The 144,179-nt window shown below is 44.7% G+C and overlaps 1 protein-coding gene and 1 non-coding gene across 2 annotated transcripts; one reads left to right on the top strand and one right to left on the bottom strand.

The window, feature by feature from the left end:
* Window positions 1–24,055: 24,055 nt before the first annotated feature.
* On the top strand, window positions 24,056–131,716 carry SAP30L (SAP30 like). The gene is made up of 4 exons (XM_069653977.1): window positions 24,056–25,527; window positions 93,540–93,662; window positions 118,622–118,720; window positions 127,862–131,716. The coding sequence occupies exons 1-4, from the start codon at window positions 25,333–25,335 to the stop codon at window positions 128,000–128,002; spliced, it is 558 nt and encodes a 185-aa protein (XP_069510078.1). The 5' UTR covers window positions 24,056–25,332; the 3' UTR covers window positions 128,003–131,716.
* Window positions 103,716–103,820, bottom strand: LOC138448207 (U6 spliceosomal RNA). Its single transcript, XR_011260053.1, has one exon. It is a non-coding gene; the product is annotated as a U6 spliceosomal RNA (small nuclear RNA).
* Window positions 131,717–144,179: the final 12,463 nt, after the last annotated feature.

Genomic DNA, 144,179 nt, shown 5'->3' with positions numbered 1-144,179 from the left:
GTCGATCACGGAGCTTCCTGCAGAGAGCAGAGTGCAGACCGCAGAAAACATGTGTTAGAAGAGACGGTCGGCAGGTGTCCCTTTGATGAAATTCCTATCTGATGCCTGCAGTTGCCCCGTGGACGAAAGGTGAACTGGTTGATTGAGGGAGAGTCGATGCCGGGGGACTTCAGCTGAGTCACAGACGTAAGTAGAACATCGATAGTGGAAGAAATGGAGGGAGGGATTGTATTGTAAATAATAAGTATAAAAAGTAACAGATTTTTGGGGGGATTATAAAGCAACGTAGTAGGTACCTCGATTAACGGTTCCAAGAGGGACAGAAGGGTATGCACTAAAAAAATGAAGGATTCCTGAGGCTAGGCCTGCAGAAGAGTGAAATGGAGAAGGGATACATTTACTAAAATAGTAAAGTAAGTCACACACAGTACAATTGAAAAAGGGCACATGTGTGGGGTTATAAAAAGCTTTTGTTGTGTTTAAACTAATAGATATAAAACTATAGTAAAAAATTAAGGTGATTGGTAGATTTTTTTTACCAAACGATTGACATCAATCAGGAGAGTGAAAATTAAAGGGAATTAATATATAAATACAGACGAGACTCTTAAAATACTAATATTAAAAGAACGAGATAATAAAAATTGATAGAAAGTGTAAACGAAGGAACAAACAGAATATCATTGCATAGATTTTTAAATAAAAATGTAAGCAGTTAAAATAGTTCCTTTAGGATGATAAACAGTGATTAATAGTGCCTGCGCCAATTGATCAATGTGGTATATTTGATCAAATAAAGAACCGGATAAAACATTGGGTAAGCATCGGCAGTCGAGATTGACTCGCCATTATGGAGGACACTCCTCTTTTATATTTGTGTAGGACATTACCAAGATATATATAGAAGAAAAGGAAATATCATTTGGAATGGGATCGAGGCACGACTAATTAGACACTCATGCCATGGTCTTGGGAGGGTTTGCTGTCAAAATCCATATTGCGGCATATAACATCTTATTTGCATGCCACATACAAGAGGAAAAATGTACAGAAAAGGCTGCCCATTTTAGAGTTATGGAAGATGTACCAGAGTGATAAAGAAGATCCAACCGAGAAGGAGCATCAACGGGAGGATAAAACGCCTTCGACTCCACTTTCCCCTCCTGAAGATAAGAGTGTAGATGTAGAGGAGAAGGGATTTCACCTGTTAAAGGAATTAAAAGCAGCAGCGGGGTATGTTAATCCAACATATGTGCCACCCGCTTATAACAGTGAGGGTAATACGAAAGAGAGCAAAAGCAGAGAACACAAAGATATATCAACACGCAATGAAAGTAAACAGCTTGATGAGAGAAAGGACAGACAAAACAGACAAATAGAGATACATGAAGAAGCAGAAAGAATTAAAGGATAAAGCTAAGGGAATAGTGTTAGTACAGATGGAATGGATTGGAGGACAGATATTACTAAAGCTAGATGATAAGGGCATTGATGGGGTTTGAGAAAAAGAGGAAAGAGAAGAGCGGGAAAAGAATGGGGAGGAAGAGGAAAGAGCATACAAAGAAGAAAGGGATAAAGAATGCAAGCAAATGGAAGAATGAAGAAGATATGAGGCAAGGAAAGAAAAGAAGAGATGAGAAGAGATGAGAAGAGATAGCCCAAAGAATGAAAGTACTTAGGTTCAAAGAAGGCGAGTGGAAGATGAATTGAGGGAGATGAGGAGAAGAGAAGAAGAAATTAACAGAAGTAGGGGATTAAAGATTAAAAGATGACGAGATAGAATATTTATGTCACAGGAGCATAGTGCCAATAGATGCACGAGAACGATTGGAAGGAGAGAGAGGGTCACAACAGCCCCATAGGGAGCTGCAAAGAATGCCGACATCAGCTTGGGCTGATGGGCAGGACACAGCAGACATAGAGCAAAGACTTAGGAATTTATACAGGCAAATAAGGGATAAAGACGGGTATAAAACCCAAGAGAACACAGAGGGATCTCTATTAAGGGGAACTGAAGGTAGGTTAGATGACATCATAACAGATGTACACAGAACACTGGGCCTCATTACGAGTCTGGCGGTAACCCTGCCGGTGCTACCGGCAGGTTACCGCCAAACCCGTCAATATTTACTGGTGCTGAACTTCCGGTGCCACTGGGCGATTATGTAAAAATGTAAGTGCCCATTCACATAGGACTCTATGGGAGTGGGGACAAAGAAGTACCGACACCGTTTCTAACAGTGCCGGTGCTTCCATGACCGGTCTGCCTACCGTGGCTGCTGTGCCCGGCAGGGGCAGACCTGTCAGGTACAGTGGCTCTGGCAAGCAGACCTTTAATATGCCGCAAAAAACGGCAGGTTGCGCTGGACCCGTAATGAATTACCAGCCCCGGACTTGCCGGAATTACCGGGGCATTACAGCCCCGGTGATCCGGTAATTCCGGAGCCGGCATTCCGTTACAACCCATTCCCATGGAGTCCCATAGGACTCCATGGGAATGGGGACCGTAGAAACACTGGCACCCTAATTAACGGTGCTGGTGTTTCCATTTCCTTCAATAGGTGGGTGGCGTTACTCCCTAAACAGATTAGATCTTGATGATGCGGAGAAGGACAATAGTCACAAGCTGTTGCATAATGATGTCAGGCGAAGAAAACGAGGAGAATGAGACAGTGCAAAAGAATCGAGCATAGACAAATGGGTAAAATGGTCAGATGTAGAAAACCCCAAAGAAAGAACCCCAGAATCAACATTATATGCCAATCGACCACAAGAACAATTATGCAGTACAGGGGATGTATTATTGCTTTATGTAAGTAGGTTGAGGGCATTGTGAGAAACCTGACGGTGTCTCCCTAGCTAGTCGTCGGGGATCTGTCAACCAGGTGGCCAGGACATGGCCATCGCTATTGGATCAATTTCCTGGAGGTGGATCAATGAGGCAGGAATACCTGGAAGGGGTGTCTTCGGACAACACAAAGGACAACGGACTAACACCAGAGCCATTCATCTGACATGTCCCAATACAAGGGTCCGGCCAAGTCAGGTAATTGATCAGAATCACACACACCTGATGGCCTTGTTGCTTCCCCACAGGGATAAAAGGTGGAGCCAGGAGCAGAGTACGAGCAAGGCGAAAACGGCAGACAGCATGACGAGGCAGCTAAGCAGGTGCAGCAGTTCAAACGAAGGAGGAAGGCGGCACGAAACGAGAGTGTGGGCGTAGAGAAGTGACCTTGCCCTTTTCGTCCCAGACCCACTGAACCTTCATGGAAAAGAGCCTAAGACCGCGAACAATAGCAACAGTGTCTTGTAGCACATGTCAACGGTACACGAGCAAGCCTACGATGATTAGCAGGAGCGAGGGAGGCTCCCGCGACCGTGGTACCGACCTTGATTCTGATGAAGAAGAAAAGCCAAGTGGTTCAGCACAGCCGGTGAGTCAAAGGGAGAAGTGATAAGAACCTGGCTTTGTTGAACGAAAATCGCAAAGTGGCAAGTTGTAAAGAACTGTAACAAGTATTAAGGGGAGGACAGCAGCAGAGGGAAATTTGCGCCACATGGGTGCTATCTCAAACTCTGGTCGATCCCCATCGGGGCGAAACTACGTATACCAGAAGGCTGTAGGAGGGCCAGTGAAATAGGTCAAAGTGGTCATACAGAGGGTCAAGCAGAATCCCTGTACAATCAAAAGATTTTGATCTGCAAACTAAGTGAAAGAAAGGGAAGTGAATCCTGCAGTAAGAAGAAGCGAGAAAAGCAAATCCCATGAAAGGTTGAGTATAAATTCCAAGAAACAGTGTGTTTGGAACTGTTTAAAAAGACAATTAGATTGTTGGAATACGATACAAAGGTCAGTGCCCAGAGGAGTGGGACCCAGGGGTGAAGTTATCACCCTGGGAGAAACTGTTATAAGTGAGAAGGGTCAGCGCCCAGAAGAGGGGGACCCAGGGGTGAATTATTATCATCCTAACAAACTTTTAATGTGTTAAGGGAACTTTTGTTTTTGTTAGTTAAAGACATCTCGCCCGAAGGCAAGAGACTTTCTAAGGAAAACAAGACATGGCCATCGATGGTCTTGAGAACTGCTGTGCTCCAAGCACCCATCTTGCCCCGTGTCCATAACGTGGGGAAGGGAGACCAAGGCCATCCTGACATATTATTTGAGAACACTTCTTTCTTTTCTTGAATCCTATCCCTTTTTTTGTATTAGTTGTGAAGTTTGGCAATAGGTTTCTTAGTATAGGCTCTTTTTATTTTGACACAACGCCACTAGGACTGCCTTATTTTTCATTTGATGGTCGACGCTTGCTCCCATCTTAGATTTAGGTTTAGAATAGGCGTTTTTTCAACCTGCACACTGCATTCATTGTTCAATAAACACCCTTGAATTGTGATCACTTTTGTCTGTCTTACTTGTTGTCACCATGATTTGTCACATATGGTGTCAGAGTGGGATGTGATTCAATTGAAACAAATTGGGGAACCCTACAAATTCAAAAGCTTAGTCACAGAGCCTCCAACCCGTCCATTGCCACCAAGGAATCAATAGGGTTTTATATCTGTAGCAGTAGGGAAGCTATTATTCTCCCTGGGAGAGGAGAAATGATTCCTATGGATTTAGTTTTGATTCCCCCTCTGGGGTGTTACATCCGATTAGCCCCAAAATTTGGCTTCGCGTGGAAGTTCGGGATAGACATTTTAGAGGGTGTTATTGATCCGGACTTCCGAGGAGGCAGAATCATGACAAAGTCCCTTTTGAGATATGTCGGGGAGGCCAAATTGCACAAGGAATTTTGGAGAGAGCTCTGTTCCCTCAATTAGGCTTTGGAGAGGCTGACAAATCTCCTATTATTGAAGAAAGGAAAGTAGAGGAACCTACCATCCATCCCGACCTAGCCTTTGCTCAGCGATATGATCCAGCCCTCTGTTGAGAAGGAGCTAGTGCTTTTCTTAATTCCCAAGCACTTTAGAATTAGGCGAGATTCTGCTAACTGTTTTCTAAGCACTACAAGAGTCCAGGGGAGAGGAGGGTCAATAAATGAAGACAGTTAATATTTAAATATAAGGTGCAAATAACTATTTAGGTGAATTAATTTGTACTAAATGTTAAATTGTAGTTGGTTTAAAATCTCAAACCACGGTGAATGCAGCATGTGCTAAAAATAGACTACAGGCATTGCCTGGTGTCGGCTAGCTCTGGCAGAGAGCATGAGGTAACTCAGCAGCTGTTCTCTGTCCATCAAAAGCCAATGGAGACTAAAAGATTCAATGCACGACATACAGAGTACTATGGAAAGAAGGTTTTTGAGGAGAATTACTGGACCAGTTAACATATCAGAATATTGAGTGAAGTGTTGAGAGTATGGCAGGAAGGTCTGTTTATATATAAATGTTTATAGAAAATGATGCTAAACAAGAGCTACAACCATCTACAACATGAGATATCAGCCCACAAGGTGAGCCGGAGTTGGAAGCCAGCCCACCTCGCTGAAGGCCCACTGAGACAAAGGCCCCTTCCTGTCTGCACCTCCAGCTCACTTCCACTCAGGGCTGGAGCCCTGCAACATCCTGCAGCACCACGCTGCCATCGATGTCTGCTCGCTGCAGTGGCAGCTAGACTTCCAGCTGTACTACGCAAGCCATCCTGCTCCTGAATGAGGAGCCCGACATCCGTTGCTTGCAATCCCGCCCACTGTGGCACCCGGTGAAGGCCCATTGTGCTGCTTATGAGGTATGAAGTGCCCCTGCCCTTTTACCAACACTTCCTGTTGCTCCGGATTACCGAGTTCTAATATGGCCACCTCCATGCATTCACGATATTTGTTGACATTGGTTGCCTAGCAACCATCTACAACACGAGGGAAGCTGGCCCACCTCGCCAAATGCCCACTGAGACAAAGGCCCCTTCTTGTCTGCACCTGTCCACCCCGGCAGCACGGCACAGGACACTGTGCCCACTCAGACCTTCATCATTTTACGCTCCTCCGGAGCACTACATCCCTCTACCATGTGACTATGATTAACTACAGGGCGTACCGCTACCAACTGTGAAAGATCCACCCTGGACATTACCATTGCTCGCCTACTATGCTAAGGACTATCAGGTACCTCCCATTGCTTCAGTTTTTTATCTACTTGCCGCACTATCAGCGCACCCTAAGCACACTTGTTACCACAAGCCACGTACGAAAGTGCAACACCCGACCTTTACCTATAGGTAAAATGCTACCTCACATATGCTGTCGACTCTGCTACTACCCAGGCTAGCCTTAGCTCTGTTCTTGCACTAACCACCCCCCACTGACATTACACAATAGACCGTACCCAACCATCTAAAAGCTAGGTTGCATAAGCCTGAAGACCTCCTATGTATGCCACACATGCTCATAACCTATGCCAGATAGTATGCCTGCTCTAAATTAACAGATCATATGTATAGTCACCGCTATGCATGCCTTCCAGTAACTGTCTAATGAAAAGGACACTCTGACACGCATCAATGACCACTTGTTCTGAATGTACCACTTAAAATGTACTGAACTGCATGTACATCTGAAAATATACTGATACATATCTCGACTCTAGTCGGCACGTGTATCCTGTGACACACTCAACCACAGCCTGTCTGCAACCCCTGGCACTATCCCGATATCTGACCACCCTAGTAATTAAGATTCCACCCGCTTGTTGTTTCAACACCCTCTACTACTGCCCTATGGCCACTCTGCATATAAACCTAGCGAGGCTACTACCCTGCCTGCTAACTTACACACTATCCCTCAACTTATGTACTCACAAATGTGCACAAACCACCGCAGAATACCAAGCCTTCAGTGACCCACAAATGGACCATACCAAAGGCAGATACGCACTTTCCAAGTCAGAATGTCTAGACAACACAAACCCACAACCTTCTTACCTGCCTTGGTACAACCCACCACTAAATACACACCAAAACATCCACCTAGACCATGACTTCACACCTGAACAATGGATTCAGATATTCGCTAGGAAACCCACACCTTACATACCATGCCCTACGACTATCAGGAATGCAAGAGTAGGCTACAGCTTCCTCAAAAGACACATCAAGACATCACCTAACCTCGGCCTCAAGCAAAATCAAAACACAACACACAACAAAGCACCTACCACAAGTAATCCTCCTACCAACCCTAACTCGCCAGTCAAAAACACCAGCCAACAACCTACACCTACCAACACCACCTCCACCTTGAAAGAAGGTTTTATCAACGCAAGGTCACTAACTGCCCATGCACTCGATATCAATGACCTCATTACATCCAATGACCTAGACCTCCTAGCCATCACGGAGACATGGCTCCACAGTGACTCAGGTCCCCTCCTGTCACTAGCCATCCCAGAACAATACACCATCATTAGGCAAGACAGAACCACATCCAAAGGTGGGCGGTGTAGCTATTATTGCTAAATCCTCCTTAGGCCTCAGACAGGTTCCATGCCAACCACTTCTACTGAACATTTATGGATCAAAATACCTCTATCACCATCTCAAACTATCACAGCCCATCTTATCTACAGACCCCCGGCCTACTCTCCTCCTTCGAAGAAGACCTATCACAACTGCTAACTACCAATACCAAACCATGTTTGCAAAAAACATTCCTCCTCTGAGACTTTAACCTGGGTCTACACGACACCACGGATAAAAATGCTACAGAGATTAGCAACAGTATAGCAGACTTAGGTCTTACCCAACGCCTGACACAAGCTACTCATTCCAAAGGGAGATAACTAGATTGGATAGCCAATTGCAACTGCAATATCACCATCATATCGAACCATCCTCTTGCCTGGACAGACCACCATGTTACCCTCTTTTCTATTCCTAGAGATCCTCCGAAACAGGAGAAAACCCTAGCCCCTCCAAGATTAGCCAGAAACTCACGTGACATAACAGCCCTTAAACTACTCCCACTTCTTCAGCCAATCCTACATAGGAACATGACCAGCGAACCCAATGAGGACCCCACTCACCTGGTAAATCTATACCACACTACAATTCCAAATGCCATCGACAAACTAGCACCTCAAAAGCCTCGTAAGGCCAAACCTGTTGCCCACCTAAAAACTTGGTTTACTCCACAATTGAGAACACTAAGAAAAAACAAAAGAGCAGCTGAAACAAATTGGAGAATCGGGCCTGCGGTGGCTAACAAAGAAAACTTCTTAGTAGCATCTGCCACTTATAAATCTGCCATCTTCTTAGCTAAATCTGAGTCCTATAACAACCGTATTCAGAATGCCAAATCTAAAACTAAGGAACTATTCAGCATTCTCAGAGGGCTTGAATCACCCACACAGCCTCCTAATACCTGCATCAAGGACACCACTTGGTGTCAAAACATCCAAAAAGCACTAGCAGACGAAATTGAGCTCCTACAAGAGAATATTGAAACGGAAAAAGCTAACCTAACTCAAGAACCGTCCCTTGATCCCAACAACCCCTCAAACTACAGACCAATTACCACGGTACCCTTTCTCCTCAAGATCATCGACAGGGCATCCTACCTACAGATCCAGCACCACCTGGAAAGCAATAACCTGCTAGGGATATGCCAATCTGGATTCCGACCTAGACACGGCACTGAAACAGCCCTGATAGATCTAGTACCCCAAATTGAGAACATCAAGGACTCAGGCAACCTCACCCTCCTTCTCTTACTAGACTTATCAGGGGTGTTCGACCTAGTTGACCATAACACTCTCTGCAAACACCTCTCCTCCGCAGCCCACTTCTCTAATGACGCCATAACTTGGATCCAATCATTTCTTAACGACAGAACAACCAGAGTGTTTGCACCTTCAGCTTCTGCACCCCCATTGACTGTCACATGCGGGGTCCCACAAGGCTCACACTCTAGAACATATTCACCAAACCACTTTTTGACAAACTTGACCAACTGGGCATATCCTACACTAACTATGCCGATGACACACAAATCCTCATACACATCACAGGCAACCACGATCATGACTCACAACGACTCAACCATATCTACCTTATCATCCAAGCTTGGATGCACAACACGGTCTCTGTCTCAACAACAACAAGACTGATCGTCTCCTAGCTAGACTCAATAAATTGGACGACAAATTCAACACCTTTAATATTGATGGCAATAACATCAACGTATCTAAAGACGTCAAAACATTAGGTATGCACATTGATGCCACCCTCTCGCTAGGAAAACAAATCAACACCACAGCATTCACCACAGCCTACAAATGCAAGCTCATTAACAGTTGTAGACCTTTCCTGATGACTGAAAACTGCATCATCTTGGCCAGACCTCTGGTACTTACCAAGTTGGACTACTACAATGCGCTATATTTAGGCACCAGCCAATACAACCTACACAAACTACAAATCTATCAAAACAATGTGCTCAGAGCAGCTACCAATTTACTCAGAAATCTACACATCTCAGATCTGAGACGTAAAGTACACTGGTTATCTATCAACCAAAGAATTAAATTCAAGACCCTTTCCCTCGTACATAAATGTATACACAACCAAGCACCTAAATACCTCTCTGAGAAATTCAAACTCAACACCTCAGTCAGACAAACCAGATCCTTCCACTCCAACCTCCTTACCGTACCAAGGTACAAACTGGAAAAAGCAGGGAGTAGAAGCTTCCCTATGTTCGCAGCTAAAACCTGGAACACACTACTGCCCAACATCAGGTTTGAACCATCCATTCACAAATTCCGCAACTGAGCCCAATCTTGGCTCATTCACAATGAAATCGAACCCACAACACTCACTCACAACCTCTCTATAGATACTCTCGTACCCCATGCAATCCGTGTAAATATTTCTGTGCTCCATGCTATGTAAATATTATGTAAAGATGCGCTATGCACTCTGCTTACCGTCCATGCTGGTAATCCTGTTTTTGTTTATTTCATGTAACTGTACATATGTTTATCTGTCTGTATCTAAGAAATGTGCCCAGTTGCCTCAGGGCTCGGTGCGCTATATAAATAAAATACAATACAATACAATTCAATACAATGGCCTCATTACGACCCTGGCGGAATGGGTTAACAGGCTTCGCAAAAGGAGGCAGACCCGTTAAACCCGTTCCGCCATATTACGAGGTCCCCTCGCGGGACCCGGTAAGGACGCCTGGTAAAACCAGGCGTCCTTACCGGGTCCCGCAAGGGGGAGAGGGAGCAAACAATGGGCCACTAGTAATCGGCCCGTTGTTTGCTCCCTCTCCCATTCCCATTCAGCCCTAGAGGGGCTGAATGGGAATGGGGAAGTTCCGGGCCTGGGTTCCTGGAGGGAGGAATTACCGGGCACTCCAAACTCGGAATGGCCCGGTAATTCCCCATTCTGGGAACCCAGACGCGATTTCGGCGGCAGCCATGCCACCAATAGCGGAATGGCTACCGCCGAGGTCGTAATGAGGCCCAATGTATTCTGCAGAGGCAGCAGTATGTTAAGTAGTTCAAAACCTGGCCATGCAAGAAAAAAAATGTAGCGTCCCTTTTAAGGAACAAGAACAGTTTTGGATGCGCTATGCCAGTATCCAGTAACCAAGTTGAACAGTATAAGGTGCCTGCTTGCCATCAGTCTGCAGGAGCCAGCCACAGAAGACAGAATGCTGGCCTGGGGGGCACAGTCCTCTGCCCCCCATCCTCATTTTTGTACAGATTAAATTGTTATCCTTGCAAGATGACTATTGGCCTTAATTCCCTAGAAGGATGAACATTAATCTGCTGTGAGCATGATAAGGGGTACCCCAATATATTTAAGGGGTACACCTGTAAGTTGGGCTACCTTACACTTCGCTGAAGCTTTTTTACAAGCCATTCCTGAAGAAGGCAGCCTGGAGAAGGGAGGTCCTTTTTGTTAAAACTAGGGTTACTTTACAGGAAGGTAACTTCCCCTGAAGGGTTAATAAAAACTCAACTGGTAATACCTAAAAGTCACAGAAAGGTTGTGCTAGAGATCGCACATTCCCATTTTAGGGGCAGACATTTGGGCCAACCTAAAACCCAGGGTCATATTAGTGGAAAGTTTTACTGGCTAGGTATCTTCGTGACATCAAAGCTTTCATACAAACATGCAAGATATGCCAAAAGACAAACCCACATGTTCCATTACCTGCCCCTCTGAACCCGTTGCCAACTATAGAAGGCCCCCTTTCATGAAATGGCATGGACATAATAGGACCTCTGGAAACATCTAAATTGGGCAACACCTATGCCCTGGTGATCGTGGATTATGAGACCCGATACTGAGGCATTCCCAATGTGAAATAATACCACTCAGCAAATTCTGAAACATCTTCGACCATATTTCTCTAGGGTTGGCTTTCCGAGTTATCTAGCCAACAACAAGAAGATCTCAAGGACGTAATAGTCTCATTCCCTGATGTATTCTCACAGAAACTGGGAAGAGTAAAAGGTACATATCATTTCATTCGAACACCTGAAGGCAAAGTAGTTCACCTAAGACCTTATCGTCTGCCAGAGGCGCTTAAATAGATAGTGATTGAGGAAGTCAACAAAATGTTGAAGGCTAATATCATCGAGCCTTCCTTGAGTACATGGTTGTGGTTGGTCAATAAACTAGACCAGTCCTGGAGATTCTGCATCAACTTCTGTCAAGTCAATGCCATATCGGACTTTGATGCTTATCCCATGCCACGCATCGATGATCCAATTGATAAACTAGGAACAGCGACCTATCTATCTACCCTAGATTTAACAAAGGGGTACTGGCAAGTCCCCTTATATGGGCCAGAAAAGGAAAAAAAGGAAAAAACTGGGTTTTCAACACCACTAGGGTTATTCCAGTTAAAGTCCTCCCTTTCGGCCTACGCTGTGCACCAGCTACGTTCCAACTTCTTATGGATAACATCCTACAACCCTATTCAGACTTTTGCAGAGCTTACATTGACGATATCGTCATTTATAGAGAGACTTGGGAAGACCATCTCTTCCATCTTTATACCATCATGAAAGTCCTTAGGAATGCTGGTTCAACTACAAATCCAGCTAAATGCAGATTAGCCGCCCAATCCGCCGTGAAATATCTTGGCTAGTAAAAGCTGTCTTGGATACTACAACTTCCAAGACCAAAAGAGACCTTAGGGCTTTCCTTGGGTTAATAGGTTATTACTGTAGGTTTATCCCCAACTATTCACATAAAATGGCACAATTGACAGATAAACTTAAAAATGCTGAACCCCAGAAACTTCAGTGGAGCGAGGATGACGAGGTATGCTATAACATCCTAAAGCAAACACTATGCCAAAACCCAATCCTAAAGGTAGTCGACGTCTCGAAGGAGTTTGTGTTAAAGACGGACGCCTCCCTGACAGGATTAGGAGCTGTCCTGTCCCAAATTTGCGACGGACTAGAACACCCCATACTATACACCAGTGGCAAGTTATTCCCACGTGAGAAAAACTACTCTGTGGTGGAACTAGAGGCCCTAGCCTTCAAGTGGGCCATTAGCGATCTCTGGTACTATCTATTAGGATGAAAGTACACTCTGGTGACCAACCACTCACCTTTAGTCTGGATTAGCCACCACAAAGAGTCCAACCCTCGGGTCATGCAATGGTTTCTAGACTTACAATCCTATTGTTTTATGGTCGAACACCAGAAAGGAAAAAACTAGGGAAACATGGATTTTCTTTCCTGATTCCCCAGTGAAAAAATGTGGCTACATTGCATGGAGGAAGGGTATGTGAGAAACCTGAAGGTGTCTCCCTAGCTAGTCCCCGGGTATCTGTCATCCAGGTGGCCAGAACACAGCCATCGCTACTGGATGCAGTTCCTGGGAGTGGACCAATGAGGGAGAATCACCTGGATGGGGGGTCCTCGGGGAGTGGGACGCGGTATACCCTTTTCTGTAACACCTTTTTCCGCATCCTCTCCTGTAGGACATTATAAACCACTGCCCCACCCCCTTTTCTAACTCTTTGCACAACACAAAGGACAACGGCCTAACACCAGAGCCGTTTATCTGCCATGCCCCAATATAAGGGTCAGGCAATTGATCAGAATCACACACACCTGACGGCCCTTTCCCTTCCCCACAGGGATAAAAGGTGGAGCCAGAGAGCACAGTACGAGCAAGGCGAAAGCGGTAGACAGCACGAAGAGACGGCTTAGCAGGCACAGCAGTTCAAACGAAGGAGAAAGGTGACAGGAAACAAGAACGTGGCGAGGAGAGACGTGACCTTGCCCTTTTTTTCCTAGACTTGCGGAACCTCAGTGGAAGAGAGCCTAAGACTGTGAACAATAGCAACAGTGTCTTGTAGTAGATGTCAACGGTACACGGGGAAAGCCTACGATGATAAGCAGGAGCGAGGGAGGGTCATGCAACCGTGGTACCGACCTTGATTCCGATGAAGAAGAAAATCCAAGCGGTTCAGCACAGTCGGTGAGTCGAGGGGAGAATCAATAAGAACCTGGCTGTGTTGAATGAAAAGATCAAAGTGGCATTTTGCAAAGAACTGTAACAAGTGTTAAGGGGAGAACAGCAGCAGAGGGAAATTAGCACCACGTGGGTGCAATCTCAAGAAACTATGGTTGATCCCCATTGGAGCTAAACTACATATACCACCAGGCTGTAGGAGGGCCAGCGAAATATGTCAAAGTTGCCATACAGAGGGTCAAGCAAAAAGAAAGAAATGGAAGCGAATCCTGCAGTAAGAAGAAGCGAGGGAAGCGAATCCCAAGAGGGGTTGAATATAGGTTCCCAAGCACCAGTGTGTTTGTAACTGTTTAAAAAGACAATTAGATTGTTGGAATATTATACAAGAAGGGTCAGTGCCTAGAAGAATGGGACCCAGGGGTGAAGTCATCACCCTATGAGAAATTGTGATAAATAAGTGAGAGGGGGACCCAGGGGTGAATTATCACCCTACCAAACTTTATATTTGTTAAAGGAACTTTTATTTTTGTTAGTTAAATGCATCAGGCCCGAATGCAAGAGACTTTTTTTTTATTTTAAACAATTTTTATTATTTTAATAACACCAACAATGACATACAGACGTCACACATAACTGTCCACGATACCGCATATTATTTGGCTAGCTGCTTGTCTGTGCAACCCCTCTACCACCCGTCCCCCCTCCCCCAGCCTATTTCACTAACTATTACTGTTGCAGTGTGTGGGACTGTGTGAGCTATTCGCCATCTTATATTACACCAGTTGTGTTGACGCCTGTCTCTGCATCTGGATCTTGTCTTGTGCAGGGGATATTAGTTCTTGTAATATTTCTCTCCAGGTTGTTAGGTCTACATTTTGGTCTTCTCGGCCTCGGCGTGACGCTTCTTGCCACACTGCAGTTTCTGCCTCTGCTCATTTCTGAAGGTCTCTCAACCACCCTTCAACTACTGGACCATTCCGTGCCTTCCAACCCATTGCAATCCTGCGCTTTGCTAAGATGTATGCAAGGTCTTACAATTTGCTTACGTGTCTCGCATGTTTTGGTCTCAGGAAAATCTCCAGCAAGCACGCTTTGGGGGTGATCGTCTCTGCTTGTATCCCCACCTTAGTTAGGACCTGAGCAACTCTGTCCCAGTATCTGCATATGACTGCGCAAGCCCAGAACATATGTATCAGGTCTGTGTTAGGTGGGCTACATTTCGGACAGGTTTGGCTGCCTGCGGTATCTTCCAAGGGGTCAAATATGCTCTGTGAGTGACATATAGTTGGATCAATTGTAGTTTCGCATTCCTGGACACTCTTTTGTGATACTCCATAGAACCGTTCCAGGCAGCTTTCCAGAGCTGCTCCTGCATATCTGTCTTCCACTTTTGTCTAATGTGTACAAGATTGTAATCTGGCTTCGCCATCAATAGTTCATATAAGCGTGACACTGCGTGTCCGCCTTCAGAAATATCAAATAATGTTTTTATTGTGGCATCTTCAACCAATACTCCCTTTAGTCCCGCCCATGTAGCTTTTATTCCGTACAGAAGCGAATGTTGCCCTCCCCGTATTCCTAAATCTGAAATGACCTCACTAAAGTCCATTGGACGTCCCTCCTTTAATATGTCTTCCACGGTAGCCACCCCACTGGGCTCCCAGTATTTCCTTACATTCAGCCTTAGTTGCTCATCTTCACTCTTTATGGCTACTAGCTGGATCTGGGGGAGTAGGGATTTTCCTTGCCCAGCAGGCGGCAGGCCCTTTGCTACATCGTCATGCCCAGTCTCAGCACCAAAGGAGATCTGGGGTCTCGTGGCATCTTGGTCCACACCATCTCTTTTAAAAAGAATGGGGTGCATTCCAGTTGCAGTAACACAGCATCTTGTGTTTGTTCATCTGACAGCCAATACATTGTGAACTGTAATTGGCTGGATACCAAATACCCCTCAAAATCTGGCACCTTTATCCCTCCCTGCTTGTGTGGTCTCTGCAGTTTCTCCAACAACAGTCTACATCTCTTATTATGCCACAAAAGACAAGCGGCGTTCAGTGTCTTAAAGTGTCTTAAAGAAGTTTCTGGGTATGTTATATGGGAGGTTCTTGATGTAATGTAACAGCCTGGGAAACACCACCATTTTCAACAACGCGGTCCCGCCCCTTAAATGAAAGTGGTATCTTGCTCCAAAACTTGAATTTTCTATTGTATTTACTGCTTTCAACATGTTCTGCACATGTTCTACTTTAGGGTCATGGAATATGTCTACTCCCAGATATCTAAACGTGTCCATCTCACATTTGACCGGTAATATGGGGTGACGTTCCCCAGGGCCTACTCCTATACCCTGCTAGGGGGAATAAACAAGACTTTTGTGCATTTATTGTGATTCCAGATAAGTTCGCATAGCGCTCAAGCATTTCCAATATGTATTCGAGGTTGGTCTCTGTTTGCTGTAAATACAGAAGCATATCATCTGCGTATAGAGAGAATGCCTGCCTCGTGGTTTTATTTACGTAAGTATACCACTAGCGGCTCCAAGGCTAGTATAAATAACATGGGGAACCAAGGACAACCTTGTCTCAACCCTTTGCTCATCGTCCATTGCTCCAATATCGTGGCACCAGTTTTGACTCTCGCTACTGGGTTGCTGTACAGCAGTTTAACCCATTTTATGAACGTAGGGCTCATGCGGTTACCTTTTAAAACAGCCAGAAGCCATGGCCATCTGACCGAGTCAAACGCCTTGACCGCATCCAGTGAGTCTATTGCCAGAAGCCGTGTGCTGTCTCGGGTCTGGACGATAACATGGTGGAAGCGTCTCAGATTACAAGTGATATTCCTGTTTGGGATATAACCTGTCTGATCTTGGTGTGCTAATTTATTAATTACAGGTTTCAGCCTATTAGTGTCAGCGCTGTCTCCCTCTGAATCATCAGACTCTGTCGCAAAGTCCCCTTTTTCCTCCTCACCTGAAGAGATGGACGCTGGAGACAGAATATGCTTCCTCGAAAATCCTTTTTTTAGTAGATAAGGGCTACCACGGAATGAAGCCATTGTGGCCGCGAGAATTCAGCAGGCCAGTGACCTCGCTCCCAGAGAAGCCAGAAAATAGGGGGAAAAGCCTCCCTACACAAAAATACCCTGTGAAGTTGCCACAGATACAAATTGCTGATTAGAGTCCAGGTAGGTGAGTCCTGTAGATGGTTGTGGTATCCAGGTCTGGTAGAAGAAGAGAGAGAATAGGCACAGTTGCCAATCAGACTGTAAGCATGAAGACGAAAAGTATCCACTGAGTGAGGCCATGAATGCACACAATACGGTCTGAGAAAAGCCATCACAAAAGTAGGAGCTGAGGGCACCCGGGCAAGCAGAGGGAGCCGGCGGGGGAGAGGGAGCCGACTCCAAGAGGAGAATTCAGGGCGAGACCTGAATAGTGCGAAAAGGAGACCAGGGAAGAACAGCGTGGCTGAGAGCCAGTGCGAAAAAGAAAGCAAAGCCGGGGGAGAGGCAGGAACAGAGAGAACGGAGAGAGGGAGAGAGACCGCGGGTGTGAGGAAGGCACAGCCACAGGGGAAACAAAGCCGAAGGATGCCAAAGACACAAAAGGCAAAAGTCAACAAGGAAAGAGTAGCGGAGCGCCGCTGAAGGGAAATCACAAGCGAGACAAACACAAATGGTTGCAATGCGCCGCCCACTGGGAGATGGTGGAATAAGAACCTCCCGGTGGCAGCCATGTTGGGACTAACCACTAGACTGCACTTTGGCCGTAAAAAGGATATGTGACAGCACAGTCAATGGAGGCGATGTCTCCATTGTTTCCACAGCCGCCAGCTTCCCGGGAGCATGACAGTATGCCCCCTCCGGTGCTTAATTCCCCAAGGCTTCCTAGGGTGCGCCCTATAGAATTTGCGAACCAAAAGAGGAGCATGAACAAAGGAGTCTGGTTCCCAGGAGTTTTCAGAACAGAGATAGCCCTTCCATCTCACCAGGTACTCCAATCGTCCTTTGTGATAATGAGAGTCACATATCTGAGCAACCTCATACTCCTCAGGAGTGGTGGCAGGCGGTATGTGGGTGCGAGGAAGTGAGCGAATCACTGAATCAGGCTTCACAGAGCATAAGAGGGAGGAATGAAAATCAGGATGTATGCGTCAGAGAGTCTGGAAGGCGAAGGCGAAAAGCCACTGGATTGACCTTTGACACAATTTTGTAGGGACCAATATAACATGGAGACAGTTTAGTGGGGTGTACCCAGCATGGAAGGAATTTAGTAGATAACCAGACCTTAGATCTGTCCACCCAATCAGGAACCTCCTTCCGATGCTTGTCTGCTTGAGTCTTAGAACACTTCCTGGTTTCTTGCAAGCTCTGTACTGCTGTCTTGTGGGCTTCAGTGATCCTGACCAGAGAGTCTTCAATGGTAGGGATATTAGAAGGCTAAAAACCCACCTGACAAAAAGACAAGAGTTGTTGACAAAAAGACAAGAGTTGTTGACCGTAGGTGCAGAAAAATTGACAGATACTCTGAGCAGATGGTATGCGCTCCTAAGGTCAATTTGGTGAAGATAGTGGCACCCTGGACAGCCTCAATAATATCAGAAATAAGTGGCATAGGGTAGCGATCCCTAATGGTTACTTTGTTTAAACCGCGAAAGTCGATAAATGGTCTCAGCTCACTGGAATCTATTTTTGGAATAAAAAACAGGGATGCGCCTGCTGGAGAACGCAATGGTCTTATGAGACCATTGATGAGGTTTGCATCCAAATACTCCCGTAGAACCTGCTTCTCAGTAAGGGAAAGCAAATACATCCGTCCAAAGGGTACTAATGCCCCTGGCAAAAGATCGATGGAACAGTCCTCGGGTCTGTGCGGAGGAAGATCATGTGGAATTTTCTAGAGGAAGACATTCTGAAACTCCAAAAGTTCTGCAGGGAGACAGTGTATGGCAACTGAATTGGTGACTGAGACCGTCTTGATAGTCTCAAAACTTGGTCCAAGGAGGCAATTCTGCTTACAGAATTTAGAATGAAAACTGAGGTGGTTATCAGTCCAATTAATAGAGGGGTTGTGTTTGCGGAACCAGCCTATACTCAAAATGATTGGGAAATGTGCCTTCCTGGAAAATGTCAAATGTGATTCTTTCTGAGTGCTGAGGGATGGTGACTTGTAACTCCTCTATGATGTGCGTAATAGGTCCTGAGCTGAGTGGCTCACCATCTACTCCCTCCACCTTCTGGTCTTCCTTCTTCTCTAGGCATAGTAGCGCAATCTTATCGGCCCAAAGAGTGTCTACGAAATTGCCGGCGGCACCGCAATCCAAGAGGGCATGGGAGTCAATGTTCCAGTCCTCCACCTTCAGCAGAATGGCCACCACCATGAGGCGGGAGTCCTTGGAGCTATTAGGAGTCGACACTGCTAACGTGACAAAGAGACTATTCTTAATGCCTCAGTAACTCGTCCCTCCTAGTACAGAGGATGTCCGTTTCCCCGAACGCCTTGGCAGAACTTCGGGCAGCCTCTTAATAGATGGGCTTCAGAACTGCGGTACATACATAAGCTCTTTTCTCTTCTTCTCTTTCTTTCTTCCGGAGTCAAAGGAGCACGAGCTGCACCAACCTGCATCGGTTCCTCCTTGGAAGGCTGACGGATGGTGGATTGAGAAGGGGAGACATATGGATCAGGAGAAAAGGGAAAGCTCCGACTCTTCTTTCTTTCTGCCCGTCGTTCGGATAACTGGTATTCAATTTGTAACACAGCCGATAATAACTCCGGAAACGAAGAAGGCCGGGGTGTGTGGGCTAGTTCGTCTTTTAGTTCTTCTCGTAACCCACTACGGAAGATTGCATATTGGGCAGGCTCGGGCCAACCCGCTTCTGAAGCTAATTGCTTGAATGTAGTAATGTAGGATAGCAGGTCCGCATTACCTTGCCGGACGTCTAGTAGCTCCTCACAGGCTACGAAGGTGGTTTCTGTTTGTTGGAAGGTCCGTTTAAACAGAGCAACAAATCCACTGTGATCATGAAGTATCGGGTTGGCTTGAGTGACAAGAGGGGTGGCCCAGGCTAGGGCCTTCTCGACCATATGAGATATCATAAAACCAACACGTGCGTGGTCTGAAGCGAACGTGCCTGCTTGAAAATTGAAATGGACCCCACAAATGCCATATCATATCATATCATATCATATCACAAGCCTCAATAAATCCTTTCCCCTTTTTTGGTGACCCATTGAATTTTCTGGATGCCAAGGCCTTTGGGGGTAAGTCCGCTGGATGCTGTTCTCGTGCTGTGACCAACTGGCATAAGACTGTGTTTTCCGTTTTCAAGTTTTGCCCTTCTTGGGTTAATCCTTGCACTGCTGCTACCAGTACTTGCACCTGTTCTGCGGTAACCATGGCAACGTTTGGGCGTTGCAAACTGACACGAGCACAGCCCGTAGTATGGCGGCCCGGGAACTACGGTACCGGCATGCTTACCGGTACCGTTGTTCCCAGACCGCCATGCTTGTAATGAGGCCCACTGTGGCCGCATGAATTCAGCAGGCCAGTGACCTTGCTTCTGGAGTAGCCAGAAAATAGAGGAAAATGCCTCCCGGCACAAAAAACCCCTGTGAAGTTGCCACAGATACGAATTGCTGATAAGAGTCCAGGTAGGTGATTCCTGTAGATGGTTATGGTATCTAGGTCTGGTAACAGAAGAGAGAGAATCGGCACAGTTGCTAATCAGACTGTAAGCATGAAGATGAAAAGTATTCACTCAGCAAGGCCACGAATGCAAACAATATGGTCTGAGAAAAGCTGTCACAAAAGAAGGAGCGGAAGGCACCTGGGGAAGCAGAGAGAGAGCCGGTGGGGGAGAGGGATCCGACTCCAAGAGGAGAAATCAGGGTGAGACCTAAATAGTGCAAAAAGGAGACCAGGGAAGCACAGGGCAGCAGAGAGCCGGCGCAAAAAAGAAAGTGAAGCCGGGGGAGAGGCAGGAACAGAGAGAGAGAGAGAGAAAATGAGAGAAAGAGAGAGAAAGAGGGTGTGAGGAAGGCACAGCCGTGGGGGAAACAAAGCCGAAGGATGCCAAAGGCACAAAAGGCAAAAGTCAACAAGGAAAGAGTAGCGGAGCGCCGCTGAAGGGAAGTTACAAGCATGATGAACCCAAAGAGAGAAATGCACAGGGTTGTAACTTGCCACCCACTGGGAGAAGGTGCAATAAAAACCTCCCGGCGTTGGCCATGTTGAGACTAACTACTAGACTGTGCTGTGGCCGTAAACAGCATACATGACGGCACAGTAGAGGCGATGTCTCCATTGTTTCCACAGGTGCCAGCTTCCCGGCAGCGTGACAATTAGCCATCAGTATTTTACTGTCTTGGTTGAGTAGCGAGAGGGGCCTATAAGAGCTGCACTCTGTATCAGGTTTATTAGGCTTAAGCAAAGGCAACATAATTATTCTTACATTGGGCTGGGGGCATTCTTGCAGCCTACAAGGCAATGTTTTTTTACTGTGGCGTGACATTTTGCCATTAGGGAGAAAATACAACATGATGAGAGTTCTTATATGGGGAGTGGGGGATTTGTGCAGCCAACCACAATATGTTTTCTTACTTCGGCGTGGCTTTTTTTTTCACTGGCATTAAGGCAAAGTCAACAGGAGTATATTCTTACATGGGCATACTGGCATGCATTGGCAGAGCCAGCATAAACATTCTTTGTTATAGTATCCTTACTGGCATTATGGACAAAGCAAACATGAGTTTTTTCCTATGTGGCAATAGTGACATATATAGGTGCACCGAATGGACATGTGTGAGCACAATCAATATGAAAATACTATTTTTGCACTTGCGGAGTATTTGTATTTGTATTTATTGATTTATTAAGCGCCTTACGCCAAAGCGCTGTACAATTGAACAACATAATACATAAACAAACAATATAACAGTTGAAGCAAATACATTATAAATCAATCAACAAAACAGTGAAAAGAGCAATTAATTGAAGGGGATAGGTATGGAAGGGGAGAGGGAGTGGATAGGAGGGGAATGGTGAAGAATGGTAGGAGGTGGGAAGGGGGAGGGTGAGAGAGGGGAGGCATTAGAGGGGGGAGATAATTAGGGGAAAGAATAAGGAGGGGGAGGTGTTTCAGGGAGGAGAATGGAGGAGGAGAGATTTAAGGGAAGTGCGGAATGAGGTGAAGGTGGGTGTAGAGCGGATAGCAAGAGGAAGGGAGTTCCAGTGTAGAGGTGCTAGGAGTTGGAAGGAGCGGAAACGGGAGGAGGCACAGTGGGAGGGAGGTAGAGAGTGAGAAGGAAATGGTCAGCGGACCGAAGGGAACGGGAGGGAGCGTAGAAGGAGAGAATGGAGGAGAGATAAGGGAGAGCGAGACCATGGAGAGATTTGAAGACAAGGCAGAGAAATTGAAATTTAAGTTGGGAGTGAAAAGGAAGCCAGCCCAGGGAAGAGAGAGAGGTAGAGATGGAGTCATGGGTGGTAAGTAGACAGAGGGTACGAACAGCAGAGTGGTAGACGGATTTAAGAGGGGCAAGATGAGAAGTAGGTAGTAGAGTACTGGCATACAGTAGGCAAAGGCATTATGAAAATGTGTTTGAAAATGCACCTGTGCATTGTTGGTGGCTTGGCATTTAATGGACTTTTTATGTCTCACCCAGCAAAATCGATCGTAAACTATGTAGTTTTTTACCTAATTTATCACCGAAAGTGTACTGAAAAATGCACTATTTTAATGTATTATTTAAAAACGTTTCTCAAAGGGACAACCCCCTGGATTGGTTCGCCCTCCCTCACTATTCTATGTCCCTCCTGTACATTTGGCTGGGGGCAGAACAAGTGCCCTTTCTTCTTAAAGGATCTTCTTAGCGTGGGCCCTACTACATTAGCTACAGGCCCCACTTGTTACAGGATCATGGCTATGCCTCTGGTGAGTTGGAGAGAAAAATGGTTCTAATGGGCCAAAGGAAATCGTAATATCTACTCAGCCTCCTGGGCTTGGGGAGGAGGTGTAGGACGGGGCGTTTGGGAGGGGGGGTAATCAGTAGCGCAATAGGTTTAATGTCCCTTCTCACTAAAAGTTTTCATAACTGCCATCCAGCCCCCCCAAATGTTGAGAATGGCTCCGCCCCTTGGCAGAAGGAACATAGTTCCACAACTTTTTGTTTCACACTTCGACCACTGGGTAAGTATAAATAGGAAATGCACGTTAATACTCCGGTAGAAGGTTACATGGGTGAACAGGGGTTTGATATCCTTTTAGATCAGGTTCCCATCTCCAAGCTCCCACCAATGGTCCTCCCTGGAATCCGCAGCACTCATCAATCCACATTCCATCTGGCATTCCTAATACAACTTACACTCGCACAAGAGGTGCATTCACTCAGCATACAAACAAGCCAGATCCCACCGTCAGCAGTAAATAGGGAGTCTACATTTTCCAATTGGAATGCATTGGGGCTAGAATTATTTAAGGCATGAGAATGTGAAAAACAGCAATATTTTTTACTGAACAATCTGGAGTCTCCTGGCTAAGTCGGGAGGGTTGGCATGTATGCACAGTGTGTGGGTTTGAAGCCAAGTAATGCCCCTTTGTATCCACTGTTTCATGTACATTATGGAGAGGTGTCAGCGCATAGTAGGCTTGCACCCTGAGTCGGGGTAAGAAAAAATGACGGAGATTAAGAGTTTGGCAGAGGGAAGGGGAGCACAAATAGGTAGGGACACAAATAGTGAGAGAGTGCGAGGCACACACTGTCTCCCCAAAGTAGATTTGCCATAATTCCTAACAAAGTGGTCCACTTTGAATATTCAGAGAGCGTTGTGTGCCCGTCTCAGTCAGAGGGCAAACGGACGCCCCTACTAGGGGGGCCAACTGTCCCGGATTTTGCGGGATTGTCCCTCAATTAGGGACTCTGTCCTGCAGTTTGCAGATGGCTGTGCGGGACGCAGGTTGTTGCGACTTTCTTCGGGACAACCTGCCTCCAGCACAGCCACTCTGCAAACTGAAATGGCCATGTACACAGCACGGCACTGCCGCCTGCTGCTTTCTTTCTCCAAGCGGCTCTGCAGCCATGGCTCCTTTTGAGCCTGCAGGTAGGTCGAGCTGTAACGCTCTGACACCTGGTTTAATTTGAAATGCTAATGCTTTGTTGTTGAGGTCGTGATGGTCATGTTTGCAGTTAAAAAACGTGAGCATCACTTCCCAAAGACAAACCATTTAATTTCAATTAGGCTAAGACTTAAAAGCCATTAAAAAATGTACATTAAAAAAGGGGCGGGTCAAATGTGAATGGCGTGATGTCATCACCGCCTTGTGGGCAAGTGTCCCTCGAAAGACTATCAAAGAGTTGGCCACTCTAGCCCCTATGTTTATGCACGTGCTGAATTAGCTCCCAAGCGCGAGATGATTATCCTGGTTCTTGGCTTCCTGCTTGCAGTCAATCATTCCGAGTCATACCAGATCCACTGAGCTTATTAGAAGTCTGCGAAGGCATTGTGCTGCCTATATGCTTTACAATTGGAGTCGTTAGATCACGAGATACCTACGTTACATGAACATAAAGTGGAAGTCATGTGATGAAGACGCGTTGCTGGGTCCGTTCCTTTAATGGGAACTAGTCACTACCGTTCTCAGACGGCGGGTTGGTGGTCAAAGGATGCGGGCTGTCAGTTTATATGGGCGTCTGTGTTGAACGCTGCAGAAATACCTTTTTTTATATTAATTACTCTATTGGCAGTGAGTTAAATCTGGTTGCTTCATCTTTTGAGAGTTGCAAAGCTCTGGAGGCAGTTACAATACATATTATCATTTTCGGGGTTTAACATCTTTACTCCCTTGTAGATTAATTCATTATCACACCTAGGTGCTACCGAGTCTGCGCCACTTCTAGAGCACTACTGCGCTCAGCGATTTGCGGGTGATTCTCATGCGGGGTGCGGCTTCTTGCCCTTTTGAGGCGAGCGCTGCCCTTTTCAAACCCGGCATTCGCATTTTGAAGCGCCTACCCCCAAAAGATTGGTGTGTTCTTGCTAAAACGAAAAAAAACCATGCTCCCCTTAAATCCTGGGCGGATGACTAATTGCCCCGATCGCTAGCACTATTGTTCGGCTCCCGAGCACAATAATTGTATTTATAATTTTCCCTGGCCATACCCCAAGAGCAGTTTCCTTTTTTCTTGCAGTGTTTGTTTATTTTTGCCCCAGCGTAGACTTTCAATTGGTCCATTTTGTAGGGTATCTCCAAGAATCATAACACAAAACAGATTGCGTCCCACCGACCAGAATTCGCGTTTCTTCCGCTGGTGCTGCACCAAGTGCTTATAACTCGCGATTGCCTCTTCCTCACTAGAAAATAATCCACTGCAAAGGTACCCCGCCCCTGTCTGTGTTATTTGCACTGCTCCCTCTCCCTCGCCATGGGCTTAAAACGGGCACTTTTCTATTTTAAAGCGATTTTATTATTTTTCATACAGTAAAAGAATTTATAAAGAAAACAAAAATAAGCACTTTTACGTTTTTTCAGATTGGTTTTACGTAAACTTTTACCCCAATGTTTTGACGTTGCGAATAAGCAGTTGGCGAATACACAGGCAACATCAGATTTTTATTAACGAGCTGTTGAAAAAAGAAACTAAATTCAATAACGTGGCGTTTCTAGTGAGTTTCCGTTGTCAATATTAGCTAAAAAACGTGAAAGAAGGCATTACACTTAAGTGAAGAATCACATTTAACTATTTTGCTGCCGTTGAGGTGTGCTCCTGTTGGCTGTGGAGTGGCCAATGGTAGTACGACGGCTGTTGCAGACACATCCCTAGTTTGCCCTTTTCGATCAGAAGAGTACTGAACTTGTGAGCGTGGCCTTAGAAGTGCTCCAAAATGAATGGCTTCAGCACTGAGGAGGACAGCAGAGACGGACCGCCGCCACCTGCCACCGCCCCTTTTTTTGGCCAAAGCTGCTGCCTGATCAACGATGGGGAACGGTGTGTTCGGCCTGCAGGCAACGCTTCCTTCAGCAAGCGAATCCAGAAGAGCATCTCGCAAAAGAGGCTCAAACTGGACATCGATAAGAGCGTGGGTATACATGTTGCTTCTTTGTATGTGCGCTGTGGACCTTTACTTGCTTTGTGTTAATGAATCATTTCAAGACATCCAGTCTATCTCTTCCACCCTCCACTTTCTGCTCAGCTCCTCTCTGAACCGCCTGTGTCTGCCATCAATTTTGGCAGCAGCCGCGGACCCGCCTCATTATTCAAAACACTTTGCAACAATAGTTATGGCCGGAGGAAGTGCCCCCCCCCCTCCTTGTGTTTTTAAGTAAACTTGTGCATACTATTCTAGTAGGTCACGATGTTGACTCATGCTCGCCCCCTCCCTGTGTTTTTAAGTAAACTTGTGCATACTATTCTAGTAGGTCACGATGTTGACTCATGCTGGTTGGAGAAGCAAACCCCCTCTTAATCCATTTTTGTTTTATTCAGAGTCAACAAATGCATATTTGTATTTGTTAGTAATCTCTTTAATTATCAAATAACATGTATGAAATTGCCTAGTCACTGTGGTGTCAGTGGTAACTTGACTGTGGACCACTGTTTTGCTGTTATGTGCCTTTTCAAGAATGAGTAGTTTAAGATGAATGTCTTGAAAAGGGGTGTTTCTTCCTCGGGACCAGCCCTTATTAGCATAAATCACCAAATTACAGGTCCGCTCGTGCCAAACAGTGAACTCATGCTAGTGAAATGACACCTTCAGTAGAAATGTAGCATTTATTAGACATATAGCTACATAACAGTACATTTAGCAATGGAACTTGGGAAACAATAATAATAGCTAGACAAATCACAAAACTTAGAGAAGCACAGTCTTGCGTCCCTTGAGATGGTATCATTAATTAGGGCTAGGAGACCCGGGTCATCGAAGCTAACTGCTGCCAGCCCCGCTCACAGATAACAGCGCTGCAAGGTGCCGCAAAGAGCCTCATCATGTTCCGGGACCTCACTCTTGCTCGAAGCCGGTCCGTGGATGGATCTCCTATCTCCTACCTGGGTCATGTGGGCATGCATTTTTGTAACCTCGTGCTGTCAGTCAACGTGATGCACTATCCCTGCACATTCTATCATAAGACAACAAGTTTATTTATGGAAAAAACCCAGCTCCGTACATTTCCAACATGCTCCCTTCTCTGCCCCACTCTACTTGGAGCCCCTCTGCGAAAGCACAGGAATGTCTTATCAGTGTGTGTGCAAGGCCGTACCAGGCCTTCTCATGCGAAATAAGATTTTTTACCACGCACGGCAGTGCCACGGTTGCAAAGACAGCATATTCTAAGAAGCTGAAATCAATTAACCCCTAGTGAGCAAGCTTTACCAGGCTTGCACTCTGCTACCTTAGTGTCTATAGCGCTTCAAAGATTGGCTATCTAAGCGCTATATAGGTGCCATAATGCTCCAAACACTCCAAGTCTCTATTAGCTACTAAACTGGGGCCTCCACCCTTCCTGTCTATGCACAATGCATAATGTAACCTTCCACCCCTACTAGGCCTGCATATTCCTTGTAGCTCACTACTGCGTAATGTAGGCGCCAACACATTACTTTCAGCATTTAGCACATACTTTGAATAAGCTATTGGTTTATAGCTATTAACGCAGCCATCTAAGGCCCTAATATGGAAATATGGCACTTTGTATCTCACGACAATTATAACATAAACTTTTGTATCAGATAATATTTATTGGCATTTTTAGGTTAGTGTTGAAATGTATGTGGTGCATTCGACTGCGCTTGTGTAGTTATATCTTGTATAACAGTATTCTTTACAACGTTTTTGAAAAATGTTTAGAGAGTGAAATAATGTTCTTTCTACGTATAGCGAACCTGGCAGGTCTTACCGTTAACGGTTGATGATGGATTTCTGCAGCATAGCAACTGTTGTGCAATGTGTTAACATACACGCCATTAAGAAGCTGAGGGCCGGATGATAGACAATTTTATTCAATTCCTTGAAAATACTGTGTATAATCTCGCCACCATTATGTTATGGGTCACTGTTATGTACCATGACCTTGCACCCTGATTGTATATGTAAAAACACTTCATTCCGTGGCTTTATTTTTTGAGCATTTAATCAGTTGTATGTTTCCCTGTCTCTTTGTAACTACCATTTATTCTTTCTCGCTTCTTAATGTCTCCCAAAATAATATGGTGTAAAGAAACCATGATCATTATGTTATGAGTACCATCCACAGAGAAGCGAAGTATAAGTGTAAATACCGGGCAAAGTGCCATTACATTGAGTAATCCCACTCCACCCAGGCCGGTGGGGGAAAAAAGACGATTGGTCCTTTTACTGGTCTACCTACGCATCCTAGCGGAGCGGCACATGTGGTACAGACAGAGGTGGCGTGGAGGGCGGAGGGAGTCTGTATGTGCATATTTGTGTTTATTAGTTGAGTGATCACTTTGTAGCTTAATTGCTCTGGTGAATTACAGCAGTTTTCCTCCCTAGTGTCTCGGCTACTATGCCCTAGGCACATTGTAACTCACCAAATAAGATACAAAGAAATGAGGTTAATAACTAGTCTTCTGCTTTCTGGCAGGTTATTCCTCTCTCCACTCGGGTCTTGCATACAGTTTTTAGGATTCGTAGGCGATTGGCGTGTGTGTAGCATAGCACTTTATTGGGCGATTCTATGAGCGCTTTAGTAGGTAGTATGGCACCGTCTTTTAGCCATTTGTGTGCAAGACAGAGACCCTTGAAAGAGATGCTGGCCTGCATAGGAAGCCAATGTATGATTTTAAGTTGGTGGGTGACTTGGTCTTTACGTAAGCCAACAATGGTTCCACTCGCAGCTTTCTGGTCCTTTTGTAGTGTTTTGATTTGCTAGTGTTGCAAAGTCATCCCAAGTATGATGGCTATGCCCAGAAATGTTTCCAAGTTTGTTGTGCAGGGAACCAACCTGCACCTTGCTGGTGGCACCCAACATGTTTGGGTTTGCTAGTGTTTTCATGCAGAAGAGATGTAACCAGGACTTTGGGCTGCACTTCCTCTTGGGTGGAGCCAAGCTGTATTTTCAAATGTTTTTTTCTCCTTCTCCAATGTTATAGCAGTATGAGAAACCATTTAATGGAAAACTGCCCACAGTGATTGGCAGGGATTTTGATGAATTACAAGATTTTCTATCCATCACTCTTTAGTGTTGATAGATGGGAGAAGAACATACAGGGCCTTCTGGTTGTGCAGCCCTGAGTGTGCAAGTGCCAGTTGGGTGGCTTTCCGTTGATCTGTATAGTCGATTTTTGAGTAATTGTATTTGAAAGGATGATGATGATGATGATTGCAAACCTGTGAACTTGTGCAGAGGTCTGAATCTCGGATCATGCCTTGGTTGGGCACCTCGGTTTTTATAGTGGTTTTTTTTTTTTTCTCCAAGGAATTTGAGAGTGGTGGGATGCATAGCAATGCATTTTTGAGTAGGGGAGATGGGCTAGAACTTTTTTCACATCCATAACACTTTAGCTTAGAGTATGTTTCCCGTGATTGTGAATTGGCTTTGTTGGCCCCTGGCCCATAGTTAGATTTGTGTCATTAGTGAGCAGTGGGAGTAATAGTGTAGCAGTCTTTTGCGGAGTAGGTCTATGAGAGGTTTGTTGTAAATGTTGAAAAGTGGGGGTGAGACAACACACTATGGGATTTGTTTTAAATAGTTGGTGTCCTAGTTATACAGTTTTGTTTTTAGTCAGATAAGGGCTTAGACCTCAGTGTGGGAGTCAAGATGTTGGCCATGTGTTGCAGTTGGTATAGAAGGATCGATGGGTTGATTATATCAAAGATCGGTTCAGTATGCTGAATGAGCTTTGCTCTGGTTTGTTGCATGGCGGTGGAAAATCTTGATTGGTAAGTGTCTACTATGTTTGTGTCTGAAGTTGGGCAATTACTATGTTCTCCAAGATCCCAGAGTTACACTGCAGATCTGTAACTGGGCAGTCATTGTTGTGCTCTTAGTGACTGATGGGGACTTCAAGTGTTCAATGTTTTTAGGTACTTGGCCTGTCCGTAGTGAGCTTTTGTGAGACAAATATAGTGATGGGCATGTCAGAGTGGGTTACAACAGTGGCAGTTGGGTGGGGATCACTTTAACCTTTCCCCGTCTGAGATCCTTGATGAGGACATCAGTAGCATGTGAGAATGGGAAGCTGTATACTGTGTTGTCCACTGTGTTACGTTTTTGGTTGGGTAGATGAGGCCAGATTCATGGTTAGTCAGGGAGATTGATGTCATAATTGTCAGCCTCTTCACTGTGAAGGTGCTTATGCCCTCAGATAGCAATTTGTTCTGTTGGGTGGCGCATGATGCACATTGTAATGTTTGCCTCCCTGCCTGATGTGCCCTTCAGGTCTCGGATGCAAAACCATTCTTTACCCATAACTGACAGCCCAGTCCACGCTAGAATAACCCCCCCCCCCACTCCTTTTTCCACTAGATAGCGGGGGGAACATCTTGTACTAACAAATCTATTACCTGAAGTATCCACATACACTTCCCTTTCAATCAGTGTATTGGGAGGTCACAAAGCCTCCAGCATCTGTAATTTGTATTCTCTTATAACATCTAGTCCGTTGGCCAGGTCATTTTACTTATGTCAACTGGAGCACATTCTCAATTCTGCCATTTATATTCTACATTTCACTGCCCCTTTTTGATATATTTATATATATGTATTACACGGCCCATGGGAGTGGCCGTGTAGTTATGGTTAAATTGCTAATCCCATAGGAAGAGCACTTTTTGGATGGCTTATAACTTCGCTCCCCCTGGACGAATCCACACCAAACTTTGCAAAAATAAGTATATGGCCCACTCATATTTTTTTTTGCAAAGTTTGGTGAGGTTTGGTCCAGGGGGGGCAAAGTTATAGGGGGGGTCCCAAAATGTCTTTTTTTTCCCCGTAGACTGAATGGGGAAAAAACTTTGCTCACGCCTACAGCCCAAACCGCTGGACGGATTTTCACGAAATTTGCGCCAGGAGCAGCGGCTTGGTCCCAAAAGCGTGCTTTTGTGCATCTGGTGAAAATCCATCCAGTACTTTAAAAAAAAATGACCAAAAAGTAGGTCACAAAAAATTTGTCATATCTATGTCCGAGGTGTGGACACACTTCCCTGTTCGCTCCGCCGACAGGACACCGATTGGTTAATCGGCTTGCGTCATGTCCGCGGACATGCAACGTGTTCGCTGATTGGATGGTGAAGAGTGTGAAGTGCGTCAGATTTTTGGGAACGCCAGTCATCTTGGATTTGCGGACAGCGGCTGATGTCCGCGGACATCACAGTAAAAACATATATATTAAAAAACACAACTTTGTACTTGTCAATCTTAATAATCTCTGGGGAGGTGAGGGGTGATGAGGATGGGATATGGCTGCAAGAAGCAAAAAAAGGGTGTTTTTTGTAGCGAAAGTCCGCGAACAGTTCGGATGTTCTTTCACAGTCCTGTGAAAGTTCACGGACACCTCAGCATTATAGGGTTGGTGAAATGCAGTTTTTGGATGGCTTATAACTTTGGCGCCACTTAATGGAACTAAATTTTGCATGTATATTTCTGACCTGATTCTGAGTGAGTATGCAAAGTTTGGTGGGATTCTGTCATGAGGGGGCAAGATTAGAGGGGGGGTCCCAAAATATTGTAAAGGCTTATAAATGTGGTGTCATTTGACAAATCTACACAAAGGTTTGCAAAACGATAGATCTAGATATAGATGTTTTCGTAAAGTCTGAATGGATTTTGTCAAGTGGGGGCTAGGTTATATGACGATTGTATGTGCATACATTTGACACTTTTGAAAAAATAAAACATGGATGGATTTCCAGCAAACTTGCATAAGGAGCATTGGCAAAGACCTACAAGCATGTTTTGCAAATGTGCCAGTGTTTTATTATTTGACAAGTGTCATAATGTAGCTACAAAAAATAGCAGTATACCTTTTAGTGACTGAGGGGTAGCCTGTGGCCATGGGCAGTGGCCAGATTGTTTGGGTCATGGAATAAGGTCATGATCCAGAAAATCTGGCTACTGGCCATGACCACAAGGGACAACACATAGGATTTAAGTGGCCATGTCCACCTGGGACTGGCTTTGTGGTAAAGTTATTCAAAATTAGGATAGATCTGAAAGGGAAGAAAAATGTGCTTGTTATAGGGTTCTCTTTTTGCCTTCTGCATGCTGCCATGGAAAGCGAAGAGGGGCCCTGTATGGATCCCTCCCCTTACCTTTCCATGGTGGCCATCCTGGAAAAAGATTTTCCTTCCTACACAGACGTCCCTTTGTAGAATGAAAAATCCTCTTTTTTAGCACCCCGGGTTCCCGCTTTGGGAACTTTCAGGGGCTGGAATGGGGGGATAATGGTCCAGAGACCCTGTTATCCACCCTCGCTTCACTTGAGCTGATAACTTGGGCTGCTGGGCGGGTATCCACCGTTCCAATACCTGTAACGGAATATGAGCGCCACACTATTCCCATTAGCATAACACAAACTGCAAATGGAAATGCTGGAAAATCTTGAGTCTGTGTACTTTACTGGATATATAAAGTAGATGGAGTCTATACATTTTTTTTTTTTTTTAGTTCTATTTTTTAACTGAATGGTGGTTCCTAAAGGAATGTGTCTTTTTGTTGTTTTTAGATGTATTTTTTTGGCAGGAGAGCTGAGAACGAAAGGTGGGGAGGGAAATGAGGGAAGAGGAACCAAACGCTAATATGGAGGGGTAGGTGGACAAGGGAAAATGTTGCACATGTGTTATTTCTAAGGTAGGGAGCAATGTTTCTCATGCTCCTTGATTACAGCAGTGGTGGTGGCTCTTGGGGAGGAGGGATTGCATTAGCTGATGCCATTTTAAGATAAATAGCAGTTTTGCTAAAAATATGTACTGTGTACTAGATTGTTAATGGATAATGAGTAGGAATAGGTGTTGGAGCGGTGCAAGGGAAATTTTGAAGTTGAAAGTTCCTAGATCAGTAGAAAATGCAGTTCTGAACTGTCCGCGAAGCGGAGATCTTATCGTGAAGTGCAGATGGGTTCTCGGACACGTCATCATGCTGTTAGATGTTCGTAGACGTCTACGGATGCAAAACTAGTTGGAATAGTTGCAAAAAGTGTATGGAAGTGTTAAAAATGATTCCAGAAGGTGGGAAATGGCAGAGTTTTAAGGTGACACTTTGTAAATTGGACACAAACATTGCTATACTGGGTAAGTATGATATTAGTAAGTTGTAGGAAAATAGCATGCACTGGTAAAAACCTATGAAATTCACTGAAAAAACTTTGTTAATGGGACGTTATGGTTAAGTTGGACTAATAAAAACCTATGAAATTCAAATAAGAAACTTAGTTAAAGGGACCTTATGGTTTCAAGTAAAATCGAAAAACCACAGAAATTCTCCAGTTATGGTAAGCTAAACAACCATAACTCGCGCCACCACCTTGCACTGCTAAGACTAACACCCAGGACATCAAAGATGACATAACAAATATCACTGATGAAATCACATATCTGGGCCACTTGTTTATGTTTGACATATATAGGCCAGGTGGTTTTGTTCACTGGCAGTCAGAATAAAAAAATTAAAGGTGCTATATATCTAGATGTTAACCTTGTCATATGTTTAAGTACTTTCCTTAGGGTCTAGTCTCAGCTCATGGTGCACATACATGGGGGGAAATGAGCAGGCCTCAAACACACAATTCATTTGTATACATGAAGATAAACTTTAATGTCATTAACATTTTTTGATGATGCAGTTTCTTTCTTTCTTTAGTTTCCCTGTATGTGCCTCTGATTTGTATGCATTGTGGTTCTTCATATGTACTGTTTGTACCAGCACAAGTGCTGTAAGTCTTGAATTGTTAGCTAGTTATTACATGTTTAACTTTACTCAAAACTGTGATATGGTAGCCTTCATTATTGTACAATCCAAAATGACAAGATTATAAATAGTGTACTTCTATGGTTCATGCTGCAGTCATTGCCTATGTTTAATTATGATTAGGTTTCTGTATTGACGACAACACTCCAATACAATGATATTAGATGAGTACATTCTTTAATAGATTAAGTAGTTCATGATGGGTCTCCCGATCGCCCCTGACATCTTGTTACCAACAATATCCTGACATCTTGTTACAACTCCTTGTAGGGACTTTTCATCAAAATGTATTTCACATGTGATGTCATCAATGACATTTGTTATGTCATCTTTAATGTCTTGGGTGTTTGTCTTAGCAGTGCACGGTGGTGGCGCGAGTTATGGTTGTTTAGCTTACCATAACTGGCGAATTTCTGTGCTTTTTTATTTTACTTGAAACCATAACGTCCCTTTAACAAAGTTCTTTCTTTGATATAGGTATATATAAATATAATTTTTTCTTTTCCTTTTTCAACCACAAGTCGGTTCTTTAGTTTGTACTCTTCTCTATCCATATCCTTCATTTTTGTTTTTGTTTTTTTTGTTTACAGCCACACCAACCTGATTTGCATTGTCTGCCTGGGCACCACAAAAGTTAACTTCCTAAAATCATACTGTAAAGGGGGATTTTCAGAACCTACTATGGTGAGGGGTTCTGAGAAGCCCCCGGTTGGGGCACATTTCTCTTACTACTAATTTTACAATTTGTGTACCCGCCCAAACATTTTGCTTTTGTTGCAGCATCCTGACCTGGCTTTTGCCATTGGAGCACAGCCTTCAGCTTCACTCCACTGGGCTTTCGCTCATCATTACGGGGAAACTGACCGTCATTTCTGGCTGTCCGTACTGAGAAACATTGTTTCTATTAGTCTTTTTTTTTACTTTGTTGCCACTTTTGGCAACTGTATTTCACTGTGCAAAGTACATTACTGTATAGTGCAATTGGGTCCTTGTGTTTTCGGGCAGTAGTCATCCATTAAGGATTTTTGGGTAACTGGACAATGTGCCTATGAGTGGGCTGGTGGCAGCAGAAGCGTTTTCATGTATTTGTTTACGTTTTTACCGAGCCATGCTGCACTTGACGCTTTTGGCTCATGACTGTGGCTAGTGTCCGTCATGGCCGTGCCACAAGGCCTTTTGTCAACTCCTTTTGCCACTTTGTAAGTTGGCCTTTCCCCTGGTCTTTGTGACCTGGGAATTCCTTATTTGGGCATGCAGTTGCCTGCGAAAGCCACTGCATTTGTGGGCTACTGCAGGCCACATGTGTAGATACCCATGAAGTGGGCTGAGACTGTCTGGTCCCAAACCACACTACTGGTACCAGGATGTTTAGTGTACACAAGGGCATGAGAGCCGCAGTGGTCCCTGATTGGATCACTGCTGGTGTGCAATGGGGCAGAGCTCCTCATTGGGCGGCTGGGTGCGAGCACTCACTGGCCTTGTGGCTATGGGGAGGGGTCCTGAATGCAGACCTGCAGATCAGCCCCATGTCTGAATCAACCTGTAGATGACGTAAAGTATCCAGAAGAACCGAGCAGACTCCAGGACTATCCAGAACTATGCAGAAGAAGGTTGGCACCCTGAGCCTCTGTTGTACCGGTGGAACCCTGCTTTGCACTCTATCCAGTGGTCGAAGTGTACCAAAAGAAGTAGTAGAACTATGTTCCCTGCTGGCCTGCCCCACTCCCCACAAACCCCATCACCACACCACCTCCTACGCACAACCAGACACTTGCAACTGCTGTTTGGAACGTTCAATGCAGTGCTCTGAAAGTGCAAGTTTCAACTTCTTCCTACGCTTATTTTAAAACTAAACCATTCCCGAACGGTTTCTTTTTAAAATAAAAGTATAGGAGCTGTAAGAGGTAATTTAAAAAAGTAGAGGAGCACCGCTCCCGCCCACTTCGACCACTGACTCTATCTCTGAAGACCTCGGAAGGTGCTTCAACCCCTGGAGTAGTGAGACTAATCACTTTCGACGTCTCCTGGTTGCCCTGCAAAAGAGACTGTTCGGAAGTGTCCCTTGGCTGTCCAGCTCGAACTACGGCACAAGTGCAGGAGAAGTTGTCCTGTCGAGATTTGCCTCAAACTTTTGCGTAATCCTTGCTGGCCCTGCAAAACAGTTTTGCCAAATTTCTTCATCCGAGCTACTTTGATGCGCGAGAGAGAAACGTGCATCAGATCGCGTGAGTTGGGTGCCCCTGTGTCACTGTGCGACTTTCCTCCATTTCTTCAAGTTTCTTGAGACCAGCTGCATCAGTGTTTTCTTTGTCCTGCAACCGAGATGAGAGATACAATACCTGGAGTAAACCGCACCTGCATCTGCCTGTGCGCCTTAAAGCCAAATCAAGGCAGGAAATCGTACCTCTGGCAAACCCCTGCAGACCTGCCAAGTTTGGACCCGGACTGAGCTAAGGGCAGGACGGTGAGTACTGAAACCATTTACTGGTGGCCCCTGATTAATCAATTGTAATTTTACGCAAAAAGTATCCCTTGTGGTCCTCTCCTTGACTTGGGTAGCTCCTACTTCCTAGAGTCTTCTGAAAGTTGGGAGTGGCCTTGTTCATCGCAGCCGATCCTCCCCTGACTCTTAGAACCTGTTGTTCACGCTTCAGATTCCTGTCTCTAACTTTGCCAGCTCCTTAGATATTGTACTTTGTGACTGTACGCATGAGTGGGTGCTTTTACATGTGAATCTTACATTGAGCACAATGCTCCATTCATCGTTGGGCTGGACCTGGGATCATTGATCTCTGAAGATTATCAATGTTTTAAAGTTTGCCTGCCCTTTTTCCTTACAGGTTTTGGCGGGATTCTGCACTTCGCCGCAGCGACTGTATATATTTTACTAAGTGTGTGGATTTTCATTATTCACTTGTTTATTCTTGGGCATAAATTATATATTTTTGTTTGCTACTGTCTAAGGGTAATTCTTGGTGTCTGTGTGTGCTCATCAAAGACCCCAGATCACCCCCACTCCTCCTGTAATTTAGCCTTGACTGCTCTCCAAGCTACCATGAATTGGTCTGGCTATCCTCCCAGAAGTGTTCCCTGTTTTACTAACAAGGGTGACCTCCTAAACACCCGTTTACCAGAGCACAGTTTAGAAATCCATTGTAACGCCCACTTAGTGGTCCAACAAGTTTTTCACTTTGTCTAACTAAACTCTCAATGATTATATGGCTGAACAGCAATTCTTGGACTCAGGAAGAGGTGCGATTGGTGCGAAGTACAGCTAACCATTGCAAAGAAGGGTAAGTAACAGAGATCCACACAGGTAAGTACAACAATACATTCTCACAGGTTTCATGATGGTAATTTCACTACTAAGGTATGTAAAACATTTAAACTGGGTGCATTTTCAAGTTTTTAGCCCCTAGCCATACACAAGTCAACTCCTTCATTTGCAAAAGAATGGTGGTGCATACCACAAGCATCAAAAGTTCAACAATAGTGTAGTCCTAGCACCAACTAAGACACGAACACGATACAATACAGCTCAGCTGAAATGCAGAACAGCAATATAAAGCAGACTATTCCATTCCTTGGGGCTCGGTCGTTATTCAAGTCTAACAAACAGCAAACCACGTTCTTGTTTGGAGAGAAGGACTGTAAGCAGGGGTTATCGGACAGGCTCCTAGTGTCTTTTCGTCTTTGAACTAGTAGGTGAGTTTGAAGAGATCTTGCGATGTCTCAACTTTGGTGTAATGCTGTTCAGCCAGACCTAGTTTTTAAACTTAAATCACTTTGCATTTTGGTACTTATAGTAAATTTTTTCAGCGACGTAAATCAGCTACCTTACAGGAATTGAAATGACAAAAGCAAAAACCCACTACGAGCAGTCAGTCCATCCACGCTGCCTTTGCGTATTTGTGTATTTTTTCAAAATAGGTTTGAATGATCAAGGAGTGATATTAGGTGGGTAGTGGTTTGTCAACATCTCTTGGTTTCTTCAAATGCAGCACACCCTCCACTGCAGTTCCGTTGCATGCACATTACTACTATGTGTGGTAGAAGAGAAAGTTCTACTGCCAATTAATTGAATTCATCCAAACATGTCCGGTACACTCCCATTTCCTAAAAGGGCTTCACAGCCTCTGATGTCACTTGTGTGGTGGTGCATATTCTGTATACTAATTAGTCCCCACCAATGTTCACTCTGATTTTTCTCAAGTTCGGAAATAGTTGGCTTTCCTGTGCACATTTATTTTCCATGTGTGCAACTGACTAACGATGTAATCCACTTTGTGAACATACGTAGTTGGGGAGCTTTCTTATCTGAAGCGAGCTTCAAAGGGAATTTCCCCTTCACAACCACTGCAATTATTTACAAATCAGTTAAAAATGTGCACTGTACAGCACTTTTTTTTTCAACAATATAGGCTACAAAATAAAACATATTTTATATGCTCACCAACCAGTCTTAAGACTTCAAGATTTGCCACGGTATTAGCAAATGTACTGCTGTGCAGAGAAAAATATTTATGCACAAAAATTATTGTATGCTCAGTATAAACTGGTTTAGTTGTGGCTATTTTGTCAACAATGCTCAGACACAATGCAAACAGTGTTTTATGCTAGTGAAAAACACGTGTATTACAAAAATCAAATGTTGCTTATAACTAATGTGGCTGGCAAAACATGCAGACATGATACATTATTTGCAGATGGAATACTGGAAACTAAAAGGAATGTGACCGAAACATGCCAATAGGAGTTATTGTGCTACTTTAATGATGAAATTCAAGGGCCAGGTGGACATGCCTCTCATAGTTTGTGTCAGGGTCATAATTGCATCAGAATAACTGCACAACAGAATGTGATGATCAGAATTCCTGTGCCTCTCTTAACATCCACAGTACTTTCTCCTGTGAACAGAGCTGTGACACTTAATCAGAAGCAGCCTCAGAGCTAACGGACCTACACACCACCCATTTTTACTTTCCAAAAAAAGGAAAATATGCCCAACAAATAAATGGGAAACCATGAACATATAGGAGCCCACCCCCATGCTTCTACCCACAAAGCTCCATTGACATTTTCATCAGTTTAATCAGTGACCAGCAGATAAGTGTTATAGGATAGAAGTCTAATGATATTACCGCAGATCTCAAGTGCAACTTTAAGGCTAAAGAACATATTTTAATAAGTATAAAGTATCACTATTGGCAAAGCAAATTACCTTTTTTACTCCTTGAAAATCATATAATTCCAAGTAGGGGATACAATGTTATCAAAGCCCTGCTTTTAACTCTGACATAGGAAGTGAAATTACTGGGCACACAATACACCATATAGTTTTGCACCCCCTTCCTCACCACACCCTAGACACAATTCAACAGGAGCTTTGCTGAGGTTTTATATGGAGCCCTTTTGACAGAAATCATATATATTTTCCTTTTTCTGAGATACAACAGATGGGGCGCCGCCTTCTGTAACTAGGGACACCTATTCTGCAATTCACTGTTATCAGTTAACCCAGATGAATGGGGATGCTAGAGGCACAGTACACATGCTCGTATTTAAAAGCTTAGTAAATAGTCATAGAAAGAAATAGAATGCGAAGTCTGCTAGACTGTTAGTAGAGTTTCCTATCATTTAGCAAACAAACAAAACATTTCCTTCACTACAGTGTGCTGCCAAAATGTCGGACTTGGTTTTTGAAAGTTGCTGGTTTGTTCTTCACCCCCTAAGAAGTGTTCTCCTGTGGCATTAACCTACCCCTATGTACCTCTCCATGTGCTATACTCCGGTACTAGTTGGCTGGGCTGTGTTAATAAAAAAAGTTAAGATTGTAGCACTAAAAGACTCACTGGGATATTTGCATACCTGCAGCATGTTTAAAGAGAAACCTATTAAAAGCCTCACTATCATATTGTGGGCAGTTTAAGAAAATGTAATGAATTTGCATGTGCACAATTATTTTACTGTACGTACAAGAATGTTTGCAACATCCTCACCTTAATATTGTTGCGTAGGATTATAAAAGTGCTCAGTAAAACAATTTTTGTATAGCAGAGATGTACGTATAATTTAAGGTCTATGCCCAATGGAACTCTGAAAACTTAGAAAGGATGCAGATTGTCTGAAAAGCATTGTAAGTGTCTGAATAACCATTGCTCTAATAATATGTATGAGTAGTGGCAGGCATAGTCCATACCCATAATCCCTTGCAAGCCAAGTAAATTATATTGCATACCCATACCCAGATAATCCCTTAAACCACAAAATCGCCAGGTTCTAACCGTCCATATTTGTCATCATACCTCTTGGATATTGAGTACTGGATGACGACCAACCACCTCATCCTCACTCCTGGGAAAACAGAAATCCTAGTCTGTGGAAAAACAGCACTCCTTCCTCAACCTATTCCCCGGCCTCGCTACCTAGGCCCCTGACTCCCTCCGGCAACCTCCACCTCTATGTAAAATCTTGGATGCACACTGGACACAGATGTATCCCTCTCCCAACACATCACTGTATCCATAACCTGTTTTTTCCACCTACGCATCCTCAAGTGTATCTTCCCATACCTCACCTATCCTCACTGTTTCTCTGCCATCATCCTCTCCCACTTAGATTATGCAAACTTCCTTTATCTCGGTGCATCAGCATTTCAGCTAAGGGAACTGCAAAGAATCCAAAACATTGTGGCCCGCCTGCTCATTAGCCACCCACCCATAGAACACATCAGTCTACACTAAGAGTCCTCCATTGGCTCCCTATTGGTCAAAGCACTACCTTTTTTTTTAAAGCCATGCGCATCACTCACTGTGCCATGCGCATCACTCACTGTGCCATCCACAACGCCGATCCGTAATTCCTCCAAGACAAAATCACTCCCTACCACCACTCAAGGACACTCGGATCCGGCACAGCACCTCTCGTAGTTGTCCCACATTACAACTGCACAAGACTGGGTGGATCCTCTATCTCCATCCAAGTGCAGTTGATCTGGTGCCCCTGCACATCCGCAACATTGATAATCACTTTGCATTCAGAAAGAACCTAAAAATGCACACTTAAACACTGCCCAAACCGGACAGCACATCCATCCACCCAAAACTCCACGGATGACGGCAGCGGTTCACTGTGATAAATTCATGCCCTCTTCCACCCCGTCATCCCCAGCCTATCGTACATCACTCCCCTGTCCTTCCGGGCCCCTCTCCCACTGCTCAGGTTCTCAATCTTGGGAGACCACAACTGGCGAGACCAGCCAGTTGTGTAGGACCTAGGAAAATGACATTGAAGATGAGCTCCATCTGAGTTTAAGGTATGTGTACATTGCACCATGTTCCGTGGACACAGGCCTCAGGCACAGTCACCCATCCATGCAGTATAGAATGCAGCTATGGCTATGCAAATCCGGTCTAGCAGCTCGCATAGCCGTCCACACTGGCCTGATGTACCTCAACACCTCTGCCGTTAGTATATAGCGACAACCTACAAAAAATGACAGTCCAGCTGGGCACACATCGAGTCTCCGGCACTAGCACAAGACCCATAGACCACAATGCATCCTATCTTTGTTCTCACTGCCTATTGTTGCTTGTTGTTACCAGTGCCCAAATGCCTGAGGGTTCGGTACGTTTTACAAATGGCTAATAAATAACCCGCCCACGTGCCTGACCTCCAGGCTGCTTACTGGAGCCTAGTCAGTCCACCTAAGTCTTAACTTGGCAAATTGCGTGCACACACACCTCTTAAAAACGAACTCTTCGAATCTCCCACACATGTACTTCGGACCCCAAGGGCGTTCCAACTACAGAGCGCATTGAGGCCATACAAATGGGTGAAGGGCGCTATATAAATGACGAATACAATAATCCCTTGCAGGCCAAGTAAATGATATTGCATAGTTGCTCTCTGCTTATAGGGTACTGTTAGCAATGCTACAGTAGGAGACGTGGGGCATGACATTTGCCTACTCAAAATCCTTAAATTGTAAATGTATATGTTAAATAGTTTATAATGTGTTAATTTGCAAGGGAACCACTTCAAGTGCTTGTGTGACATATGTGCAAAGAATGGGAAGCATGGTATGACCTTACGTATTCAAGTGCCTGATATTTCAGCTGTCAGCTGGGTTACATAGTGTGGGTGACGCTTTTGCCAAGGCACCATGAGTAACTAAAGTTCTGGTGCTTGAACATTAGTCGTATTACAACAAACATGAAACTGGTTGTAGGTACAAGTCTGGTCACCTTTTGCAGATCCAAGGTAGGCAGAGTCAAGACTGTCCGTTAATGGCTAAATATGGCCTGGAGTGAAAGTTAGTCATAAGGTATAAGTGTGGTGGAGTGTATAGGAGAGCGTTTTTTGGTTAATGTGTGCAGGCAGATCTTCTGTTCAGGGAGCCAGATTTTCACATTTGTTTTTAACCTCTTGAGTGTTCCTTCTCTTTTTAGGTTTTGTTAGTAATATGTATTAAAAAGAAAGGCTTTGGAAGTTGTTTAACATAGGTTCTCTTTACAGATCACTGCAAACAGGTTCTTTCCAAATAAGCCCTTGGCCTACTTAAACTGAGAATATCCTTTTTTTTAGGATTTAGCTGTTCACACATGCTCTCCAAGAAGGCCCATTGTGTTATATTAGCTTAGGAGCAGTTGTGGGAAGTAAGGTGAAACCCTGGCTGGAGTTACATTTTAGCTTGGGGTCAATGGCCTGTTGTAATACTATATGGGTTTTAAATGTATACAGATGTGCCTCTTGCCAATGGGGGGAGAGGGAGGGAGAGAGAGAGGAGGTTCACATGGTAACTTGAAACCATGCTGAGTTCGCTGCAGCGGAATTAACCCTCTCTCTGTGAGCTTTAAAAAACAACGTTCTGTTCTGGTGTTTCATTTTGTATTTTTTGTATTTTTGCCTTAAAGTTATTTTTTGAACACGGGCAGGAATACTAGAAGTATTTTACCACAATCGGCACCACCAGATGGGACCTCATTGCAGTTAAGATTCAGATGGACTAAATGTCTCATGGTCGGAAAGCAGGCAAAGGTTAGGAGTCTGGCGTGCGGCACACTGCGGTTATTTGGACAGGTTTTCCAGCAGCCACACGTTCACTCACCAGCTGACTTCTTTGACGCATTGATCTCTGCAACTGAAGATCCCCGCCTGTGAGAGGAAAAGGGATTTATATTTCTGGTGAAGCACTGGCATAGATTACTGCAGAAAAAGCGGTCTGACCGTTTCAGAAGAATGTTGTTTGGTCTGATGTTATAAAAATTGAATGAATTCCTGTGGAAGCATTTTGTTAATGAACCATAGGGAGGAAATATACTTGGATATGTTATGTAGTGTTTTCTATAGGGAGCATCCTGTTGATGAACTATAGGGAAATGCAGTTGGTGCACACAAGTTGAAACCATGGTAGAGATGAATCGTGAAATAAGCATGTAGATTGCATTAATTGTGGGCGCACTGATCTTAAAGTGGGACACTATCAAAGCAGATGTGTGATCACAAAGTAAGGAGGGAACAAAAGTAAGTAGGACAGAAATGGGATTGCAGTGTTGTATGAGTCGACTGGAATTAGAAAAACATGTACCTTTTCCTGTGGAAGGTACGCCAGGATGGGAACTAATGATCGGGAGAGGTTTGGGGATAGTGTTCTTTTAGCAAAAATGGCATGAATACACTGCCAACAACCATGATTTACATTCCCAGTTCATTTCCCAACCTGATGATATGCACAAATGTAATGTCTTGCTCACTGATGGCTTTGTTGTGACTGATAATACACAGATGGTCCCACCTCACGTCAGTTTACCTGTATTTTCAAGTATGAGCTTGTGCCAATTCAAGGTAATGTTTCACAAATGCAAATATAATAATGTTCTGGATTGTACACTGATACCATTATCTGACAGTATTTCTGAATGGCTTGGGTTGACACTGTTAATGCCTATGGAGCTTGTGATTGCACCATAGCTTGACAGTCCACATACATGCTATTGCAACAGATTCCTTGTTCTGCAGTTCTCATCAATGGTATGCCTACTCACTGCACATCACTGTAAGAGGAGCACAGGGTTCTTTTTCAACTTGCACACCCTCACCCCATGTTCAATTGAACATTAGCCCCCATTGGGAAGGCGCTACAGTATAGAGTTACATACTCACTGCAATGAAATATGCACTAAATATATACTAAACCGTGCCATCTGTTTATTACAATGATCGTGGCGGTGATATCATGTGCCCGCATATGATGTCTATCACCGGCCCTGTCTATTTGGAGTTAACAATATGGTGAATGCAGGCTACATGCTCGCGTGTCACCAGGGTGATGCCATACAGGACACCTTTACCTAATGGGTAAGTCTATGAACATGGGTGCATTAATTTTACATTTTTTTTAGAATCGCGTATTCTGACTAAACCCATGGGGGGGGTAGACTCAGAGGATTAGGTCACAATCTCACCTGTATGCTCTTGGTTTCCAGAGGTAATTATATACGCATAGCTTTATGGAAAAAACATTTCTAAGCCATTGTGCCATTTCATTTAAGTTACTGGGAATTAGCCAATAAGGTAAGAAACCTTGTGTCGCGTATATACCCGTATTCATCTATTCTATTGGGCTCTGTAAACTTTGACAAGCTGCACTTATGGACAGAACTAGGTCATCATACTGATATCCTCACTCTTTTCCCCTTCTCCTCGATTATAGCAAGCAAGACGACACCTCTGTCATTACTCACACTTAACTGTATAGTGGCCACACTTAGTTTATACTGGGTAAGTGCTGGCATTATGCTACACGTCATTTACTCCTCTATTAAGAGGACTAATCTCCTTCAAGTATCCTTGTATGCTTACCTTAATAACAGGTTGTGAGCTTTACTCTTATATATTACAGTGCCTGCGGTTGCTCAACCCGTAGGAAGTGTACTTTTTTGGAGGCTTATCATTTCAACGAATCCTCACGTAACTTTGCAAAGAGTATATGGCGCCATCAGATCGATTTTGCGAAGTTTGGTGAGGTTTTGTTTGGGGGGGGGGCAAAGTTATAGGGGGGTCTCAAATGTGTGGTTATTCCCATAGACGCAATGGAAAAAAATCCTGCTCACGCCTACAGCCCAAACCGATGGACGGACTTCGAAAAAAGTTGCGGCAGGAGCGGCGGCTTGGTCCCAAAAGCGTGCTTTTGGTGTAAATGCATTCAGTAGTTTTTTTTTTTGTTTTTTTTTTAATGACAAAAAGTAGGGCAAAAAAATTTGATATCAGGGTTCAGTCCGCGGATTCACTTCCCCGTTTGCTGATTGGCCAATAAACAACGTTGGGTGCTCAGATTTTTGGAAACACCTGCCATGTTGGATTCACGGACAGCGGCCGATGTCCACAAATATCGCGGTAAAACATATTTTAAAAAACACAACATTGCACTTGTCAAACTAATGAAACAATCTCTGGGGATGTGATGGGTGATTGTGATGGGATATGGCCATAAGAAGCCAGAAAACAGATGTTTTTTATCTCTGAAGTTTGCTGTCATGTCCCAGGCAGTCCTGTGATGTTCACAAACATCTGAGATATTCGGGGGCATCTATGCTTATTTGTGCATTACAGGGTTGGTGAAAAGCAGTTTTTGGATGGCTTATAACTTTGGCGCCACTCAATGAAACTGCATGAAGTTTTGAAATTTCTTTCTAGACCTGATTCCGAATGGTTTTGAAAAGTGTGGTGCGGTTTTGTCAAGTGGGAACAAAATTAGAGGGGTTCCCAAAATATTATAAAGGCGTATAAATGTGGTGCCATTTGAAGGATCTGCACAAAGGTTTGCAAAAAGATTTTAGATCTAGATGTAATTGTGTTTGCAAAGTTTGGTGGGATTTTCTCAAGAGGGGGCTAAATTAGAGGGGGGTCTCAACATTTTTAGATGGCTTATAACTTTGTTGCCGTTTGACGAATGTGGACAAATGTTTTCTGAAAGATTAGAGGCTCAACCTTGAATGTTTGTCCAAAGTCTGAATGGATTTTGTCAAGTGGGGGCTAAGTTATATGAATATTGTATGTACATACATTTTGACACTTTTGAAAAATAAAACATGGGCGGATTTCCAGCAAACTTGTGTAAGGAGCATTGGCAAGGACCTGAAAGCATGGTTTTGCAAATGTGTCAGTGTTTTATTTTTTGAAAAGTGTCATAATGTAGGTACTAAAAATAGTGATATACCTTTAGTGACTGAGGTATAGCATGTGGCAATGGGCAGTGGTCAGATTTTCCAGGTCATGACCCGGACAATATGGCTACTGGCCATGACCATGAGAGACGACCAATGGGGGGGGGGATAAAGTGGCCATGTTCATCAGGGACCAGCTATGTGGTCGTTTTTATCGAAATTTATATAGATTTGAAAGGGAAAAAAATGTGCTTTTAGTAATATGGTCATAGGGTTCTCTCTTCGCCTTCTGCAGGCCGTTCTCTCTTTGTCTTCTACAGGCCGCCATGAAAAGGGAAGAGTGATTCTGTACGGAGCCCCACCTTCCCTTTCCATGGTGGCCATCTTGGATTTTTCCTTCCTACAGTGGGAGGCCATGCGTCTAAGGCAGTGTTTCTCCTGCTCCTTGATTACAGCTTCAAAAGCACTTTTTAATTGCTCCCCCCTGCAGAGTGGTGTGTTGCAGTATATACAGGGGACTGTTGTCTTCAAAAGATATGGATCAACAGCCTCTTTTATTGCTTGCAAGGTAGCTGGTGAGATTTTGTGTCCCACATAAGTCGGCTGTGTGGTTACAGTACTGGTTGAGGAAGATGAGGTGGAGGAAGACAGCCTACAACTTGCTAAGAAAGTAACCGCCTTTCTGAGAGTATTGCGGTGGTTGGATTGGGTGTGGCATTGTATGGAGGTGGCCCGTAGGAGTACTGTTCCATTAGTCCACCACTGAGTGTTGCACTCGGTGCATTCCACTTTGGTAGCTTTAGCCTTTGGTACATTGCCAACAGTGGTATAAAGACTGCAACACCCATGATTCTCTCTTGGTTCTAGAGGTAGGCACTTCCTCTATCTCATCCTCTCGGTCTTATTCATTGTCTTTGGATGTAATGCACTTTTTTTGTTGTGTAGGTCCTCCAGCTGGTGGTGCTGGGGGGATGGCAATAGCTGATGCTAATTTTAAGTTTAATAGCAGTTTTGCTAATATTCTTAAGTATGTGCTGTGTACTAGATTGTTAATGGATAATGAGTAAGATTAGGTGTATGAGCTGTGTAAGGAGAACATTTTGAGCTTGGAAGTTCCTAGATCATTAGAAAATGCAGTACCAAACTATCCGCGAAGCATGGACCCGATGGCCTTTGCGTCGTCATGCTGCACGTGGCCACGTGACACTGTCCGGAAGGTCTGCAATGACGTCGGACGTTCGCGAATGTCGACTGACACAAAAAAAGTGAATAGAAGTGTTAAAAATGATGCTAGAAGGTTGGAAATGGCAGAGTGTTATGGTGAAACTTTGTAAATTGGACAAAAATGTTGCGATATTGGGGTATGATATTAGTAAGTGGTGGGAAATCAGCATGCACTGGTAAAAACCTGTGAAATTCACTGAAAAAACGTTATTTAAGCCAGTTTTTGTATGCTAAGCAACCATAACACCCGCCACCACCGTGCACTGCTAAGACTAACACCCAGGACATCAAAGATGACATCACAAATGTCATTGATGACATCACTGATGTCAGTTGATATTTTTTGACTGCAGCATGGAACCATGATTTTTTAATTAATGTGTGCACTGACCCTGAAAAAAAAAATACAGCGCCCGCAAGGCCATTGCAAATGACATGGGGAAAGGTAATGTTTTTGCTGAGCAAATTTCAAAGGCAACTGCGCAGTTCCTGTACGGCCTATTTATATTGCACACACGATGCAGTCACAGAATTTTATATTTGATAATACCCTTGAAACAGTGCAAGGTTGATGCCACTGAGCATGAGTTTCAGGAATGTAAACAGACTGGGAAATTGTGGGTGATTATTGGCTAAATATGCAATATGTGGGAAAATGGAAATTACCACATATATGTTTACCTTTAATGTTGTCCTATGCTTATGGCCCGTCTCATATAGATGCAGAAGGAATGTGTACAATTTCTGATTACAGTGTGGAGTAACACTAAACTAAATACCAGCCACGATTGCCTTTCATAAACTGTTTAGTATGTGTGTCTTGTAACATTGGGAAGAGTCGGGTAGCCCCAAAAAGACATTTTCAGCCACCTAAGTTTCTTTTGAAGCATTACAGCTAGAGTTTACTAAAGGTGCCTCCCTGTCAATAATAATTGTGTTAGTGATAAGAATGTATGTTTAGCAAATGGGTATAAGTATTTCCCTCGGGAAGACAGTACTGCATTAAGATTTACCCTGATGTGGACCGCCTTACACTGTTTGGAGCAACAGTAATGTATCTTTTGTTAATGCCGCACCAGAATTTGTGCATTCTGATGTTGTATTGTCTTCTTAAGATGTAGTTATGTGCCACCTAGCAGTTGAATGATGTGTGCCAAATTTCCAAATGTGTGTTATCCGCTATTAACTATTGTAAGAGTTAGCTAAACACCTGCCTATTCTCTGCAAACAGGTTGCTGATTGGAGTATTTTTCGAAACCCCATTGGGGAGACCAGGACACGGCATCCAGGCAGAGGACCGGGTGTTTGTTGAGCATTAGAACTGCACCCCAGGTGAAAAAGGGCGTTGCAGGCATTGCTCACCACTCAGACGGCAGCAAAGATATTGTGACTGCTAGTTTTGGGTCCACGCTTTACGCATAAAAGCAAACATCCTTTTTGATTACCCACACAATTGCCTGCTGTGTTTTGCACTAAAAGGCACCCCTTCTGCTGAGACATTGGACATTTGCATCATTGCCATTCATCCACAGAGTGGGGGATATAACTTGAGACCCAGGAAACTGCAACTCAACGGCAACTGGACTGCAAACTGAAAAAGGAATCCCTTGTTGTAAGGAACAGCTACCTGCCTAGGGGGGGTGAGGTAATAAGAGACTCTCCAAGGGGCAAATAAGCTCCATGAAACATGTCCTGGTGGAATTTATTTTGACTGTTTTCTTTGCTCCATACACAAGTTCACATGTATGGCTATTTCATCCCAAAGAGGATTCATGTATCTTTATGCTCCTATCAGGAAAAAAAAGAAACAAGACAAAGGCGTTGTTCCAAGGGGTTTTATTCAGTAATGCCAGGAGTGAATGTTTGTGTTAGGTAGGTTATTATCACTGGAATGTTATGTAGCGCTATCCTTGCTTAGTGTATAGTAAAGTGTCCCCAATACAACTACGTCACAGAACACGGGCAACTTCCAAATCCACCACAAATGTTATTTTTGTAAATGCTGGTCACAAATGTAGCAGATTAATTTACTTATTGAGATATATTTCTAGAACTATATTAAAAAAGGACCGATTGTTAGTAATATGTATTAAAATGAAGGTCCTTGGAAGTTGTTCAACATAGGTTCTCTAAACAGATAACTGCGAACATGTTCTTTTTAAAGAAGCCCTTAACCTGCAAAAACATAGAATGCCCTTTTTAGGATTTAGCTGTTCACACATGCTCTCGAAGCAGACCCTGTGTGTTATATTAGCCTAGGAGCAGCTGCGTGAAGTAAGGTGAAACCCCGGCTGGAGTAAAATTTTAGCTCCGAGTCAATAGCCTGTTGTATTACTATATGGGTTGTAAATGTATAAAGATGTGCCTCTTGTCAATGGGGTGAGGGAGGAGGTGCACATGGTGGCTTGAAACCATGCTGAGTTCACTGCAGCGGAATAAACCTGTCTCTGAGTTTTAAAAACCAACATTCTGTTCTGGTGTTCTGGTGTTTCATTTTGTCTTAGTTATTTTCTGAACACAGGAGGGAATGCTAGAAGTATTTTCCTACAGTTTTTACATTCATGCTTGCATGGTAGGGCAAAAGTAAATGGGCTAGACCAGAATATCAAGGCAAGTTGGTATGGTTTAGCTTTTATTAAGAGAGAAAGCAAATGTTGGTTAACTGCTGTGGCGTGTGCCTTATTAATTCTTGAGAAGGTGCAAAGCGTGTGTGTGGGTGCGCAGGGTGTGTATATACACACTCGTAGAGCTGTGTTCATGGAAATCCCCGTAGGCTGTAACGGATTGAGGGACTTGTTTGTGTAAAATGTGTGAGCTATGTGTGTTTTGGAGGTCCCGTCCTATGATCATTTTTCCCAAAACTGAAGTTCTCAAATGTCTTTGTGCTACATTTGTGGCATATGCGTCTTTAAGGGTGCAAGCACATTGTCCCTATTTGATTCTATTTTTTAATTGTAAACAAGTTTATATTAAACTTTATACATCCACATATATCAAACAAAAATATAAAATACCTCCTTTATTAGAATAAAAATAGTGATGTCCTATTTTAAAAAAAACTTTATAAAGTATAATTGGAAATGCATAAACCATTACATTTAGTTGTAAGGAAACCAAAACAGTATAATCATTTCATTCTATGATTTTTGCTTTTTTCAGGTATTGTGCAACTCTAATAAGCAGCTTTGTACAGCAACCCTGTAATATATAGCACCACAAGTTTTCGTTATCCAGATGTTCACAGCTGTGTGCAAAACAACTAAAACACACTTTTCAGATGCTTTGAAGAGCTGGACAACATACCATAAGGTGCTTTAGTGACTCATTAGGATCTTGGCAAAATCTACAGGATGCTTTTTCTTGTTGACCTCTAGGATATAGAAACTCACCCGTATGCAGCAAGTTAAGGTGAAATCGCATAAAGGATTCACTAAGGAGTCTATCTGGACATTGCTTTAGATAAAATGTAATTCTCCATTTTTTTTTGCACTCCGTGCTGATTTCTTTTGTTCATTTAAATTTTGTCGCTCATTACATGTCCTCACTCATATCTAGAATTTTCCTTTTTTGTTTTATTTGGATGCATTAACAGAATCTCTGTTATATCAAAGCTGGTCATTATTTGTTGGCACTGTAGGGAAAAACGGTGGAAAGCTTTTTCATTTGCATTCCTATTTCTGCATACAGAGAATCGGGTGTATTTTCTATCAGTTTACAAAACAAGAACAACTTCTTTTTCTGTACGAGAGACAGACTAAAATGTAATCCTAGTTCAAAGCGAAGGATACATGGAGGGAGACAAGTTGGTAATTTTTACAGATTTTTCCTTTCAATTTATTCAATTCTAATTGGCTGTATCTTTCTAAACCATATGTTAACGATGGAACAACATTATTAGTATAGAATTGTATGAGAGGTTGGTGGGTAAATCGACAAAATGTCCGTCTGATATATTTCATTTGTCCTATATATTGGATTCCTCTTGCCCAAAGAGATGATTTCCCGATCTTGTGTTCTGTTGGCCTAAGAAGATAGAATCCCGGATATTTGGTATGTGAGATGACTGCTATTGTAGACAAGTCAATTTTCGAACTAAAGTTTGTCTTTGTGGCTTTTTTACCAGTATAGCATAGTATATTTGATTAAGTTGGGTTAATTTATAGGCTGTTCGGTTTTACATATTCGTGAAAGCAGTTCAATAATCTTTGTAGGCCAATTGAGTCCTATCTAACAATAGGATGTCCTTTGTGTATGCAACCCACACACTTTGCTCTCCTGCTATTTTTGGGGCTATGAATGATGGTTTCTTCAGAAAGTCACCTACATCTGCAAGATATAAGTTAAATAGGCAAGCTGCTAGAATGCAGCCTTGCCTTACGCCACAGTTTTTATTTATTGGTTTTGAAACTTCATCGCTTTGTCCCAGTTGCACTCTTCCATGTGTCATTGTGCAATTTGGTTAGGATATCAAGCAAATGGGGTGGAATTCCTCAAATAGTGTTGACCATCACCTTGCTATGTCCACTTTATCAAATGCTAAACTGAGTTCAATACTTGCAACATACAATGGGTAATTCTCTTCAATCAGTAACTGTATATATAGTCCACTACCATCAGTCCCTGTTCCTTTCCTAAATCCTGTTTGGTATCGAGACCCTTCCTGTGGTGGTCGCCCATTCTTGTAGACTCTTTACTACACACTGTGTAAATAATTCTCTCTCTCTACTTCAAGAAGCGCTATAGGAAGATCACTCACTGGTTGGAGTCTAGTGCCCTTCTCGTAAATGGTACAATGACTGAAGAAGACGATGAGTTAGGGAGAACCTTTCTAACTATGACATTTTAAAATAAAATATGTAGGATCTTAGCCCACATCTCTGGGTTGTCTTTCATTATGGGGTTACACAGGACGTTAAGCACTGGTGCTCGAGAATTTTTAGAAAGCTTTTATAATTTTAAGAATGAATTCTCAAGTTATGTCTATATTCCAGGGTTCTTCAGCACCTTCAAACACCTCCTGTGGTTTTGTATAATTCTGTGAAATGTGTGCACCACGTTTCATCAAAGATGGGATTCATGATTTCCGTTGGGACCTGTCTATTACTTGTATTTACTAGACTCGTTCTTGCTATTTTTTGTACGACTGTTCTGAGCATTTCTTTTCAATCTTTTTACATTAGAAAGTACTTAAGATTTTGAAGCCAATTTTTGTATCTGTTTTTCTTTTTTAATTTGTTTCTTTTTCTTGCTGATGTTAAATGACGCTAGCCTTAGATTGCTTATTATTTTGCGCATAAGAGCTTTTCTTTCTTGTATTTCTTTTATATAGACATGGGGGCAGTTGGAGTACAGTTTATTTGTTACCATTTAAGACATGCATGTTTTTTTTTTTTCAATTATAAAAGGACAAAAGTTGTCTACTGATAAGCTCTCTATTTTTTGTGGATACCAAAAGTCTTCGATTACGTTGTAAAGTTTTCTAGACTTTGTGCATTCCATTAGAGTCTATTCATTTTTTTTAATTCTTTTTTTTTTTTTTATTCACTGTGACACGTTTTTGCATTGGGACATCTTTGGGAGCTTCAATATGATGTTCATTTGTAGTGCTATTAAGTCATGATCACTAAAAGGATTGTGTCTCGCTCATGTGAGTTAAAGTGGGTAATAGATTCTCTGAGACTACAACATAGTCGAGCCAAGAGCTTGAGTTGTCTCTGTGCCATGTGGGATGAGGGGGCAAGTCTCCCTGTGTTGACCATTAGCGACTATCAAATCTCAAACCCTCCCAAACATCCCTCCAATGGGTATCATATTCGATTAGTTGAGGGTGTCGATTAGTAAGATCTATTTTGTACCCCAAGTCTATGCTTGGAGGAATACAATGTGCATTCAGATTTCCAACTATTATTATTTCAGAGTTTGGGAAGGTTTCCTTGTAACTATCAAGGAGCCTCTCCAATCGCTCTATCATAATGGAGATTTCACAATGGGCGGAGTGCCAATATATTCACCAGCAGTATATCATGTTTTTTTTCTCAATTTGCATCCTTAGGCTTACTCCTAGAACTCCTCTGTGATCATTTGAATATACAGAGGCCATTATACCAAGGCCTTGTTTAATTGTTGTACACAGGGCTCCTGATGGTCTCCCTCCATTCACTCTGGTAGCTTTCCCATGTTAGCTCAACTTTGCCATTGGTCTTGAAAGGAAGCGCCCCCAATTTCAGCACGATTCTCCCCGCAATGAGAGACAATAAGGGACTCTCCCGTAGTGGGAATAAGGCCAAGACAGAGTGCGGGTGAGCGTAAGTGGGAGTTTATCCAAAGAATAGGGCATGCAAAGAACTCTGCAACCTCCGAGAGCGCTCTGTCTGACAATAGCAAAGACAGGCGTATTTCTAATACAAAAAACGTCATCAGAACCTACACACTATAGGGGGCACAAGTTAATTGGGATTGGGTGGCGTCGACTAACTATAGGTGTTGCTGCAGCGTGGTTGGTCTTGGCGTGAGGACGTCACTGGTCAGCCTCGTGGGTTGGGTTGGGCCTGGCAGGCCAGCTTGAGGTCATCCGAGCGGTGTTGGTATGCTGGGGCAGCCTGTGACAAAGATGAATACCTCTCCTGACTCGTTTGCCCTAGGCCATGCACACTGCAGTTATTCAAGAAACGACATCTAAGTTCATCAATAAATCGCTCGGCAGTTTGTCTTATACAATAAACGCAACGCATGAGGAATGCACCTCTTGAGAGGTCCGGTGATTGTCGGTTAGGGTGAGATTTACCTGTGTCCTATTGACCGGTATTTTAGGTCGAGGGGCTGAGTTTTGGGGCCTGAGCCGACTGGTACATGCCTGTCTGCCGCGTTAGAAGTTATTATATAAATGGGTCTCTGTGTCTTGTCCCAGTGATGGGGGTCGTTCTTGGGGTGGTCTAGGGGGAGGGTTGTGGACTTTACGAGAGGGTGCTGGTAGATCAGTGGATTCAAAACGTGGGTTTATTACCGTGCTGTAAATAACACAGGTGGTGGGCTGTGGCCTTGGGTGCGGTACCGGGGCCTCTGACTCTCTGAAGCGGCTCCAGCTTGGTTGGGGGAGGTGAGGGAGCGTGGCACAGGCCTTAGCTTCCTTATCTGGCAGGCTTGGCAGGGTGGGAGGGAGAATGGCCTTGCATATACTCACAAAGGTTTTTTCCTCGTGCGTTGCTAACTTTTAAATGCAGAACTTTTATAACGTTCCGCCTTATTTTGATGTTATTTAAACACACATATATATTTCCATTTCGTTACACATTTCTTTAATACAGTCGGTCCGAGTACCTTTTCGTTACCTAACATTATATTTACTACATGATGTGATTATTTTATGTACATTAAACGTTACACGAGGTCGTTCTAGGTTATGGCCTACAGAAATTGATGCTCGCTGCTTTAGGTGATTAAGAAAACATATATGAGTAAGTAAAGGCTATACATTTGGTCGACATCTTTCTCTGTGGTTGTAGCAGCACTAGTCCAGACCTAGGGTGGTATCATGTAACGTTACATCTTTATGGTTTATTCACAGTTTACATGATCTGTTTAAACCGAGGTAGTTCGTTAATACCAATACTTGAATTATTTTCTACTTTCTTCAGATAGTGATGCTTCAGCTTTTTTCCCGTCACCCCGGCCTCGCGGACCAGGTCATGCAGGGTGCGATATTACATTGTGGATGAGAATAATGTTACAGTGTTAGCATCTCGGGTTAGCTCATATCCGACTTTCTCATGGGAACGCGCTCGCAGCGGATCTACCAGGGCTACTGCGGCGGCAGAGATGCATGAAAGGTCCTCCAAAGGTGGGGGCCTCGTTACAGTGTGCTGAACTCACGCCATGTTTGCTAAACAAGATGGCTTCTAGGCCTAACTGAATTTGGGTATATGCAGGGAACGGATATGTGTGGGCAATGTCGTCGGCGGGTGACCCCTCCTCCACCTGGGCCCGGGTGGCATGAGGGGACGGCCACCGAGTCATGGTCCTCACCTGGGGAGAAGGCTGCAGGTGAGGAGGGCCTCGCGGCCAGTCCTCCCCTACATTTCCCCCCTTTCGTTACTAAAGTAACAAATTCTTTAGCTCTTCTAATCTTCTACATTCTTGCTCCTCTATCACTGCGTCATCCCATGCAGGTGTTCCTTTTCTAGGCATCCAGGCTCTGCATACCCCCCTCAAGCTCTCACCTCTTCTAGCATACTCATCTGGGGTACATGTTAAATATATACAGTCACCCGTTTCTTCCAAGTCTACCCAGACCTCCTCATACCATTCCAGTTCCACATCTCGGGGTTCTTTGATAGTGGTGTGCCATAGTTTGTCTACTATGTACTTATCACGGCACATAGGCACTAACTGGTATCTGGGAGTGTTATCCGGTCCTGTCTGTACATGTACTTCTTGTGTCGCCTTAATTGTACCACCAGAGTTGCCCATTGTCACCATCATCATCGCACCGTTAGGGACTGCGTTAGCACAACATCGAAGGCCCACCTGGCACAGGCAGAACACCACGAGGAGGACCACCGCAACCGGTATCAATAATTTCATCGTCATTCCAAGCCAGGAGGGAACCCAGGAGAAGATATTGTCGAACCATGAGCTGTCTTTAGCCCCACCTTCCAGCTTCATTTTCTCTCCCAGGTTATGGACTGCTTCAATGACGTGGGACAGGGACCCATTTTCTGCGTCTTCAGAAGGTACGAACGTGCAGCACGCACTTCCTATTTTTCGGCAAACACCTCCATCGATTGCTGTTAGCAGGTCCAGAACATACCTGTTCTGCATGGTCATTAGTCGCAGAGCTCGTAATTCCACCTTTATTATGTTGAATCCTTCTTCAGTGTCATTGGCCAGCTGAATCAGTTCCCACCGTGTGATCTGAAGCCATTTTGCATTTGCTCTTGCTTGGACACTTGAAACCAGTGAGGCAAAAAATGTTTCCACGGAGCTGAACAGGCGATACCTGTCTGGGATCTGTGCCAATAAATCGGATGACGCTTGTGATATATAGTTTGATGCTCGCTTGTTCCGTGATAGCTCCTCTTCTTTCCCTCCGGAGGACAGGACATAGAGGTGTGCTTCTGCAGTGGGAGACGTCTCGTCCTTGTTCATGTTTCCTTGCGTCTTTTTATTTTTGTCGACGTGGCTTTCTGGAATCACCATTAGGGCCGAATGCAAAGTGGCCATTGAGCAGCTGCCACTCCATGCCTGGGGAAGGTGCAAGTAAGCCTGATTCCCGCACACCCAGTATGTGTCCATTAGTGCTGCTGTTCCTTTTTTCATGTCTGGGATGGTGAGAGTTTTGTTACAGTTTTTGTTCGTTCCCATTGCCACTTTTCCTTCTCCCTTGAAACATAGTTCGTTTTGTATTTCACTTTGTAGCTTGAAGGGTTTCTCCATCGCTGTTACCCATGTTAGTTTAGAGATGTGTTCTTTCCATATTGGTAAGCACGTTTTTTCCATCCATCGCAGCTTGTCTGGTTGGACACCTCTCAGTGCTTCCGCTTTGCACAGTACTTCTTCATCTTTCCATTTGTTTTCTGAAAACAGCGTCCCTTGTATTGCAAAGAAAGGTTCTTTAGGACAGACCACTCCAGACGCTTTTGAATAGCACGTTTTGTTGTCCTGTATTATTTTGAAAGAGACATCGTGTGCTTGAAAGGTGTTCTTTATTCTACACAGTGTGAGATGAAGGAGACATTGGGCATCCACAATGGGCAATTCTCTTGGCAACAACACTTTGGGTGTACCTGATGCATGGGGGATGAGCGAACAGACATAGCAGCTTTCATTAGTTGTCTGTTTAGCTGTTGTACTCATATCTGCATACCATTTATTTGCTTGGTGGGGGTGTCGTGGGTCTTCCATCTTGTCTAATCCTAACCCATAATACTCATCATACCCCCTCCTGCTTGTCTCTCTTCTTCGCCTACTTCTCTCCCCCCTCCTATACCTTATAGTTTCGATAGGTGTAAGAATAGGCCCCCCTTTCTCATTCCCTCCCCCCTTTTCCAATTCTTCATATAGGGACTTGTGTTCTGTCATTGTAATTACTTTTCCATTTTCCTCAATAAACAACAAGTCGCTGTTTTGTATCGGGGCGGGAAGGGTAGTGGGGCTGTTATATATTTCAGGTAGGGACATTGTGTCATTTTCCATATCTTTATCTTTTGATCGTGACGGGGCAGCAGTGGGTGGTGCAGTGTAGTAACCCCATACAAGGCGGGATCCATCCCAGATCAAAAAATCACCTTCTTTAATATTCATATTTGTAATTGAATTCGTGCCAGGGGCAAGGGTGGTGTTACTCCCCCCTCCCCCCTCGTTCATCTCAGTAGAGATGAACGCTATGACCCAATGGGTCATTATGCAGAATATTGAGATGAAGAACACAATAACACACATTGATAAACCGCATTCGTATGAATATGTCAATCTATCCACTAACATTTCTCTAAATCTAACAAATCTATTAGTTGCAGGCTGCCCATCCGATGCCATAGTAAATCCTGTTTGAGACATAAAAGTGCATTAAGTACACGCATGTAAACATTTAGAACGTTGTGAAATTTTTTCGGCAAAGTATGGGAGTGGGTGAAGGAGGGGGTATGTCCACAGACAAGGTGACTTTACAAATATTACTATCAGTACATTATTTCATACATAAAGAGAAAAGTCGAGAGAGAGAGAGAGAGAGAGAGAGAAAAAAGAAAACTTCTCCAAAACCCAAAAAGGACCAAAAAAAACCCTTCAAAAGTTGTAAAAAATTATATATATATATGTATATACACATGTTCATTTCAGTACGCATGTCGTGCGCCATTCGTGTTCAGTGTTCAACACTTAATGCACACAAAATTCCCATCATCCATTCTGCACAACTTCATTGTCCGCAGTTGTCTGTGCCTCGTCCTGTACCTCACCTTCCGCGGCGCTATAAGCTCTGCGTACGTCTGTCAAATGCACCCAGTATCGTAGGCCCTTTACCTTTACTGCTGTGGGTGTGCAAAACACTACCTCATAAGGGCCATGGAAACGTGGTGCATTCCACCTTCGCACAAAACTTCGGACATATATAAGGTCACCAGGCATTAGTTGTAATGGTTTTTCAGGCATTGTCTCTGTTTCTGTTGTGTTCCCCTCCTCTCTTGTAGAGGGGGGGGCTAGTTGCTTTGCAATTATGCGCGCTGCCCGTGTCAGTTTTCTCAAGTACTCTGTGAACTCCTCTCCTAATATCGCTGCGCTTCTGTGTGCATCAGAACGTTCACGGAGAGGTGAATGCGCTGTGTGCATTCTCCTTCCCGTGACGATCTCATGCGGGGACAAGTGGTGGTCTTTACTTGGCTGATTTCGTAACTCGAACAAGGCCAAAGGCAGGCAGTACATCCAGGTCTTTTTAAGGGAAAAACACAGTTTTGACAATCTGCTTTTTAACAGACCGTTCATCTTTTCCACTACGCCATTACTTTGAGGATGATAAATTGAACATAATTTGTGCTTTATTCCCAATAGGGTAGTCACTTCCTTGAATAGTTCATTAACAAAATGCGTGCCGTTATCTGAGCGAATAACTTCGCAAATCCCCCAGCGCGGGAACACTTCCCGCACTAGGAACTTCGCGGCGCCCTTCGCATCAGGGCGCGCACAGGGGCCTGCCTCCACCCATCTCGAAAATGGACATACAACCACAATCATGTAGCGAGCCCCGTTACATCTTTCTCCCATGTCTACATAATCAATGTGGAGCTCTCTGAATGGGCCATTTGGTTTGGGTATCGTTCCTCTCAGTGTGCGCAATGTCATACCTGAGTTGTAAATCTGACATGTCGTGCATTCTAAAGCCAGTCTTGTGACATGTTCATGGAGGCAAGGTGCAAACCAATCTTCTTGTATCTCTGCCATTATGTGTTGCTTTGCGTTATGTGCGGGAAAGTGTAGTTGTTGAAATGCTATTTCTAACAATGTGACTGGCATTACCGCTTTTCCTGAACTTCTTTGTCGCCATAACAAATCAGTCGGCGATTTGCTGCATCCCCTTTTAGTCCACAGCAATTTTTCTTCTGCACTAGCTCCCTCTTGCAGCTCTATTATTTCCTGTGTGGGCATCATGTTGTATCCTGTGGGGACCTCTTGGCTTGCTGTGTGGTGCAACATGTATTCTCCTACTACACCTTTCTGTAAATACGAAGCTTCTTTGGCAGCGGCGTCTGCTGCCGCGTTCCCCAAAGATATAAAATCTGTATTTGTGGTGTGGGCTTGGCATTTTACAATGGCCACTGCCGTGGGGTCTTGCAGAGCCTCAATCAGTTCTTTCAATAGTTCTGCATGCTGAACTGGTGTTCCATCTGCTCGTCGGAACCCTCTCCGCCCCCACCGTGCCAACCCGCCGTGTACTGTCGTTGTCATGTATGCTGAGTCGGTATATATTGTCACTGCGCACCCCTTGGCGGCATGCAATGCTTCTATTAGCGCAATTAGTTCTGCTGCTTGGGCTGAATAGTGGGATGGGAGGCGGTGTTGCACTAGTGTCTCGTATTCATCTTCCTCTAATCGTACAACTGCCATACCCACATGTTTCTCTCCTGTCTCCATATCTATTGATGCTGACCCGTCTACGAAATACACCTCTCCCTCGTTCAGGGCATTCTCAAAAATCACTTGATCCTGACCTTCGTCACCTGTGAACGTAGCGCAGTTGTGGTTTTGCATGTCCTCTACGGTGCACGCCTCTGTGATGAATGTGGCTGGGTTCACTGTTTTACATCTTACTATGTGGATGTTTGCGCTGGACAGTATTATTTCATATGCTGTGGCGCGTTGTGTTGTCAATGTGCTCTTTGATCGCTCTAATATTGCAAAGAGTGAGTGTTCCACAAACAGTGTCACAGGACAGCCCATCACTATCGTGGCACTTTTCTCAATCGCGAACGCGGCTGCAGCTAGAGATTGCTCGCACGCGAAATGACCTTGCATTACTGCGTCTAGGGTGCCACTATAGTAAGCCAGTGGTTTGTGCCCTAACGATGTCTTTTGTGTCAATACTGCTGTCATCAGTGTTCCTTTGCAGTGTGAAAATAAGAAGAATTCGCGCCCATAGTCTGGATTTGCCAGTACTGGAGCGCTTGATATCAGCTCTTTTAGTGAGTCAAATGCTGTGTTCATCTCTTCTGTCCATTCTATGTGTTTGTTTTCCTGCTGTGCCTCTTTTAGTGCCTGTAACAAGGGCCTCGTGTATGCTGCATAATCCAATATCCATGCTCGGCAATAGTTGCACATACCCAGAAATTTCTGCATCTCTTTTACTGTTTTGGGCTCCCCAACTGCTCTAATCGCCTGTGCCCTGTCTGGTATGATCCGCTTGCCATCCTTTGATATCAGCTGTCCCAAGTATAGGACCTCGGTCAGACAGTATTGTAACTTCCCCTTGTCCACCTTGTACCCTTTATTGGCCAATAATGTCAGGAGTGTTATTGAGTCCTTTCTACACTCTTCCTCAGTTTGTGCACAGATCAATAAATCATCAACGTACTGAATCACTGTGCTTTCTACACACAAATTCCCCAGATCTTCATGTAGTACCCTGTTGAATATGCTTGGGCTCTCGCAATACCCTTGTGGTAGTCTGCAGTGTTCGAACCTCCTCCCCCCTAGTGTAAACGCTGTTAAGTACCTGCTCTCCTCTGCTAAGGGAATCGAGAAAAATGCATTTTTTAAGTCAATAACTGTGAAGTGGGATGCCATTTTCGGAATGTTGCACAGTATTGTTGATGGGTTCGGGACTAAAGGGAACTCCTTCTGAATCACATCATTGAGTGGGCGTAAATCCTGTATCATCCTCCATGAACCTCCCTTCGCCTTTTTAATCGGGTAAATGCATGTGTTGCATGGGGAGTTTGAGGGCACTATTATTCCTTGTGCTAGCAGTGCATCTAGTGTCTCTCTGATCCCTTCTTCTGCTTCGCGTGACAATGGATATTGTTTTACCCGGGGTATAATTGCTCCCGGTTTCAGTTTTATTACCACAGGCTGAACCTCATGTAATAACCCCACGTCATGGGGGCCATTTGTCCATATGTTAGTGGGTACTAACCTCATGTCGTCATCAAAAAATGCATGTGGTGCTCCTACCACTGCCATTAATTCAACTTGAGTTTTTCTGGCTGTAACTACAATGTCACACGGCATTGCTAGTTCCATCACTATTTCGCCATCTGTCTCAGTGTCTGAAAATAGCTCCTCGTCCGAGAGCTCCCTCAGTGGGATATTTGCATTTGTACACAGTACTGTCCGCCACTCCCATCCTTCCATGTCAACGCCAATCACACATATTCTGTTTGCTGACACGTGTACTGCGTGTAAATCCAACGATACCACTGACCCGAGAGCAGTGTCGGGGCTTGCTATGGGGCGGAAGAGGAATTCGGCTGGAATCCTCCAATCCATCCTTTTTAGTTCTGGTACTATGAGAGCCAATGCTCTCATGCCCTCAACAAACATCTCCTCGTTTCTTGGTAACCCTCTGATCTCTTGCATAATTGTGTGGCCGTGTATTACTGCTAATATGCGGAGGGGGCATATGCCTGGCGTCGAACATACGATACCGCTCCCTGTGAATGATATTGTCATATTTAGTTTGCTTAAGAGATCTCTCCCCAGCAAATTAATGGGAGAGTGTTCATAGTACAGTAAGGGTGCTTTCACTGTTTTACCCCCCACTGTCACATCCAATGCTTCTGTGTAAGGAACTTCAATTACAGCCCCAGAGAACCCCTGCGTCTCTAACGTTCTATTAGATAACGGGAACCGGCCCTCTCTAATGCATGATTTCTCCGCTCCCGAATCCACCATGAATATGAACTGCTTGTCTCCTATCTGCGCTCCTATCAATGGTTCCTCTGATGCATTGTGGGTCGTAGATAGTACTGGACACGCAAGTGCTCTCTGTGGGCTGTCCTATGCGGGGTGTCTCATTGCCCCCCCTTGATCAAAAATGTTCCCCGAAACTACTGACACCCCGCTGTAAGGTGCAGGAGCAGGTGCTCCGTTAGCTACTGTGGCGAAAGTGTTACCTGGCGTGTATTGCATATTGTCATTATTCTGTGGGTGGTTTTGTGTCCTGTACTGATGTCCGTGTAGTTGTGCGTTACTTCTTTGTCCTACATTTTCTGGTTGTTGGTATTGTCCCATGGGGAGGCCGTAGGGGCTTCCTGGGTGGGGGTGACCGTACTGTTCTGTCTCCTGGAACCCGTTGTTTTGTCTGCTCCTGCACTCTCTTGAGTAGTGCCCCCATCTCCCACAATTCCAGCAGCTCCCCTGTGGACCTCTGGGACCCTGCCACCCATTACCTCCCATTCCTCCATACCCTTGTCCTCCTCTTCGGCCCCGGTACCCACCTCTTCCCCCTCTTGGGGCCCACTCTTGCCACATTGGACCTCCGTTCTGCTCCTGCTCAGTCCACTGTCGTTGTCCTTGTCCTGCCCAATTTGCTGCTATTCTTCCTTGTATTGCTATTTGCCCCTCCTCTCCTTCGTCTCCCTCCCTCATGAGTGGGAGTCCTGCTACCGCTGCTGCAACCTTCACTAGTTTTGATTGTACCAACTTTGCCTCGTCTGCCAACCTTTTCTGTGCTACTTCCCTCTCTCTCTCTTTGATCCTTTTGCAATGGTGCACTATTATACTTTGGATCTCTGGCCACCCCTTCGCCTCAACGCCCGCTATCTTATCGAGTGCCTTCTGCACCTCTTTTGGGAGCCCTCTCTTAATGATAAAATAAAATAGAGATGTGGATTGGTGCCAGGGCGTGCCCGTTTCCGCTCTCCACATCTCCTGCACCCGGAGAATGTAATCCATAGCATCCTCCCCGTCATTCATTGTACATTGCATTACTGACTGTAAATCAGGGGTATCTGGGAATGTCTCCCGCAGCGCGTCCCACACCCTTGCTCGTACTGTATTAAAGGAAGCCCCATCATGACGATCATAATCTAACGTCACGGCCGGGAAACCAGCCTTAGCCCATACTCTGTCCGCTTGATCTCCTACTGCGGTTACTAGTAGGCTTTTCACATCGCCTACTGCCAACGGTATGCCGGCGGTATGTTTCTCAAATGCATATATCCACTTGCTCGCCCCTCCTGACAGCTGGGGCAATAATTTCATTAAATTAGCCTTATCCATCTGAGCCCATGGTATATAGTTTGGTCTCCCCCCCCCTCTGTGTATCAATGGAAGTTGTAACTTCCCTTTTGCAGTTGCACCCTCCCTTTCCTTAGTCGCTGCTGACTCCAATGACGCCATCTTCCCCACCCTATTTCTTAGTCGTCCCATCCATTCGTCGTCTATAGTCCCTAGTGAACATGCACCGTCCACTTCCTCGCTTTCCCCTCCCACTGCCATACTCAACCTATCACTGTCATCCAACCCTCCTCTGACATCACATAACAAGTCTTCTCTGATCCCTCTCTCTCGTGATACATCACCAATGCTTCCTTCTACTGCTCCTACCTCTATTATTCGTGTCGGCTCTTCCTCAATCCTGAACAGTATTTCCCCCTTTTTCCATCCTTCCTCAATCTGTCTACCTTCGCTCGACGCTCTAGACGTGCGTCCTGATTGTGTGGGGGCACACGCTGTGCGCTCACATATGTCTTTTATTCTTGAGAGTTCATCCCTTGCCACAGTAAGCCTCGACTCTAAGTCACTCGTTAGCTTCTCTATATCCACCCTCTGTGTGCTTCCCTGGGCGCGCTCTCTGGTGCTTTCGTATGGCGGGGGGGCTGTTGGTCTTTGTGGTGTACCAGTTGTGGGGGGAGGCACATACGTAGGGTCGCTGTATCCTGCTGCGGGGGCTGGTTTAGGTAATATCGGGTACAAACTAATCACCTCCGCAGGTTGTGCTGTACTTAGCTGTTCCTTTTCCTCTCTTGGAATCATCAATGGATTATCTGTGGTGGAAGGTAGATCAATATTTGGTGCCGGAGCTTTGGGTGGGGGTACCTCCTCAAACAATCTCCAGAGGTCTAATATCTCCTTCCTATTTTGCCATTGTTTCCCCTTATACTTGAGGCTAATGCATGTTCGTACCATATCAAGAACGCTTTTGTCAAAAGACCCTCCCTCGGGCCAAATCTGGGGCAGACCCTCCCCCTTCAATTCTGTTACCCATTGATCGTGATATTTATTTATTCGTTCAGCGTATCCCGGTAAGCTCTTACAAATATGTGACAAGGGAGTTTCGGCCCCCATCCTCTAAATCACTCTCACAGCCGTGTCCACCTTCTTTACGTTTAGTTAGGTGTAGATCTATGTATGTATACCTTTATGGCACAGACAAGAGCGGACGTCTCAAATATTATCACCCAAGTTTATTCACTGCGCAAATCCTTTCGCACTCACCATAGCTCATCTCCTTCCCATTCCCATACACTCATGTGATTCCGCTTACAACTGATCAAGTACTAGTTATGGTCAACACTCTCTGGCGCCACCTCGCGGTCAACCGATCGTCTCCAACACTCACACGGTGCGCGCACCCATCACAATGCCTTTCCACTCACACCTCGTCTTATTTCCTCCCTTTCCTCCCTGGCCAGCTGTCCCTATTTTTCTGCTAAGGTTGCTATGTTCACGTCTGTACGTGCCACTACTTAGTCCCCACTCCTCAAAATGTGCTCCCTATTATATAGTCCTTCTACAAGTATATTTATCTTATACCCTTTTCGCTTTCTTCCCCTGCCCCGTGGAATGGAAAAAAGAAATAGAGAGAGTAGCAATCACTAAAAAATATTCCCGGTGTCTCCTTTTGCCAGACACCAATAACTTATTTCTTACTTCTTCATATATTCCCAGTACTAGTTTAGATAGCACTATGCGGCGCCGCCTTCCACCCCCTTTCGGAGCTAGGTTTCCGTCACTTCTACCACTTCACTTATTTCTTACTCCTAATGGCCATATGCAAAGAAAAGATAAAGAAAGTTTCAAGACCCGTCTTTAGTAGACCCCCGTTATTCTTCTCCTCTACCTGTCCCCGTTCTCCTGTTCACCGTTTCCCCTCCCTTCCCCTTTACGATCGCTCGCACTCAGTACTCACGTGCCCGTCTTGAACCGATAGTCTCCGAAACTGGGTCCGTCCAGGCGGTGTCACCGGTAACTCAACGGTCAGCCCCTGGCTCCGGCGAGCGGCACTCAAAGGGGATTTTTTTCCAATCGGGATCCCGTACCCTTTCTCATTGAGTGCGCACTTCTTATTGTGCCGGTCGCCGTTGGCGGGCGGCCTCCCGGAGCCGGCTCACCGTGCGTATCCCTTCTCGACCGGAGATTCTCGTGCCACAAGGGGGTCGTTAGAAAGGAGTTAGGAAAAATAATTTGGAGATATCACGCTATCGGGGGTCACCACTGAAAGGAAGCGCCCCCAATTTCAGCACGATTCTCCCCGCAATGAGAGACAATAAGGGACTCTCCCGTAGTGGGAATAAGGCCAAGACAGAGTGCGGGTGAGCGTAAGTGGGAGTTTATCCAAAGAATAGGGCATGCAAAGAACTCTGCAACCTCCGAGAGCGCTCTGTCTGACAATAGCAAAGACAGGCGTATTTCTAATACAAAAAACGTCATCAGAACCTACACACTATAGGGGGCACAAGTTAATTGGGATTGGGTGGCGTCGACTAACTATAGGTGTTGCTGCAGCGTGGTTGGTCTTGGCGTGAGGACGTCACTGGTCAGCCTCGTGGGTTGGGTTGGGCCTGGCAGGCCAGCTTGAGGTCATCCGAGCGGTGTTGGTATGCTGGGGCAGCCTGTGACAAAGATGAATACCTCTCCTGACTCGTTTGCCCTAGGCCATGCACACTGCAGTTATTCAAGAAACGACATCTAAGTTCATCAATAAATCGCTCGGCAGTTTGTCTTATACAATAAACGCAACGCATGAGGAATGCACCTCTTGAGAGGTCCGGTGATTGTCGGTTAGGGTGAGATTTACCTGTGTCCTATTGACCGGTATTTTAGGTCGAGGGGCTGAGTTTTGGGGCCTGAGCCGACTGGTACATGCCTGTCTGCCGCGTTAGAAGTTATTATATAAATGGGTCTCTGTGTCTTGTCCCAGTGATGGGGGTCGTTCTTGGGGTGGTCTAGGGGGAGGGTTGTGGACTTTACGAGAGGGTGCTGGTAGATCAGTGGATTCAAAACGTGGGTTTATTACCGTGCTGTAAATAACACAGGTGGTGGGCTGTGGCCTTGGGTGCGGTACCGGGGCCTCTGACTCTCTGAAGCGGCTCCAGCTTGGTTGGGGGAGGTGAGGGAGCGTGGCACAGGCCTTAGCTTCCTTATCTGGCAGGCTTGGCAGGGTGGGAGGGAGAATGGCCTTGCATATACTCACAAAGGTTTTTTCCTCGTGCGTTGCTAACTTTTAAATGCAGAACTTTTATAACGTTCCGCCTTATTTTGATGTTATTTAAACACACATATATATTTCCATTTCGTTACACATTTCTTTAATACAGTCGGTCCGAGTACCTTTTCGTTACCTAACATTATATTTACTACATGATGTGATTATTTTATGTACATTAAACGTTACACGAGGTCGTTCTAGGTTATGGCCTACAGAAATTGATGCTCGCTGCTTTAGGTGATTAAGAAAACATATATGAGTAAGTAAAGGCTATACATTTGGTCGACATCTTTCTCTGTGGTTGTAGCAGCACTAGTCCAGACCTAGGGTGGTATCATGTAACGTTACATCTTTATGGTTTATTCACAGTTTACATGATCTGTTTAAACCGAGGTAGTTCGTTAATACCAATACTTGAATTATTTTCTACTTTCTTCAGATAGTGATGCTTCAGCTTTTTTCCCGTCACCCCGGCCTCGCGGACCAGGTCATGCAGGGTGCGATATTACATTGTGGATGAGAATAATGTTACAGTGTTAGCATCTCGGGTTAGCTCATATCCGACTTTCTCATGGGAACGCGCTCGCAGCGGATCTACCAGGGCTACTGCGGCGGCAGAGATGCATGAAAGGTCCTCCAAAGGTGGGGGCCTCGTTACAGTGTGCTGAACTCACGCCATGTTTGCTAAACAAGATGGCTTCTAGGCCTAACTGAATTTGGGTATATGCAGGGAACGGATATGTGTGGGCAATGTCGTCGGCGGGTGACCCCTCCTCCACCTGGGCCCGGGTGGCATGAGGGGACGGCCACCGAGTCATGGTCCTCACCTGGGGAGAAGGCTGCAGGTGAGGAGGGCCTCGCGGCCAGTCCTCCCCTACAGTCTCCTGGAGACATAATATCGAGTAGTTCGTGAATGATGTTAATATTTTATTATCAGGAGTTATTTTACAATAGCCTCTGGTGTTCCATGTTACCAATGTGCACTATTGATTATCTGTCGTTTCTGTGTGTTCTGGCAAAATCGTGTTATTACATTTCCCTTTTTGCGTATGGTTACCAGCACACCCTAGGCCACAGGATTGAGAAAATGGTTGCACAATTGGTTTTCCCAATATTTTGTTTATTAAAGGGATGTGCATGCCCATGAATATCATTTATGTGGGGTTGGTCCCTCTTTCTCTCAACGCTCATTATTTTCTTTCTTTCGGTATCTCTTCGTGTATTGGACCAGTCAAGAAGCCTAAGTCACTTAATCTTTTTCTTTCTGAGAGAATAAATTCAAATACAATTCGTGAACTGAGATGGAGAATGCAACAGTTTGTGTACTTCTTGTCAGGAAATTCTATTCTATCGATATCAGAAGACACAAGTGCCTCTATGTTCGGAATTTCTCCTAGGATCAAGATGACATTCGTTCTGTTCAAACAGAGTGTGTAATCTTGTCCAAAAGAGTGAGTGAACATTATTTTCAGATTATGAATTTTCAAGTGAACTGATTCATGTTTAAATTGATGATATAGTCTGCATTCTCCCTGATTTACTCCAATTGTACTGTAGAGTTTGGTTGTATATGCGTTCTTCTCATCTCGTAAGATGCTGGCATTTGGGGCCGTAGGTCTATTCTGTGTATTCAGCATGTAGGTCTATTCTGTGTATTCAGCATGTATGTGTTTTTATTTCTCAAATCACATCTATTCCCATCAACAGCCATCTGAGGTTTGTATATCTTCTTAGATTCCCCCAAGTTTGTTACTATTTGAGCCTTGCTCAATTTTATGTGGATCTGCTATACAAATGTGTTCCTCTTTTTATTTCTTTACTGTTGTGTTGGGAAGCATTCTTCTAAATGACTACTTTGATTCTAATTTCCATTGTTCACTAAAAGGGAACTGGGAACGTTTCATTCTTCTAGATGGCTAACTTGTTTGTGTTCAGATATTTGTTGACATGAGCGAGACACTGTGTTCATGTTAGACATGTTATCAGCTGGTAGAGGGAATTCAATGTGGTTTCTCAGGTTGGGTGTAGTTTTGTTTATATGGTCTCTGTCTTGTAGAGAATAGGATAAATATATTTCCTTTAACAAGGAATGGAACATTTGTGAGATTCTGTTATAGGTTTACAACTAGTTCCCCTTTAGGGATCATTAAGTACAAACAAAGTGTTCCCATTACAACCACAATTAATATTGCTCATTACAATTTTTTGGTGGTCAATTTCAGTCCTTTCATATACATTCCTTGATGACTTTCAGATTCTTAAGTTCGAGCTTGCTGATATATTGGGTTGCCTCCTGGGAGAAGAGGAAACAGCCACTGGAGCCAAGATTGGATGGAGGGGGGTCCTCTCAACCCAAGAAGCTTTAGGCTGTTGGGGTGCCAAATGATGCAATCAATTTGATGCCTTGTTGGCCTTTGATCATAAGTGAGGGAGTTTGTGGATGTGGCGAGTGGCCCTTGTCTACCCTGGATGGGTCCCTGCTTCCATCATGCCCACTCAATCCTACTCTTCCTTTGAATGTCTTGTCTGCAAGCTCTGCATCTCTCTCACCCTCTTGCTTGCTCTCGCTACCATCTAGAGGACTCGTGGGCCGATCTCCCCCTTCCTTTCCGAGTTGGCCGACCACGCCTCCTCTCTTCTGACCTCTACCTCTAAGCTTCTTCTCCTTGGAGACTTCAATATTCATTTGGTCTCTCCTGATGCGGCCACTCTACTCTCTGCAACCTCTGCGACTCTTTCTCTCCCTCACTATTCTTCCCTCTGGCCCTACCCACTCAGCCGGACACTCCCTGGAAGCATTCATCTCAGCTGATAGCTTCTTCAACCCACTCACTACTCCTCTCTCGTGGTCTGACCACGCTCTCCTCTCCTCCCATCTGGAGCTCCTGGGCTCTCTGGCTAAGCCTCCGCCCGCACTGTCAGTCTCCTTCTCCATCATTCGACCTATGAAGCGAGTGTCAGTTGATGCTTTTGCTGCCTCCTTAACTCCTCCCACACTGACTCAGCTCTTGGTAACCTTCACCTCATTCTCCAACACCCTTGACACTCTTGCCTCTGCTGCGAGGATCCACATGAAGCCTGCTTCCAAGTGCAATAGTTGGTATGACTCTGACTTGGCCTTGTTGAAATGCAAGTGCAAAGTTGCGGAACGGAAGTGGTTGGCTTCCAGCACATCCTCTGACAAACTGGCCTGTCTCCTGCTCCAACGGCAATACAGACTCTCGGTCCGCTCCAAGGAAATGGCCCATATCTAATCACGTATCTCTGTGGACACTAACAACATGGCAGAACTTTTCAAAATCTATAAGGAACTTAACTTGCCAATTCTACTGCAGTCTCCCCTTCCCCTTCCCCTTCTCCTCTTCCTTCTCAGGCCCTCTCCATGGCGTTGGCCAGCCATTTCCCAGCCAAAACTCGGGACATCCTGTCCTCACTCTCCTCTAAACCCTCCCTCCCTCTGTCCCCTCTCCCCCTTCTCACCCATTGCACCTGATGAGGTCATCAAGACAGTCTGCTGTATGAGAGTCTTTTCCAAACGGGTGCTTCCCTGATCCTTTAGAACTATCAAGGACAACATTGCCTCTCTCGCTCCCTTCTTGACCGAGTTCTACAACCACTCATTTGCCACTGGCTCCTTCACCTGACCCCTCAAGCACTCCCTTTTGCACCCCCTCCCTAAAAAGCCATCTGCGGACCCTTCCTGTCCGGCTAGCTACCCTCCTATCTCCACTAGCCCCTTCTTGGGCAAACTCCTGGAGAAGGTGGTTATCTCCCAACTGATCCATCACACTGATTCTGTTGGCTGCCTCCACGGCCACCAGTCTGGCTTCAGAGCAGCAGGGGGCACAGGAACTGCTCTCCTGAACACTTGTGATGACCTGCTCTCAGACCTCGACTCAACTCTTCTTCCGCCCCTATCCTCTTCGATCTGTCCTCTGCCTTTTACACAGTCAATAATTCCATCCTCATAAACCTGCTATGCCATACCCTGGGTATCATGGACAGGGCACTGCATTGGTTGTCCTCTTTCCTTTTGAATCGGCCCTCCCAAGTGCAACTGGGCCCTTTTCTTTCCTCTACCTCACTCTCGACTTGCAGCGTCCCTCGGGGCTCTATCACTGTGGCTTTTTAACATTTACCTTGCCCACTTGATCTCCACCTTCTCTCCTCATTTCCAGTGTCATGCTGATGATACTCTTCTCTCCTTTGAGCTTCCCTCTTCTCTCCTTTAAGCTTCCCTCCTCTCCATTCCTGACTGCTATTCAGGCTTTGTGTGCTGCCAACAATGTCTGCCTTAACGCTAGTAGGACAGAGATCCTTCTCAGTGAGACTCCTACCCCCTCCTACACTCTGTCCGCCCTCCTTGGGCCCTCTCCTCTCACACTTGTGTGAGGCTAAAAATTTGGGTGTCATTTTCGACTCCCCTCTCTACTTCTCACCTCATATCGCTGACCTTGCCAAGAAGGCCCGCTATCGGCTTCACCTACTCGGAGGCGTTCTCCCTTTCTTCACCTTCCCCCTGAAACTCAATGTCTCCAGAGCTCTGGTTTTCTCAAGGCTTGATTGTTGTAACAGCCCCTTCCTTAATCTGCCTCTTTCTTCCCTCCGCCCTCTTCAACTAATGCAGAATATGACTGCAAGACTTATCTTTGACCTCAACCCCAGGGACTGCATCTTTCCAGCCTTAAAATCTCTCCACTGGCTCTTGGTGATTGCAAGGATCAAATTGAAGACCCTCTGCATAATCCACAAGGCTTTCTGGGGCTGTGGCCCTACATCCAACTCTCTCTCCCTAAATACACCTCTGCTAGAGTCCTTCGATCCTCTAGCTCAAACTCTCTGCAAATCAGACGTTTCTCCAAGCAGATTGTGGGGGTAGATCTCTCTCCTTCGCAGGTGCCTCCCTATGGAATGGCCTCTCTGCACCTGGTCGACTGGAGCCGGATCTCCTTAAGTTCCAGAAGCTTCTCAAGACCTTCCTTTTCTCCTCCTTCTCTCTCCCCCCCTCTCCTTCTAGTATCCTCCTGCCATTGCGATTGGTTGTCTGTGTCCCTTATGAGTCTCACTGGGGTCAGGCCCTCCTTTAACCAGTCACCTCGCACCAGCTCCCGCCTACCTGCACATGCCCTCCGGCACCCTTCCCTGACTAGCCTTCTGAGGCTGGTCCACCCCCTGCCTTGCACTATTGACACCTACCCCTGGCACCCTCTGGCACTTACCCTCCTGGGCACCCTTTAGCACTTGCCCAGCCCCTTTAGCCCCCCCCTCCCTCCAGCACGTCTCCATTCACCCTCTCCCTATCGCCCTGATCTGCCCCCTCCCCCTGCACTTCCTAATACTGCACTTGAACGATCGGAATGTCACAAGGCCTAGTAGGACCGTTATTGTGGTTGTCTCCTATGTCCACCCATGCTCGCTCTTTTTGTCTTGTGGCGCCTGGAAACCCTTTCTGCTGTATAGGCGCAATACAAATGTCCGATAATTAAAATAAAATCATATACCCTTTGCTGTTTGGACTGATGTGAATTAATTATTGGTGCCAATGCGATGTATCTTTAAAATGTTAGTATTTCGGGGCGGTTCTTGATTAGATCGAAACGAATTTACCTAATACGATTTCGTCTAATTTTTTTTTTCCTCAAATTCGATTTGACTGTATATATATGCGGGTGGATACTCCCGCAGTCGCCGACCACCGCCTATATTATCATGATTACCCCACCCGCTCCCCAATATATTTGCGGCCAAATTTGTTACAAAAAATAATTCGGATTGGACCATTTCTTCTGAATTGCAACCTTTCTATCCCTCTCGGGGGTACAGATAATGATATGATATGGCATTTGTAACGCGCCTATACACAAGTGTTTCAAGGCGTGAAAAGACACATCTTTGTACAGAAGTCTAAGGTTTTACTTTAAATTTCAATACTGGAAAGCATGCGAGACTGAGCCATCGGTTCTGGGCTCTTGTATTAATGTGGAGTGTGCCTCTCAGGGTTGTGAAATCGGTTGGACTGAGAACATTTGAGGCTGAGAACTGTGACATCCACTGCCAATGTGAACAACTTTAGACATAGAGCTTTATACCACAATCTTCTTGCTTTTAAGCACCATAATATTTGTTAATATCTTGCAAATCAATGACCCTCAGTCATTGAACTCGAAAGCATAAAAAGCCGAGCTCCTCCTACCTGTAAACACTGATGACCATAAATGTCTCGGCTGGCACTTAACATGCAGAGCTATCTCGCCTGTAATAAATCCTCATTAGTGACCTTGCCCGTCAATGCCTGGAAAACATCAGAGCATGAATGGCCGGTAATACGATATTGATACCTATTTGTAGCGCATCAAAACACAAGCTTCACTTTTGATAATTTTAACGTCAGTTTATCCACAATGTTAGCATGAAGTGCGAGTAGATTGCCGCACCATGTTACACATGCTGATAATTAAGTGCTTGACTCACTGAGCTATTTTACTGCTGGTCTAATTATAAAGCCCAAATGCAATCGCATTTCTCTGGGTTGCTAAGCCGAGCATCTTGCATTTGGTCTGCAAGAAGCTCGGCTGTGGCTCATTTGTGTCGGACGTGGTCATTGTTGGCAGTGTACAAGCACTGCCGTCCGTGAGCCCCTCCACCCCCCGTGATACAGAGACACGGAGATGGAGATGTTTCTCGTGTGGGCTCCCCGGTGGTTGTGACGCCACCGGACACGCCCCGTTTATTTAACGGGGCACGCGACGGAGTGAACGTCATCCCGTCGCGTGCGCACCCTTAAAGGGCCAGCGCCACACTCCTCCTTTTCCATAACAACAAATTGGACAAAAGAGGATCTAACTATCAAACCTCTACACGGCACAACACATACACAGTGAACCCCTGTTTATTAGCAGCCACCCTGGAGGGGTGGGGGGGGGCCCTTGGTGGCCCTGGTGCGCCAGGGCAATGACCTGCGTGACTTTGGCCTGGGGCACCACGATCCTCTAACCCCTTAGTAACAGCCTAGACTCCGAGAACGTCAGTTCTTCTCTCACTCGCCATAGCTGCTCCAAGGCCACCCTGGCTTCACATGTTCGGTGTTCCACCGCCTCCAACACCGTCTTCCAGGCACCTCGCTGCATGGCCTCCCTCAGGATGGAAAAACACTTGTCGCTTTTTGACGCCAGCTCGAGCTCTTCCACCTGCATGGAGTTTGGGGTGGCCGTTTCCACGACCAGGCGAACATATTCGTCGGCCTCATCTGCCGGTGTGGCCTCCTGTGAGCCTCCCCTTGGGTGTCGGGAGAGGTAGTCCGCCGCATTGTTAGCCCTAGGGCGATATATCAGCGACACACCATACTCGAGCAGAGCGAGCATCCAGCGCTCTATCCTCACTGGTGGTCTGGATGATGAGCCAGCCATGATCGGCAGTGGCGGTTTGTGGTCCGTGACGACGGTCACGGGGCGCCCCAGGATGTAGAGGCGAAAATGTCTGCAGCCCCACAACACCGCCAAGGCTTCCCTCTCAATCTGAGAGTATCTTTGCTCGGTGTCAGAGAGCGCCTTGCTGGCGTATGCTATGGGCCGGATCTCCTGGTCGCTCCCCACCTGAGTCAGCACTGCCCCCAGGCCATAGGGGCTGGCATCCACTACGATCTCCGTCTGCAGGCTCGGATCGGAAAACGCCATGGTGTCGTCCGCCGCCAAGGCACTCTTGATATCGTCGAATGCCGCCTGCTCAAGGGGGCCCCACTGCCAGACGGTGTCTTTTTTTTGTCAGAGATCTCAGCGGCTCTGAGCCAGACGCCAGGTTCCGGATGAAGTGGCCACAATAAGTGATCATGCCCAAAAAGCTCCTCACCTCCGCTACATTTTCTGGCGGACGCGCCTCTTTGATGTCTCTCACTTTGCGGGGGTCAGGCGACACTCCATCCGCCTTAAATATGAACCCGAAGAATTTGATGGTGGTCTTCAGGAACTCACACTTGTCTTCGTGTAGGGTAAGTCCCAGCGAGCGGAGGTGCTCAAAGGTCTTGGCCAGTCGTGCCAGGTGCTCTGTTTCTGACTTGGCATACACCAGGATGTCATCGCTGATGTTGGAACTCCATCCAGATCAGCCAGTCCTCCTCTTATGATGTTCTGGAACACCTCCGCCGCGGAAGATACCCCAAAACTCAACCTTTTGTATCGGTACAGACCTCGATGAGTGGTGAACGTTGTGATGTAGCGGGACTCGGGATGCAGGACCACCTGATGATAGCCTGCTCTGAGATCCAGTTTGGAAAAGAATCTCGCCCCTTGCAGCTCCTCTATAATGTCATCGATGGTAGGGGTCAAGTGTCGTTCTCTCTTTATAGCCTTGTTGGGGAGTCGCATGTCCACGCAGATCCTCACTGCGTCGGGCTGTTTGGGCTTGCGTGCGATGACAATGGGAGACACCCAAGGGGTGGGGCCTTCAACCTTTTCAATGATGTCCAACCCCACTAGATTGTCCAGCTCTTGATCCACCAGATCCCTGAGATGAAAAGGTACTCGACAGTGTTTCAGCGCCACCGGTTGGATGGACCCATCGATGTGTAGCCGAACCGGCTCGCCCACCAACTGTCCAATGCCTTCGAACAGGGAGCTGTGTTTGGCCAGGAGCACCTGGATGTCATCCAAATATACCGAGTACGCGAATGTCACAATCCCCAGAGCTTCAGCCGCAGCACTGCAGCGTGTTATTACTCACCGGCGTGACATAGAATCTGGCCCGTATGTATGAGTCGCCGTACCGAACATCAGCCACGAACACGCCGTCCAGAGGAATGGGCTGGTCGCCTCCAAACGCGAAGATGCGTGCCCTTGGCGTCGCCAGCGAGAGCGGGATCTGCATTGTGTCATAGGGTTGTCTAGCCATGACATTCACGGATCCACCGGTGTCCACTAGCATTGGAATAGAGTCCCCATTGACCAGCACGTCGCATCTGGGCTGTCTCTTGGAGCGAGTTCTCAGCATGCTCACACTGGACACAAAGAAAATGTTCTCATCATCATCCTCCTCCTCTTCTTCCCCCTCCTGAGGGGCCCCTTCGTCTCCCTGGTCAACCTGGGCAACGTTTGACGCCCTCTGGGGGCGGAACGCACCGGCTCGAACAGGCCCCCTGGGCAGGAGCTGCAGTCCTGCACATCCTGGCGAAGTGATCTGTGCCACCACACCTGCCACACTTCACCCCTGTCGCAGGGCATTCAGCGGGGTGCGGGAGGTCATACCCACATTTCGGGCACGATGGGGACGTTCCTGGCGGGCGCAGGCTCTGGGTGTTCATGGGGCGCCTCGCTCCGTGGCCTCTGCCGACCACGCAGACTTCCTCCACCTTGCCTGGGCGCACACTCGCTTCCATTCTTGTCGCCCGCAACTCAGACACCTCGTGGCATCTTCCCAGTTCGAGGATGCGAGGAAGGGTGATGCCCGGCTCGCGCAGTATCTGGCGCCGCAGTTTCCCAGAAGCGCACCCCTGAATGAACTGATTGCGGATCATGACATCCGGGTCCGTGCACATGGCGCCGCCAGTCTGCGCAGCCGCCCGTAGCAGACATCAAGAGTCTCGTCTTTCTGTCGAGCAGTCCCCATGAGAAAGCGTTCATAGTCAGCATAGGCCATCGGCAGAAAGTGATTATGGAGTGCATCTTTTGCCGCTGCAAACGACCCATCCGCTGGTTGTAGGGACAGAAAAATCTCATGCACAGCCGGGCCAGCCGAATATAAGAGAGTAGCCAGCTTACTGTCATCACTCGTCTCCATCGTGGCCCTGAAGTACATCTCAAGCCTGTCTATCCACATCTTCCACCTCTGTCCCAGGCTTGGTGTGCCCGAGATATCAAACTTGGGCATTGGCTGTAGGGACCCAGGAGGCTTAAGCAGAGGTCTTGGCAAGAGGGCGGGCAGAGGCTGAACCGCAGCAGCGGCAGCCGCAGCGGCACCTTGGCTCATGATGGACAGCGCACATGCACCCCAGAGTATTTGAGCACTGGGGCCGCAACTCACCACCAGATGCCACCAGCACCTTCTCCAGCAGGGAGTCTCCTGACGCGGTCTCAAATGCCACCAATCTTCAGATGTGCCCCTCGTAGATGCACCGCTCCGGCCAGCAGGCAGGAAAATGAAGAGTCCAAAAATTGAGCAGGGCAGGCCTCCACTCGGATTTGGCAGGCTTCCTATGGAGTCTCACCCATTCACTCGGTGACAAACAGTGAAAATGCCAATGGATCCTTTGAAAATGGACAGGTGCTGTTTCCAGTGGCTATCCGCCACAGGATGTTCCAAAAATTGTGGCCAGATGGCTCACAGGGGCTTTGTTACGAAGCAGTGAGCATCCGAGGCCTATTCATCAAAAGGGCCGCCGGCCGCGTGTGCCTCTCCCCTCTCCCCTCTCTGCGGTCAGATCTCGCTGCAGCGCTCACTTGAGATCATCTGCGCTGCACGCGATAATCTCCGCCTGTCCCAGGGAGTGGTCCGGTCCTCGTCGCCACTGTTGGCAGTGTCCAAGCACTGCCGTCCGTGAGCCCCCCACCCCCTGTGATACAGAGACACAGAGATGTTTCTCGTGTGGGCTCCCCGGTGGTTGTGACGCCACCGGACACGCCCCGTTTATTTAACAGGGCACGCGACGGAGTGAACGTCACCCCGTCGCGTGCGCGCCCTTAAAGGGCCAGCACCACAGTCATCGAATCGCGAGAAGTAGTCGGCTGCGTTGATGCACTGGCTGATAGGATGCATTAACCATTTTAAAATTTAGGGAACTCCAGCTGTCTTTCTGTACCCCCTGCCTCAAAAAACGACTCGGAGAAAGGTGTGCAAACAGCTGAATAGAGAGTGCAGTGATCAACTGGCACAAAAGAAACCTGCAAAGGCACAGTTGTTTCCACCGCGGCACTAGACCAGTAAAGGCTTCAAGTTTGCAGGGCTAAATAACATCTAGAGCGTGATTTTATTTAAGCAGCAGCCCCGCTCCCCAAACCGGCACTGAACGGACACACAATTTTGTGTAAACCTAAGGAGAAGCACAGAAGCGCTGCTAAAAATAAAAACTGCAAATGCAGTGCCTAGGATTCAGAAGTATACTTCTTAGCAAGTCATCCAGACCCTGCTCACCAACTTTTGGTTGTGGATGTGTAAAGGATGCAGAACAATGTTGAGCAAAGAACTGCATGTCTGCTAGCACATAGCCGATATCGGAAGAACGGAAAACAATTGTAATCTTGGAATACCGGCCGCGCAGTGTGCCAGCCATCAAACGATCACAGTCCAGCTCAGCGCAACAGGGCTCGAGTCCTAAAAAAACAAAGTGGGGGGACTGACGTCACAGGCAGTGAACGGAAGTTGAAAGAAATTCGCTTTTCTCAAGAGAACATGTTTTCTTAAACCGTTGCTTGCTAAATAGAAAGTATGTGCACGTTTTATGTGTTATAATGTGTAAGAAAACGTCTCCTGAACAATGTCAATATGAGCGTTTCAGAAGATTGTATTGAGTTTTTTGTGGCTAAGATTCTTGCCTCAGAGCCATGCAACCTGGGACCGAATCACGGACACGGCTGTTTTATCAAGTGGCGGCAGAAATTAAAAGTAAATAATTCATTTAAAACACACAAGATGGGAGGCATCTGGCCACTGAAAAAAGTGGCTGGACACCGTCCACCCGCGTGTTCTCCCGACTTGAACCCTGGTACATGAGTGTTTGCAGAACACCTGCTCACAACTTTACAAATCAAGTGCAGCAAGGTGTACAGAGCACATCCTTGCAAGTGTAGGCCCTCAACACAACTGACCAGGTCTTGCGTCCTCCTGGCACACGAGTGGCAACACCCGCCTCAAAAGCGCCACGCCCGGGACCCTCGAGAAAGCAGAGCCACAAATAATGGATTATAATTACACAGTCCCACTGTAAGGATGCAGCTCCCTTGGCAGAAGTGGAGTCCAGTCCTCTATTTCAGTTCTATTCTGCAGTGGCGTCTTTAGAAGTGCATATTAGGGGACGGAGACCTATAGAGTACTAATAGAAAAATGGGTGCAAAGGGTGCTGCACACTAAATAAGGGCCAACAGGCCAAACTGGTTTAAGTAAACCTATATTTTACCAAGCTGGTTAAAAAGGGTGATCTGCAAGTGCAGAGTAGGTTTAAGACAATAAACGTTCTTCATCCAGTTGAAATGCATCCTAAAAAGTTCTCATGTTCAACAGTTGCAAAACATACCTAAAAAATAAATAAAATAAAAGTTCAGAGGCATTTAGTCTCACCCATGTTTTGCTGTGTTTTCATTGAACACGTTTAATCATTCATTGCTCTTGCTTTAAAACAATTATTGAAAAAATACATAACAAAAGAAATTAGGTCTGCAATCCCACCCTACTCTCATCAGGTACTTTTGTGGTCAGACCCTCAACTTCCCGAATGGAACCTAGCCAACCTTGCATATTACTCCAACATGACTGTTCAGCTAAAGTGCCCACTCAGTGTTTTAAACAGATAATCCATAAGTATGTTTCATCTAACCCCGGTGCATCATTTCAGTTTACCAATAATGTTTTTATCTAGCGCTTCATGGAGGATACCTCCCATGTCTGTTAAACTTAATTTAATGCAAAGTGGTCTCGTATAGCACATCGCTGAAATTTGTTGTGGCCTTCTCATGTGGCTTTGACAAAAAAATAGAGGGGGTGGTTATAAGGCTGAGGGAGGCACTTTAACTTCTGTCTTTGATTGTTGGCTGGACGTGCCAGAGTTCTGAGGGCTGGTATGGTTTGATATGGTTTGTGGCACTGACACGTGGGTATGTTATCTAGGAGGAAAAACATTTGGATGACCGTACTGGGATGAGTCAATATGTGATGAAGCAAAAGCGGTAACAGTCTGTGAGCTGCTCCCTGAGGTTCCTGCGGTTAACATGGTGCTAGCATTCACCTTGTGTGTAGCTTAAAGGTGCTAGTAGATGGAAAGGTTGGGGAGGAGCTGGAGGAGTTTGGAGCGCTCGAAGAGTCCTATTAGAATTGTATGGTTATTTGAAAGGCTAAGTTTCAAGGTGTTCTCCATCTTGATGAGGTGTCGTTACTGTTCTGGATTCCATATTATGATCATTCTGGGGTGCTGTCTGTGTGTGATGGGGCAAAAGGTTGGGTAGACTAAAATGACTGGGTTCCGATCTCCAAGGTGTTCTCGGTTGAAGTGTTATGCACAGGGGTATTGCACATGTCCGTGATGCTGACCCAAATGGGTCAGTCTCTATTTCATCCTGTTTGCGAGGCTGGTGCTCTGATCAGTCTTTGTCCAGATTTGTGATGGCTGTTGTGTTAAATAAATATAAGTGGTCCATCACTTGGGAATTGCTAGGCCAAGCTGGTTCATCTGCGTGGTTCTGGTCAGTCTTTCAGCCCTAGCATGGGGGGGCTAGAAGTTGACTGTTCTGCCTGGCCTGGTCTCAAGATGGTGTCATTCTAGGTTGCCTGTTTGGGCCTAGTGAACAGCCAAGTTTTGAGAGATTTTCTGAAGATTAGGTGATGGTCCTCTTTGCAGACTTGCCTGGGCATTAAGTTCCACAGCGTGTTTAATAGGAAAGAGAAGGAGGATCTTGAAGGTACTCCATTTAACCTCTGAAGGATGAAGGGCCAAGTCGACACACTGATGTCAGTGCGAACGCTTAATTAGCATGAAATAATGCATCCGGACTGCTTTGGCTTTTAACAATCTTCCTACACTGCCCCCGCATTACACCCCAGCGAAGAGTAATCTTTTTATACTTTGGGTTTGACTAACTCGCAGGGAATACTGAGGTCCACCTTGGAAGGACAAATTACTCCGGCATCATTCAAGCATAAAATGTTAAGGGGCAGAGTCATGGGTGTAGGTGGCAGGGCTGGCTGAAGATCTGTCATGGTTGGTGGATAGACATTTCAACATATTTGGGGACCCCCACCTTACAACTGGGAAAAACTGTCTGAGGCACTTGTGGGGTGCTAACATTATAATCGAGGCAAAATAATAGCTGCAGATTGTCATGGGAGCCAGCCAGCAGGGATCTGGAACACTAAATGGCTGTTGAAAAAACAATGAATCTGTCTTTGAATGCAAGGTGTTGATGTTTGGGAACCTAGCGTGAAAAGGGAACAAGGAGATGAGGGCGCCAACAAAAGGCAGATATGGCGAATCTAGGAAATTCATCCCTTCTCCCCAAGGGGGAGCCTCCCATTTTGTGGTTAGGGAGATGAGCCTGCTCCCCAAGACCCTCTCTAGGGGTCTGGACAAGTGGAACCTCACTGGGAGAAGCTTTCCCCCACCCCCTGTCCCTCCTTAGGACGTTTTGCTGAGGAACTACTTAAGCCTTTTCCAGTGATGCCATACATGGGATGATCTGATATGCAATGCACAACCACATTTAGAACATTGGCTGGAGATGATAATAACGTATGTCATTTTTATCAAGAAGAGCTCTTGGAGAACCTCCAATGGATTGCGACAAGGACGTTGAAAAGAGGACATGCCGAAGGAAGGAGAATGAGAGAGATGCATACGCCAGCAGGGGAAGGCTCCCTCTAAGCATAACACCTGATCGAGGCAGAGCCGTGTAGCCTGCTAAGTTCAGATCCACTCTGAACGTGAGAGACGGATGCTGGACAACCTGCATATGCAGGTGGAGAGAAGCAGAGAGAAGGATAGAGGTAACTGGGAGAATGGGAGGGCCGGGAGGCCATAATAGACTCGTTGTGGATGGAAAGAAACTCTTCCCAGTGAAATTGACAAAACCCTGAATTTAGAATTGAAGCAAACTCGTCCCAGTAAGATTGACAAAACGCTGAATATAAAGTTCATGAACTTGAACTATAATAATCTCTGAAGGAGAACCCAGAGTACACCAGGGAATAAGTACATTAGCACTGGTGTAACATTACCAAATGAAGAGAGCAAATACCACAAAGGCAAGAGACGTCTATGAAATGTGAGGTACACAGGCGATACCACAGCTGAGAAGGAGAACATTAGTTATCCAGAGCAGATACCTCATTCAAGAGTATAACTTCCAAAAATACCCAAGGCCCAATAGCCTGGATCAAGGGATCAAACAAAGTTCAAGAAAGGACTTGTGTAGGACAGTACACAAATATAAGGGGAAAAGCCAAAGCCCTTGTGAGAGAGTTAAAAGGTGACCAGAGACTATCTGACAATCGGATATTAAGAGGAACTCTATAAAGAAGACCATCAGGAGAAGGAAGTCATTCTCCCAATCTTAGTTTTAGATAAGTGGTAGAGTCGGTTGGGTTTAGCGTTTTGGACAGCATACCTTTTACATTTGGACATTTCCTTAAGACTGACGAGCACCTTTTGTTATTCATATAGGTAGGGAACAACCCTACTATTCGCGAAAGATGGGTCTTATTCCTATTATTTAATAAACACGTATTAAAAAGGTCATCACAGCGTCCGTGCCCTCCTTCTGACCTGCCTCACAGCCTGTAACATGCGTGCTGCACGTGTAATGTCCCGAATTAAAGAACTATGTTTTTGTGTCTTGAGACTCCCAGCACATGGCAGCTCCTCGCGGTAGCAGAGGGGCAGAACCATGGTGCCCATTTCAACTGAAAAGCTTGAAAGACCCTAATGCTGACTTTGCAAGATGGGTTAACTGCATGGAAAATAAAGTTGACACATATTGAAATTGCAATAGACGTGGGTGAGGACAGCAGGGACAGAGGGGGGAGAGAGAGGGCAAGAAGGGAAAGATGGATGTTTAGGTGTAGCTTGGAATTTGCGTACCTATTCTGTGTGGAGAAGCCTTCACTTCTGCCCATGCACTTGTGCTGCACTAAATATCATTTTTTTTCTGTTGAAAAGTGGGTATTGGCATACTTGATCGAAAAACATTTGACCTTTTTGAATTGATTTTATATTTTTAAACTTTTTTTTTTGGTCAACTTGAATATATGGGGAGGGGTAAGGGAATGGGTTAAGGTGAGGAGGGTTGCGGGGCCAAAATAAAACCGACCTCTAAATATTAGGCCAGAATGGAAAAGATCATACATTTTCAAACAAGTAGACCTAAACTGAGAAGTGCACTTGAAATGTTTAGGTCAGATCATCCCACCTCTGGACTTCCTTTTTGTATACATATTGATTGTTATCACACATGTAGTAGTGTGTCAGCAAGAGGGGGCGAGGACGGCACTCGAGTGACCACATAACTACATGTCACTGAGACACCGTTTTCCAGGCTTGGAAATATCCCAATAGTCTGTGGGAATGGCTTTTGAGGCACATGACTAACCCATTGCTGCTTCTTTACACAATGTATATTATAAGTACCTGTGCTGCGGTTGGGGGGTGTTCTACCAGCCAATCGAGAGGCTCAGAATGTGGGCTTTACAATATGGTAAACGCCCGCTAAGAGCCTTCTCAGAGCTGGAGGCTGCCCTCTTGCTTCGCCGGGTCCAAAGTAAAGTGGTTACTGTGCTCTGCCGGGACCCCCACACCACTTAACTGGTGCTCCTGAGTCCCTCGCTGGCACCTGGAACAGTAGTTTTCCTGGCACCACACTGACGTGCCAATGGCAGCCATGGGAAGACAGAAGGCACTATCGTTAGTTCCATTCTCCCCGATCCATGGCTGCCTTCTTGTTTTGTAGTTTTTCCCCCTCAAATTGAGAAACGCTAAACACGCTGTTTCCCAACTTGATAAAAAACACTATTATTATATTGTATTGTATTTATTATTTATATAGCGCTTATTAGTACACTGGTACAATTTACTGGGGTACTAACGGCAATATAACCCAAGCAGGGGGGCATTACCATTAAGGTAATGCTCGGGCCACAGGTAAAGCGCCTATTTCTCTCAGGTTTATAACTCGTGTCCCCTTGCTCAGGTTATTTTGCTTAAATGTGCAGAAAGGAAGCTCTTGAGTTGCTCTGTAAGGGCTCTGTTTTTCCCAAGTCCTTGGCCTTCAGTCCACTTAATTTACTATTCTTGTGAAGCAATTGGGGCACATTAAGGGTATGTTGGTGCAGGAAAACAGTTGCAGTAACGGAATTACTGCCGTTGTTCCTGCACCGCCATACTACGAGTTTGGCCCTGGAATGGGTGGATAAATCCTCCCACTTTCCGCCCAAAAATTACTACAGCGGTAATTCTGCCAAAATCCCCATTGGAGTACTATGGACTCCAAATTAATGGGGATTAATACGGTAACCGCACGTGTAATCCGGCGGTAAATCTGCCAGACCAAGTAGTGTTAATGGTAATTCTGGCAAATTTTCCACCCAACTCTTAATACGGCACGGCCCATTGTGTTTTAGTTTAACTATAAAGCCATGTTTATAAGTACTAGAATACAAGGTGATGATGAGAACTGGTTTAGCATCTTGCATCTGACATGTGCTAGCTTGTGACGTCTTGAATCCTTCCGTTGGGTTCTGAATGTGCTAATCACCTGCTCACTCATAGTTCACCCATCCAATAGTATCGGCAAGAGCCTGCATGCTTTTAACTAAAACAAATTGACAAGGGGGGTCCTGGGAGTCTCTCTGCCAGACATTAGTCCTGGTTACAAGAGACTTACCCAGAGTCTTTAGCTCACTATCTTTCACAGAGAAGAAATATCCCAAACATATCAGTCTTTGTCCTGCCCTGGGGCAGTCCAGCACTGAAATGCTAGGCAATTCTCCTCTGAACAAGAGTACCAACAGCATCCCCAGACACGTGTTTCGGTCTGGTTGGACCTCATCAGTAGGGAGGAGCTGTGCCTCTCTAAGAATAGTGAGCAACTAAAACAGATATCCGTCCTGTCTCGGCTTCAAAAATGTGTAGTTTAAAGATGGTGTTTAGCAGAAGGCCTCACTGCCAGCTCAGCTTTCAATAATATGCAGTCAGAAATAGTCAGTACAACAAGAGAGGTATCACCTGGAGCTTAGTATGATGATGGATAGTCCAATGCAGTGGGGCAGATGCATAAAAAAGCTATTTGGATCAGAATTATAAGTGGACAATGTATGTCCCTGTGTGCTGCTGTGATGACGTTTTTAACTGACCTTGCCCTTTAGCAGTTTACTTGGGATTACGTTTATATATTAACTTCATTCACCATTGCAGGCTGTAGCCTTTTTGATCAGCTCTTCGAGTGGTGATTTCACGCCGTTTGTAATTTAAATTATTTTTACTTTTGGCATAATTTCCTCTAAAATGTAGTATGTTAGTCGTGTATTTCTATGGATCAAGTGCAAATCTTTTTTGATATCACTTTTCTTTTTCTCTTGACCGTATTCTCTTTCTTTATTTCACACTTTGTTTTTGTAACTGTGAAGGTTTAATTATACCCAAACTCTAATTGGAACAATTAAGTGCAGAGAGGGAACTTTTTTTTTTTTTGCACTCATTGCTGAAATGCTCATGTCAGCTTATTTTCAAAGGTGACCTGAGCTTTTTAGGTGGGCCTGGACGATATTGGAAAGATGCGCAGTCCAGCCCCCTTGCATACTTTATGCTTATGTATGACAGGCTGACTGCAACCAGTGCTCCAGATAATATTTTGAGGTGGGAGTATTTTACGCATGAATTTTCAAATTAGAGAGTAAATGCAATTTCAAGAGAGTAAAAATGAGTTTTCTCCTCTGCAAGAGAGTAAAACTTATCCAACACATACACCCAACGCATATGTAAAATCAGACCCATAGACCAAAAGCGTTGTAGATCAAAGTTGTCTGGCTTGTGCAGAGCCCTTCCCTCCACATGCAAACGGCACATCCTGTGTGGGCACATAGTAACAGCACATCACTCCACTTGATAATGGCATATCCTCCCTGAACATGCTAGCTACGCATCTCCTGTTGACATATACTAACGAGTACGCCACGCACTCTGAGCACATGGTAGAGGCACATCTATTTTGAGCATTTTCAGAGATTTGCTGTTAGCATTTGAAGAGCAAATTTGTGTCATTTGCATGTGTTTGCACTTTTACACTGTGCGCATGCTAACAGCACATCTCTGTGCATATTGTAATGGCAGACCTTTTTTTCACGTATTGATAGAACATATTCTGTTTAGCAAGCCTGATATTTGTACACGTTGACAGGACATATCTCTACCCATAGTGACCTCCAATCTCTTCTCTGCGCATGCTATTGGCACATCTCTTATCGTCTGCTAATGGTGCATCTTCTCTTCGCACATACTAGTGGGACAACTCTCGGTACATGTGTGATAACTGCGCGCATGTGCACAGAGATGTGCATGCTAACGACATGCCTTCTATACACATGCTAATGGGACATATCCTCTCTGCACATGCTAACTGCACATCCCATCCATGCATGTACAGCGACAGGATATGCAGTTAGCATGTGCAAACTCCACATCCTGTCTATGCAGATGCTAACAGCACTTCTCGGCTCTGCATGCTAATTGCCCTTCTGTTCCATGGCGCGTGCAAATGGCACATCTTTACTAAGTACGTACTATGGGGACATTTCTTCTCTGTGAGTGCTAATGTAGCATCTCCTCTGCCCATGCTATAAAAGCACATCTCCTCTCTGCCAGCCTTAACGGCAGGGCTCACTTCTGCACAGGCTAAACGTTGCATCCAAAGAAAGGGGGGAAAGCTACGGGGCATGAGGGCGGTCTGCACTTCCCAAGTTCCAATTACGTGACGCAGCCTTTAATGGGTATAGCGCAGAGGAAAGACCGCAGAGGAGTCGCATCTTACAAGAAATGCAATAATGAAGAATGACCGTTCACACAAGTTACTATCAGTGCTGGAAATTGACAAAAAGTACTGGGGCCAAATGTACCCGAGTTTCCCCCTCCCCTTTCCTTATTCAGCCTGACTCAAACATGTCCTCGCCAGCCCCCACCACAATGCCCAACAGTGCTCCCCTGGCATTCGGCTCTGTTTTGCTGTAATAAATGAAGTACCATTCGAAATGGGATAATAACCGTTACCACAGTGCTTAAAAGCAGAAGGAATTTGGCTAAAAGCGCTATGTAAGAACACATACTCCCTTTCGACCCGTTATTGGCATAGCCACCGTACACATGCAGCAGCACATCTCCTCTCTGCACATGCTAACTGGGCATCTCTTTTTTGCATGCTCCTGTGGCACATGGCTTCCCTGCATGTGCTATTGGCAAACATATTCAGTTCAGGCTAATGGAACCGTTCATCCCTGCATGGGGTAATGGCCCATTCCTTGTGGTATAGCCCAACAGCAAGCGCACGTCTTACTACAGCCAACATAACCTTATAAATTATACATTACAGAGCAGGTTTACAACAGGCAGCAAGTAAAGGAATAATTGCAGATGTGTTGGCTCCTGCCCCTTTATTTCAGCACTTTGAGGGGAGAGGTGGGGGTGGCTTGTGAGAGTAAGCCGACCTACCTGACCTTTCTCCCATGTAGGGGCACAACAAAACCTACATTGTGGGGGGCAGGAGGGGGAATTAAGTCGTGATGGGAGGGACCACTTCAGAAAATAGGCAGGGCAAACTTGGAGGCTCTGCCCCCACTGTTCTACCCAACGCCTCCCATGGTCTGGTGTGGGGAACAACTATTGAATAGTATATTTTAAAGCGCAATATGCAGAGAGGTGATAGAAGACTTTCTTGAAAGTAACAGCTTTAAAGTTTTACTGCGTTTGTTCAAGTACATTTTTCTGAGCACACACAGTAAACCTTTAACACCTCCAGTTTGGGGGAAAGACTTCCCTCACCTCCCTGCCTATCAAAATGCAAGTGCGCACATCCAGGGGTGCACCTAGGCTAAAATGTAGGCTGGGGCTTACCCTTCAAATGTTGGGAGAGGCACTAACTTCAGAGACTGTGGAGGAATGGCAAACTTACTTGTGTAGGGGCATCTAACTTCATTACTCATTGTAATAAGAATATTCTAGTGCAGCTTCAATGTTCCAATCAGTTAACTGCTCTCCTTTGAGTTTGAAACACCCACTTCTTGCAGAACCTGAAAGTCCTAGAAAGTGTGAAAATGGCAGATGGTGTGCAATGCAAGACTCAATATCCTAGCATAACAGGGCAATGCAGTGTGGGGCAGTACTATGGACGGCCCAAGCAACTTCAGTGGCTGGGAGCAACAGGGCAGAAAATGTAATGGTGGTTCTACCACAGTCCGCTATACTAGAATCTCTGGTGCCCTGACTGGCGACACTGTCTGCCTGTCAAATCCAGTGTTACAAGAATGGGGAGGGCCAGTGCTGCAATAATCCAATTCTATGCAGCAGTATTGGAGCGACTGGCAGAGGAGCACCAGTATACACCAATGTGTCCCTGCACTTATTAAAACTGTCCTTTTGTTATGGTGTAAAGTTATATGCACTCCAATTTTTGCAATTGAAGTCAGAATGAGATTACATTATTTGCCCAGCATCACACACTTACGCTAAACAGCGAAGCTGGGATTTTAACCCGCTCTTTCAATTTGGGCATGGCCACCTTCTTCCGCGCTTTACTTGGAACAAGACTTTTAGTTTTCGGTGTCAAGACCTACAATAATAATGTCCTATAGAGTTTACTTGCATAGTGAAGTATCATAACATTTAAATCCTAATAGCAGCATTTTGTGCCAAAATAATATCACTGTACCTTATTTTCCACATCCAGCATGGAAAACTAGAAGATGCTAAAGGCAAAACATCCTGGATTTACCCACTTCATTTTCAGCGCTTTAAAATGTATGGTTATTAAAGAATATTCATCTTAGGACATCAAAGCAAACTTTACTTTTTAGCATATCAAGCTATTAGATGTTATGGGTATGAACACATTTTAAATGGGTGCTTGCTTTATTGTTTTGCTCGCTTAGCTGTCACAGATTTGGTCTTTCAGTTGGAAATTCACCATCATGTGTAAGAAAGGCTATGCTGCTGACAAAAGAAACGCTACTGTGCCATCTAGTGGTAGAAAGTATGTTTGTTTTAGTGAATAAATCGAAGCGTACACGGTACGCAGTAGAACATTAAATCATGTGTATTTTCCATAATTTCATGCGTAAAAAGGCTAGTTACGCAGGTTATCTGCAGGGCTGACTGCAACAATGTGGTTGTTGGGAGCACATTTCACAGAGGGCCTGTGAAAGGGTCTGCCTCTGTGAAATGCACAAGGAAAAAACATTTCTATTCCTGTTTAGGGGATAGAAATTCAAGTGCGACAATCTTGGCTGAAACCACTACTGTAGTACTTGGTTATGACAGAAATGACAGTCATGATTGGCTCTTCCCCCCTTGCACCTGTTTTAAAAGGTGCAGAGGGATGACCCTAATTTCTGGGCATTTGAAAGTTCAGCCCGTTTTTGATTTCGGGATGCGCTTTGAAATGCCTCCTTATTCGCCCATATGCGCAAGGGAGGGAAGGAAGAGCTACAGAGGAAGGTCTTGAGGCTTTCCCGGAACTTAGTAGGTCCTGCTCAAGAGGGGAGGGAGAGGCTGTTCCAAAGAAGGGTGCCTGCTGAGGAAAGCAAACTACCAGCTGCTCTCTGTTTAGCAAACTGATAAAACCATTTCTCCAATATTTCCATAAAAGTTAGTAAAAAGAAAGTACTATTACTACTATTCCCAGAAACCCTTTAACACTTTGAAGAGGAATGGAGGAATGCAGAGCAGAGGAAGCTTGAAGCACAGGTAATGCTCTAGTTGTTGTGATCATACACCCGTCCTCGGAATGTTTGAAAAGATCACCAGAAGAAATGGCAGACTGCTGGTGGGAGCGGACTGCTGCTCTCCGTGTTGCCCAAGAACCAAAAAGAGAAAGTTGGAGCCAACCAGCTAATGCAGTGAGCAGCAGAGGACAACACGAAGAAAATTGCACTCGGGAATGCCCAAAGCAAGCGCAGCGCTCCTGCGTGTTCACCAGTGGAAACCCACAAGAAGAAGCTTACCGGAGAGCCGAGAGGAGAAGCCCAGCCAGAGCCACGGGGGATGTGGAAACCGGAAGCCGAGCAACCCGAAGGAGAGAGAATCCCGCGGCTGTCAATCGACAAACTGCAAACAGCCCAGGAAACGCCATGAAGGGTCAGGGAGCCCATGCTGGGACGAAGGGAGAACTGCTGTATGTTAAAAATTGAACATTCCAAGTCTGAAAAAGAGAGAAAAACGTTTGTTAATAATGAAAGTAAGAAGTTAAAAGCCCATTGGCCTTAGAAGTGAATCTTTAGTGGACAATGTAAATTAAGCCACAATTCTTAGGTTGTGAATGATTGGAATGGTGAGCAAAACACTGAGGCAATGTACTATGCCAAAAGGGCTAATGTGATAAACTTTCGAGGGTGGAGACAGACAACTACAAGTAGTTCTGGAAGGAGAATACACCAGGCAATTGCAAGTGTGTGTGAAAACCAGAAGCTCTGGCAGAAGAGTATTCCAGGTATCCTGACAACCTAAAAGCGAAGGATAAATATATATGTGACTTTGATATTGAACAAGAGAAAAGATGAGAACTATTATTGTCATGAAATTGTAAAGAAGAATCCAGGGGAAGGGAGACACCCTCTGGATTAAAGAGCAATATCCTTGAAAGAATTTATGTTGAAGTTATTCATTTGTTTTTGAACACTTTTGAAACACTGGAGGCCAAAGACATCCTCTTCACCTTCAGATTTATTTAATTTGAACGTGTTAGGGTCAGAATAGTACTTTGGACACTCAGACAGATCCTAAGTTTTGAATTTAGGTAGGGAAACCCCTCTTGCACAGGGACAGCAATAAAAGTCTTTAGTCAAAACCATGTCTAAATTGTATCCGACTGTCATTCCTGACCTTTCTCAGAGCCCACTAAAATGTGCCAAGCACAGATGGGGCAAGGTGTAATCTTTAGCAATAGGGGTGGGAACATCCCTTTGCTCTCGTAGAGCTGTTCATAGTTTTCAGTTTTTTGTTTTACATCCCAAATCGGACTATGCACAGTGCCAGTATGGCTGGAGATGCAACACTATAGGTTTTAAAGTCATGTGCATGAGCTGCACTATTGGTAATGGAGTGATTTTGAGGACAATCCGGAATCCATATCTGATTTCGAATTCTTTGAAGGTAGAGTTACAGGTACCAAAGTGGAAAGCTACTATGTAGCACAGCAGGTTGACTGTTGCTGAGTTGTTACAGATTTCTAGCTGGCTGTAAATATAATGTTTTTTTTGCTGTTCCTCATAAAGAAAATAGGTGCTATTAAATGCACGTTCGGCCAGGGGATGCATTGGGTCCCTCGTTTGCTCATTCTCAGGAAGAGGGTAGGGGACATTTCTGTCCCCACAGTGAAAACAAAAGTTGGATCCCATGAACCGACAGCTCAGTTTCCTAAAAGATGAACTCGGCATAATATCATTTACTTTTGATTGAGCAGTTTGACAAGCAAATAACATCTTTAGAAGTGTACCCGGCAATAAAACTCAAAGGGAGGGGCACACACATCGCAGGCTATGTGTAGGGCATCCCAGCAAAAAATGAACTAAAACACTGTTAAAAGACAAAAGGTGGATCTTATGAAGCATGTCACTTTGAAATGTATTTTTATGTTTTTAACTGCTTCATATTAATTTGTTAGAGAATGTATAAAACTAGTGTGGGAAGCCTGCTTTTAACATAGATGGCCCCCACCCCAATGATATTAATGACCCATCTGTTCCCCGTTGTGTCTGCTTAAAGCCATAAGAAAGGAAATATCACAAACAAAGGTGCTGTAAATGCGCTATTGACGGCAAGCACCTTTTGGCGCTACTGGATGTGTTATTTGCCAGTGGGGGTGGGGTGACCACCGATTGGACGGGTAAAGCATCAATAAGGGGGGTAATTTGTCAACCATGGGGATGCCTATGTTCTGAGCAGGCCTGCGGAAACCCAAGATTCCGGGCAGAGCACTGTGGAAAGGTCTCGCCCAGGATACCATTGCAAGAGTATAACTCTGCCTGGAAAGAAGACTGCTGCCATCTCCCTGGTGCTTTGTCCAGTGTTAGTGCTGCAATTGCTAAAAATAGTGGACAAAAAGGATAATTAGCTGGTTGCCGAACGCAAGAACGCGAGAGGAGCTCCTTCAGTAAGCCGCCATCTCTGTAGATGTGAATGATTTTTCTTAGTTGCATCTGAAAATAATATTTTACATGATAATGTTTACTTAATGTTTTATGCACTTACGTATGGCCCCTCCCTATGTCTTTTTGGGCAGGATTAATTGTTTACAGGTTCATATCAAGGGATATATTTGTTTTCAACACCATTATAATTACCTTGATTAGCTAATCTTATTTGATTAGCAATGTTTTACTAATATTCTCAGACATGAAATGAGCAATAATACAGCATTTTTCTCTACCATGGAAGTTAGACATTCCTAAGATGAGTGTTTTAAATCTAAAGGTTTGCTGCATGAATGAGCAAGTGCGAGACTCTTTGCAGCTGGGTGCCGGCTGTGTGTTGCACAGGGCAGTGTCCCATACATAGCAGGCTTACCCCATCATTTGTTGTGTAAGGAGAAGGTCAGGAGTTACGTTAATCAACAAGTCTACAATGTTAGTCATAGCTTGAAACTAAGTGCATAGTATGGTGTTGTGATGGGCACGGCAGGGTAAATGTCAACTTCAGGTGGACAAGATGACCCGTGCCTGTTATTGATATCAACTATTTTCAAGATAGTGCTAAATACCAGTTTCAGGCAAGGGCAGGGACGGCAGTGGCCTTCGAGCCCCAGCCAGCATTCCACCCCATGTGCACCCATGAAAGCAGTGCTTATTGCTATTGGTACTCTGAGACGCCATCTGGGGTGCTGATACTCTAGTTCTTAAGGGAACCAGGCTTAGCTCAATTCATGTTTCCCTTAAAACGGAACTACACATATGTCTGCAATTGGAAATAACTATTTTCAGGAACTTCAGTGGGTCCAGGAGGTGCACTGGTGAGTGAGCAGGGGGTTTGAGGTATGGCACTCCAGTGGAGAAGACGCAAAGCTGACCGGTATGAAATGCGAGCAGCTACTTGCAGAATCTGCTTGCGTTCCCGACCTCGGGATTGCCCAGCTGTCTCACGCAGATGCTAGTAGGTATGCAATCATAACTACAGTGTATGGTATTGCAGCACATCTGTGTATTTGCATATTGGATGGAACTATTGATCAATACTTTGAGTAAAATATCTAGTTAGCTATGCGATTTAGATACATTAACCTAAACTTCATGGAGACAATGCAGTGTTTTACAGTAGCAATGCTGTAATTGTGCATTGTACAACAATGTGTTTTTGTTTTTTTAGGAATGGAATTGCAAGACTGTCTTAAACACATACTAGTGGTTTGCCAAACTGGATATAGCTGCTAGCTTAATAAAAGTATCATCCCAATTACTTATGGTTTGCAATAACCTTTCTTGGGTAGCACTCCCACAGAGGCCTTTGGCACTTAGAGTTGATGAGATGATTGCTGCTCACACACTCTCCATTAACCCCTTTGAACTTTTAGTGTACAGAGAAAAGAGAGTAGAGAACTGTGAGGGCAAGAGAGGAATGCAGGGCAAGCTGTGCTTTGTAAACATGGCAGTTTAAATAGCTAGCTGTGATACACAAGTGTCAGTTTAATTAGCAAACCTACAGAATTGCATAGAAAATTGCTGTGCAGCACTCCTTTATTGAGACTTTGTTTCCACCTGGGATGTCTGACTTGGGTTCCCCAAAAATGGAAAATGAGTGTTGCATTTCAAAAAGTGTAGAGAGTAAAAAAAAAATGTTAAAAAAAGGTGCGCTCTTCACTTTATGCATTGGTTTTCCTATTGGGAATATTTGCTTGCGTGCAGAGCCCAAACCGCTGGATGGATTTCCACTTAATGAGAAAGAAATTGGTGAGAGGTAGAACATGCTTATACAGATGCTGGAAGAGGCTAACTCTGCCTTAACATTTGCATAAAAAGTGTTTTGTCTTTTTTAAGTGTGCACTGTGTGAGTGAAGTGCAGTTCCATTTGAGACGTTGAGTCTGTGACCCGCATCATTCTCTGCTAGTCCAGTAACAAACCCCCCCCTGGAGATGCCCAGCTAAATTCACGGTACCAAAAGGCAACAGCAATAATTACTGAGCAGTCTCTTAGATATACTGCTGAACGCAGTGAGCGTGTGCGGTTCCAATTTATTAAAGGGTCCTTGATTGGGAAGAGTCTATTTTAAGTGACTTTGCCAAATTTGGGTCTCAACTGTAAAGATGGCCATTACGTGTTTTGTTCGTTCATCACTTGAAAATGTCCAATGTGTTTTCTTTGGTGGGGAGAGCACCTATTGGAAGGTGTACAGGTAGATGTTAATTAGCGATCTTAAGTATTCAGTCGTGCGTTCAGGATTTGACTTTCTATCTCATTTGTATGTTCCCTATATTACAGGTGAGGCATTTGTATATTTGCGACTTTCATAAGAACTTTATTCAAAGTATGAGGAACAAACGGAAGCGGAAAACCAGCGATGACGGTGGAGATTCACCCGAACATGAGGCTGACGTCCCAGAGGTAAAGGCATCTCTGAACTGATGCGCTATCCATCAAGCATCCAACAGATCGTGGGGGAGGGGGGAGGGAACACAGCATCTCAGAGGGTATCACTGGTAATGGGGCAGCACTGCACTCCTGACCATCATCGAGGGGCTGGAAACACTAAATCAGAGTGCGTTGTTTAGAGGAGTGGAAACACTGTAATTGGGGCATGATTTTAAGAGCAAAGTTGCACACAAAGCCTTTCACTAGCGCACAGATTTTTAACCCCTAGAACACCTTTCACATAGCCCATGTCACATCACTGCTAAGCAGAGACGTTCATGACCGTTGTTAAGCAAGTGCTCAAGTGTGGAGAGAAAAGGTTGATGTACACATCCGTGCCATATTAGACTGGGAAGAGGTAGCTTTGTGGCTTGGTTCTTGTGCTCAAAACGTAGTAGTCAATGGTGCCTTGTCATTCGAAGACAGTATGCCTTCCTTCTAACTGCACTCATCACTTTTCGAAGTGCATGTTCGTGTGAAAATAGATTAGAAAATAGATTAGAAAATGCAAATTATTTTAGGGAGGTTTATTACTGTTACTACATCCTAATTCCATTAAGCATTGTACCCACATCAAATCATTATTTGTATCGATTTAGCAAAGACCCATCCTATCATTTAGAATCATCAAGAACACTAAAGATGTCCACCACTTCTGTTGCCACAAATAGACCCCAATTTCCACATTCAGTCAAAAAAAGTACATTTCTGAACACATATGTTGAAAACAGGAACATCAATATTTGTAATACAAAATGCTGTAAGACTTGGTACTTTTACCTATCCACATTTTACACAGCTCTGTTACATCTTCTCCTGTTAGTGGAGAGCATATTGATTCTTAATCAAGACTATCGCTACACTAATTCGCAGTTTCAGCTGTCATTATAATTCCAGATCAATTATGTGGCTGTTCATCAGGACAAAACCTAGCACTGCCCTGTAGTTGAGGTGAAACCTATCATCCATAGGAAATTCAAAAAATTCTATTAGTTGAATAACTTTCAAGGTACGGCAGGTGAGCAAGAAATTTTCCACCCAGGATGTTTGACCTGGGTCTCCCAAAACTGGGAAATCTGTGTTGCGTTTCAAAAGGTATGAAGAGTAAAATAGAAAAAGGTGCTTTTTGTCACGTTTATACATTGGTTTTAACATTGGGAAAATGTCAAATTTGTCCTCACATGCACAGCCCAAACTGCGGTTGGATTTTCACCAACTAAGAAACAAAATGAGCACAGAGCCCTCAAAGGAAATCCTTAGTTGGTTTGGCATAAATCTATGCAGTCTTTTTTAAAATTATTTGGTGTAGAGCAGGGTGCCCCTGGAAACCAAAATGTTAGTTATATGCCCTATGATGCTTTGTTGGATACTGTTATTTATTTCTGAAATCTGTCATCTTGAAAATCGAGTTTCAAATCTTTTTTTGAAAACTGCTCTAAAATATTACAAGGGGAGTGACTAGGGTAGTTTTGAGGCCGTGTGGTATGTGTGCAGTGTAAGCGGTGAGGTTTTTTGAAGGTTTGGGGTATGGGGATAGCGTACATTGTTTTTTTCCCAGTGCCTGATGCATGTTTCAAAACCCTTTGTTTTGATAGACAAGCGTGACTTAACGATGAAGATCTCTATTTTCTAGGAACATCGGCAGTGAAAATCATACCATGTCCTCCTCCCAGTAAGGAGTAGTAATTGTTTGCATTACTCCACCTCGTTTAAGTACCTGAATAGTAATCTCCTTCCTCTTCCGTGTTCCAGACCCCATTAGTAATACTTTACAACCACTTCCTCGTAACAGTACTGCCCACTTCCTCGTCTCACTGCTCCATTATCCCCCACCTCGCAGTACACCAATAGTAATCCAACGCATTACTCCAACTTCCCTCTTCTGTGTTCCAATAACCTAGTAGAAATCCATTACATTATCCCACCTCTCTCATCCCAGTAATCTATTACCCCACCTCTCTCCTGAACTGGGGGCCCTGCTTCCCATTTTCCATCAAGCACCAGGCATCTATGAACACTTCTTAGCGAGAGAGACATGAGAAAATCAGATGCCTGGGAGCATTTCATCATAGCCCTTATTGCTGGAATAACAGGACACACTGAAACAATTTCTTTTCCTTTAAGCTGCTTTATAGTCTTTTAAGATGATGCAACATGTTTATGCAAATGACCACCTTGTACATGGTATGTTTCTGATAGTTCCCCTTAGTCGGAGAAAAAAACATTCCTTCAGTATCATTGGATAGCTTAACTTTGTGTACAACAAGCCCACATTAGCATAGCTGACATCCACAATTTTCTCTTGATGCATGAAAATGATATGCTTATTTTAGATTTGGCTGTACACAACTATGACAGTGCTAATCTCCTGCCAAGAACATTTTCACACACCAATATCTAATCCTATATTTCTGAGGCATGTGGAATCTGCTTAGATCACATGCTATGCATAGGCTGACATCTAGTGGAAGCTGCGGAGTATTACAGTTGTTGTTTTAGAAACTCAAGAAATAGACGTTGACAGGGCGCATGGGCGTAATTATAGGGGAGACGGGGGGGACAAGTCCACTCCAATTTTTGTGGCATCCCAAATTGCCCCCCCCCTCCATCTTTTGGCTGGGGCAGAGCAGGGCCGGGGTGCCACATTGCAGCGCTCCATTAATTAATTGGATGGTGCAAGCCTGGCTGTCCATTACATAAAGCGGGCGGCAGGGATACCCCACGCGACTCAGTTCCTCACCCTGGCTGGTGGCCTGATTCGAAGTCAGCAGCCACTGCCCTGGTGGTTGACTGGGTGGAATTCATAGTATTCATTCATATGTTTGCATTTAGTGTGTTAAATACATATATTTTTTTGGAGGGTGGAGGGGGTTGGGAATGCCTTTGTCAAAAGATGCAAAAAGTTACCATTTCACATTCTTTTGTTATGATTAAGTCTTAAAAGACAGCCTACAAGCCATTCTTTATAATTGTGTGGAATTGCATTCTGGTATTTGTAATCTCCACGATGGGGTGAAAATAACGCATTTGTACTCTTATTGTTTGACATATTTCAATAAGGATTCCTATATTGCTGGAGTACTTTAATTATGATCTGTGTATTTTTCAGGTCTGATTTATAAAACAGAGTATTGCTGAAAGCCAAACGTCATGGTGAGGAGGGGAAAGGATCAGAGGGCACATTTGTTGTGGTGATTTACCAGGTCCATGGATGTGGGAAGAGAGGTTGCTGGACTGAAGATGTTCTCCCTGGTTCTGTGTTGATTTTCAGGGCACAAGTTGAGATTACATGTGGGTTGACTGCGTCCGCTCACTTTTTTCACAGTGCTGACTCCACCCCCTGGGTGTTTTTGAGGCCATCATGCAAAAAAGGTGGTTTTCTCAAGTTTTTGCCCACCAGCATTTGAACCCACAAAACCACACGAGTCTCCCCAAAACACACATCTTGTATTGGTATTTTGCTTTCCATAGAATATTTCAATATAGATGTTTGGGTTAAAAGGTGCACACCTTTTACGCTTTGCCAGCAGTGTACTAGGAAAATCTCCTCTAGCTGTTTTTTTCTGCAGGTATTAATGATTCATTTTGTAAAAGACAATGTTCATTTCTATTTTGAATTTTCTTCCACTAGGAAAGACCAGTTGAATTAAATTTGCGTATTTCACTGTAGGATACAATCAGTCCCTGTGCTTATGTTAATGAACCCCCACACTTTTCTTCTGGACTTGACACCTATTGATGACATTTGAAGACCTGCGGAATTGCTTACTCCGACTGCCTTAGTAACTTTCGGGTAAATGGGCTTTGTTACGATTGCACTATCCTGTAGCAAAAGCACTTTGCCCTGTCTGGCCCAGGACCAATCCATGCCCTTACATCCTTGGAAAGTGCAGTCATCTTAGGTATGTTTGGATTACTTACCAGTGATGAGCTTTACTCTTTGCTCTGCTCTTCCTCGTCACAGTATTTTCTTTTGAGGTCCTCATCTCTACAAATGATTCAGCTCACTCGGTCGGCTACTCCAAAAAATAAGCCTCACTCCTGATATTGCTACAACCGTAATATTAACAGTTAAAATTCAGATATTGAGTGTCAGTTTATCTGATCCCTACGGATATTAATGACAATTGTTTTTACATCATTTTCTACGAGGGGATCCACACATCATTTGCCGCCCAGGGCCCGCAAATCCTAGGGCTGGCCCTGACTGCGTGCTAACCCTGTAGTGAGGGGCTAACTTTTAGAGACAGCAGGAGTCGCCGGTAAAGGGGCCAACTTTGTGGGTGCATCTGCATATTCTAATGAGGCTATTCTAGTCAGCTTAAATGTTGAAAGCTGTTGACTCTCTGTGTCAGAAACACACACTTACTTAAGAACTTTGAGAATGAGCTGCCTGCTGTCTCCCATGTCCTGCTCACTCCCCTGACATGCAAGTACCTAGTCACTCATAATGATTTCAGTTGCCAAAAAATGTATGTATACAAATTCAGGTGCTAACAATGAAATGCGCTAAATTATTACTAATTGCCTGGCCTAAAAGCACTGTTTGTCGGGTCCTGTCCTAAAATGGAGAGAAATTAATATAATGCTGTATTAAAAGTACGGCTGAGTGCTGAGTGGCAACATGGGGGGGGAAAGTGCTGGGGGCCACTCCTAAGGCTCGAGGCCTCTTTTATTTGAAAAGGTTGAAATGCACTTAATGCGTCCATGGTGAATGGGTATGGATTTTTGTGTGTGTGTGTGTGTATGCATATGTGTGCGCAAGAGGTTCTTGGCAGGTGCGGCACTTGTTTATGGGCATCAAGAAGGCAAATATGAAATATTACTTGGCTAGACTCCGACTGGGATTTTGGGGCAGCCAGTCTTGCCCTTTTTTACTGTGACATGACTTTATTCTGGGCATCTTGATAAAGCAAGCATGGTGTGTGTTATTAATTGGCTAGACTGGCCTTTTTTACTGTTGTCAATGCAGTGAATTGTAAAGCCACACTGTGGTGTTAACTTTCAGAAGACTGGCATGTCTTTAGAATAAAATTTTAAAGATCCAGCACCAGTCTTATGCAAGTTATAACAGAGCGTCAGCAAGAGACTCTTGTGGTGTCGTAGTATAACGTTATCCCTCAGAGCCACCTTCCAACCCGCCCCTTTCCTTCAGTTTTCATATCCCCCCCCAACATTTTCAGCAAAGCTACTCCACTGACAGGGTGTGCCAGTAATACTATCCCTTGTGTGACATCCACTGTACTCATGGTCCTTCACGCGTCGAGGTCCCGCAGACATTTTTTTTTCCGCCATTGTCACAGATGCTTATCGCAGAGTTCATTTCGGCTAATGCCATTTTCTTATCAAAAATTAAGACCTGTAACTTGTTTCTGTCCTTTTCCAAATCGACTTTGACTGATTCATCGACGCAGTGGAAAAGACGATTCCAGACTCTACGGACCCTTTCGCCCTTGGAAGACCGCACTGGACCTACACCCCTTACTCTAAGGAGAGTGCGGGGTGGTCATTGTAGAATGCATTTTCCCCTCCTTTCCCTTTCTCGCCTGGCTTCCATTCCCCTTAAACATGGAGAATACACCATTTAAATGTTGCCTCATGTGTAATAAAAAATTCCTGTGGATAGACGAGCACCGGGTGTGCAATTTGTGTCTAGCGCGCAATCACGACGAGGGGCATTGTTGAGCCTGCAAGCTCTTCCAACCAAAAACTCTTCGAGACCGAAGAACTAAACGCTGGTCCCATCACGCCATGCAGGGCGAGGCTGCCATGGTCGTGGAGGGAGCCTCCAGTGACGGCAGCATTGCAGTCTTTACAGACAGCAAAGGCCCCTACCCCAAAAGACAGGCCGGCAGCTCTGTTACAGGGACCAAACCAGGCGGCAAAAGCACTACCATGACCCCCGGCACTAAGCACATAGCCCGTGGCAAGGAGTCGACGTCGTCGACCAAACTCCCACACAGGGCGTTATTGGGGAGGTCTACAGAATCCCTGTCATCTGAGCACTCGAGGTCCCGATAGCTTCATGACGGGCCTCATGACATGCCCCGTAAGTCTAAAGACAAACAAGACGCCGTCCCCTAACCATCGACCGAACGCCAACCGTCAGGAGAGGAAGCTGCAGTTTGCCCCACTGCCGAAAGTCGACATCGCACGTCGAAAACTCTAAAAACACTAGTTTATCCCACCTAGTTAAACATGTCCCTGAGAGCCTGCTGAAGTCCAAACTTCCCAAGAAACACTCCTCCAAGAGCCCTAATCACAAGGATAAGCCTAATAAGGACATGTCTACCCCTACCCCTACTCATAGAGAGAAACACTCTGTCCTTGGCAGAAGCCTTAAAGAACAAAGGTCAGCCTCAAACTAAGGCCCAGTCTACACCCCAGGGTCATCCTACGCCCATAGGACAGGACTCTACCCCTCAGTACCCTGGGGTCATTCCAAGCTCAGCCACATGGACTGCTGAAGACCTAGACAGGGTCATGACTAGGATGACCTTTACTTCCAATTTCTTTGAAAAAAAACAACACAGGAATACCAGAACTTCAAGAGCACACCTCCCACAGCTGAGGCTTCCACCTCCCAGCTAAGAAAGCTCAACCTGATACTCTCCCTATCCCAGTCCAGTCCAAGGAGATGTGTATGATGTCCACACAGATGACAATGAGACCTATCAAGAGATTGATCATTATTATGATGATGAGGAGGAAGAGGTGTATAACCTGGCCTCACCAATTCAGCAGGATTCGCCAGTGGCTGATTCACCAGTGGACAGTCAGCCTCTCCATAATGACATGTTAATTAAGGCAGCTGAACACTTAAGTATCCAAACCCAAGAGACTCAGCTAGATAAAGACTTGGTAGAAGATAGGTCAAGGGACAAAGAGGCCTCCACCCAATTCATCCCTGTTCTACTATCTATCCAAAGAAGCATTCAACCTTCCCTGGAAACATCAAATCAGACATGGGCAGTCAATCCGTGGGTTGAAAAACGTTTCCGCCCAGCGCCGTCTGACCGACTCTACATCAGGGGTCAGCTCAAGCCAGATTTGCTCGTAGTTACCACAACCCGTAAAAGGGCAGGAACACCTTTAGCTTCTTCAGAGGCACCCCGGCTAAGGAGAGCAAAACACTCTACACAATGGGGAGAAAGGTAGTGACTTCGACAGCTTTCTAAACAAGGATCACCAATAATTTGACGCTGTTAGCAAGCTATAATTGCCACAAATGGGACAAAATAAGTACCCTGATGGCTTCGGGTCCCGAACCTCGGAAGTCGCAACTAGCCGTGGTGGCAGCGGACGGCAAGGCAACCTCCAGCTGCATTCTTAAAAACAACCTAGATGGTCTAGATAATGCAGGCAGGATTATTGCCAAAGGGACCATAATCAAGCACTGCGCATGGCTACGCCAGTCGGGCTTCAAACTGGAGACCCAGGCTACACTACTTAATATGTCGGTGGAACCTACCGTCTTATTCATCAAAACCGTAGAAGACGCATTAAAGTCCGCCAATGAGGAATATGGCACACTAAAATCTCTAGGCCAGCTGATGACCAAACCACCAGGCCAGAAAGGCGGAAGTAATTTTTGTTGGTTTCGTGGCCAAAACTCTGAGGCTCCGGTTTACGGACAGGGTCAGGGCTGTTCCTGCAATAACAACCAGGACCAAGCCTCACAGGGATACCAAAGAGGCCAGTGCCGATCTCGTGGCAGTGGGAGGTCCATGTCCTAAGCAATGACTGCCTGTTACAGGTCTTCTCCCATGCCTCTCCAGTAGGAGGGCGCATTTCACACTTCACCCACGCATGGGAGGGAATCACCACGAAAAAGTGGGTGCTATCGTCAGTAGCGGGAGGTTATTGTGTAGAGCTCATCCAAAAACCATCAAACCATCCCCCATGTCAAAGAAGATCAACGAAGGAAGAACAGCTCATCCTTCTCGAAGAGGTCAGCGCGCTGCTACTCAAGGACACCATAGAGAAAATACTAGCGAATGAGGTAAACAAGGGTATCTATTCAGCCTACTTCCTTGTGCCAAAGAAAATCTATCTATGCGCCCAGTGTTAGACTTACGCCCTGCAAACACTTATGTAAAGCCACAGAAATTCTGCATGACGCTGCTACAAGAGGTAATCTCCCTGCTAAAGCGGGAAGACTACATGGCAACAATGGATGTGAAAGATGCCTATTTTCATATTTCAATGATCCCAGCGCACAGAAAACTCTTGCGCTTCAAGATAGCAAACCAGCACTTCCAATTCAAGTCGCTACCCTTCGGAATAGCGTCTGCTCCAAGGGTATTCACCAAGGTACTGAAGGTGGTGGCAGCGCACCTGCGCAGAGTGGCAATCCCAGTGTACTCCTATCTGGACGACTGGCTGATCATAGTGGAATCACCCCATCATTGCAAGCAAAACACACAAAGAACCATAAACCTCTCTTCCAATTGGGCTTCTCGATAAACAAGAAAAAAATCAAGCCTTTTGCCAATCACAACCAAACAGTTCCTAGGCGCTGTCTTAAACACAGAAGCAGGCTTAGTCTTTCCATCTATGGAAAGAGTTCAAAACCTGCTATGGCAAATACCTCTGTATCAAGCCAGTCGCCAGATAAGCATACGCAAAGCAATGCGATTACTAGACCTGATGGTGTTTTGCATTTACCTGGTCCCACACGCACGTCTGCGCATGCGCCCCATGCATGAGTGTTGGCGAAACAATGGTCTCAGGCAAGCGGTCAGTCGGACAATCTAGTGGTCGTTTTGTCAACACTAGTACAAAATCTACACTGGTGGACAAAGGAGAACCTTTAAAAGGGAAAACCCTTCCACAACCCAGAAGCGCAAGTGGTTGTTACAACAGACTCATCACTCTCCGGGTGAGGGGCACACTATCATCACCACACTACACACCGTCTGTGGACTTGCATCACTGCACAGAACCACATCAACCTGCTGATTGAAAGCGCTTCCAGCATTCGAAGCACAGCTGACGAACCAGTCCGTTTAACAGACAGCACCACTGCATTGTTCTATGTCAACAAGCAGGGGGGCACACACATTCCAAATCTATCCAAGCTGGCACAGAAAATATGGCGATTGGCACTCAGACGGGGGATGTTCCTATCCTCCTAACACGTTCCAGGGGTACTCAACACTCTAGCAGACATCCCCTACCAGAGGAACACGACTGGCAACTAACCCAAGTGTCGTAGACCACATCTTCTCACAGTGGGGTTACCCCACGCTAGACTTGTTAGTTACAAGAGAAAACGAGCAATTCCCAGACTTTGTGTCCAGGTTTCCCCAACCATACTTCAAGGGGGAATGCCCTATGGATGAGCTGATCAAGGAAATGTGCTTACACTTCTGACTCCCCCCCCCCCCCCTCCCTTTAACGAGCAGGGTAGTGAAAAAGATTCACAGAGAACAGATGACGCTCATCCTAGTTGATCCCATGTGGGCAAGGCAGCCATGGTATTCACATCTGAGCAAACTGGCGATGTACGATTCCCAAATCTCCGTGCCAAACCAATCTATTGTCCCAACACGGGGGAATAACAGTGCACCCTCAACCACACTTGATGAACTTGGCAGCATGGCTCCTGAGGTCATAGAGTTTGGACTTCTTCATCAACAACAGCGGTGTTTGGATATCCTCAAGGAGGCACAAAAAGCAAACACCAGACAATATTCTTTCGACAAGTGAAGGAGATTTGTACAAGTGAAGGAGATTTGTAATTTGGTGCCAGTCTAAACAAATATAGAATGTACTCCTTCCCACATTCTAAATTATATGCTTCACTTGCTAGACTCGGGGTTAGTATTCAGCTCTATGAATCCCCACCTGGCGGCCTTATTTATTTATTCGAATTTGTAGAGCGCACAGTAGCCCGGCGGCATCATGGCGCTTGTTACAGACAGCATGCTTAGTTACAGGCAAAGGAACAGAAGCAGTTATGCATGCAAGCTTTTAACAGCGGTAAAATACATAGTCGGTTCGATGAAGAGGGAAATTTTGATAAAAAATACGCAACGCTTCACGAATTTCCATTTCATCCTTGCGCAAGGGCCATGCTAATCTTCTCTGTATCATTGCAATTTTAGTATATGTGCTATCGGCTTACACCACATCCCAGAATAAAGTATTGTGGTGGAAAGTGCCAGTCAAAAAGGCATTCATGGAGGTAATGAGAGACTCCACCCTCCAATTTCAACCCGCCAGGCTGGGATCTTAATGTAGTACTTGCAAAGCTCATGGGGGGGGGGCCCCCATTCGAGCCTATGCGTAAGTCAAGTCTTAAACACCTGCCTTCTTAGTGGCTATTACTTCCATAAGAAGGGTTAGTGAATTGCAAGCATTGTCAGTGCAGGACTCTTTCTTTGTCATACACAAAGACAAACTGGTTTTACGTATACATCCTAGGTTCTCTCCGAAGTAAATTTTCAAATTCCACGTGAACCAATCCATTGAGCTACTGGCCTTCTTCCAGAATCCAACTAGCTCAGCTGAGGTAAAACTCCACACACTAGATGTAAGGAGGGTGGTCCTTTATTATGTAAACAAGGCCAGGCCGCTTAGGAAAATAGACCAACTGTTTGTCTCCATAGCACCAGGCAGAGAAGGAGACCGCATTTCCAAAAATGCCATCTCCAGATAGATGGTCAGATGCATACAACTATGCTATTCATTATCAAACAAGACACTGCCTTTCACGCCAAGAGCTCACTCTACAAGGAGCAAAGGAGCTACTCTGGCTTTTATCGCAAAGCAGCTACATGGAGCTCAGTACACACTTTCACTCAGCACTACTTCATTGACACTCATTCCAAAGCAGATACAGAGGTGGGACAAGCAGTTCTAAAACATCTATTTGCCGCTGAACCTTCTCACAACCCACCACCTTGTCCTAACACAGCTCGCTACTCTATGCATAGCATGCTATCTAAGCAGATTCAGCAAGCCTCAGAAGGGATACATTACTCACTGTGATCGTATTTATGATGCTTGCATCTGCTTAGATTCACATGCGCCCACCCTTCCTCCCCTGAGAGAAGGTGCATAGATGTTATATGTGCTTCCCTGATATTTATCTGCTTGGATACACTTGTACTCGCGCTACTACTGTACTTTGTGCTACCTCATGTCAGAAACAAAACAATCAGTGGGACCTTGACGCATGAAGGACCATGGGTACAGTGGACATCACACTAGAGATAGTATTACTGGCACGCCCTGTCGACGTCCCTTTTCTGTAATACTCCACAGCTTCCACTAGATGTCGGCCTACGCATAGCATGTGAATCTAAGCAGATACAAGCATCGGAGCACCAGAAATACGATTACGGTGAGTAATGTATCATATAGTTGCCAAAATAATACAGCTGGTCTCTCAGAATAGTCTGCATGACACGCGTTGTACCGGCTTCAATGAGAACAAGGTTAAATGTATCCAAGCTTTCCTTACTTATCTGGCCTCAACACAATCTTGTCTGCTTTTTCTGTCCATTTCCATTTTTAACCTAACAAACCTAACTACCTCACTGCGAGATGCTGCCAAAGACTGTTTCCAATGTATCAGCCTCTTTTGCTTGTCTGAAAACTCTTGGCATGGTTACATAGTCCTCCACATCTGGCTTAGGTCTGGAGACCATTTTGAAATATATTTTTGTCTGACTAATTAAGCATCTCTCACTTTGTATCCTTTTATTCAAAAGATATAATTATGCACTTATGGTATGTGTGTGTTATTTAAAGCACCCTTCATGCCCTGTTCCACCCTAATCCAAATATGCGCCGTGCCATGTGCACTTTTTACTATTAATAAAGGCAATCTAACCCGATTTCTACAATGATGGAACTATTTGATCTGCCTATCGTGTTATCTATATTCAGTTGAGGGGGGAGGGGTTGGCACACCCAATGCACACCCCCTCGTCTCAACACTACAATCCCCTACCTCTCTACCTCCTCCCATTACTCCATTACCACCACCTCACTTCCTTGACCAAGTATCTGAATAGTAATCATTAGCTTATTGCCACCTCCCTCCTCCTCATCTCAGTACCGATAGTAATCCATTGCATCACCCGCACCTCCCTCTTCATCCCAGTACTCCATTTCCCTCTTCCTCGTCCCAGTACCCCTTAGTAATCTGTTGCAGTACCACCCATCTCCCTCATTCCCATACCCTTGTAGTAATCCGCTGCATTACCCCCACATCCCTCTTCCTCATTATAGTGCTCATTAATGATCTGTTACATTATCAGCACCTCTCTTCCTTATTCCAGTACTCCACTACCTGCCTACTTCCTCTTCATCCCAGTACTTCATTAGTAATCTGTTAGATTTCCCAGCGGCCTCCCTTGTTATAATCCAAGTACCTGGATTATAAATCCATTCCATTACCACCACCCACCACTTGCTCTTCTGTGTACCCCACTACCCTGCCTCTTACTTGTTTTAGTACTGCATTACCCCGCCTCATTCGTCTGCTTTGCAGTACCTCATGAATAATCCACTGCATTACCTTGCCTTAGTCGTCCTTTTCCCACTACCCCATTAGTAATCCGTGGATTTACCCCACCTACCTCTTCTTTCCAGAACCTTGTTAGTTATTTGTTGTATTAACCCACCCTCCTCTTCCCAGTGCCCTTTAGTAATCCATTGCATTACCCCCACCACCCTCTAAATTGTCCCATTACACCATTGGTAATCCATTCTTAGCTAGTGGACAAAAAAATATGAAATGCTTGACGAACCACGTGTTGCATAGCGTAAGAACACATATTGATAACAAAGGCTATAGCGTTAGTTATGTTATCGGATGAAAAAAGGTAGAATTTCAGGTGGTGGGAGATATATTTAACACCCTCAAAATTCAGTGAAAATCTTTAGTTCAGGGACACATACGGTGAATACGTTCTGTGCAGCAAAACCCTTCAAGTTCAGTGAACAAACTTTAGTTGAAGTGACGTTCAGGTGCTGATTTAATGCAGCAAAACCCCTGCAATTTGGCAGGTGTTGGAAGCTCCACCTTAACCACGAGCCCCCACATTGTGCATCCTTTAAACACACACATGGCATCACTGAAGGCAGCATCAGTGACACCAGACATGCAAGTAAGAGATGCAACATTTAAAAAGCGTTTTTCTTCATAGAAGTGTGGTTTCAAGAGCAAAGCTTGATTGGAATTTGCATTTAAAGTAATGTCCATTTACAAGCATGGTATTCCTGCACACCAGAGTTGCTTGGTATTGAATGAACATTTACAATGTTAATACTCTAGTACCTTTTATCACATTTGTTGCATGAAATTGGCACCTTAACGTCCCATCAACTGAGGTATTTCTTCACTGAATTTCAAGGGTTCTGTTGCACTGAACGTATTCACCTTAACTAATGTTTTTGGGTGTCTGTTATAAATATTATGCTAGCACATGGCATTAGACCTTAACTAAGTCTCAAAGGAGGTTCAGAAAATTACTTTTGAACTGCTGCATGAAAAAATCATACAGAAGTCTGCATGAATTTTTCGAGGTAAGCACTTGCGCATGCAAAATTCCAGAATTGTTCATGAACGGCTTCCTAGTTTAAAAATGTTTACTTTGATTGCGTTTTTGAACAGCTTTTAGCATGGGGATTTTTTTTATCGCCTCACTTTTCTCAGAATTGGCTGCTTCAAATGTTCTGAATTTTTGCGATGCGCCTAAATATCGTGAGGATTGGTGCACTGAAAATAATTTTTGAATATCGTTAAGCAAGATTAAGATTCAAAGGTATGCTCTTCACACAAGTAAAGCAGTAGACTAGATAAAAAACCTAGTCACACAGCCGCTCTCCGTTTAAACCCAACCTGGGCTATGTGATTCAAAACAAGCTGTTCCAAACAGTATTAGTTCACTTCTTCCGCTTTATCAATTGTGTATAAGTTCAAATAAAATCGAAGTCTTGGTTAGAGTAATATGTGTTTATCAAAGAAATATAAAAAAAATTATAAAAAAAATGATCACTAATACAATCTAAGTGAGGACGCGGCTGACACATCTCATAATTTGAGTAGACTTAATGTGCCAATGCATTTCGGAGCATTAAACTCCGTCAGGGCAAGTCTATACTAATGTGGGAGAATGATGGCAACAAAACATGGAATATGGCATAATGGTAAGATGATATCCAGTGCGTAACATAAAACAATTAACAAAACTAGTCATTAAATAAATACATTAAAAAAAAATAGCCACATACCAATGAGAGGAAGAATTTGGATCAGCTTGGAATATGGAGGTAGAAAAGAAAAGAAATGAGTAAAGAGGTGTGGTATCGGGTGATAAGTTGACCGACAGTGCTAGCAAAAATAAAAACGGTTCCCTCGCGTGCAGTGGGTAGCCAAACTAGGTAAAAGGTTCAAAATCCGTGTCAGACGAGTAGTCTTCAAGGGGATTCAATGTATAACTCGCGATCATATGCTGGACTTAATCCAGTTGCCGATCTGTAGGAGTGAGGTCAAATTTAGTAAAAGACATATGAACCAGGAAAAGGGCAAGTCAGAGGCAGTGTGCTAGTATACCTGAGCATTAGAAGCAGTAGCTGCGGCGGCCGGGGGAACGCCATTGTGCATCGCTGGGTGTGCGTTGCCAAGGGAACAGTGAAAGATATAGACATGTGACCGCATCGCGTTGGGGAATGCGCGATGCGGCACGTACATAAGAAGGCAGCATGTGTGATCATGGGGCATCAGAGGGGCAAGAAAATCAATTATAAGGACTGCAGGAGGTAAGTCAGGAATTATACGAAAGTAAAGAATGCAAACAAAAAAGTAAAAAAAACATAGACATAGAAGAAATACTAATGAATAGGAAAAACAAGGGTACTAATCAATCTGACCATAATATTACTAACAATAAAGGAAGACATAAACAAAAGCAAATTAGACAAACCATGGATATAAAAAAATAAAGTAGACGTAAAACATATCGGTGAGGTAAAGTACTCCGTGTAAATACCACTGTGGAAATTCAAAAAACATGCATCATAGCCGCGATGGGTGGCACCAATGGGTACCACCTTGGGTCCCAGACAACTGTCCGGGAGTAGTGGCCTTGATGCAACAGTGCAGAATGTGCTGTGGTTACAAAGTAACAATAGGTGGTTAATAAAAGCTAGTACATATGGTGTAAAAAACAACTTCAGGGGCATTAAACAGCAATGGACTGCTGTGCATGCCGAGGATCATCGCATGACCAGACAGTTTCAACATTACGCTAGGGTCAGAGGTACTTGTACATGGTAAAACATGCTGGTACGTACATGTGATGCAAACACAACCTCTGGAGATTCAAAAACAGTGTGAATGACATTGCATGAAATCAAGAAAGTAGTGCACCAAATTCAAATATAACAATGATAGTTAATCTCTTCATTGAGGCCATTGGGATACAGGCTCCCAAGTCTATCAATCCAAAATGTCACACTTTGGTTGAGCCGAAGGCCCAAATCCTCATGGGGATTGACTCTATTCAGTACTTCCAAGATCAAGAACCTTATTTGTGTCAAATTGTGGCGTTTCTCGCTCCAGTGTCGGGCCACTGCTGAGTTAGGGTTCGAGTTACGAATGCAGGAGCGATGCTCATTCCAACGTACTTTTGCTGCTCTCGTGGATTGACCAACATAATATTTCCCACAGGGGCACTTTATTCCATATATGATGTTCACACTGTCGCATGTGCCAAATGACTTAAGAAGAATCTTGTTGTCTGTGCTGGGATGGTATACGATGTTGCCTTTAATACCAAATTGCAGTTGGCACAGTGTAAGCAGGGGTATGTCCCTGTACGTTGGGTACTAGGTTCTTTCAAGGGGGGGGTCTTGTGCGAACAAGTTCATCCCTTAGATTTTTGCTTCTCTGGTAAGCAAATACTGGCAGTTGGTCAAACAGTTTCTGCACTCTAACATCATTCTTAAAAATACTCCAATGTTTTTTTAATGGAGTTCTTGATCTTTTTACTTTGAGCAGAAAATCTTGAAACATATACAGGTGATTTGAGTTCTCTTTTCTGTTTGGTGGTGCTGGACAACAGTGTGTCACGATCCAAAGCATTCACCTTCTGGGATGCTGAATCAAGTTCTTCCTTCTTATAGCCACGTGATAAAAATGTGTCTTTCATTTCTGATTGTTGAGCTAAACATTCTTCTGGATCACTAACAATTTTTTTTGACTCGCAAGAGTTGACTAAACGGTAGGTTCCTCAGGAGACTGGGTTGATGGAAGCTAAGACGGAATAAGTTATTCCGATCAGTGGTTTTGCGGAACAAAGTGGTGCTGTAGCTGGTGTCTTTCTTCTCTATTAGAACATCAAGAAATGTGATTTTTGTCTGTAGATATCTCGCTCGTAAACTGGATGCGTGGGTCAATGCTGTTGAGAAATTCAAAGAAGACCTTAAATGCAGCTTCAGTTGCTATCCAAATTCCAAAAATATCGTCAATGTAGCGTCACCACAAATGTATATTTTGGTTCCATTCTTGGTTGTTGAGTATATGGTCTGTTTCAAATTTATGCATAAAGCAGTTTGCATATGATGGTGCCATGGTGGCACCCATTGATGTACCAAAGATTTGTAGAAAGAACTTGTTGCGATATTGAAAATATGAATTTTCTGCAATGAATTGGAGGAGAGTCAGTATGAATTCCTTCTGTGCACGAACTTCTGGTGTTTCCAGTAAAAGCCATTCAACAGATTCTATGCCAAGATCATGGGGTATGGATGTATATAAGCTCTTGACATTGATTGTAAACATCAGGTGTTTCACATTGGAAGGTTGTGCTGTTGAGTTTCTGCAAAAAATGTGTAGTGTCTCTAATATAAGTAGAGGTTTTCTGTATTAGCGGTTGAAGAAAAAAGTCGATGTAGACTCCCAATGGTTGGTTAATGCTGTCCATGCCAGCAACTATTGGTCTTTCTGGTGGTTTAGTCTGATCTTTATGGATTTTTGGTAATGTATAGAAGTCAAGAATACTGGGATGGGTGTTATTAAGGAATTTGCGGGTATGTTCATTTACCCAGTTAAGTTCCATGGCTCTATCAAGTAGAATTTCAAGATTGTGTTTGATGGACGCAGTAGGGTCATGATCTAAGGATGCATAGATAGTCTGAACTTGTAATTGTCTGGTGCATTCTGTATCATAATCAATAGTATTCATAATTACCAAAGCACCTCCTTTATCTGCTGGACAAATGGTTATGTCTTTGTCACAATAAAGGTCTCTAATTGTTTTCATCTCGTGAGGTTTCATGTTCTTATATGGTGGAATTTTGTAACTGATGCGTTCAAGATCTCTGGTAACCATTTTCTGGAAGATGTCTAATGATGGTACTGAAATTGGTGGTACAAATCCACTCTTGGCTCTAAACTCTTGAAAATCAGGAGCATCAGTGGTATTTTCATGGGTTTCTAGTTTTTCAAAGAACACCTTGAGTTTCAGTTTTCTTACAAACTTGTAGAGTTCAATCTTGGTGTTAAACAGAGTCGTGCTGTATGTCGGCACGAAACTTAGTCCCTTTTGTAATGTGTTCTCTTCGGTTTTGCTCAATGTCTTACGAGATATATTAATAACTAGGTTTTCCTTAGTTGTAGTCTCGTTTGTGGCTTGGTTCTGAGATTTCCTCCTCCCCCTGCGGGTTCTTTTGGGCGAGCTCCTAAAAAAGACGAGGTTGTAGGTGTTTGAGTAGAAGGGCTGGTTGTGCGATTTGAATTACCCGATGTCTGTCCTGTCGGTATGTCAGGGTCCGTTTGTGCTTCTGAATCAGAGCTAGATGTGTTGTCTGATAGATATTTATAGAGTTTCTTTTGGGGCTACTGGTCTGTATTTCTCCATCCATGTGTATACTTCTTTGTTAATGTAGTCGTAGGTATCGTGTTTGAACTTCTTCACTTTTTTCTGTTCTAACTCTGTCTTATAGTCCTCGTGTTTCGTGTTGATCTCTGTTGGAATAATGTCGTATTCCTCTTTACCCAACGAACTAACGAGTTCTTTCTCAATCTCTTGGATTTCAGTGTTGAGAGAAATCAAGTTTTTAGACAGCTCTCGGATGGTTAACAGGATGAGGTCTAAGGAACACTTGTTCAAAATGGCTTTGCGTACAAACTCTTTGCTTTCCTTGCAAAGGGTCGGACGAAGTTGGATACGTAAACCTCTTGGGATATGTTGATTCTTAAAGTAGCGACCAAGTGTGATTGCGTGGAGCTTCCGGTTGATTTCCTTGCATATTAAGTATTCAAGCTGTTTGATGCATTTAGCCGGATCTTTAGTCGTGGTAGCATGCGTACCAATGGTCGTTTAGCTGATCAGTTCGAGAATAGCAGCTGCCTCCTCGGTGGAAAACCCTAGGGTTTCTGCACATTTGGATGAAAGCCCTTCGATCTCTTCAAAGGACTTGTTGTTAGTAACAATAGAATACAGGTAAATGATTTAGTCAATGTGTGCCTCCACTTGCATGTGTCTCAAAAAAGGTGGGGCCAGAATCAAAAGAAAATAAGTGGGCACCACTGGGTAGATACACTTAAAATCGGGTATCTACGTTGATCTTCAAGCTTTAACAAAAATAAGCAAAAAATAGGTGATGCTCTTCACATAAGAAATATTTTCTGAGTTTGTCAATAGCAACATGCATTGTCTGGCAGGATGTTTGCCACAACCAAGTATTTATGAAGAAATATAACTCCTCTACAGCAGTTCTATACAGTTCTTTCTTCAGCACCGCAAACATCAATTGTCTTTTCCAGCACCACTTGCACTTCATCAACTTCTACCTGTTCTTACTCCCATGCCAGCCCTAATAATTCAAAGGTTTGCCATTCGAGTGTACTCCCCTGCTCAAACAGTGATTCACAAACGGCAAGTGCTTCTGTGGTTAGTATCAACTTATAACAGCTTTACAACAGCTTCACAGTGTTCATCCTTTTGCAGCATCAATAATAGCAACTCTTCAGAGAAAACAAGATTCACATTGGTGCTCTTTAATACTCTGCTGCAAATATTTCTGGACCATGTGACTGCTTGCATCAGTCTGGTGCCCTTTGTAAGGTTCAGGATGCGGGAAGTCCAGTTTCAGTTTCTAGTCTGTGGAATCTGCTTTACGATACTCTTCATTAGTTGTTTCAGGGTTATGGTATGTGCATGTGTAGCGTGCACGTTCACCTAAAAGGCATCTTGGTGCGAGGAAACGCATCAGGGAGAATAGAACGGGCGGTATTTTCAGAATAGCGGGGTTTTAAGCTGACAACGAAATTGCAAGCGATTCACTGTATGTCTCAGACGAGTCGAGTTTGGGGTTTATTCCAAAGCGTACCTGCAGCTACCGAGAGAGCTTGCCCCCCACCCTCTGGAGGCGAAATATAGGGACCACGAGTAGACCCCCATTACCGGAAAAGAGTTCTCTCGCTGGTATGTAAGGAACACATTTCTTCTGCAAAAAGGCAGCGCCCACCTGAGAGTAATCCTGGTGAACTAAACAAGGAGATTTAAAGATTCTTTTTACTGGCAGCCAGTGAAGAGCTCTCAAGACTGGACTGATGTGGGAGGCGTAGGGGGTGGCCATAGCCACCCTAGCTGCAAGATTATGTATCTGCTGAAGGCGATGGACCAAGCCAGTGGGCTGGGCTATATACAGAGCATTGCAATAATCTAGGCGGCTTGTGACGGGTGAGGCAACTACCGCAGGATGCAGGTGCATAGGCAGCAAAGAAAAAACCTTATGAAGGACCTTTTTGCATACTGTGCTCACCTGATGACCCATTTTCAGAACCACCACTGGAGTAGGGAAAACACCCAGTGAATCAGGCCAGAAAGGAGACCACATACCCAAACCAGAAGATAGACCCACCACCAACACCACAGTCTTGTCCTCATTGAGTTTGAGCCAGTTGTCACTCATCCAGCACCTTACGCCGCTTGGCACTCACACAGATGAGATGATACCCTGAGCCGGTCTTTATCGAAACGGACTAGGATCCGAGTGTCCGCATAGGACCCCAATCTGTGGGAGCAGATGAGGGCAACCAGGGACTGAACATAGATGTTGAATAACATCAGGGACAAGGCACGGCCCTGTGGGACCCCACAGGACAGTAAATGGGAAGATGGGAGAAAAGGAGGCAGACAATGATTGACCCCTGTCAGTCAAAGAGGTGAACCGTGCCAGGACAGGGCCTGCGATGCCAGCCCTGACCCAGTGGGACAGGAGTATAGCATGGTCAACAGTGTTGAAGGCCACTGACAGATCAGGCAATATTGCCCCCTCCACTCCTGCATCGACCAGTCTGGTCAGATCTGCCTCTGACCGACAGGGATCCAGCAAAGACTGCACCTACAGAAAAGAGGATAGGAGTGGAGTCATCAAGGACTCAAGAAGTTTCATTAAAAAAAGAGAGCAAGGAAATAGGATGAAAATGACCATAACAGACATCCAGTGATGTTTTTCTTTAAAAGAGGGAACCACAATGGTCTGTTTTAGTTCTTGTGGAATACATCTTGACTGACGGGACTTATTGACTGCTTATGTGACCAGAAAGATCACGCGTGGCAGAATGTCCTTAAGGACAGTCAACGGGACCAGATCAGAGGCGGCTGCAGACTTCAATTTATGAATTGCCAGCAACACCTCGTCATTAGAGAACACTGGGAATGATGACCAAGTAGAGACTACCTGCAGACCTATATCGTCGGATGCCTGAGGATTGGTCGATAGACCCACTTGAATATTATGGCATATATCCATAATCTTACTGTGGAAAAAGTCTGCTAAATCATCAGTCTCCACGTCTCGAGGTTGCCCAACTCCAGGCTTCAAGTGCCGGAATCCTGGCGGGTTTATAGGGTATCCCTCATGAATATTTATAATAAAGCAATTTGCATACATTTAGAAACATTGCATGCAAATTTATCTCATGAGCATACATGAGGGGTGTCCTGAATATTCGACATGTTTCCGGCCCTTGAGGCCTGGAGTTGAACAACCCACTGTTGGGGGTTTCACTGCAGCTGTGTCATGGCTCTACTTTGGTGGAAAAGGATCCTACAACAACCAACAGATGCCTTCAAGCTCAGTCGGAGAACCATCTGCTGCAGTGTGCAGATGCATGGCCATTGGTCTGCAAAGGAAAGGACAGATTGCGTAAATGGGCTGGAACTGAAGGCCTCCTTGTTGTCATGAAAGCCTTGCTTGCCGTTCTTTTGGGGCAAGTTGTAGACATTCGAACAGACAACACCACTGTGATGTTCTATGTTAAAAAGCAAGAGGGCCTCCATTCTTGCTTACTGTGCATAATGACGCTCCAGCTTTGGTTCTGGGCTCAGGCAAACTGCATTCTTGCAGTAGCTGTGCATGTGCAGGTTGTTGACCAATTCAGTCATCTCTCACTCACTTCATGGTTGAGCACTGGACCCTCCCACCCCCTATAGAAGAGCAGAGCATTTTTCTCTGGAGGGTTTTTGCTCCAATAGACTTGCTATACGACACAAGAAGTGTCGGTTCTACCTATCCTGGATGGGGAAAGATCCGAGTTTCCTAAGCGACAGTTTTGCAATGGACTGGTCAGGAACTTCACTTTGCGCCTTTCCTCCAAAAGCTTTGATTCATGAGGTGTCTGAGACTGAGTAATCCGATTGACCACAGTTTTCTCCCCTTGTGGCTTATAGATAGATCTCTTGCTGACAAATTGCCTACCTTCCCGCCACCCCTGTTGGCTCCCAAATTCCTTTTTTTTTTTTTCTTTTCTCTTCTCCATCGCCATGATCTTCCCCCTTCGATTGTAAAGCTCTCTGTTGCTTCTCGAAGCTAGGTACACGATCAATAAATACTCTAATAGTAATCATTTATAAAGGTGCTTTAGAGGTTGAGGCACACCACAAAGTTCTGATACTCCTATCTACTACTGTTATTGGACAGGGGCTTTCTGGATCTTTCCCCGAAGGAAGACCTCCTGTCCCAAGAGAGGTCTGATCCTCTCTCACATATGAGAAACCTGAAGGTGTCTCCCTAGCTAGTCTCCGGGGATCTGTCATCCAGGTGGATAGGACACGGTCATCGCTAATGGATCCAGTTTCTGGGGGTGGACCAGTGAGGGAGGATCACCTGGATTTGGGGGTGCCGGGGGTCTTCGGGGAGTGGGACCCAGTATCCCCCTTCTGTCAGCACTTTTTCCCCATCCTACCACGTAGGCCATTCAAAACCACAGCCCCTCCACCTCCTTTCCGGACATGAACACTTTTGCACAACACACACCAGAGCACGGACTAAGACCAGAGCCGTTTACCGGACATGTCCTAATACAAGAGTCAGGCAAAGTCAGGCAATTGATTAGAATCATAAACACCTGACGGCCCTTTCCCTTACCCACAGGGATAAAAGGTGGAGCAAGAGAGCCCAGTTACGAGCAAGGCAGACCACACGACGAGACAGCTACCAAGGCCCAGCAGTTCAAGAGGAGGAGAAAGGTGGCGAATATCGAGAGGTTGACAAGGAGGGACACGACCTTGCCCTTTTCAATGCAGACCCGCAAAACTTCTGCAGCACGAATAGTAAGGCCGAGGACAATAGCCGAAGTATGTTGCAGCAGATGTCAACAGTACACGGGGCATGTCGACGCTGATAAGCGGGAACAAGGGAAACTCCTACTACTGTGATAATGGCCTTGACTCCAGTTACGAGGAAAGCAAAGCGGTTCATCACAGCTGTTGCTCCCATGAGTTACTTACACACACTCCCTACCATTGCTCAGCTTGAGAACTTGGTACCTGAGGACTTAGTTTGTTCATTAAGGGATTTCTGAGTGCAACATTCAGATTGTGTGCACGGCCAGAAAAGAGTCGACTATGAAACAATAATGGAAGCGCTTCCATTATTGCGCTCTGAAGTGTAACATTAACCCTCTGATGTCATCCATAGACAATCTTATGTCTCATTTGGCCAGTAGTGGCAATACAAATTAGACTAGCCAGTGTTATCCTTTCGCCACTATAGCCTACTTGTAACAGTGTGAAAATCTTGTACCCTTCAGAATAAGACAATTGGTCATCACCTTGGCTTCCTCTGTCATCTTTAGCTCTTTCAGAAAACCACCATATCAGTGGGACTTGAATTGAGTTCTGGTTTCCTTGATGAGGAACCGTTTTGAGCCTAAGCCTTCTTGTGACCTTAACCACATCTCCTTCAAGACTGCTTTCTTAGTTACAATCACAGTCAACTCTGCCATGTGGTGAGCGAGTTGCAGGCTTTATCATGTAAGCAGCATTACACAGAAATTTCATAATGCTTTAAAGTGGTTTTTAGGACTGTTCTGGCCTTCACCCCACCCTGCGAAATAGTACTTGTTTTTTTTTTAAAGTTTTTAATTTTTATTTTTTTATTTTTTTTTTAGCTCTACCAGGCGTATTACTAACCTTTCTTTGGACTTTGGCCTCCTGGTTCTCTGGCCATGTATGTTCTCCATAATTTGGATGCGGCCAGGAACTAGAGCTTTTTTCAGGTCGGAAAACCTTTGTTGCTGATAGTTGTGTTCCATCTGGCATCTCTGTTGCATACACCCTGCATGGACATCCCATTAAGGAGAACCTATATGTATTCCACTAGATATGAGGCAGCATTGGTAGCTTTCCAGAGGCATGTGTTCATTAACAAGTTGTCGGGCAGCCACCTGGTCTACTATTGAAGATTTTTCTAAGCAGGATTTCCTCGACATGTCCCCCAGACATGATTTTTTCAATCATGAAGTGTTGTGTAACCACCTCTCTTGGTATATACTGCACCCCCCACGCCAATCCATCTATTCTTTGCTGCTTAATCTGAACCAGATGTAAGTGTCAAACAGAATATTACCTTCATGGCAATTCGGGTACTGAGTCTGTGGCTCCGCCTCCCAGCCATTCTCTTGAGTATATGCCAGTGCTATTTCTGATTATGCTTGGTGGAAGATTCGAGAACTGACGTTTGGGGCACAGCTGATAAAGGTAGATTAGTTACCTGGATGCATAATGGAGGATTTGCATACCAAAGCTTTCTATCCTAAATTCTATTGCTACTTTATGCAGCATCTGTACAGTGGCTTTTTGGCGTAGCCTGCCACAAGAGCATGCTTTTCCAACAAGTTGGCAATGGGGGAGAACTGCGGACTTAGCGTGCCCGAATTGCCAAGAAGGCATGTTTTATGTGATTTGGTGAAGGTTGCATTCTTCAGTGCATCATTAGGGATACCTCGTATGAGCAGTGCTAGGTGATGGAATGGGAGCTGCAGTGATCAAAACGCAGGGGCTGGATCCAGAGTCCAGACTGGGGTAACCAAAGCTTGTCTCTAGTTAGCCTTCAGTGTCCTCTTGAATTAATGATTGATTTATTGCATTATTGTAGTTTTGAGTTTGCCTTGTACGTTGCTCCGCACAAACGGGCCTTGAAATCCATTCAATTGCACATGCTCATCTGATGAACGGATCTTTTTCTAAAACTGCAGCAACAAAGGTGCTAATCTTGATCTTTCTGACCTTGTTCAGAAGCACACTTTTTCAACTTGTACATGGCATACGGAGGTGTTTGCTCGGATCGATTCATTTTTAAGAAAGCCATATCTGTGACTTGTCCTTCATTGTAAACTACGTTATGCAAAACACCTGGCCATTCTGTTAGTTCTGTGTTTCCAGTTATCCCTGTTCACAAGTTGTGAATAATGTAACCGTTGCTCTTTGCCTATTGGGTTGTTGCAAGAGTCCATCAAAATAAAATGTCGAGTGTGGCTTTTTCATAGGAGGTGATTGTTTCAACGCTGGCGCATTACAAGAAAAGAATGAGCACATTGTCTTTTCCTCAAAGCCATGTCTAAAGTCTGGTACGGCTCTGCACAATCATTCGCCAGCCAGTGACTCTTCCTCTCTTCCCAGGTCGACCTGTTCCAACTGCAGGTGAACACTTTGAGGCGTTATAAAAGGCACTACAAGTTGCAGACGAGGCCTGGCCTCAACAAGGCACAGCTTGCAGAGGTGAGTAGGACCATCTAGTAGCGCTGTGAAGATGGGGGATCACAGCAGGTAAAAGAATGGACTTGTCATGGTTGGGGGAAGTAGAATATTGCAAATTCATTGAGTATTGGGTTGGAGGCGATCGATGCACACAAGTAGTACATTAAGCTAGTTGAGTACTAACCACGTGATTGCAGCATATCTTTCTCTACAGAAACATTAACATGGCACAGCCACTTGGGTCGCAGCTGAGCATCCTTCTGAGGTTCATGGATTGTTTACCCTCCTAGTACTGACAACTGGATTTTTTGCAGTGCTTGGAAATAGTAAGAAACATGTATTTCCATGTTGAAAACCTGTTATTTCTTTAGTATAATTGGAGAATTTATTTTTATTTCAAGCCATACTCTGGTGATTAGCCTGAAGATGCTTGTGTCCCATAGAGTTGTGTTTTGGCAAACTGTGTGTGTCGGAATTAGGCAGGCAACATTGTTTAGGCTGTGATTGTATTATCCTGATGAATAAATAATGTTGTTTACCCAGGAATCTTTGTATGTACCCCACTGCTGATATTAAAGTGCATCCGTTTCATTGAAACAGGGCTTGGAAACTAGTTCTAGTATGATGTATTTGTATTTATTATTTATATCGTGCACCGACCCCTGAGGCAACTGGGTGCTTGAGGGAAGTTACAGGCATGGTGAGGCAATGTACATTGAAGACAAAGCTACAGAGATTGAGTCCCTGGTTACATATGGGTCAGACAAAATGTGACATTTATACAGTAGCATAAGTGAACGGTGGTCAGAAACACAGAACGATAACATCTTAATGTAAGGTCTTGTTACTCTTTATTCTGGCTTTGAAGGTGAGGAAGGAAGGTACTTGTCTGAGAGGTATGGGAATAGAGTTCCATTGTTTGGCAGCTTGGACTGGGAAGCTGGCTGCTCCAGCTGATTTTAAGTTGAACCTTGGTACCACAAGGTTGTGGGAGTGAGATGATCTGGTGCTGTGTGCGGGTTGGTGTTTGCTGATTTTATCGGCCAGATATTTAGGGGCTGCGTTTGTGAGGCATTTGTGCGTGATGGCTAGGTTGCGTAATGTGATTCTGTCACGGATAGGCAACCATTTGGCATTGTCTGTGGGTGGAGATACGGCAGGATCTGGGTAGACTGAGTGCAACTCTCAGTGAGTTGTTCTGGAGTAGTTGGAGTCTGTTTAGGTTGTGTTCAGAGGAGCCTACGTATAGTGTATTGCAGTAATCTAGTTAACACAATGCAAGTGCTCTAGCCAGTGTTGGGCAGCTGCTTGTAGACAGGAATGATTTACAGCTTTAAATCAGTTTATTTGTTTAGGCTGTGGTGGACGCCACACTGCCTACTTGATTTTTGAGAGATAATGTTGGTATACCCCCAATGTTTTTATCTCTTTGGATACTTTGATTGTGTTGCCGTCAAGTCCGAAAGATGAATACCTGGTGTCAAGTTTATTTAATACAGCCTGAGTACCCATGATCATTAACTTGGTCTTATCATTGAGACGCAGACTTAAATCGCCATCCAGGCTTGGATTTCAAGATAAATATAATTGCATAGTTTAGCATCTTGGGCATAACAGCCAGTGAGGGGGATGAGGACATGGGTGTCATCTGCATAGTTGGTGTAGATGACACCTAAATTATCAAGACGGTCGAATAGCAGCTTTGTAAATATATTGTATAGTGTGGGTGACGGACATGATCCTTGAGGGACTCCACAGAGTATGGGTGTTGGGTTGGCTGAGGGGGAGAAACCGCTGGTGGTCCGATTGGAGAGGAGGTATTTAACCCAGTCAGATGCGTTAGTGGAGAATGCTGCAGTTGTGGTGAGGTGCCTGGGGAGAATTTCATGGTCGATAAGATTGAAGGCAGCAGATAAGTCCAGGAGTAGGAGGATTGCTAGCTAGCCTTTGTCGATCGCCTCGTCCATTTGGATCTTGAGGTCTAGGAGAGTGGTCTCACTTCCATGTCTAGGTCTGAAGCCCGATTGTCTAAGGCCTAGGAGTTCATTATCCTCTAGGTGCTTCTGAATTTGCAAGTAGGCCACTTGGTCCAGGATTTTTAAAAGGAACGGGACAGTGATGATGGGCATATAGTTTGTGGCGATATTTGGATCAAGGTTGTTTTTTTATTTTTTTTTTAAAAGGACACAATCCTTGAGATTGTTGGGTAGCTGGTTGGATGGAAAGGATGCATTTTTCAGAGTGGTGATGAATGGGGCTAGGTTTTTTGCTCCATCCTTGATGGAGGCTGGGCAGATATCCCACTTCCTAATTACCATGTGACGGGATGCTTTGAGTGTTTAACTGGGCAGGTGATTTTAGTGGCGTTTCTTTTTACACACATTTCAGAGACAAAGTATCATGTTTTAGTCCACTCATGACCTATACTGAACTTCACAGGATGTGGCAGTCCACATCTTCAGCCAGGCTGCCCTTCTTTGAAGGACTCCGATGGCCACATCCTGCAAGATTCGCTTTAAAATGGCTGTGGCACTTCAAAATAAATCTTCCACCTGTACCCCACTCAAAATACGCAATTGGGTGCATAGCTGCATGGTGGAGTGCATAAAGCAATACTTTCTGCTGATTCCTGGTTTGAACATCCCCTTCTCGTTGGTGCCTTCAATTATATTAGTTTCTGCCATTTCAGGTTAATTTCTCTGCATTGACTGAAATAACCTTATTTGCAGTGTAAGTACCTGTGCCAAATTCTCCCGGGCTTGTCTCTTAATTAGTCTTGCTTTGGGCAGCACTCGTATGAGACAAGACTGTTCCTAAATATTAGAAAAGGGCACAATTATGCCTATTTTAAACTCTTGTTTTTGTTTCTACTTTAATTAAAAACATTAAGCCATTTAAATAAAAATGAAGTATATAGGTTCCAGAACATTAAAACATAGCTGTCCTATTGGTAGCTACACCAATAGGAGACTTGATATGGTGTTTAAGTTGGAGACTGACATAACATTACAGTATAACACATAAAATAGATTCTTGGGTTAGAACTCACACTCCTTCAGAAAATGGCAGCTTTTGAGGTCTAGTTATAAGTAGGGATGAAGGTGCAACTGCCTGGGTCCATGGGTAAGGAGGATGATTAAAATTTGGAAGGACCTGACCAGGGTTTGAGAGCTTCAGATTGGTCTATGGAAGTAAAGTGAGGCAGAGGGTGTTATTGGAACAGGCTAATTGGACTAGCTGCCTATGGATGGTTGTGAAAAACAGTTGCAAGCTTGAGCAGGGCTCTATTTTGCATATAAAGCTGATGACCGGATAACTGTGGGTAGAGGTGATGGCAGATCTTGAGAGCTTAAACATGCAGGTAGCCAACTTTAGAACTTTCTTGCGGGTCAGGAGTAACCTGGAGACCTTTAAAATGCACTTTAGTATTAGTAACTCTTACTGATCACCTTTTGTGTGATGAGGGTTTGAACGAAGGGAAAAGCGCGATTGAGGCTGATTTTTGCATATGTTTAGTAGGTTATGGGATATCGTTAATGATTATTAAGGCGGATGGTTGTAGCTTGCTGTCATAGTGTACCAAGTTTGCATATTGTGTAGACTGAAAGATGACAGAAGGCAAGAGATTAAAGAGCAGGTAGTTTTATTCACGCTGCATGATGAAGTATACAGAGTGATTTTTTTTTATGTGTTTTAACCTTTGCCCCTTGAACATATAGTGAGCCTATGGCAGGCAGGAAAGTTGTGGGTTGCCTCTGCAGAATGATTGTATTGAATTGTTTATTTATATAGCGCCTATACACAGGAAAGTGTTTCAAAGCACTCCAGGAGGGTGGGAACAAGGGTGGAAACCAACAGTTGTTCAGAGCCCTTGAACTTCTGAGACGATAATAGTCTGCACAAGCAGAGTACGTGCGTAAAATACATTTAACACTTGAGACGCAACAAAAAGAGATACACCAGGTGGCCAGTCAGCAAGCTGTAGGAAAGAGGACAGAGGGATGCAGAGAGCAAGGTTAGCAGGGCAGAGGGAGAATGAAGTAAGAGGAGAAGAGGAAGGTCTTGAGGAGTTTCTAGAACTTAAAAAGGTCAGGCTCAAGACGGAGGGCGGCAGGGAGGCTATACCAGAGCGAGGCACCTGTTGAGGATCTCCCTCCAAATCTCTGTTTGGAGAACCGGCTCACCCACAGAAGGTTGGAGGTAGATGAGCGGAGGGCTTGTGAGGGACAATATTTAGGTAGGCAGCGTTGCAGGTAGGTCTCAGGCCTCAGAGAGCCTTGTGGACAACGCACATGGTCTTGAACTTGATCCTTTCAGCCACGGGGAGCCAGTGAAGGGATTTCAGCGCAGGAGAGATGCAGTCCCTGGTCTTGAGGCCAAGGATAAGTCTTGCAGTTCTTTTCTGGGTGAGTTTCAGAGGGTGCAGGGCTGAAGAAGGGAGGTTGAGAAAGAGGCTGTTGCAATAGTCCAGCCTAGGGAGAACCAAGACAGTGAGCCGCTGGAGGAAAGTGAGAAAAGGTAGAGTCCTCTGTGAGAGGTGTAGCTGATAGAGATGTGAGAGGAGGAGAGAGTGGATTCGAAGATTACCCCAAGGTTTTTTTTTACCTCGCAGGTGCCAGAGTGAAAGTGGCAAAGCGGGAGCAGGGGTCCCAATGCAAACTGGATCATTGTACGCTGGAGATATTATGACCAAAGGAAATGGTGGATGATGAGAAAGGAGAGGTTCAGGCAACAGAGCTGTGTCAGAACTCATTCAGAGAATGGGGAGGTGATGGGTTGTTGTTTGAGGGTTTGGAACACCAGTGTACCAAGTCTGATTGGTTAGAGACAGCACTGACAGTTACAAATGAAAAATGACGATGGCAGTAAGGCGTTTTGATTAGTGGAGCATAAATGTAGCCAATGTATATGCGAGAGCAACCCAACATAGCCAAGGGGTTGTCCGAACCAATTCATGGAGATTCAGGGTGGGTGTGGGGAATCCCTGCATTATGGAGCATGTAAAAGTAGTAAAAAGCATTAGCTCCATAATAATAATAATTTATTTCTTTTCTACTTTTTTGTGCCAACATGATACTTTTTTTTTATTTTTGGGGCGTCTCACTTGCATCCCCTATTGGCAGGCCATCACTGATTATTACTATGAAGTGGAAGATGTAGTTGGGGGGGCTGTCCTGTGAAGTTGATTTTACTTCACTCTGGTCTATTAATATACTTGTACCTCAAATGGTCCTTGTTGAGCTAATATTTCAATGTCTCAATAACTTTAACTTGTATACAGACATAAACTAAGTTCTATGGGATTTTCTCCCCCCCCCCCCCAATACCCTATGTGCATTCTACAATTACTCTTCAACTAGATAATATCCCAAGGTTGCTCTTGTTTCAAAGATTCAACAATGTATATTAGTTGTATAATGTCACTACATTATAACTAAGGCTTCCAGTTTATCTTTTTTTTTACTGATTTTTACATATACATACAGACTGAAATCAATCTGCTTTCTGTATTTATTTATAAAAATGGGGGAAAAAAACGAGTCTTTCTGCCTGTTTCTCTATGATCTTACTCATACATCGCAGAATGGCAGCGTGGGGAGTGTAACAGTTGTATATAAAAATAGCATCAAATGTCTTCAAATTGCTGACAGCATATACCTTAAGGCACCAGCAGTCACAGGAGCAACTGTTTGTTGTTATGGAAAACATTGAGCTAGCATTTCTTTTATATGGCTGCATGTGTGCTTTAATAAATGCCTTGTTTAATTCTAATAAATGCAGAAAAATACTGGTTGCGAATTATCTTTTTTTGTGGCAAAAAATAAATGTGGATAAATGCAGATGGAAAGGGCAGAAAATAAATACCATAAAACCGGGAGCCTTAATTGTAACCATTGTCTTGTGTATATTTTATTAATCATATAACTTTATACACATTATGGCTGGTTTGTTTTGAGTTCTATACATGTCATCTATATTTACTCTTATAATTTCCACACTTTCATAACTCATCGCATTTCTCACCATAGACTCATTTAATGTTTTCAATCCATGTTCAATTCGTCAATATTGCAACATATTTGATCCCATAAATGATCCTATATTTTTAAAAAATACATGTTTTGATCAATCCACAGTTCTCTGCATTTTAAATATTTTGTTTCAAAAACAATTTCCATTGTTGTCTATTTTTCTAGTTCTATTTTACTTCTAACAAATTTCCAATTATGGCAATCTGTCTCAACTCGTGTTTCGCATAGTGGTCACTGCTATATCTCTGGGCCCCTAATGAGCTTCTTCAAGGTTTGACTTATAGTCCAACACCAATCAATGTCATATACCTATTATTGATCTATCTACTAATCCATCGTAATACAGTACAAATAAAGAAATGAATCCATTTTGCCAAATTAACATGTAACAATTTATTAACTTAACATATAATGCTCTGAAGTTTTAAACCAATATTTACCTCATAATTCAGTTAAGCTTAACATTTAAAACTGGATTTCAAATGCACTACTCGGGCAGCCCATGTACCCCCAAAACATGTTTATAAGAAAAAAACAAAATGTATATTGGGTTATTGAAAATTTTTGATTTTTCAGTGTTTTTAAACTAATCGTCCAGTCCAGTAACTATCTTCCTCCTTTGCCATCCACCTTCATAGTCAAACTTCTTAAATCTATATAATTACAATTGCCTACCTGAATTGTAATCCTTTGTTCCTCTTATATGATGGATGATGTCTACCATTGATCTACTTCAATTTTTAAGGATGTCTCCGTAGTTGTGTACAATAAACTACAAATTAAGAAAATCAGAGACCTTTATTTTGGCATATTTATATAACTGTGCTCAACAGCATTACTTCAGTCACCATATATTTCGTTTGTCAGTCATAATTTTCTCCTCCAAAATAATAATTCTCCAACGTATGATGTTCTTATCTCACACTGTATATACAGCTTTCCTCATATTTACCTTCTTCCACCTCATTGCCGTGTCCTGATGAACATGGGGCATTCCAGGATGATTACCCTAATAGGAGGGCTTTCGCCCCAATTCTGTCAATCTCATGTGCCATCTTTAAATTAGGTTATCATTAATTCACTTAATAGATTATCTAGATCAACTTGAGATATAGAATCTCGTCCTGCATTTCATACAGCATAATTATTAAAGTTAAGGAGCCTGTTAGCAGTGCACCTGACCACTTTATCTCAACATTTTCCTCTTATTGACATTTTGATTTCTTTATCGAATTCTATGTAAACTTAATATATATTTTTAAGGACATGTCCTGATGCCCCATTCTTACATAATTAAACACCTTTCTTTAATCATATTACACCCAACCTGATCATATAACAGATATTCTGGTAATGCATTTGATCTCCCTGTCTCATTCTTTAGCTGTACTTCATCATTCCAAGCTGCAAGGGATTGATGCCTGCAATCAATATGTGTATCTAAATATCTCTGAATTACTATGCATTAGCCCAGAAACGAATGAGGTTCATGGTCTGTGGTCAATCCTTTCAATATACTTTGAAAAAAGATTGGTGAGAAAAGGAGAGGATCAGGCAACAGAGCTGTGGGAAAAGCTTGGTCACAGCTTGCGCAAGGGATGGATTTTTGGTTGAGGGTTTGCCTCACCAGTGTACCAAGTCCGATTGGTCAGAGACCAAGCATGAGGGAGCCAGCATTGACATTACACACAGGAAATGAAGATGGCAGTAAGGTGTTCATTAGTGGAGTGTTAATGTTTCTAGTGTATATACCAATGTGTATGTGAGAGCAACCAACCAAGCATAGCAGGGTGGGGGGGGGACACAAACCAACTAAGGGAGATTTGGATTTCTTGGGGGTGAAGGCAGGGCCAGCCATGCTTTATTAAGCACGTATAAGTAGTAAAAAGCGCACACTATATTGGAAACATTTATTATTTTTCTTGTACCAACAAGATACTTTTCGGGGCCCAGAGGCAGGCTGCCACTATCATTACTATGAAGTGGAAGATGTAGTTGCGGTTTTTTTGTGAAGTTCATGCAGGGGGTGGAAATGTTTGAAAAAGAATGTGCATAAACCTCATGTCAGTTAATGATCCTGTAAATAGTATTGGAGAAGAATAGCATGAACTTTCTGGGTGGTGAGAGGGCAAGTGTATTAATTTTTTGTTGAAGGACTTGCAAGTTATTGACAGTGTGTGATGTGATGGGGTCTTTTTCTTTGGAGAATGTTGGGCTGAGGGTGTAGAGATTGCAGCAGTGGAGCTCTGGCTCTGTGGAGATGGACAAAGAATAAAGTAGAAAAAAGTTCCTGGTTGTTCAAATTTCTGTAGATTAGAAGTCCAAGACATCGTCCATGAGAAATGACTAAATCACAGAATTCACACCTTCCCGCATGTGGGTGGAAATGATGGTGGAGGATGTTAGGGCGTTGAAGTAATAGGATATAGTACCAAAGCGAGGATGATGCGTTAAAAGTCCCACTTGCATTCTGTCTACTTCAGAGGCATTATTGCATGTGGGCCCTAAAATAACAAAAAATCTGTGCCATAATGGGATGGGTTAAGAGGGAGAAAAGGCCATTGGAGGTCACTGTGATCATCTTGTGGGATAATTCAGGAAGGGTTTATTTTATGAAGTAGAAGAGGCAGTATGCTTCGAGAGCTAGCATTCACTAAAATCTGAAAGGGAGACAGGACCCTGGGCATAGTTGCACTCAGAGATGATGGTCTGGAAAAGGATACGTGGTTGGAGGCACATGGGTTGGTTGGCAGGCAGAAAAATAAAACCTTTGTAAAAGTGGAGGTTGGGTGAATTGCAGTGTAAGTAAGTGGTGTGTGTGTGTTTGTGCACGCCTGTGAAATTGTAATCACAAAGGAATGAGACTAACACCTGGGCATGTGACCTTATAAGTTAATATTGATTGTTCGCAGTCCTCGGATATTTTAAAGGGTTCCAGTGTTAGCGCAACTTCTTTCAGAGGAAAGTGTGCCACCACTCGCTGTTTCCTAAATGTAGAAAAGTGGTAATGTAAACTAAGTTAAGTGCTGCCATCTTCCCTTAAGAATCTTTTGCGAAACTGAATTCACCCCAGTTCCAAATCCTGCTCGAGTTTACAATCTTGCATATTCTTTTCATTCCCTTCTTGCAGACAGTCAGTCGGCACTTTCGGAACATCCCAGTTAATGAGAAGGAGACCTTGGCATATTTCATCTATATGGTGAAAAGCAACAAAAGTCGCATGGACCAGAAATCAGACGGCAGCAAACCGCTGGAGCGAGACTTGGCGTAAACTGAGGCGAAGCATTTCTCTTCTGGGCCTGGCCTTATTTATGGTGACTGCCTGCCGCTGGACCTTATTTGTGGGAACTGCTGGTTCCTGGATCTTGTTTGTGGAGAATGCTTGCCTTATCCTCATTCTGGGGAAGCTTTTCCTGAACCTTGTGGGGGCTGCCGTTTTTCACCTTCTCAAGGGTTGGATGCCTTACCAGATTGTGGCGTATTCCTCTTTTCTGGAACTTGCTGATGGAGGGGGACCCACAGTTCCTGGAGCGTGGGGACTAAAGTGGTATAGTTACCATTGGAATGAGAGATACAGTTCATCATGGGGCTGACCGGAATTGAAACAGTGTTAGCAGGTGTTGTGATTACAGGAGGGAAGGCCTGTTATTCTTTTGGTGTGAGTGGCTGAAATTTGTGTAGCTGGGACTAGTATGTGTGTGTGTATATATATATATATATATACACACACACACAGGTGATAAACTGCCTACAAGTGGTGTAGTGAGTACAGGTTATCCCCTTGCAAAATTGCAATCCCCATTTGCCTACTTTGTTGCAAGAAAGCCATATACGATCTTAAGAGGTAACGTAAGGCCAAATGGGACTTCTTTTATGAATCCTTGTTTTGGTTTTGCCCCAACTGCACGAGTATGACCAACACGTCACCCTTTGAGGTAGCGGGTTGAGAGAGGATAGTACTGTCCAGAAACCCTGGAATTCATGTGTTTCTTTTATAGCTAATTGAATTTAGCATGCCACCTTTTAGAGTAATTTCCTTTTTTTTATGCAAAAAAAATGTTTTTACAAAATATCATTGTGTTGTACAGTGGTCCATGATGTGCATGGTGAGAAGATTGTATCCTCTATTTAGCGTGATAGTGCAATGTATGACACAGACCTTAAGGGGTGTTGGCATGGACTTTGCGACACTGTGGGTAGCTGGATTCGGGCACATGCAGGGAGTGCGATGGTTGCCGGTCAGCAGTTAATGTGCCATGATTTGTATGTGCAAAAATCCATTTTATCTTTCAAAAATGTATCTTAGTGGCTGATATCTCATACTGGATGACCTCATCTGATCTATGGTTTTTCCTGCTGTAGCTGCCCACTCTCTGTTGCTAACCTCTATGGATTCTTATTTCTGTACTTTGCAGGACTCTGGCCCCTGGCAGCTTCTGTGTGCTTTGGATCTGGCTACTTTCTCTGTATGCTGGGACTTGCTGACTTCTAGTGCTTGCAGTCATAACATCCCTGCATGTCATTGTGTGCCTCCAACACCTTCCTAGGGCACGTTCTTCCAAGCATGTCTTCCTTGCCTTGCGTGGTTCATGTCTCCCAGAACCTTGTGACCCCTCTCTTGTTAAAGCAGGTCATTCGTAACACGGCTTCCTTGCTTCACATGCTTCAAGTCTCTTCATCATGTGCCTGCCTTACAGCTTGGACTTGGATGTTTGAATTTTGTGCACTCTGAACTCGATGCTCTGGTGTAATTATGCGTACGCAAGAGTTCATGTTTTCGTTAATGGTGCATGCTGCAGGTGAGTTGGCCTGTTCGTTGCTCAAACATGCATCAAATGCCCTTTGGGTCTATACATGTTCTAACCCAACTCTTCTCACCCTACCTGTCCGTGTGATGCGCAGAGTTTTAGGAGCTTGCAGGATTTCTCCATGAATGTAGGCTTTCAACACATGTTCCAAAATATTATTACGTGACTGCACTTGAAGATGCCCCGTTTCAATTTTGGGTGCATAGATTATTTTTTAATGAGTTTCTTTGTGGCAGGTCAAACCATATGGTGTGGTGCACTGTTCATAGCATGACATCGGCTAGAGAAGACTCAGTTTGCAGCCATTCAGCGCAGTACGTTCAAGCAGACTGTGGGGGTTTGCAGAGTAGCTGGTTGAGGTTTGGGAGGTTTATTTTTAAGCATGGTTCATTGCACTAGGGAGGGCACACGGTGCTTGTTGCGGTGTTCATGTGTTGAGGGTTGCAGACGGTACAGAAGGCTCTGCAGCACTATTTTTCCTGACAGAGACCCTCGTTTTCAGAACCCCATTCTTTTAACCAGGTCTGGAAGATGTTATGTCTGAAGCACTATTTGTTTGATGGTTGTAAGTGACTTTGTATTCTTACTACTGGGAAAGAAAGCTCCTGAGTTTGAAGCATTGCACATAAAAGATAAAAGGCACAGAGTTTAAAACGCTGTCTGGACAATGTGAATGGGGCTGCATTTTTTAAAAAACTGTTCTTTTCAAGAGAGCTGGATGGCTGGATGGCTGGATGGCTGGATGGATGTATGGTTGGAGAGGTGCTCTTTGAATGATCGAACACCATATATTTGAAGCAGTGTTTGTTGGGAATGGTCTGAAAACATTTGGCTTGGAGCGCTGTTCATTGAATGAGTTGTGGCAGGCCTTGATTCGAAGCACTTTTTGTTGCACGAGGAGTGATTCATCTTATATCTGAGCGCTGATTGGTTAAGGCCCTAGTTTTGAGGTACCTCTGATGTGGAAGACCCTGGGTTTGGAGCACTTTTTGCAAGAGTGGTTGCAGCGTAATGTTACTGTACTGTTTTGTTTTGCAAGGGATCGAGAGTATGCAGAGATTGTATAATGCAGTGTGGAAGGTTTCGCTTTGGAGGTATGCAGAGCCCCTTGTTCTTGCCTCACTTTTTACATTGCTGACCTCGCCTCTCCTTTCTTCTGTTGCTCTTCTTCCTTCCTCTTGCCAATTTCGGACCGCATTCTGCCAACGTGCCTAAACCGTGTTTGGGGAAAGGAACAACATTCCGCCACATGGCCATGGGGCCTTCCTTGAAGTGAACCCCTTCCCACTAGTGATTCCGCAGAGACTGGACATTAGCAGGTGTGATGGGAGGTGCTGATGTACCATTTTGTGCTGACATGGTGACTTGCTGCCAGGCTTACATTTTCTTACCTGTCCTGCTCAGCCCTGGGGCCATTGCTCACCGGGAAATAGCAGGAGTGTGGTTTGATCTATAGGTGTTTCATATCAGACCGTTGATACTTATTGCGGAACATCACTAATGTCCTTTGTGCAGTTGGAGGAGCAATGGGGTGGAATTATTGAAATATTAGATTAACTTGATAATTGGAGTATGACTGACAGAAAGCTAATTTCAACACATTTCATGAACATGTGTCTAGAATAGCTCTATAATGGGCCCACGCACAAACTGGACACCCCACACAGTTTCATACCAGGGTCTCCTTACATTCTTCAGACCTCAAGTGCCACCACTCCACTCCATAGCACATCGTTTGCCCCTGATGGAGGTCAGCTCTCTTGGCTACTGTGCACTCCTGTGTACGGTCACATTCTTTGTGCCTGAAGGGTGAACTGCTTTTGTCACGCTTGGTCTCTGCAAGTCTGCTTCTAAGCCTACCTTCCTGTTTCTTTTAGTGTCCCTGAGCTTTGAGTTCCCCTTAAATGAAATGTTATTTCTGAAAGCCTTGTTGCAAGGATCGTGTTGTCTTCTCTTTTGTCTCATGCTGTTGTTGTAAATCTTGTTCTGGGTAACGTTCTTTTCTAATGTCTAGCTTCATGTTGGTCTTTATTGTGTGATGTTTTTCCTGTCTTTTTCCTAGCGTTGGCGTCCCTCTGCTCTTGTGCCCTTGCCAGGCAGCCAACTCTGCATTGTATTGCACACAAATGTTGTATTGTAAGTGTACATTTTGTAATAAAAATAATGATTCCTTTCGACTTCAGTGGCGGTTGTGTTTTCTTGACCTCGTGATTCCCTTGCACATTATGTAAGCAATAGCCCCCGTGGTGGGGGACATTACCCCCAAAGTAAAGGCTCAGGACCCAGTTGTGAGGACCTTAATGAGGGCTCCGGCTAAATTACATGGGCTGTAATGCCACTCCACGCAATGGGTAAATTAAAGCTATTTGCACCCTGGTATGCTGGCAAGGGTGCCAATAGCGTTTTTTGTAAGTTGTGAAAAGAGCGTGGGCCGATTGCACAAGTAAACAATAAATCAAAATGGAAGCAATGGAAAAGGTGAAATGAAATGTGATGCCCCTTCTTACTTTCCATGGCAGCCATTGCAAGAGGAGGGCGTCAGGCTGGCCTGCCGGGTGAGCAGCAACCGAAGCAGCCGTGAGAGATGACGGTAGTAATTTTATTCCGGGCTGTGGTGAGGGAAAATGTGGTAGGCTGCTGGGCCAGAGCACACAAGGCAGGATTGCAGCTGCGGCGGGCTGATAGATGAAAGACCCATGCCTTGCCTTACGGAAGCAATGCAACAGTAAATAACAAGGTTCCACTTTAAAACGGATGCATGCCTTTACTTTTTCTTTACTATATTCACTTAGCCATACCTTCACTGTCACTTACCTTTTGCTTCTTCTGTATTGCACTTCTTCTAATATTCACTTTGTCATTACAGGGTGAGACTCCCATAACGACCATTGTTATCTAACTCATATGTGTCCCTCTACTCACACTGGTCTCCAACATTGACATTACAGCTAGCCCTAATCTTCATCCCACCCTTAACCCTCACCTTTCCCTTTACCCTAGCTCTTTCCTTACTGCTACCCTTGAATCCAACCCTAAAGGAAACCTTTACCCTAACTCTTAACCCTAATCCTCGCTCTAATCTTAATTCTAATGTTGATGATGTGAAGATGCAGGTGAAGTAAATGTCTAAAGGTGGGAATGTAGAAGTGTCACGTGTAGAGGTCTTCTGGGCAAACTAATGGAGGGGATATCCTTTAAAACATTTCCACTAAGCCCTATTATTGGGATGCACCCCACCATAGGATGGTACAAAGCAGGTGTGCAATGGTTTCACAGCTATTCTTCGAAGCCATAGAGGGGTGCTTCTATCCACTACCAATTTCCAATTCTCACACTATAGCTCCTAACGGGTCAGTCTTTATTTCTCTGCCACAGCTGATGGACCAGCTGTGGCAGAGAAATAAAGAAGAGTTTCCTTCATTTTTGAATAGGTAAATACTTTTGATTTATCATAAAATTGGTGTCTACGTGGTGTAGGGTGCTCGCTGAATTTTATTTAAAGCTTTATTTTTCACTTTTTAACAAATATCAAGTAACATGCTGTTGCCATTCGTTTAGCCTTTAAATCCTGCACCGGATCCCATGCCTGCCTCTTACTGATGCAATACAGAAATAACTAATGTTGCAGCCTATAACTGATATGGGGCTCCTTCAAGTTGCACTTTTGTAGCAAGCATAATCATGTCTGTTTGTTGAGATACAGATATTTTACTAGCATCTCGAAACGTAATCCTGAGCTATAGGTTTTAACTGCTTCCATGTCCTTGTTTCGTCATTTGTCCTCTTCTGGATGTGAAGTAGCAAATCATTCTCAGATCTGCCCGTTAAGTGGGCTCTAAAATCTATCCATATACCTCTTGCGCACATTTAGATGTGATATGGATCCATAACTTTCCTCAGTCTCATTCAGTCCTCTGTCTCTTCTCCACTGAAGATAATCTGGTGAAGTCTGGCACAAATAGCACATCATTAGTCTGTGCCACAGTCATACATGCAAACATTTTGCAGCAGCTGGGTCAGGGTTTCTCAGAGAAGGCAGGAGAATTGAATTTACCCCTTTCAAATGCTTAGGGGTTACAATTATTTATAGAGGGAGACAGTAAAAAAATAGCAATGATTTAACACAATTTGGAGTATCTGGCTTAAATTGGGAGGTTTGGCTTGTATGCACAGTAACTAGTCTCTGCTGTGTTGGCTCCAGGTCAAGTACTGATCACTTTCCCAGTACTCGTGAATCACTCCATAACCTGCAATAATGGTCTTTTGTCTGTCTAAACAATGGGTACCTGGTGCTGACCCTGATCTCTCAGGTTCCTATACACATACAAAATGCAACAGATCAGGGTCCCTTTCGGACAGACCATCAATCAAAACATGCTGCAATGAAATTGCATAAGCACCCACACTTCGTCATCAACCTTGCGGAACATCGTTTCTAGCCAGGTATGGGTTCTGTAGAATATTCCAAATATCTTAAAATGAAGGAGTCTAAATCGTGTATTGTCACCCAGTGAAGGGCACTCAGCCAATCAGGTGGTTAGAAGAGCGGCTGAGAATGTAGTGTACCACCTGCTCTTTCCAGCCACCCGAGGCCTTTCCCTGTGTTGGGCCATCTTGATTGTGGGGAGGCAACAGGGAGCCTCTCCCTGTTGTTTCCCCAACCGCCCCATGACATTAGAACCCTTTTCTCTGCCCTCTCCCCCCCCCCCCCCCTTACTTACCTGCTGGACAGGAGCTTTGTGTTCCCGGTTGCCTGGCCACAATCAAGATGACCATGGGAAGGACTTGGGTGGCTTGAAAGAGTGGGTGGTACATACTGTATTCTTGCCCGCTCTTCCAGCCACCTGATTGGCTGAGTGCCCTTCCCTGGGTGCGAAATATAGTATGTACCCACACAGTGCTAAAATGACATTTCGGATGGATAGTGTCCTACCACTTATTCCTCATTTTTGATATATTCAAGTCTGCTTGCAGCTTGCTTCGGTATATATTTTAAAGGGTTGAGCGTTGTGCAGCATCGAATCTTGGTCCTCGACATCCTCCGTAGCGTTGTTCGTGATGTTGAGGCTGATTATATATTTGCACGCGTGCTGACTGTTAACCTCAGTTCCGTTTTTTCCGCATTGATGCATGTTTCGGAGCTCCTCTCCTCAGCAATAAAACTTCTTACTTCGAGAAATGGTTTGAAGCAGTGTTCAGACTGTGGGGCCAAGATGTCGATTACAGACCTGCGCCCTGTTTGTCTGTGGTGCTTGGGATCAGGCCACAAGGTCGATGACTGTGGCTTGTGTCAGTCCATGACGGTTAAGGCTTTGCGGCAAAGAAAGGGGAAACTCTATGCAGCTTAGCCCTCTCCCAAATCCCCTGCCCTTACCCCTTTGAAGTGGAAATATTCCTCTGATTCGAGAGATGTCTCTCCTGTTAAACATTCGAAACATAGGTGTTTGAGGTCTGGGACACAACGCTTGTATCCTCTGCCCCAAAAAAAGGATAAGAAATGCTGTTGCAGGTCCTCGTCGTCTTCATCTTCCTCTTCTGAAAGAGTTAGTTGGCCAAAAAAGAACTTTACTCCAGCGGAGTTAGAAAAAATCTGCTTAATAATGTTAAACATTTTTAAAATGCACACCCCTCCGGGTGTTCCTCTAAAGGAGTCTGAGAAAAGTGGCCACCCCTCAGCGTCTATAGAGACCAGTAGGGAATCCTGTGTGTCCCCTTCTTGCGCCCCTAAGAGCCAGAGAAGAGGGGTTCCTCAACATAAATCGAAGGAATCTTCTTCGACGCACAAGAAACAGCCGGTGTGTGTTACCTCGAAACATTCACTATCGGCAACAAACCCTTCTTTGAAGGATTCAAAATGTTTATCACCTGAACCTTCAAGGCATATAATTCATATTGAGAGTTCGAAGCAACACAACGTGTTGACCCATTCGTCGACGGTTTCGAAGAAACCGTTGAAACCTTTGACACCTTCGAACTCATCGGAGCATTCTTCGCTCTCGAAGATTGTAAAATCTATTCCAGATCCTAAATTGTTTCAACCCATTCCAAGACCTGATTTCTTTTTGGCAAATGGGTTCTATCTTTGAAGATGATGATGATGATGAGGAGGAAGAGGATCAGCCCCATTTTGGGTATAAATATACGGAACCCCAAATGTTCCAGAGGAATTAATATCAGAGGAATCCAAGATGCAGAATCTTTTAGATACATTAAAGGAAACCAGTAGTTGGGGAAACATCACCAGAGACAGAATTTGGTACTGCTGAGATAGCTGGTTACACTGATCCTTCATACAGAATGTTTATTGGTAGAGTATCTGGGATGGTCCAGACCGGCAGCGACTGTGTGAAGTGATGATCTCACTGACATATTAGGCAGTGGACCAATTAAGGAAGATGTACTGCCATTCCATACAGCCCTGGGGTTAAGGGTAATGGAAAACCTGTTGAAACCAGATTATATGCCATCAGTTCATAAGTTATTGACAAAGAAATACAAGACTGCGTCATTGGATCCTCCATTTCTGAACAGGCACCCAACGCCTGAAGTTTAGTGGTTCAAGCAGCAACATCATCTTCAAAGGTTGCAGCCTATCCTCCTGCTCCAGCAGATAAGGATAGGAGAAATGACTCTTTGGCTAAAAGTTTTTATTGCAGGAAGTACAGGATTAAAATCTGCCAATACTACCAGTGCATTAGCGAAATACACGCATAACGCATACCCTTTGTGGTGTGGCTGCTCTAGCAGCAGAGCACATACCAGAGGGAGAAGGGAGAGAAGGCTTTTTAAGCCTGATACAAGATGGCAAGGATGCTATGAGACAATCCCTGCAATCTAGTTTAGATACAGTGGACTCGACTAGTAGAGCCATGGCTGCCAGCACCGTACTTGGACGCATGTCTTGGCTGAGAGTCTGGATTTTCGGCAGACGTCCAGGCACGTCTGTTAGACATGCTGTTTGACAGTACTTCTCTTTTTGGGGAGAAGGCTGATGGCAGTCTAGAAAAACTGCAAGCTTCCAGAGCTGCAGCTAAATCTTTGGGGGCCGCTATAAGTATGGAGAGGTTGTTCTTTTCATTTCTATTCTTCCATTTCTAGAGGAAGAGGGCAGTTTGCACAAAGAGGTCAAAGAAGACCCTATAGTGGAAGTGGTTGAGGAGGAAGGACTCCCCGTTCAGCACCTGCAGAGTTACCCTTAGCTGCAGGTGGAACACTAAAATGACTCCTTCAACCACAAAACTGTGGTGGGTGGCAGACTTTCTTACCATGTCCAGAGTTGGCGAAGCATAACGTAGGATACATGGGTCCTACACACAGTAGCAGACGGATACTGCCTACCATTCCTGAAAAGACCTCCCGGTTGCCCCCCAAGAGCAAGATCAACCTTGGTTTGAGATCCTCTGCTCCGAATGGAGATTTTCACCCTTTTGGAGAAAGGTGCGATGGAATTGGTGCTTGTAGCAGAGAGGAACCAAGGTTGTTACACTCCTTACTTTCCTTTCTAATACCAAAGAAGGACGGAGGAGTGCGGCCCAACTTGGACTCGAGATGCTTAAACAAGTTCCTCAGGAAGGATAAGTTCAAGATGGTAACTCTTTTGCAGATCCCTCAGGCCTTTCGACTCCGGGATTGATAGGTGTCACTGGACATTCAGGATGCTCACTTTCATGTGCCGATGCATCAGAAGCACAGACAGTACCTGAGGTTGGCGGTTGGCGGTTCCTGCCCTCTATACGGGGAAGAAGTGTCCTGATATGACGGACAACACAGTGGCTATGCATTACCTCAACAAGAGAGTGGGCGTAGGGTCACTGCCCCTGTGCAGAGAGGCAATGCAGCTCTAGTTCTGGGCACTAAGAGAAGTATTCACTCTTCTGGCAGTTCATCTAGCTGGAGAAAAGAACACGTCGGTGGATGCTCTGAGCAGGCAGAGCGCTATCTCCCATGAGTGGGAACTAGTTTAGGAAGTCCTTCAAGAGATCTTCGCCCTTTGGGAACCCCTCAAGTGGATATGTACGAGACCACTGTCAACTGGAAGTGCAAGCTGTTATGCTCCAGGGAAAAGAGGAGCTATAGGTGACATGTTTGTACTGGACTGTGAATTTCCACTCCAGTACGCGTTTCCGCCAGTCCCCGTCATTCCTCATGTAATATAGAGGTTGAGGAAGTTTGGGAAAGCCATGTTCCTCATTTCTCCGGATTGTGCCAGGAGAACGTGGTACCCGGACCTTCTGGAAATGGCCATCTGCTCTCCAATTTGTCTTCCCCAAAGAGAGGACCTACTCTCGCAAGAGGGAGGTGACATTCTTCACCCAGAGTTCAGGACTTTCAACCTTCACGCCTGGTATCTGAAAGGGTGAGATATAAGGCTTGGGCCCTTCTGGAAGACGTAATGAAGGTGTTGCTTTCGGCGAAAAGACCAGAAACCAAATCCCTGTACCGCTGCCTTTTGGAATAGATTTTGCAGCTTGTCCAGGGAAAAGAAATTGGATGCTTTCTCATGTAAAATTCCCCTGGTTTTATCTTTCCTACTTCACTTGACCCATTCTGGGTTGCAAGTAGCCAAGGTGAAGGGCTATTTAGCGGCCCTTTCAATTTTCAAAAGATCTGTGGATGAGTGATCATATACAGATTGTGACACAATTTCTGAAAGGCTTAACAAATGTGTTCCTGTTTATTCCCTTCATCGTGCCATTATGGGATCTAAACCTTTTACTAAGACGTTGTATGGGAGCTTCCTTTGAGCCTTTACAATCATACCCTCTAAGGATGCTCACCACCATGAAAACTACCTTTTTAGTGGCTATCACATCTGCCTATAGGGTAAGTGAGCTACAATCTCTATCTTCTAAACAACGTTTCACAACCTTCTCCAAGGATAAGGTAGTTTTAAGGGTTACATCCTCTTTCTTGCCTAAGGTTGTGCCAGAATTTCATTTGGCACAACATATTGCACTACCTGCTTTTTATCCTCCTCCTCATCCATCTAAGGCGGAAGAGAGACTTCATCGTTTAGACCCAACAAGCGTTCCAAGTTTCTATATTACAAGGACTGTAAATATTCGCCAAGATTATCAGCTTTTTATTGGTTATGCCGTTCATAGGTTCGGATTAGCTGTCACAAAACAAACCATCTCTAGATGGATTGTTATGTGCATAGCCGAGTGTTACTCATTGGCTGGCAAAGATTCACCTGAAGGTCTAAGGGCGCATTCTACTAGAGGAGTGGCTGCTTCATCAGCTCTTGAAAGAGGTGTACCAGTGAGGGACATTTGCAGAGCGGCAACATGGAAGTCCCTTTATACATTTAGTAAATTTTACTGTGTAGATTCTTTTCAGGAGATGAAGCCCCGTTTGGCAAATCTGTCCTCGACAACATTAACAAATAAAGTAAAGTCTTAGCACCCTCTACCATACTCAAACTGCTTACCCCTGGTAACGTTGTTTCGACTGGATGTTCCTCCCATGTATTCCTCATCGCCTTCGCATCCATTCCCCCTTGCCTAGAATTTCCATTTCTTACACCTTCCTTTCTCGTAAAGCCAAGACCATCTCCTCCTGGAACACAGCATGCTACTTAAGGAAGGGAAAAAACAAAGACCCGAGGTAACGGTCAGCCCGGGTGACGATATATAATCAACTTCCCGAAGGACGCTACGGAGATCAACCAGGACCAAGATCCAACGATGCATGCCGCTCGACCCTAAAAAAATAAATTCCGAAGCGAGCTGCAAGCAGACTTGAATATATCAAAGATGAGGAATACGTGGGAGGCACCTCCAGTTGAAAGAGCGTTACCATGGGTATGATTGTCTACAGCCCTCAGTTGACTGTATGCAGTGCAGCAGGCTTGTTTCTGTAGGGGCCTTAGAGAAATGACTTAATTTATTTCTCATAACCAATATAAACTACAAATATCCGGAAACAGCAGGCCCGAGTTCTTCTCATCTGTGGCCCCCAGCCCAATTTCTAATCATACATGAGGCGTTTCATCCAAAACGGTTTTCCAACATGTAGCATACTGTATCTGGGTGACTAGATAATATGCTGTTGAGTCAGGTACGATATTGTGATTTATGCCACATCCCTTCTGCTTCTAACCGCAGCACCAGGTATCAAATAGGTAACCTGTTCATTTTGTTCCCAGGATGAGTGGAGTTATCCTCTCGCCAAGTCTCCGATATAAGCCAACATTGTATTTCGGCCTATGCCAGCTTCCCTATGATAGTTTTACTTTTAACCAGAATTACTTTCGGAAGACACAGGGTATGTAACCAATCAAATACACCAATTTAGGCAATATTATCCTGGTCAATGCCAATTTGCCGTGCATATAAACTGGCTATTTCACTAACGTCTTATCTTTATTACTCTACTCTTTCCAGATCCCCCAATGTATTATCTTTGAATTCTTGGGGTTAATAACTACAGCTGATGCTTCCACATTCGGATTTGTTGCACTTAAAAACAAGACCTGGGCTGAGACGCTCTTGATATAAGGGGACATTATCTGCTTAGTTATATAATGGATTCTATTCTTGTGCACAGTATACAGGCCCAGTGCTAACGCAAATGGTAACTGGGAAAATGCGCACTCCTGTCGGCTACTCCTCTGAAGCGTGAACTGATGGCACAGCAGTAACGAAAACCCTTGCGTATCGTTCATCCTATAAGAGTTCGATTTAAAGTAATTTGTGGGCCAAGCCCCAGTTTATCCAGCAACCTAAACATGTATACCCGCGCCACAGAGTCAAAGGCTTTTTTTCCACATGTTACAATAGCACTAGATTCAGTGCTTTGCCTACATAATACATCAGAGTCTCCATGGATGCCCATGAGTGGATTGACCTGGTATGCACCCAACCTGTTCCGGGTGTGCAGGCTATTTCATTAGTGCGTTAATCAGGCACAATCCACTTTGCCAAAATCTTAACATCTTTAAATTCAGATGTGACAGTTGCCAATAGGGCCTATGTTTGCTAGGTTCCTTACTGTGCTTTCTGAGCGTTCTAATACTGACCTCATGCAATGAATTCTGTTAATTATACTTTACTTATACATACTCATGTACCATTTTAAATTTTACTACTTATGTCTGAGCAAAACGCGTATAAGATTCCTGTGCTCTAATAATGGCCCATCGCCGCTAGGATCTCTTCGGTCATCTCTGCATCAAGTACTTTGCTTTCCTACTTAATTGAACATTCTACAAATAAGTATCAGTATAGTCTTCACTAATGGGAATAGTTTGGGTATGCAAATATTTGGAGTATTTGTGACTTTAAGCACATACGTTTGTGTGTCTGTATGAGCCATCCTCCCTTGCTGATGTAAAATGGCGTATGTATATTCAGTGAAACAAGTTTGTTAAAGGGACATTATGGTTAAGTTGTACTAATTAAAAACATCTAATTCAGAGAAAAAAACTTTGTTGAAGGGACGTTATGGTTACAAGTAAAACCGAAAAAAACCTCAGAAATTCAGCAGTTATGGTAAGCTAAGCATCCATAACTCACGCCACCACCGTGCACTGCGAAGACTAACACCCTAGACATCATGAAACGCCTCCACCAGGGATTGTCATTATAATGTTGCCAGAAAACTATCAAGAGTTCATTGGCAATGACATATATATATAGTTTCTGACGCTTTTGGAATCTGCTTAGGCCGACATCTAGTGGAAGCTGTAGAGTATTACAGTTTTTCGAAACTCGAAAAGGGGCGTCGAACCAGGGCGTGCCAGTAATACTATCCCTAGTGTGATGTCCCATGTACCCATGATCCCTCACGCGTGTAGGACCCTCAGATTGTGTTTTTCCGCCATACTAGTTGGACGCATGTTGCGGAGTTCCCTTGGCATTAGCCAGTTATTCTAAAATGATTGTTAAAGAACTTCCCCGTTCTCTTCCACCCTATGACGAAGATCGATGTCGGTGAAGATCGAGGAAACCGGCCGTCGAGAACTCCACGACAGACTTTGGGCCTTGGAAGGCCTCTGGCCTTGGCCCTGTACAAGTAGGGAGAGTGGGGGGGGGGGGGTGGTCATAAAGGCTTTCCCACATTTATTTCCTACATATGCCCGCCCGCTGCCAATTTGACACATATGGAGAGTACTCCTTTCAAATTTCAAAGTGTAACAGGAGGTTTCCCTGGGTAGATGAGCACAATACGTGCAATCTGTGTCTCCCACGAGACCATCCCGAGGCTACCTGTTGAGCTTGCAAGCTCTTCTGAGCTTGTATGCAAGCTGAAAACACTTGGGGACCGCTCCACTAAACGCTCGGCCCACAAAGCCAGGCAACTAGAGGCCATGGACGCCGAAGGGTCATTTAGCGATGGCAGCAACGTTGCTGTATCGGACAGCGAGGGCAGAGGGGTGACTTCAGAAACCCACACGCAAGCCCCCGTCCCCGGACACACATTACTTCCACTAAACACATCAGCCCTGGCCGTGACTCGACACGCCTGTCGAGCGATTGGCAACGGAATACACAGAGAGCGGTCCAAAGAATCTGTGTCCTCTGGGCGTTCCCGTTTGCGATCGCTGCATGACTAAGACCAACTGTTCGCGGTTGGAAAAGGTGTCTCACTCCCAATAGTCCAAGAGGCCCTATCATCGGAAGACGATTCCGACCTCTATCCTCAAGGAAGAATTATTATTATTATTCAGACTACCCCTATATTAAAATCTGTCCAGCATAGAATTGGCCCCTCACTGGTAACTCCAAATCTTACTTGTGCGGTTAATCCAAGAGTTGAAAAATTATTCCGTGCTGCACCGTCCGATCCCCTGTACATTAGGGGTCCATTAAAACCCGACTCCCTGGTAGTAACAACCACCAGAAAACACCACTTTCTTCTTCTGAAGCACCCCCTAATAAAGAAAGCAAAAGACTGTATGCTCTGGGCATGAAAGTTGCCTCCACTTCCGCTTATCAGGCACGAAATTGATAACGGTGCCACTCTTTTGGCAAGCTACAATTGCCATCAGTGGGAAGAAGTAGCTGCTTTATTATCCTCTGCACCTGAACCCCTGAAGAGCCAGTTGGCTCAGCTGGCAGCAGATGATAGGTCCGTATCAGGATGCATACTGTAAATAAACTTTGATGCAGCAGATAATGCTGGGAGATTAATCGCCGAAGGCACTGAAATAAAGCGTCATGCCTGGTTAAGACTAAGACGGTCAGGGTTCAAACCAGAAACCCAAGCCACTCTTATAGACATGCTGGTAGAGCCGAACGTACTATTCGGCAAGGCAGTGGAAGAAGCCTTAAAAACAGCTAAGGACGGGTGCGAGACCCTAAAATCTCTTATACAACTCACAAATAAACCCTCAGGACAGAGGGGAAACACTCATTTACGTCGCTTTCGGGGCCAAAGCTCCCAAAGGCGTTCAAACTACTATCAAAATCAAGGAACCTCATGGGGCAACAATCAGTTCCAATCATCACAAAGCTTCCCCAGCGGGCAGCGCAGAGGCTGCACTAGGGGTAGAGGCAGCCCCGCCAGAGGTGGTACACCACCCAGTAAACCGTGACGTTCCACTTCGGGTCCCCTCCCATGCATCCCCAGTAGGGGGGTGCATTTCCACCTTCACCCACGCATGGGAGGGGATCACTTTGGACAGATTGGTGCTGTCCAGTGTCCGCAGGATACTGTATAGAGCTACTAGGGTGCCCCCACAACCATCCTCCGAGACAGAAGGTACACTTGTTGGAACACCAGAAAATCCTCCTTGAGGAGATCGCCATTCTGCTTGCAAAGGACGCCATAGAACTTGTCCCGGACAGCCAGGTAAACAGGGGTATTTATTCAACCTAATTCCTTGTGCCAAGAAAAGATTTAACAATGCACCCAGTATTAGATTTACGCCCTGCAAACAAGTATGTCAAGCCACAAAAATTCTGCATGACTACACTACAAGAAGTAAATCCCCCTGCTATAAAAGGGGATTACATGGCAACATTGGGTATGAAAGATGCCTATTTTCATATTCCAATGTTCCCAGCGCACAGAAGATCCTTGCGTTTCAAAATAGACAACTAGCACTACCAGTGCAAGGTGCTGCCCTTTGAATAGCCTCGGCTCAAAGGGTATTCACCAAGGTACTGGCGGTGGTGGCAGCGCACCTACGCAGGGAGGCAATCCCAGTGTGCCCTTACCTAAACGACTGGCTCATTACAGGGGAATCCCCGTTAATTTTCAGACGAAACATCCAAAGAACAATCAACCTCCTCTTCCAATTGGGCTTCTCAATCAACGAGACAAAATGAAGCCTGGTGCCAAGCACCTCAAAACAGTTCCTAGTAGCTGTCCTAAACATCCAAGAGGGATTGACCTTTCCATCAGAGGAAAGAATTCGAAATCTGTTGCTGCAAATTCCTCAATATCAGGCCAGTCGCCAAATAAGGGTGCGCAAAGCGATGCGTTTGCTAGGCATATTGGCATCTTGCATTTAGCTGGTTCCCTACACGCGCCTGCGCATGCAACCCATGCAGGAATGGTTGGCAAAACAGTGTTCTCAAGCAAGTGGTCAGTGGGACGATCTAGTAGTCGTTTCACCAACACTAGTACTGAGTCTTCTCTCTTGATGGACAAGAGAGAATCTTACGAAGAGGAAACCCTTCTACGATCCAGAGA

This window comes from Ambystoma mexicanum, chromosome 3q (assembly GCF_040938575.1).
Source record: "Ambystoma mexicanum isolate Mex_15411 chromosome 3q, UKY_AmexF1_1, whole genome shotgun sequence".
In the NCBI taxonomy this organism is placed as follows: domain Eukaryota; kingdom Metazoa; phylum Chordata; class Amphibia; order Caudata; family Ambystomatidae; genus Ambystoma; species Ambystoma mexicanum.
The sequence above is the reverse complement of the archived record's forward strand: the minus strand, read 5'-3'. Positions and strand labels throughout refer to the sequence as shown.

What these genes read in the sequence shown, in the direction of transcription:
- SAP30L (XM_069653977.1), top strand. Translation starts at nt 25,333, where the DNA reads ATGAATGGCTTCAGCACTGAGGAGGACAGCAGAGACGGACCGCCGCCA. An exon ending in AACTGGACATCGATAAGAGC is followed by an intron (nt 25,528 to 93,539) that starts GTGGGTATACAT and finishes CCTATATTACAG; the next exon opens with GTGAGGCATTTGTATATTTG. An exon ending in ATGAGGCTGACGTCCCAGAG is followed by an intron (nt 93,663 to 118,621) that starts GTAAAGGCATCT and finishes CTCTCTTCCCAG; the next exon opens with GTCGACCTGTTCCAACTGCA.